The 104,697-nt window shown below is 53.6% G+C and overlaps 8 protein-coding genes across 8 annotated transcripts; 4 read left to right on the top strand and 4 right to left on the bottom strand.

Annotated features, from left to right (window-relative positions):
- The first annotated feature begins 24,380 nt into the window (after nt 1-24,380).
- Nucleotides 24,381-38,315, top strand: LOC105750110 (leukocyte immunoglobulin-like receptor subfamily B member 4). Its single transcript, XM_031961774.1, has 14 exons — nt 24,381-24,501; nt 24,782-24,817; nt 24,975-25,259; nt 27,195-27,488; nt 28,635-28,800; nt 34,883-35,043; nt 35,305-35,340; nt 35,498-35,773; nt 35,953-36,246; nt 36,890-37,006; nt 37,082-37,124; nt 37,227-37,264; nt 37,362-37,414; nt 37,531-38,315. The coding sequence occupies exons 1-14, from the start codon at nt 24,468-24,470 to the stop codon at nt 37,648-37,650; spliced, it is 1,953 nt and encodes a 650-aa protein (XP_031817634.1). The 5' UTR covers nt 24,381-24,467; the 3' UTR covers nt 37,651-38,315.
- A 68-nt stretch (nt 38,316-38,383) lies between these two features.
- RPS9 (ribosomal protein S9) lies at nt 38,384-39,897 on the bottom strand. The gene is made up of 5 exons (XM_031963475.1): nt 39,788-39,897; nt 39,436-39,560; nt 39,201-39,323; nt 38,873-39,059; nt 38,384-38,610 (listed from the first exon to the last, which is right to left on the bottom strand). The coding sequence occupies exons 2-5, from the start codon at nt 39,530-39,532 to the stop codon at nt 38,433-38,435; spliced, it is 585 nt and encodes a 194-aa protein (XP_031819335.1). The 5' UTR covers nt 39,533-39,560; nt 39,788-39,897; the 3' UTR covers nt 38,384-38,432.
- A 4,424-nt stretch (nt 39,898-44,321) lies between these two features.
- Nucleotides 44,322-48,009, bottom strand: TSEN34 (tRNA splicing endonuclease subunit 34). The gene is given in 4 exon segments (XM_031963465.1): nt 44,322-45,739; nt 46,500-46,704; nt 46,706-46,981; nt 47,556-48,009. Coding segments are annotated over 4 exon segments (912 nt in total). The 5' UTR covers nt 47,799-48,009; the 3' UTR covers nt 44,322-45,551.
- Nucleotides 47,797-51,295, top strand: MBOAT7 (membrane bound O-acyltransferase domain containing 7). Its single transcript, XM_031961773.1, has 8 exons — nt 47,797-47,871; nt 48,437-48,629; nt 48,962-49,045; nt 49,162-49,291; nt 49,401-49,527; nt 49,818-49,965; nt 50,476-50,864; nt 51,020-51,295. Exons 1-8 carry the CDS (start codon nt 47,797-47,799, stop codon nt 51,293-51,295), a joined length of 1,422 nt encoding a protein of 473 aa, XP_031817633.1.
- A 34-nt stretch (nt 51,296-51,329) lies between these two features.
- On the top strand, nt 51,330-57,229 carry TMC4 (transmembrane channel like 4). Its single transcript, XM_031961772.1, has 14 exons — nt 51,330-51,345; nt 52,848-53,087; nt 53,169-53,401; nt 54,073-54,209; nt 54,326-54,473; nt 54,743-54,910; nt 55,008-55,171; nt 55,263-55,389; nt 55,595-55,692; nt 55,910-56,093; nt 56,197-56,327; nt 56,494-56,649; nt 56,720-56,798; nt 56,879-57,229. Exons 1-14 carry the CDS (start codon nt 51,330-51,332, stop codon nt 56,945-56,947), a joined length of 1,950 nt encoding a protein of 649 aa, XP_031817632.1. The 3' UTR covers nt 56,948-57,229.
- Nucleotides 57,230-57,298: 69 nt separating this feature from the next.
- On the top strand, nt 57,299-58,843 carry LENG1 (leukocyte receptor cluster member 1). The gene is made up of 4 exons (XM_031963464.1): nt 57,299-57,697; nt 58,002-58,172; nt 58,260-58,513; nt 58,629-58,843. Exons 1-4 carry the CDS (start codon nt 57,566-57,568, stop codon nt 58,819-58,821), a joined length of 750 nt encoding a protein of 249 aa, XP_031819324.1. The 5' UTR covers nt 57,299-57,565; the 3' UTR covers nt 58,822-58,843.
- A 26-nt stretch (nt 58,844-58,869) lies between these two features.
- CNOT3 (CCR4-NOT transcription complex subunit 3) lies at nt 58,870-66,579 on the bottom strand. The gene is made up of 18 exons (XM_031963463.1): nt 66,246-66,579; nt 65,111-65,183; nt 64,971-65,038; nt 64,772-64,846; nt 64,517-64,606; nt 64,293-64,421; nt 64,106-64,201; nt 62,514-62,733; nt 62,289-62,422; nt 62,053-62,109; nt 61,670-61,970; nt 61,461-61,581; nt 61,016-61,214; nt 60,760-60,859; nt 60,476-60,674; nt 60,113-60,245; nt 59,869-59,994; nt 58,870-59,104 (listed from the first exon to the last, which is right to left on the bottom strand). The coding sequence occupies exons 2-18, from the start codon at nt 65,133-65,135 to the stop codon at nt 59,006-59,008; spliced, it is 2,172 nt and encodes a 723-aa protein (XP_031819323.1). The 5' UTR covers nt 65,136-65,183; nt 66,246-66,579; the 3' UTR covers nt 58,870-59,005.
- Nucleotides 66,580-67,464: 885 nt separating this feature from the next.
- PRPF31 (pre-mRNA processing factor 31) lies at nt 67,465-71,537 on the bottom strand. Its single transcript, XM_031963462.1, is given in 14 exon segments — nt 67,465-67,675; nt 67,870-67,968; nt 68,106-68,234; nt 68,319-68,391; nt 68,475-68,602; nt 68,850-68,864; nt 69,252-69,478; nt 69,561-69,639; nt 69,641-69,710; nt 69,989-70,095; nt 70,360-70,457; nt 70,560-70,649; nt 70,922-70,976; nt 71,057-71,537. Coding segments are annotated over 14 exon segments (1,473 nt in total). The 5' UTR covers nt 71,234-71,537; the 3' UTR covers nt 67,465-67,549.
- Nucleotides 71,538-104,697: the final 33,160 nt, after the last annotated feature.

The raw sequence follows: 104,697 nt of genomic DNA, 5'->3' as shown, positions 1-104,697 counted from the left end.
TTTAAAACTTTAATTTCAACCTCCAGTCTGAAAATTAATTGTCTTGTTGGAAACAGAAAAAAAGTACTGTTGCTTTGAATTAATACCAAATAAAACAAACTGAATATTTGAATGATTAAAAAAGAATAAATCTAGTAAAGAATCTGACTTTTGCATTTCGTCCTCTAGCATGTGTTATTCTTATACTCGTTGGCTTAGTCCCTTGTGCTTTGGGGGATGACAAAAGGAAAGGTGAAGAAGGTCAATAAAGGCCATGAACTGGAGACTGGTCCAGGTATTCTTGAAACCCTGTTCTATAGAGCAACTAGCTTATATTGGCTCACCATCTCTTCTAACCTTTTTTGAAAGGAACATATTCAAAGGTTCAATTTGGGAATCCATCAATAAGGAACCAAGGGCATTTTACTACTTTTGCTCCTTAACAATGAATTAAAAAATTAATTTAAAGCTTAAAATATTAGGGAAGATAATTTCTTCTATTTCTTAGTTTAAGCAAATACTTTGGAATTGATATAACATCACAACTACATACAGTTTTTTTGATTTTAAACATCACATCCCTAGGCTTTTACGATTCTGTTGTTTGATAATTCTGGGTATGGTAGTTAAGGGTGGAGTTAAATTCAAAGTATAGTTGTCCATTAATTGGGAGGAAATGATGTCACCTGAAGAATAGCGGGAATATTGTAACACTAGCCTAAAAGCATAATAAGCCTGGGCAAGATTTAAATAGAGATTGGCAAAGCCACATCCTTTCCACCACCACCAGATATTCATTACCTCTAGTTTTAACCGGGTTGGACCCAAAACTCCCTCTGTGTATAAGTCTGAAAACTTTTAAAAATAATGTTATATAACCCTAAACAAGATTAAATTTGCTCTAAATAAAACTCTTGGGACTTAATATATTCTTTTGAGTGCTGAATTTGACTGGCTGATGATTAAGTCAGTAACCCAGCAATGGAGAAAAAATACCCTAAGTTAGAGAAATGGCTTCCTGAATGGTCACAGGTGGACTCTGATTATGGAATTTCCAAGTTCCTTTATTGATCCCAAACCAGGGTTTTTGCTCTTTTCTGCTAAGTTTTGAAACCTTCAATTTTTCTCAATTACATGACTTATTGTTTAATTGTTGTAAAATTAATATTAAATAGTAACTCCCTATGGTAATCTGTGCACCACAAAATCCCAAAATTAACCTACTTTCCGGGCCTTGTTGTTTCCAAGGTAATCGTCCATAAAATTATATTGAATTTCTTCAAACATTGCTTTCCTAGCTTTGGTCACACAGGTATCCGTCTATTCCGTCAATTGCTGAAACTTGGCAATCTAAAGGTGAACATCTCTCCTCTGCCGGCTGTGGGAAGTCCTCAACCTGCCAACATCAATCCCAATCCAAGGTTGTGTCAAACCTTCAGGGCTTATTAGGAGCTCTGCTTTCTGTAACCAATGGCATATTCTAGAAATTAGGTCTTTCCCTTTACTGAAAATTAAGAAAAAAACTTCAACTAAGGCTATCTTGGCTTTAGGGAACATTCAAAGCTGTTAACCTAAAATTTGTTGAGTTATCTCCAAAATTAAACCTGAAATTTAGTCCATTACTTGTGGAAGCACGAGGAGGAGGTGAAAGAAGCCTCATCAACTAACCTTCAAGAGTGAAGGAGTGCCCCTATATTTTTGTCCGCCTGCATTTTTTATTTCCTTCACAAAAATCACAATATTTCAAGAAGTCCAATTCTTTTTGACAAGAAAAACAATTTAGGCATTATATACTTCTTTTATTTCATTTTATACTTTAACCTTATTGCTTATTTTAGTCAACCCCTTCTGGTAGAGGAAGGAAGGAGAAATGGAACCAAAAGTTTGGCATTTTAATTGTAAATTAATCATACATATAACTTTAAATAAAAAACTATAATTATTAAAAAATTAAAGTCAACATGCTTTTCCTCTTCACAAAGAAGTACTATCAAACACACCCAGCAAAAGCCTTTAAAACAGCAAGGTGGAATGGCAACCTCATCCCCCAACACCGGGTCTCTAAAGACCCCCTTCCTTTTAAAAACTTGCCAATTTTCTAAAGCATCAAGGATAAGCAACGTCATCAACCCCACAAACCAAACCTTTGGAATTTATCTTTTAAACAAGAAAAAATATTAACCCCAAAATAATTTTTAGTTTAAAATTTAGGGGAAGCCAAATAAGTAAAATTTCTGGTGGTCAGGAAATTAAAATGTTCCAGGGCAATTTGGAAATTCAGAAAAATCAAATGGAGGGTTTTCCCCTACCAACCCCTCAGGAATTCAACCAAAAAGGTAAGAATTTTGAAAACTCCCTTCTGTAATCCAGGCTCCCTTAAAAAAATTACAAACCAAAAAACCCAAGGTTAAATAAAAATTTTTATAAAGGGTTGGAAATCAAATTAAAAATCTCATTAAAAAAGGTGAGAATAAAGGTGAAAGGTACTCCCCCCTCCCCTACCCTGGAAAAGTTGCTTCTTTCTCCAAGGAATCCCTCCTCCCCCAATTGTTTTACCCCAACCGGCAAACCCGCTGCCAGAAAGGTTTTCCAAATTTCTTGGCCACGGGGCCCCAACAAAAACCAAATTTGGGCACCTCCCAAGAAAAACCCCTAACACCCCAAACACCACAAAACAAAAGCAAGGGAAAGGGAACTTCCTCCTTAAAACCCCTTTTCTTCTTAGTAAAACTTTTCCCTTCTCCCCCTTTCCCTTAAACAAAATTTCCTCCCCAAAATCCTTGCCAATCCAAAAACCAAATTTATGAAAACCCCTAACTTTTTTTCCCAAATAAAAACTTTCTCCCGGGCTCATCCAAAGCCCCCCTTTTTGTTAAACACAAGAAAGGGAAAACCCTTCCCTCCTTGGCTAAAAATTCCCCGGAAAGGAAATCTCCCTCCCAGCAATGTCCAAAACTCCTGCCCTTTTTCTTTAAAAAATCAAAAACAATCCTTTTGGGCACCTGAACACCCCAAACCCCCGTAAATTGGGGCCAAAACCCAACCCACAGCCGGTTGCCAAAACCACAAAAGCCCTACCTTTAACCCCAAAAGGGAAGGGCAACCCTCACCCTGGAAAGGAAGCAGGTTTCCCTAAACCCCCCACCCCAAAAAATCCCCTAAACACAACCCCTCCAGTCCCACGGGAAATCCCAAACCTCCCATTCCACAGAAAAAGGCCAAACATCCCGGAATCTAAAACAACCAAAAATTCTTGGGAAACTCCCAAACAACTCCCCTGGGCCCCTAAACATCAAACTCCCCAAACAACCCCCCACACCATTTTGGAAAGGTTTTAACCCCTTGGTAACCATACCAAGAAAACTCTGCTGGGCCGGGGATTGAAACCATCTCAAAAGGGAAACCAAGGGGCTGGGAAATTGGGGTGTTTCCCAAGTTCAAACCCCTGGGGAAACCCAACTCCCCAATTGGGAAACTGCAAAACACATTAAAACCCACCTCCCTTCCCTAAAGGGATCTTTTCCCAAATTTCTACCAAAACCAAACACAAAAAAAGCAAAAATTTTCCATGGAACAAAGGTAACTTTCCCCACCCCTCCCCACAGCAGGGCCAAAAACACCACAAGAAAAAAACTTTCACAGGGTTTAAAACCTCAAAAACCAACCCTTCCACTCTCCTAATTCCCCATTAACATCTCCTGGGAACCACCATCCCCCCCCTCTGCCCCTGCCCCCCGGGAAGTCAAACCCCCACAAAGGGAGGGAAACTTTTCAGAAACCCCAAATCCCCCGGCCCCCCCCATTTTTGGGAAAAAACCCAACAACTGGGAAATCAACCAAAAAAAACTTTAAATGGGGAAATACTCCCGGGCAACTCTAAGTCCCTGTCTCCCTTCTCCAATTTGTTTTCCAACAAAAATCAAATCTTCTCCAAAACTGTTCTCCCACAAAATAAAACCAAGGCAAGGGATCCCTCCCCCTTCCCCCCAAAACAAAACCTCCCCAAGGGAAAGGAAATGGAAAACTTAAACTGGCCTTCCAAACCGAAAGGGAACCCAATTCGGGGAAAGAAAACAAAGGATCCCCTGGGACTGGCCCTCTCATTCCCTTCCAACCAAATCCCCAGACCCTCCCTCAGTGCAGAGAATGGGTCACTGGGGCCCCCTGGGGAGGAAAGCGTGACCTTGGGGTGCCGGGGGGTCCCCAGGGGGGCTGCTGGGTCTTTCGGAGGAAATATCAAGGGGATCTGGAAATTTGAGAACGTATCGACTCCAAACTATCCGGGGAAGATGAGGTCAGGTTTCCCATCTCCTCGGTTCACTGAATACCGGGGACCACTCCTGCCACTACGGAACCAAAATTACTACTGGTCCAGGCGCGGTGAGCCCCTGGAGCTGGTGATCACAGGTGGGGAAGTCCAGGTCACTCCGCCCCTCAGGCAGGGCTGGCGCGGGGTCCCAGCAGCCCCTGAGCTCCTCCCCTGCCCAGCCTGATCCCAAGCTGCCCCCTGACCCTGCCCTTCTGCCCTCTATCTTGTCCCGGCTTCTGCTCTCCCCTTGGGCTAGAAGTGGGGGAAGGGAGTCAACATTTATACAGCACCTACTGTGTGCCAAGCCCTTTACATTATGATGCCATGAGACTCACACAATAACTACAGCTGAATCCCATGTAACATGTGGGGAAACTGAGGCAAAAAGAGAGGAAGTGACTAGCCTAGGATCATCTTCCTGGAAAGTGTCTGGGGCTGGATTTGGACTCAGGACCTTCCTGACTCCAGGCCAGGGCTTTGGCCTTTGCACCACCAGCTGCCTGTCAGGTCCCATTTTGGGACAAAGTAGAGGCAAGAGGTTCAGCTTGGGGCTCAAGACTCCAGACAGGGCTGCCGGCTCTTTGGGGAAATCAAGGGGCTGGTGGGCCATCACCCCCTCCCAGCCCTGACCCTCAGCCAGAGGAGAGTAGAAGGTCCTGCTGCTGCTCTGTATCCTCCCCCAGCTCAGACCTAGGCACAGGGAGGGGAGGGGGTGTGTTTCTGTCTCTCCCTCCCTCCCTCCCTCCCTCTCTCTCTCTCTCTCTCCCCACTCTCTTTCCTTCTCTCTCTTCCTGCCCTCTGGCTTTTTCCCTCCCCCTACTCAACCAGCCACTTTCTTTTCATCCCCCAGAGGTTTCCAAGGCCCTTTTCCTACCCCAAAACCTGCAACATTTGCCTTTTTCTGGACATGAGTTAACTCTCCAGCCCATCCTGGGGTCCAAGCAGGCCCAGCCCAGCTCCCAGCAGCCAGATCTCTCCTGGGGTCCAGGCAGGCCCAGCCTCCCACCAAGGAGAAGCCTTCCAGCCCTAACACTGGCTCCTCCTCCCGCAGACCGCTATGAGCCGCCCTCCCTCTCGGCCTGGCCCAGCTCCGAGGTGGCCGAAGGACAGGCCGTGACCCTCCAGTGCCAGTCCGAGAAGCGATATGACCGCTCTGCCCTGTACAAGGTTGGAGAACAAGTCACAAAAGCCCAGGCTCAGCTCCTTGCTAAGGGGGCTCAGGCCTATTTCTTCATCCCTGCGGTGGACTCCACCCACGGAGGGATGTACCGATGCTACAGCTTTCAGAGTCACTTCCCCCATGAGTGGTCATCCCCCAGCGACCCCCTGGAGCTCAGGGTCACAGGTGAGAGACCCCGGCTCTCCCCCTCCCTCCCAGCGCTGCTAAGCTCCCTCCCCGGTCCTGGGGCACCTCGCTGCCTGCTCAGGGCCCTGTCCCAGGGGCCCCCAGGGGCCTGGGGGGAGGGGGCTCAGAGGGGGAGGGTCTGAGCAATGGGTCGGGCTCAGAGAAGGCAGACCCTGGGCCTCTGCTCCCTGGCCCCTCTAGACCCTTCCCCATTGGCTGCCAGTCCCATTACCCACATGCAGACAAGATTTCCAGGTCCCAGTAAAGTGGGTTGAGGAGGCCAGGGCTGAGCCGGTGGGGGAGAGTAATACCCACAAGCCCCTCCCCCTTCTCCCTCTTTTGTTCCAGGAACCTCAAAGGGCCCTCCCCTCCCCCCAGCTCTGGGGGGCAAGTCTGACCAGCTCCCTGCCCAGTGGGTAACGGCAACCTCAAAGCTCAGGGAGGGAGGATCTTTCCTCTGCTCCCTGCCCCTAAGCCAGGGCAAGGGTCCCCCCCTGCCTCCAAGTGTGAGGGGGGATGGAGGCCTGGGACACAGGCAGGGAGGGGGCTCCAGAAAACTAGGGAAGGGGGCCCGGCTGCCAGGGAAAGGGGCCGGGGCAGGGGGGGGAGAAGAGGGCCAGGTGGCCCCCGCCCCGCCTCTCTCTTCCCCTCAGCCCCGGGGCCTCCCCCTCTCCCCGGAGCCACAGCAGGGGACTATGGGGGAGGGGCTCTGCTTCTGCCATCCTGGCAGGGCCAAAGGCTCACACAAACAAGTGTCTGAGGGTGGGACCGAACTCGGCTCTTCCCTCACCACAAGCTTCTTGCCCTACCCCCAGAGTTTCCCAACCTTGGTGGGGAATGAAGGAATGAGGGGAGGAGAGGAAGTGAGGGGGGAGCTATGGGAAAAAGAAGGACCTGGGCCGCTCAGGGGGCCCTGAGAGGGAAGCCCTGAGGGGAGGGATAGGGGTAAAGGGAAGGCCTCAGCCCCCTCCCTCCAGGCTTCACTTGGGGACCCCCCCTCCAGCCCCTTCCTCAGCCTCCCAGCCAGGGAGTGACCAGGACTCCCAGCCCAGGGACAGGGGCTGGGACCTGGCCTGGGGTGGGAGGAATCCTGCCCCCACCAATGGGGGCCTGAGATCGGGGCCTTGTCCCTCTCCCGGTGGCTTCTCCCCCTCCCAGGTCCCACGGCCCAGGGTTACACAGGGTGGGCAGCATCATGCCCCTCGGTCTGGCCGGGCTGGTGGCCAAATCCTCCTGGGGCTCCTGCTGGCTGGAAGCCTGGAAAGGCTGCAGGGGGCCCCAAGGGGGGCTCCCTGGTCTTCCTGACAGGGGAAGGTGGGCTGGGGGGCACTGAAGGTGGGGATCCCAAAGACTTCCAGAATCCTGCCCACACCCAGACAGAGGGAGGGCCCCGCATTTGGGGGTCTACACCAATCTCTTCTTTTGGGGTTGTAATTGTCCCCATCCCCATCCAAGTATGAAACCCCCTGGGCCTCCTCCCCATGCCTTTGTCCCAGGCTCCTGGGGGCCCCTAAGCCCCTGACGAGCAACCCAGGACCCCCCTGCCCCCCATGGCCTCCTCCCTTCAGATCCCCTCCCAGGACAAGCCTGCCCTCCCTGGTGGGGCCCCGGCCCCTTACCCCAGCTCTCCTCCCCACTGCTGCCTGGGTTTGGCCGGCTCTGACGTTCCGAAGGCATTTGCGCCCCAGGGCTCCTGAGGAGACCAGACTCATCCTTCCTGTGGAATCTAAAGGCGCTGCCCTCACTGCTGCCCAGAGCTGGCCTTCATCCCAGCCTGAGGCTCCTGTATCAGATGCTAAACGTGCCCTTCGCCCCCCCAGGGCGCCCCTACCCAAGGGCCAGTGGTCCTGATTCTCTCCTCAAAGGTCCAGATTTTGCTCCCTGGCCCTGCCTGGGTGAGATGTGAGTAAAGTCAGTGGGGGGAAGGGGGAGAAAAGAGACATCACAATTCTGGCACCAGCTGCTGGAGAAAGGCGCCGTTCCAGCCCCTGCCAGGAAGACCCAGGACAGGCGCTGGCCATCTCCATTGGGTGCTGGGGGGATTCCCCTCGGCTGAGACCCAGCGTTCCCTCTTCTGGCTGAGCTGAGACACCTCCTTCTCAGAGGGAGAAAGACCTTTACCCGTTTACCTGCCCCATGTGCTCCCATGGATCCTCCTCTCAGTTCCGTGCTGCCGTCCACCTGGATACATGGTTCTTTGCTATTGGCTGAGTCTATTCCCTTTGGAATTGGCATCCGGAGGGAAGGGAGCCCAGCCCCCCATAGGCAGCTTGGGGCCCTCCTTGCCCACTGAGGGATAGAGACCGGCAGTAATTGAAGCTAAAAGGCATTTCCTGTAGACTCACAATGTTGAAGCTGCTGCTTCCCTCCTGGCAAAAGTCAAAGTCTCCCTTGGAAGTGAGAGGTGCAGAGAGGAGATGACAAAGGCATTATTTTGGTCTCCTTGTGAGCCATGTCTAGACAGACTCGGGGATGTGATCTTGGGCAAAAAGCAAGCGGCCTCCCTCCCCCAGTCATGCCAGAGGTCATTCATCAAGCCTCACTGGGACCTTTTCTCATCCACCACCATGGCTCCAGCACTTGCTCCTTCTGCTACCAATGCCTGCTGTATCCCCTTTTATCTTTGGGGGAGGGGTGCTCCTGAGTCTCGAACCCTCTAGGAGGGGCCCACTGATTCATAAGGGAAACTCCCAGATAAGTCATCTCATTCCATTGGAGATCTTGGCTGGGGGCATAATTACCACTCTCTATTGCTTTGAATATTAGCCCCTTGAACTGCTCCCTGCTTGGGGCCAAGGCAAACCCCAATGTAAGCAGGGACCCGTCCATCCATTGCTGTCAATTCCCAATCAGGAAAGCGCACTGAGAAGTCGGTTCTTCTCATTGTAAACCCATCTGTGCTTAAGTCTTTGCAAAAATATCCGAACAGGATTTTGCACACAGAGAAACCTGTTTTCTTACTGTAAATAAACCCATTTTTCCCACAAACCTCAAGTCTGCATTTATTGGGAACCATCCAAGGGGGACCCATTACTGTTAGGGGGATCTCTCAACCCTCATCACTGATCAATTGGAACTGATTTGGATCCTCTCATTGTCATTAGTCTCTTCATTGTCTTCCTCCTTAATATCAGGCTTCCCTATCTCACTACTTTTGGCGGGTTTTTTCTTTCATCTATTAATTATTGCATTTCTTAGGGCTAACTGTATTATATTGTATAAATAGACTGCCTCAATGGAAATTGAATGAGGACCGTTTTCTTTGTAATATGCGGACAGGTGTTGTCCAACCAAAGACCAATTATCTCAAGAGATTTGTTCTTCCTCTATGAACCAAGGGGAGGTGTGGTTTAATGTACCCAGAAGTCTAGCTATCTGTTCCCAAGGTATAAGTTGCCCTTTTCCTTCTATCAGCTTAAGCATGCTTTCTATAGTGCCACTCCTGGGTGTGGTTGAAGGGGTTAGGGGCGGGGATGGGGAATATTCAGCTAGCATTTGTCCCATTTCAGCCAAAAAAAAGATTACTAGCTTAGTTTTTAAGAAAATGAGTTCCCTGTTTGTCTATTAACAATACTCATCCAACTTCCTGGTCACCAGAGACTTCTTCAGTGAAGGTAGGGTCCTTGGCTCCCACACTTGGGCACCAAGTGTGATGACCACGTATTTTAAAATCAGTCGAGTCAGGAATTCAGGCTGTAGGGAAAATCATCAATCTTTGTTCTCAGTGAAGAAAGATCGGAGGTGGAAGAAAATCGGCAATAGCAATGTGTGCAGCTGAGTCAAGAAGCTAGCTAGACCAAAGCCACAAGACCAAGAAGCCACAGACAGAACCCAGCCAGTACCTCTCTCCGCTTCTCTTCCTGCCCCTGTGCCTCCACCCACCAAAATCGTCATTGCCTATACAACACATGAGGACTTGCACAGAGAGTGCGTGGGGGCCATTCTTTATCCAAGCATGTATATTAATAGAGTATAGTCCAATTACTATTTAGCCTCACATGCTTGGGAACTCAGTGCATCAACTCAAGCCTCAGCCCATTACACATTCTTTCCTGGGACACCTTGGTAAAGGAAAAGAGTAATCACTTACTGGTTTCTAGTGAGGAGATTGTTGGAGGCTGTTGTCAGGAGGGAACTCGGGAGCCAGCTTTTGTGATGCCTGTATAAGAGAAGAATCGCTCTACTCTCAGCCCTCTGAGCATCCCTTCTCTGTTCAGAAGACAAAGCAGAGGAAAACAGAGTGGAGTTCTCCTTTTGGCTTGGGGAGTGAGGGAGAAAAAGGAAGCCTTTACCTATGGGCCATCTCCTTCTCTCAGTAGCTGTCCATGGTCGCCATGGGGGAAGTTTGTACCTGTGAGCCATTTCTTCCTCTCAGAAGCTGTCCATGGTTGCCTTAAGGTGGAAGCTTGTTCCTGAGGGTGGAATACCCTTGCCTGTAGTTTTCTGAGCCCAAATAGGACCTAGTAGATCCTGCTCCATCACTCTAAGAAATACTCCCCTTTTAAAAAGCTACTAAAATAAAACTAGTTGCTTAATGGATTCTACAGAACTTAAGTTACATTTCTAACCTAAACCTTCCCATGTTAGTTCTCTAACAGAATGTGGCTTCATCCCAGAGCAAAATTGTAAACTTGGACCATTAGATACACTACAATGTTATATCCTAGCCTGTGGAGTGGAGAAGCACTATTAGTTGGGACATCAGGGACATCAAGAAGCAATTATTAAGTACCTACTGTATGCCCCACACTGTGCTAATTGTTTGGGATGCAAAGAAAAGCAATAAACTGGTGTCTCCTCCCCAAGGAGGTGATCGTCTAATGGGGAAGACAATGTGCAAATGGTTTTATACATACCAGATATAGACAGAATTAATTTGGAGCAATCTTCAGGGAAGGCATTAACATTAAGGAGGATTAAGAAAGATTTCCTGCAGAAGGTGGGGTTTGAGCTGGGACTTGAAGGTAGCAGGAAAGGCCTTTTGTTATTGAAAAATGCCTTTTCTTCCTAGTTAATTCCAAGAATATGTCCCTCTGTTGGAGACTGAATCCTCTATGAACCATTTTGCATTTAGACCCTAATTCCAGAAATCCCTTATGTAATTAAGAAGATCATCATTGATCGTTAATCAACTAATAAGAATTCAGCTAGGTGGTGCAGTGGATAGAACACCAGCCCTGAAGTCAGAAGGACCTCAGTTCAAGTCTGGCCTCAGACACTTACTTCCTAGCTGTGTGACCCTGAGCAAGTCACTTAATTCCAATTGCCTCAGGAAAAAAAAAGACAAAAAGAATTCATCATTGGCTTACATTCACAGTTAATTTGTAGAAAACAGATAAATTTTTATTTTTATTTTCCTACATTTCACATTTCCCTGAATTTTCTGGCAAAAGAAGCTCACTAAATTGCAAGTCTAATGGAATTCTCCTAATGATTCACCCTTTGTGTGCCTCTATCTACCCTGCTAAGGAACAGGTGATTCAGTGGATAGAGCCTCAGAACTGGAGTCAGGAAGACTTGAGTTCAAATCCAACCTTAGAAACTTCCAGAACTTGTCTCCTTAGGCAAGTCACTTCATCCCCAAGACTGCCTCAATCGAATAGCACCTTCCTCCTGGGGGGCTTTGAGGATAAAGTGAGATAATACTTCTAAAGGGCCTGGCACATAGCAGGATCAGTCAATTCTGGTTTCTCTGTGCCTTCCTCCCAAACATCAGCAGCTAAATATTTTGAATATCAGGATTATGCATATCTACCTTCATACTTTACTGATGTGGTAAATTAATAAGTATGCTGAAATATTCAATAGATTATATTACAGAAAGTACGTGCAAAGACTTGTATCTCTAATCTAAAGCCCTTAGCTGACTGAATACATGGATTCATTGATTGTGGCATGCCAGTATCACACCCCTCCCGTTTTAATCCTCTATTTTCTTTTTTTTTTTAATAACTTTTTATTGACAGAACCTATGCCAGGGTAATTTTTTACAACATTATCCCTTGCACTCACTTCTGTTCCGATTTTTCCCTCCCTTCCTCCGCCCTCTTCCCAAAGATGGGCAGTCCATATTGAAATAGATTGCAGTAGATCTTGGATACAATATATGTGTGCAGAACCGAAAAGTTTTCTTGTTGCTCAAGGAGAAATTGGATTTAGAAGGTATAAATAACCTTGGGAAGAAATTAAACAAAAAATGCAAGCAGTTTAATTATTTCCAGTGTTCTTTTTGGGTGTAGCTGCTTCCTTCCCTCCTTGATCAATTGAAACTGTTAGATCTTGGTCTTTGTTGGAAGAAATCCACTTCCATCAGAATACATCCTCAAAGGGTATCGCTGTTGAGGTATAAGAAGATTTCCTGGTTCTGCCTATTTCCTGCTCAGCATCAGTTCAGGTAAGTCTGGCCAATCCTCTCTGTATTTCATCCTGTTGGCCATTTCTTACAGAACAATAATTTCCATAACATTCATATACCAAATTTACCCAACCATTCTCCAATTGATGGCATCCATTCATTTTCCCAGCTTTGGCCACACTACAAAAGGGCTGCCACAAAACATTTTGGCACATAGTCCCTTTCCCTTTTTTAGATTCTTTGGGGTATAAGCCCAGTAGGAACCTGTTGGATCAAAGGGGTATGACAGTTTGATAACTTTTGGGCATAGTTCCAAATTTTCCCCAGAATGGCTGGATGTATTCACAACCCCACCAACAATGTATCAGTGTCCCTGTTTTCCCACATCCCCTCCAACATTCTGCATTATCTTTCCCTGTCATTCTGGCCAATCTGACAGGTGTATAGTGGTATCTCACAGTTGTCTTAATTTGCATTTCTCTGTTCAATAGTGTTAATCCTCTATTTTCTTATTAGGAGTGAGGAAAAATTATTATGATCTTCATAATTATCAAGATGATGTGTGCTTTATGGGACTACCTGCCATAGAGGGGAGGGAGTGGAGGGAAGGAGGGGGAGAATTGCTATGTGAGGGAGCCAAAATGGCGGAGAAGGCATATGTGACTTTCTAAGCGCCTCTCATTCCCCTCATAACCAACTGTTTTATCCAGCCCGTTCTCACCGGGCTTAAATTAAGGAAGACGAAGCACTCCAACCACCAGCTGGAAGTCCTTCTAAAGATCGCCAGGAAAGGTTTCCTCCGAGGGGCCAGGAACGACTAGCACAGGGGGAGAACTAGTTCCGGAGCAGACCAGGGGTGGGGGTGACTTGGTTTAGGAGAAGTTATAAGCAGTAAACTGGCAGAGAAGCACCCAGGAAAAAAACAGTTCAAAAACAAGGGGGGCCAACACAGGGGTCACATAAATTCATTGCCTCAAATTCCAAGGATGATTGGCCTGGAAATGTGAATGTTCTGAAAGGCAAAAGAATTAAATCAAGAATAAACTACCCAGCTAAGCTGGAGATTTTTTTTCCATGGAAGAAGATGGACATTTAATGAAAAGAGGAATTCCATCTGTTTCTAAAGAAAAAAACAGACAAACAAAAAATTTGATCTCCAACAACAGGACTCAAGACAAGTAGAAAAAGGTAAAAGGAACTCTTGAGAACTGTATGTCTGTTATGCATATACATAAAAACCACATGTATAATTTGATTTTACTGATATAGCATAAAAAAGGGAAATAGAAATGGAAAGGGGATAGTATCACAAAAAGGGAAAAGTGGAGATAAAAGGAGGAAACTACATGTGATGATGAGGCAAAGAAAACCTATCATATGTGAGGGAACTTAGAGAGGGGGAGGAACATTGTGCGAATCTTACTCTCATCAGAGTGGGCTCAAAGAGGAAATAACTGACACATTTGTTTTACAGAGAATCTTCTCTCACCTCATTAAAAAGTGGGAGAGGAAAAGGGAAAAGGAAAAAGAGTAATAAGGGAAGGGTACAAGAAAGGGGAAGGGATTCAAAGGAAGGAGGGAGGGTTACTAAAGAGGGAGAGCTGGGTAACGCAAGTGGGACCATTAAGTTTAATACTAAGGAAGGGGGTAATGGGAAAAAGAAAAAGAAACCCATAATCTGGGGATATTAGGATGGCAGGAAATACAGAATTAGTAATTTTAACTGTAAATGTGAATGGGATGAACTCCCCCATAAAGAGGAGACAGATAGCCTTCAAAAGTCAGAACCCTACAATATGTTGTTTATGGGAAGGAGGGGAAAAGTTGAAACAGAAGTTTTTGCAAGGGTCAATGTTGAAAAATTACCTATGCACAGGCTTTGTATATAAAAAATTTTTTAAGATGAATGTGTAATGAATATGAGAATAAATTTGATTTCTCAGAGCTGCCTCTTCTGGCCTGGGAGGCAGTCCTACAAGGCAGCTTGAAATGATCAAGTAATTCTTGGGAACATCCTCCTGCATAGATGAGGTTAAGTGATTCACATATTGTAGAATTTCTTCCCATCACAGAACTCTAGTCCCATCCCCCACAGAATAATTTATGTTTACACAATATTAATAACTAAGTAGGGTTTTTTTTTCAAGTTTATGACCTTCAACAAAAATGGAACACTCTTATTCCTTGTCATTTTTGGCTGTGTCATATTTGTTCTGTGAGCTAGATTTTGTTACCCAGAAATATTTAAAATGCAACCAGAAAAAAAAAAAACCCTCTATTGCTGTAGTTAAAATGTTGAGAAAATTTCTGTAAAATCCCTAACTTTTTTCTGTGGACGTCAGCTCTGGCCCAGCTAGGGGCTACACAACAAATTAGCCAATTAAAATTAAAATAACATCTTCACAGATTCTCAAAAGTTTTAATCGCAAAACATCTTAGAAAATTCTCAAAATTTTGAAAGCAATGATCAAGAAATTTAGCAATTAGTCATTTTAAGATTGCAAGAAAAATTCCTGAAACACTGGGGATAATTACAGGAATTTACTCCATTCTGAAAGAAAAGGAAAGGAAAAAAACTAGGTAAATGGCTGTCCCAACCCGCAAGACAAGAGCATGGACCCTGAAGGAAAAGAGAAAAGGCAAGGGACAGGAGACAGGAAGAATGGAGACAAGACAGGCTTTCTGATCAAGTCTTGTTTATGGTGGGCAAAAGTACAAGCATTTATAGCAAGAGGAAAGGAAGTAGAGGTCATGCAAACTCAGTACAGAGGAGCCCTAGACAAAGGATTAGTTTCCCACCAAAGACGAGTTGACTGGGAGTCTTTGGTGATGTAGGAAGCTCAAGGATGTGATTAGAACGGCGCCTAGAAGTCTGCCTATCCAAGGTTAGAGTGGTCTTAGGAATGTGGCCTTCCCCTGTAGATTAGTGTTGGCTCCCCACAAATAGCAACTTTTGCTAATCTTTCTTTGACTTCTTTCTTGCCTGGAATCACCTTTTAATCCATTGGGATGAAAGGTGGACCCTGGTAAGGATTGCTTACAAGACTGATTTCTTACCAGATCTATTTGCTAATTTCTTTCATCTCAGATCAGATTAAGAAAAGAGAATGCTAAAGTAGTGAAGGGAAAGCAGCAACAGCCATGGGCTTGCCCAGACACCTCCCCAACCCAGCATGGGGGAATGAGGATGGAGTCAGGGTCAGGCTCCATGGTCAGCATTCCCTGAGCCCTGGCACCTGAAACTACCATCAAAGGGATATCCTGGCACCAGTCACCTCCAGCCTTCAACAGCTTCTGGACAGGAATTGCTTGGGAAGAGTACGGGTGCCCCTGACAGCCCCATGGCAGCTTGAAGGGAAAAAGCCACTCAGGCTCTGTTTTCAGTAAACCCACTATTCTTTGATTCTGTTACAGAAATGGATTAGCTAAGTAAGTTATGGCAAATTATTCTCTCTCTGCCCAGTTTTCTGATGTGTAAAGATAACTAATAATGACTGCTGCTGTGAAGATCAGAACATGTTATATGAATGTTAACTGCTTTGTTGGATAAAGTTGCTTCATATTTGTTAACTTTATAGGTTTTTAGATGTGACCAACATGCACGGCCAGGTTTGAGATTAATAACTTCTGGGTGTGTGTAACGTAAATTAAGCAAATTCAACTAAATTAGGGCCTCACTAGGCCAAAAACCCAAACCAAAAAACAAACCAAAAAACCAACCCAGACTACTTTTGTGTTATCTTCACAGATAACACAGAGAAGTCAGGCTTCTCAGGGCCCAGTCACAAAACAATTCACATCTTAACTCTTTCCTGGCTTACAAAAGAGATAAATGATTTATTTGTGTGAATTGGAAGACACCCAAAGTGCAATTCAGTTTGTCTAGAACATTTTAATTGAAATTTAGAAAATCTCGTAAACTAAAGTTAATTAAATTTTAAAATCTATTCTATTTCAAAAAACTAATAATTTTTATCTTGCTTTCTTCCTATAACAAAAAGAAATTATTTACTGGAATGGAAATCCTCCCTGAGACTTTCCTGGCTCTACACTTTGGAAACATAATAGATTTGTTAACTAACCTTGCTAATACGATTTTATATTATTTTGAAAATGTAATTTAGGGAATTAGATATTTTCACTGTCACTAGACAATTAAGAAAAAGATACAACTAAAACTATTTGGTTATTACTTGGGAAAAACCTAAAATTGCCAAGTTACTTGGAGCTATTATCACCTCAGTCAATCTGAGAATTACTATATATAGTACAACCCTTAAGAACACTAAGAATGGTAGGGGTTGGTTACAAACAGCTCAGCCCCTTCCCTTGGGCCTCTGTCAACTAGCCTTAATTTGTAAACTTGCCTGTGTTCTTAAGCTTCAGGATAAGCAAGCTTATCGGCCTTGGGAGATGAGTCTGTTTAGGAGATATAATAATATATATAACAAGGAAAGGTTCTATTAAAAAATCTGTGAGTTCCTTTAATGATTAATCCTTTACACCAGGATGAGTTTTAACACACAAAACAAGTTAAACAATGTCCTATGTGTCTGAGTTTTGATAAACTTTTAAAAAAATACTTTATCTAGTCCTAAACTGCAATTAATAGAATTTGCTATTAGTGATAAAATCTCTTGGGACTGTAACTGACATTCTTTTGAGTTTTGAATTTGACTGCTTAATCATTAAGTCAATAACCCACCACTTGAGAGAATTATCATAAGCTACTCAAAGAAATGTGACCCTGAACAGGTAGAGGTCTGTAGCTGGACAAGAGTTGGGAGTTTCTGCTTAAGGTGGGATCCTTCAGACTCAGTTCCCCAGTGTCTCTTGGAATAAGAGCCTACCTGATTATCCTGAGTCTGATAAGGTAAAACTACTATAATTGTACAAAACCAAATATTATCAAACTGAACTAAGGATGCTTTATTCTGTCATGTGTGTGCTCTCATGCTGAAGCCTGAAGCAGCAGTTCTGAGGGTATTAGCATGTGTTATGGGCCAGAACTCTGAACTTCAAATAAAGGATTCTTCTAAGGTACTAAGTCAATGGAATTGATAGACAATAGTCTATCAATTAATCTAATTTATCAATAATCTAATTTATCAATTAATCTAATTTATCAATAATCTAATTTATCAAATATAATATATAATATATAATATAATATAATTTATCAAAAATAATTTATCAATAATCTAATTTAGCCTGGTTCAGTATGATTGGCTTAAACCTACAAGGACATGTTATGGGCCAGAACTTGAAACAAGGTACTAAGTGGAACTGAGGAGACAGTGGTTAAATCTACTTGATTTAAGCAATGATTTAATCCTACAACAAATAATGGTTTCCTAGTGATATAATGATTGGTGTATACTCAGCGTGGAACATATAAGCAAGAAACTCTCAGGACCGGAAAGGACAAGCGCACTAGAAGCTCTCAAGGCTGAGACAGATTCATTTCATCATCCACCTTTGTGGTGGCTGGAGGCTGAAGCACAAATCTTTGGATTCAGAGAGATTCAGAGGGCAGAGAAGGAGTCGGGAGCTCAACCTCCCAGAACCAAGGAAAGAGATAGGCCTCTTAGAAAACTAGCTAAGACCCAAATGAAGTAGACAAGATGTTGATGAAGACAACAAAGAATTTGGATTTTAACATCTGGCTGCACTTGTGGTGGTTACTGAACTGAAACAAAGGCTGCCTCCAGAGACCCCAAGAAAACCCAACAAGAGAATGATACATTTATGACAGAAGATTACAATCATCCCCCTGCATTTTCCTTGTATAACAAATAATTTCTATGTTGGAGCAAATGATCAACACAGCCATGAACACAGCTGAATTATATAATATCTTGTTTTCAGTCTGAAAGCATGCAGTCAATATATACTACCAATTGATATGATTGTAAGACCTGTTATTTCATTGTTTATTTGAAACTAAAATTGAAATACCTTTAACATTTTGTATGTACTGTGTATCCTATGATACAAATATATATCATTCCATGAAAAGTTGCTGGCCAATCTGCACTAGGCTCTTATATTGTACAGCACTCCATGTGGACTTGTCTTTCTTTCTCAGATTATCCTAACCTCTATCTGTTAGATTTGATTTTTATCCTAAAATTTGGTCAGTTACAGCTTCACTGGCCAGCTTCAAGGAACTCAGCCAAACTTTGGATATTTCAATCAGTTCTAGCTTTCTCCCTTACATAGAAAACAGGGACCTTGCAGGTGAATCAGTTCTATGCCCATTCTCAGCAGGAAGCAGCTTCAGAAGATGAGATCATCGCCCCTGCTCCCAGAGGACTTTGGACCTCATAGATTTGGGGGGAACTAGAACTGATTGGTGAATGAATAGACTCCAAATTATCCAGAATCTGGATGGTTCCTTTGTCACAATGTATTTGGGACTTGGAATAGCACAAATTTTCACAATCAGATATGGATTCCATTAGGTTTTCAAGACTCTCAATAATATAGTGTACAGAGTGTTTTAAAATATCCACAGATATTTCTAACTAAAGATATTGTTTTAAGGAATGGCATTAGAATCCAAAGCAGGAATGTTCTAGGAGGACATAGTGTAAAATGTTACAATTGTGTTTCATTTGAATGTCTTATTTCTATCTCAATGTCTTCTGTTTCTTTACCTATGGTATGGTGTTCTCTTCTTTTCTAAAATATGATGGTTCTCTGGGAGCAGGTTTCTTGGAGAGGTTTTCTGGAGGCAGCCTTAGTTTCAGTTCTAAGTAACAATCACCTCAAATGCAGTCAGGGATTAAAGTACAATCCTTTATTGTCTCTCCCAAAATAGCCAGGTAAGCTTAAGTTGGTTCCAAGAACTCTTGTTGCTAGTTCTTTGCCTCTGCCTTTGCCAGCCTCAGCCTCTCCTCTTCCAAATCCCCAGTTCCACCCGACTGCAGTCTCTAGCTTCTCAGTCTCCTCAACTGACTTCTCACTACTCAATCTGTTCAAGTCTCTTCAGAGAAGCTCTAAGAGCTTCTTGTATATGATCTCTTAAAGGTGTGAACCCAAAGGTTGACGCCTTCTCTGAGAAAGTGGGATTGTGGGAGGTATAAACTTGTGAATCTCATACTGAATCCTGAAATCTCCCAAACTTGTGAACTAATGTGTGAGCTAATGTGTGAACTCTCAAAGGTATAAAGATAAGCATTGTTTCTACCAATTCTAGTGACAACACCTTGTGAGGATTCTAGCACTATGATTCTTATTATTGAGCATCCATTCTATGGGATGAAACCTACTAAAATTAATCACCATTAATACAGATCAGCAGGTGAACAGGTTTGAGATAATATCAAAGGAAAATTAGAAAAGGCTGAATTGTTGGATGACTCATTGATGGAGTTCTTGCAACTACAGCAACTATTGCATCACTTGCTATTTCAGCTTCAGCTCCTAAAAGAATCTATTCAGACTGCCCAATTCGTTAATCAAAAAATGTATCATAAGTTCTTAAAGAACAAATTAATATAGATAATGAGTGTAAAACAAAGATCAAAGTTATTGGAACAATCATTAATATACTTAAAGGATCATGTAAACAATTTGGAAATTCAGTCACAAGTAACTTGTGAATGTAGATTCACTGATGTATATGTAACTCTCTAGATAGGATCACAATACCACCGATGTGACATGGCTTCAAATAAGGAACAGAATAAATGGAGCTATATGTAATTCCAACTTTAGTTCAACCTCAATCTGAATTAGTTGCCTTGGCAGAAAGCATAGAAAAAAATAGTGTTGCTGAATTAATATACTGATAGCACAGCAAACTAAAGATTTGAATGATTAAAAAAGATAAATCTAGTAAGGAATCTGACTTTTGCATTTTGTCCTCTAGCATGTGTTATTCTTATACTCGTTGGCTTAGTCCCTTGTACTTTGCAGGATGACTTAAAAAGGAAGGAGTTGTAGAGGGCCAATAAGTCCATGAACTACAGGAGACTGGTCCAGATATTACTTGAGACCTGCTCTATATTGCAACTAGCCCATATTGGCTCACCATCTCTTCTAATACTCTTTGAAAGACATATTCAGGGCCAATTTAGGAGAATCCATGCAACAGGAACAAGGCATTTTGACTATACTGTTTTCTCCTTAACAATGAATTAAAGGCATAATTTAAGCAAATATATTAGGGTGATAATTTCTGCTATTTGCTTGAGTTTGAGGAAGTACGTTGGTATTGATAAAATATCACAACTATATACAATTTTGTTGATGTTAATAAACATCACAACTAGGCTATTTACAATTCTGTGTTGATAAGTATCTGGGTATAGGTAGTTAAGGTGGATATTGAAATGTCCAAGTATGGATTGTCCATTAATCCTGGGAGGTATATGATGTCACCTGAAGATAGCTAGACTATTGTAACATTAGCCTAAAAGCATAATAAGCCTGGAACGCAGATTCATAAATAGAGATGGCAAAGCACATCTTCCACCTGGCTTTGGATATTCATTCACACTCTCAGTTATTAACCAGAGTTGGACTCTTAACACTCCTCTGTGTATAAGTCTGGTAAACTTTTAAAAATAATGTATCTAGCCCTAAGCTACGATTAGAATTTGCTACTGGAGATAAAATCTCTTGAGACTGTAACTGATATTCTTTTGAGTGCTGAATTTGACTGGCTGATGATTAAGTCAGTAACCCAGCAATGGAGAGAAAATACCCTAAGTTAGTCAGAGAAATACCTTCCTGGAGTGTCACAGGTGAACTCTGATTATGGAATTTCCAAGTTCCTTTATTGATCTGAGAGCCAGGGTTTAATTGCTCTTTCTGCTAGTGTTGCAGTAACACCAGTTGTTTCTCAGTTACATGAAACATATGCCGTTGTTATGTTGTAGCCAGACATTAATATTAAACAGTAACTCCATATGGTAATCTGTGCACCACAAAATCCCAAATTGTCTACTTTCTGGGGCCTTGTTGCTGTTCCAGATAATCGTCGCCAAAGTTATATTGAATTTCGGTCACACGTGCTTTCCTGATGCTTACATGGTCACACAGGCGACTCCCAGCTCTATTCCGTCAATGTGCTAGAAGCAGTTGCTTGATCTAAAAGGTCAACATGTCCCATCCTCTGCCTTGGCTGCGGAGAAGTAGTCAGCCTGCCGCACATCAGTCCTCAGCTGCACAGAGTGTGTCAAACCTTCAGGGCTTATTAGGAGCTCTGCTTTCTGCTAACCCAATGCATATTCTAGGGAATTAGGTCTTTCCCCTTTACTAGAAAATTAAGAGGAAACTACAACTAAGGCGATCTGGCTATTGGGAACATTCTAAAGCTGTTAACTAAGATTTGTGGAGTTATCGTCATGGTAAACCTGAAACTGGTCATTACTGTGTGTGAAGCACAAGGGAGGAGGTGAAAGAAGCCTCATCAACTAACCTTCAAGAATGAAGGAGTGCCCCTATATTTTTGTCCACCTGCATTTTGGATTTCCTTCACAGGCTAATTGCACAATATTTCAGAGTCCAATTCTTTTTGTACAGAAAAATAACTGTTTGGGCATGTATACTTATTTTATATTTAATTTATAATTTAACATATTTAACATGTATTGGTCAACTTGCCATCTGGTGGGGGGGAAGGAAGGAGGGGGAAAATTGGAACAAAAAATTTGGTAATTGTTAATGCTGTAAAATTAATCATGCATATAACTTGTAAATAAAAAGCTATAATTATTAAAAAAAAAAAAAAAAAAAAAAGAATGAGGGAGTGCAGCACACTTTTCCCGCTTCACAGACCAGCAAAGCACTAAGAACAGCAGGGGTGGGCAACAGCAAGCTCAGCCCCCTGCCTGGGTCTCTGTGGACTCCCCTTCATTTGTGAGCTTGCCAGTTTTCTAGGAACCATCAGGGTAAGCAGGGTCATCAGCCCTGGGAACTGAGCCTGTTTAGGATTTATAATTTCTAAACAAGGAACATGTTCACTAAGAATCTCTAAGCTGGTTTTGATGAGGTTTAGATTTGGGGAAGCTAAATGAAATTAGGGTTTCTGGTAGTCAGGGAGTTAAATAAGGTCTAGTGGCAGGTTTGGGTGCAGAGAATCAAATGGAAGGTTTGGTCCCCCTGCAACCCCTCAGGATTTGGCACAAGGGTAAGGAGTTTTGGGGAACTCCCTTCTGGTGGTGCAGAGGCTCCCTGTAAAGGAATTCACAGACTAGAAAACCTAGATTGATAAAAGAGGATTGTTATGGGGATTGGAAGTCAGGTTAAAGTCTAGTTAAGGAAATAGATGAGGATAAAGGTGAGGTGCTCACCCTCCCATTCTGCCATGGAAAGTTGGCTTCTTATCTGCCAGGGATCCTCCTCCAGCACCAGTGTTTACCCCCAACCTGGCTTAGGCCGGCTGCCAGAAAGGTTTTGCCATATGTGGCCACGAGGGGGGGACCCCAGCAAAGGGAGGCCAGGGGTTTGGGAGCTGGGGAGCTCCCAGGGAGAGGGCCTGAACTGCAGCCCAAAGCACTGCCTGAGGCAAGCAGGGAGAAGGACTGACTCCTTAAATGGGCCTTTTCTTCTTGAGTGGGGCTTTGGGGCCTTCTCCACTTCTTTGCATAGACAAGATTATCCTGGGCCCAGATCCTGTGGCCAATCAGATGGCCAGGTTGTGATGGCCACCTCTGAGCTTGTTTTTCCCCCATAAAAGAACCTACTTGTCACCACTTCTCCCAGGGCTCATCAGAAAGTGGTCCTATTATGTGTGGCACAAACCCTCTAGGCTCCTCCCCTGCCTTAGGCATCCTCCCCCTTGACTTCCTCCCTGTTAATGGCTAAAGTCCCTTTGGGAAATGAGTCTCCTCCCAGCAGTGTCACAAAATCTCTGCCTCTTGCTTTGAAAAAAAGTCTAAGGCTACAATTCTTTTGAGGCACCTTGCAAAGCTAGCCCTAAGCCCCAGTCAGTTTGGGGGTCCAATCACACAGCTCAGCAGCCACAGTGGGTGCTAGAGATTCCTGGAGCCACAGGTAAGAATTGGCTCACTAGTGAACCCCAAAGGTAGATGAGCAGCCCTCACCCTGGAGGAGCAGGTTCTCCCTAAGCATCCCATACACTCCAAAAGGAGGAATCCTGTCCTAAGACCTGATCCTCCAGGCTGGGGCAAGCAGAGAGTCCCAAGCCTCCCATCCACAGAAGGCAGAGGCCTGGGCAGTCCCGAGGATGGGCTGGAGCCAATAAGGTTCTTGGGGAAACTCCAGAACAGATCCTCCCCCGGATCATAAGGCAGTAGCTCCCCCCCAACAGCCCCTTTTTTGAAGGTTTAGTTTTAACCCCTTTGTGACCAGCACCTAAGAAGTCTCTGCTGGGCTAGGGATTGAGTTCAGTCTCAGAGAGCCAGGGCTGGGGGCAGGGTTCAGGCTGAGGACAGGATCTGGTCCCCAGGGTCAGATTCATAGACCCCTGGGGAGTCCAACACCTGCCAATTGGGAGGGGCGGGGGGTCTGTGAGGCCGACACCTCATGCTTCCCTATAAAGTGAGTTGTAGTCCCTTTAAGAAACTGTATTTCCTATTGATCTGAGATTCCCTTCAGAGTCCCAGCCCGTCCTGGCTGAGGCACATCCTCCCCACACAAGTTGGCTTTCCCGGGCACCAGAGCCTTTGATTCACAAATCCTGGTCAAAAGCATCCCTGTGAATTCCAATAGGAGATCCAGGCTTGTCCCAGCCCCAGCCAGATCTGAGCCAACTTGGGCTCTCCCAGCCCCTACTGGTTCTGATCTGCTCGGGCTTCCCAACCTCCATCAAGACAAGGAATATAATGAGCTTCCATCAACTAAGGTCTTTGCAGAGGGACCTCGGCAGCTCCCTTTTCTGCCAGGACCTTCAGCTCACTGAGAACTGCATTTTCAGGGCAAAACTCCATTTTCCATACATCTGCCCGCTGAAATAACATTCTTTTCCAGTGCCAGCCTCTCCTTACCCTCACCTATTTTCCTTAACCAGACTTGAACCTTACTTCCAATCTCCATAATAAACTTCTTTTATCAATCTAGGTTTACAGGTCTGTAAATTCCTTTACAGAGAACCTCTGCCGCACCAGAAGGGGGCTCCCCCAAACCCCTACTCTTGCACTGAATCCCAAGGGGGTGTAGGGGAGCCAAACTTCTCCATTTGGTTCCCTGAACCCCAAACCTGCCACCACACAGACCTTATCTTTTAACCCCCTGACCACCAGAAACCCTAACCTCATTTTGGTTCCCTAAATCTAGACCTCATCACCTGGGGATCTTTCCCAGGTTCTGGGGCCAGAGTCAGCAGCAAGAAAGCAAAAATTGTTCCATCTGTCACAAGGTGACTGTCCCCACCCCTCCTCCATGCCAGCAAGGAGGCACCATAAAGAGGAAGGGGAAGTTTGGGAACCTCAGAGCAGAGCCAGCCCTGCTCGCATCCTGTGCCCCCGTCCGGGTGGGCCAGCAGCCCCCCTCCCACTGGGACGACTATGAGTCCCACCCTCCCTGCCCTGCTGTGCCTCGGTGAGTCCTAAGAAGCCCCCACCATGGAGGGGACTTTACAGAGCCCCAGGTCCCGCCCGCCCCACCCCCGTTTTGTGGGGAAGAAGGGCCTGACAAGCCGGAGATCAGCCAGCAAGATGGGGAAGAGGGGAGGAGCTGGAAGCCCGGGGGGGGGAAGGGGGTGTCTCTGAGCTAGACTCTGAGTCCTGTCTCCTTGCCTGGGGGGCAGGGGGGCTGGGGGGCTGGGTGGGGAGGGTGTGGAAGCCTGACCAACGACAGTAATCAGGGTCTTCTCTGCCAGGGCTGTGTTTGGGCCACAGGATGAGGGCGCAGGCAGGTGAGTCCCTCCCCTTCCACCCCCAGAGCAGACAGCTCCCCAGAAGAGGGAGGTGGAGGGAGCTGGGCTGGCCTGTCAGGGCTTGAAGGGGGGGACCCAGTTCGGGGAGCAGAGAGCAGGGGATCCCCTGGGGCTGACAGCTCTCATTCCCTTCCAGACAAGCTCCCCAGACCCTCCCTCAGCGCAGAGAATGGGTCACTGGGGCCCCTGGGGAGAAGGGTGACCTTGAGGTGCCGGGGGTCACCGGGAGCTGTTGAATACTTTCTGGAGAAAGAGCTGGGCCATGGATTAAAACGTATCGAGTATGTGCAATCAGAGGAAGTTGAGGTCGAGTTTTCCACCCCATGGATGACACTGAATGACACAGGAACCTACTTCTGTCACTACAGAACAGCGTCCCTCTGGTCAGAGCTCAGTGACCCCCTGGAGCTGGTGGTCACAGGTGAGGAAGTCCAGGTCACCCCACCCCTCAGGTAGGGCTGGTGCAGGATCCCAGCAGCCCCTGAGCTCCTCTCCTGCCCAGCCTGGTCCCAAACTGCCCCCTGACCCTGCCCTTCTGTCCTCTCCCGTGTTTCTGCCTCTACTCTCCCTCTGGGGCTAGAAGTGGGGGAAGGGAGTCAGCATTTATACAGCACCTACTGTGTGCCAAGCCCTTTACATCATGCCATGAGAACCTCTGTTTGGGGCCAGAACTCTGAACTTGAAACAAAGGATTCTTACAAGGCACTAAGTCAGTGGAATTGAGGAGACAATGGTTAGCTAGTGTAGCACGGTTCAGTAGGACTGATCTAATCCTACAGCAAATAATGGTTCCCTAGTGACATAATGATTGGTTTATGCTCAGTGTCGAGCATAGAAGCTGGGACTCAGAAAGCCCTCAGATTCAGAGATCCAGACAAGACAAGAGACCTGGCGGCAGGAGCTCAGGCTCTCAGAACCAAGGACAGAGACTCATTCCCTCTTCATTCAGGCTCCTAGGGGGCTGAGATCAGGCTTGGAGAGAGCTGGAGAAGACAAGCGGACTGGAGGCCGAAGCACAAGCCCTTGGACTCGGAGTCATTCATCCCATCTCACCCCCTGGGCTGGCAGGCTCCCCTTAGCTTCGCCACTGAAACCAAGGCTCCGGAAGCCTCTAAGATTTGCCCCGAGGGGCCCAGGGAAGGAAACTAGATTGTGAAGGAGATGATAAAGGACCTGAACGTTAACATCTGACTGTTCTTATGGTGATCCCTGAACTGGAACAAAGGCTGCCCCAGAGACCCCCAGGAAAACTGAACCAGAGAACATTACAATGCTTGCAATAACTGCCAGCTGAATGTTATCCCACCTCCCAGGTGGGAAAACTGAGGAGAACAGAGAGGAAGTGACTAGCCTAGGATCATCTTGCTGGAAAGTGTCTGAGGCTGGATATAAACTCCTGACTCCAGGCCTGGGCTTTGGCTTCTGTACCTCCAACTACCTCAATCAGGTCCCATTTGGGGACAAAATGGAGGCAAGAGGCTCAGCGTGGGGCTCAGGAGCACAGACAGAGCTGGTGGCTCCCCAGGGATGAAACAAGGGGCTGGTGGGCCATCTCTCCCACCCAGCCCTGACCCTCTCAAGTCAGAGGAGGGGCCTGCTGCTGCTCTGTGTCCTCCCCCAGCTCAGACATAGGCACAGGGAGGGGAGGGGATGTCTTCTCTGGGTAGCCCCAGGGGTCTCTGTAGGAGGTCAGAGTAGAAGGGAACCAGGAATCCCAGCCAAGCCTCTTATTGTCCTGTCCAGGGACCTGCCCAGGGGCCACAGTGAGAGTAGCCTCTGCTTTGGGGATGAGAGCCAGCCCACTTGGGTCATAACCGGCCATAACTCTGCCCCCACTGGGACCCCCCCCCCAAGTGGAGAGATTCTGTGAGAGAGGACCAGGTCCTGGGGCTCCCAGCCCCCTGCCAGGAAGGAAGCCTCCCGGACCACGGCTCCTTCCCCAGAGCTGACCCAAATTTGTGTCTCTTTCTGTATCTGAAACTTTCTCTTCCCTGCCTCTTATCTTTCTCTCTGTATCTTTTTCTGTCTCTCACTCTCTGCATCTCCCCTTCCCCCCTGTCTTGTCTCTCCCTCCCTCTCTCTCTGTCTCTCCCCACTTTCCTTCCCTCTCTTCCTGCCCTCTGGCTTTTTCCCTCCCCCTATTCAACCAGCCACTTTCCTTTCTTCCCCTGGAAGGTTTCCAAAGCCCTTTTTCTACCCCAAAACCTGCAACATTTGCCTTTTTCTGGACATGAGTTAACTCTCCAGCCCATCCTGGGGTCCAGGCAGGCCCAGGCCAGCCCCCCAGCAGCCAGATCTGTCTCCCCCCCTCCAAGGAGAAGCCTTCCAGCCCTAATTCTAGCCCCTCCTCCTGCAGACCGCTATGACCCGCCCTCCCTCTCGGCCTGGCCCAGCTCCGTGGTGGCCAAAGGACAGGCCGTGACCCTCCGGTGCTATTCAGGGAATCGATATGACCGCTCTGCCCTGTACAAGGACGGAGAACAAGTCACCAAAGCCCCAGCCCATGTCCTTGCTGAGGGGGCTCAGGCCGATTTCTCCATCCCTGCTGTGACTTCTGCCCATGGAGGGACGTACAGATGCTACAGCTTTCAAAGTCTCTCCCCCCATGAGTGGTCATTCCCCAGTGACTCCCTGGAGCTCAAGGTCACAGGTGAGAGACTCCAGTCCTCCCCCTCCCTCCCAGCCCTCCTACACCTCTCCCTGGTCGTGGGATCCCTAGGGGCCAGGAGGGCTGGGGGGGGGGGGAGGCTCAGAGGGAGGCAGGGAGGGTCTGGGCAATAGGTTGTCCTCAGAGAAGGCTCCAGACCCTGGGCCTCTGCTCCCTGGCCCCTCTGGACCCCTCCCCAGTGGCTGCCAGTCCAGTTGCCCACATACAGACAATATCTCCAAGTCCCAGGAAAGGGGGTTGAGGAGGCCAGGGCTGAGCCAGGGGAGGGGGGAGAGTAATACCTACAAGCCCTTCACGCTTCTCCCTCTTTGTTCCAGGAACCTCAAAGGATCCTCCCCTCCCCCCCAACCCTGGAGGCACCCAAGCTCTGACCCCCTCCCCACCCAGTGAGGAACAGGCATCCTCAGCACAGGGAGGGAGTCTCTGTTCCTCTGCTGCTCCTGCAGCCTAAGCCAGGGCCGGGTCCCCCCTGTCTCAGAGCGTGAGGAGAGATGGAGGCCTGGGACACAAGCAGGAGGGGCTCCAAGCTAGGGAAGGAGGGAGATCCCGGCTGCCAGGAAGGGGCTGGGGAGGGGGGAGCAGAGAGGGGCAGGTGGCCCCAAGCCTGCTCCCTTCTCTCTTCCCCATCAGCCCCCGGGGCCTCCCCCCCTCACCCACGCAGCCACAGCAAGGACTATGGGGAGGGGGCTCTGCTTCTGCCATCCCTGGCAGGGCCAGGCTCACACAGAGAGTAAGTGTCTGAGGTGGGACCTGAACTCGGCTCTTCCTCACCACAAGCTTCCTGCCCTACCCCCTTCCCGAGCTGTTCCCAACATGGCGGGAGATGAAGAATGAGGGGGAGGAGCGGAAGTGAGGGCAACGGGAAGAGGGACCTGGGCCTGACTCAGGGGCCTGCAGAGGAAGCCCTGAAGGGGACAAGGAAGGGGGGGCTGCCTCAGCCCCTCCCTCAGGCCCCAGGGCCCCACCCCCAGCCCCTTCCCCAGCCTCCCAGCCAGGGAGTGACCAGGACTCCCAGGCCAGGGACAGGGGCTGGGGCCGGGCCTGGGGTGGGAGAATCCCGCCCCCACTGATGGGGGCCCGAGATCGGGGGCCTTGTCCCTCTCCCAGTGACTTCTCTCCCCCTCCCAGGTCCTACAGCCCAGGATTACACGGTGGGCAACGTCATCCGCCTCGGTCTGGCCGGGCTGGTGCTCGTCCTCCTGGGGCTCCTGCTGGGTGAAGCTTGGAATGGCTGCAGGGGAGGCCCAGGGGGAGCTCCCGCGTCTTCTGACAGAGGGGAAGGCAAAGCTGGGGGGCACTGAAGGTGTGGATCCCAAAGACTACCAGAGTCCTGCCCATACCCAGAAAGAGGGAGGGCCCCGCCTTTGGGGGTCTACACCAATCTCATCATTGAGTGGCGAGTGTCCACACCATCCCCATCAAGTATGGGCCAGGAGCAATCCCCCTGAGCCTCCTCCCTCATGCCTTTGCCCATCATGGCTCTGAGGGCCCTAAGCCCACCCTGACCAGCAGCAGGACCCCCTGCTTCCCCCACGGCCTCTCCCACATCAGATCCCCCTCCCAGGACAAGCCTGTCCTCTGCTGGCCCGGCCCACAAGCGCCCTCTGCCCCAGCTCTCCTCCCGCCTGCTGCCTGGAGTTGTAGACCCGGCTTCCTGATGTTCTCAAGAAGGCATTTGCACCCCAGAGCTCCTGAGGAGACCAGAGTCAGCCTTCCTGGGGGATCTAAAGGCGCTGCCCTGGCTGCCACCCGGAGCTGGCCTTCACCGCAGCCTGAGGCTCCTGTCTCAGATGCTAAACGTGCCCCTTGCCCATGACCACCAGTGCCCCCAGAGGGCGCCCTGCACCCAAAGGGCCAGACTCCCCTTAGAGTCTGTCTCTGTCTCTCTATCTTTGTCTCTCTCCCCTTGTCTCTCTGTCTTTGCCTCTTCCCTTGTCTCTTTCTCTGTCTCTTCCTATGTCTCTGTCTCTTTCTCTGTCTGTCTGTCCCTGTCTCTCAGTATCTCTCCCTTCCTTCTTCCCTGATTTCCTCCCTCCTTCATTCTCTTTCTGTCTCCCCCACTCTCTGTCTTTCTGTCTCTCTCCCTCCCCCCACTAACCCACCCACTTTCCCAAGAATTTAATCAGATGGAAAGACCTATGTTTCACAAAGTACTGAGGGAAGATGGGGGAGTAGGTTGGTAAATTTCAAGATCTCTCAGTTTTCCCCCACAGAAAGAACAAGTTTGTCCCTCAGAGCAAACACAGACTGGTCAAAAAGCAAGAAGACTTGGGGCAGAACAGGGTCCTCCTGGTACGACTCAAGATGCAAAGAAAAACCCCTGACCAGATATTAACCAGTAAGAAGTACAAACATCCTTGGGCTTGCTCTCCTCAGACACCAAATGGGGAGCTCCAGAGAGAGCTGGCTGTGGCTGGAGCCTCAGCAGGACGGAGGGAGGCTGCTGGCTGTGGGCACTTGTTGGAGGGCAGAGCCCTTGGATTAGGGTTTCTAGTCAGAGAGGAGAGCTGAAGTGAAGCTAGAGGCACCACCCTTCCACACCAGGATTAGAAGTGCTTACACAAATACTTCTCAATTTAAAAAAAATTGAACTGGCAAGAAAAAGAACCCCACCATACAAACCTACTATGGCAACAGGGAAGATTGGGGTTTGTCTTCAGAGGAGGAGATTGAAGTAAAAAAAAAAAAGCTTCTGCCCTAAAGAGTAATATGAAGTGGCTCCCTGCCCAAAGAGAATTTATAGAAGAATTCAAAAATCAAATGAGAAACATTGAGAAATAACTAAAATAAATTAAAAATAAAAACATCCAGGAAAAACAAGATTATGAAAAAAAAGATAATCAACAAGAAAAGGAGAAACAGAGTCTCAAAGATGAAAATGCCTCTTTGAAAATTAGAATGTGGCAAGGAGAAGCCAGTGAAGCTATGAGAGACCAAGACAAAACATATTCTAAAGAAAAAAAAAGAGCACAATGTAAAACATATTATAGGAAAAAATCATAGATCTGGAGAAAAGATCAAAAAGAGAAAATATAAAAATAATTGGACTGCCTGAAAGTTGTAATCCAAAAAAAGGACCTTCACACAATAAGGGAAGAAATAATCCAAGAAAATTGTCTTGGAGTGAAAGAGCATGAGGGGAAAGTAGAAACAGAAAAAATCTGCCGATCACCACCTCAACAAAATTCTTTGTCCGATCACCACCTCAACAAAATTCTTTGTGGAGAACGCATAGGAATATTATTGCCAAATTTCAAAATCCCCAGATCATAGAGGACATTTTGCAAGAAACAAGGAAAAAATTCAAATATGCTGAAGTTACAATTAGAATTGTACAGAACTTATCAGCAGCCACAAGAAAAGACCCCAGGTCTTGGAAGTATATCTACCAACTAGAAAATGAACCAGACCTGAGGCCAAAAAATCACATACAGCAAAATTATCTATGATATTGAATAAGGAAAAAGTGGACATTCAATGAACTTGCAGATTTTTAGGATTTTCTGTCAATCAAACCCAAACTTCATAGGAAATTTAACACATTAGAGCCAATGCCAAAGATCAGTTTCAAGGAATTTAACATGGATAAAATGTTTATGGTTTTTTTTTTAACATGGAAAATGTGTGTCATATGTTTAAGATTGAAATCAGCACTAGGGTAGCTCAAATGAAAGATGGGGGCAGAGTTAAAGTAGAAATACTAATCATGTCATACAAATGAGGTGCAGGAGAAGAAAAGACACAGAGGCATTAGAGGGGGAGGAGGGCTCATAGTACTGAAAAGTTACATCGGTAATGGGTTAAATAAGCAACACTACATATATACTATGAAGGGTATAGCCCCATCTAAACTCTATAAAGAAATGAAGGGAGGGATGGTTAAATGGAAAAGCAAAGGGTGAGAGAAGACAAGGGAGGGATGCATGAGTAAGGGGAGGTTAAGTAATAGTAAAGCAAGTTAGCAGCAGAATTAAAGTAAACGGTCAGCAGGGATAGAAAAGTTATGGGGGGCAGAGGGGGGACGGAGCCAAGGTGGCAAAGATGACGTACATTTCTCTCTGACCTTAACTTAACTTTAAAAAGATAAGTAAAAAAGTAAAGAAGAGTCTAATAATTGATAGCATTTATGGTGAAAGAGAAAAACAGATTTCAAACACTGAGGAGACTAAAGGCAGATTGTTTCCAAGTGAAGCTCCAAAAGGTGACATAATCTGGTCCCCATCACATAAAGCTCTCCTAGAAGAACTTTAAAAGCATCTTAAAAGAGAGCTAGAGGAAAAATGGGGAAAGGAAATGAAAGCCTTGTGAAAGAGAAAAAGAAAATAACTTCTTAAAAAACAAAATTTGTGAAATGGAAAAAAAATTCCACAGAACAAAACAACTCATTCAAAAATTCAACTGGACAAATACAAAAAAGAAGCAAAAAAAAGTAAATGAAGAAAATAACCCACTAAAATTCAGAATTGAACAAATGGAAATAGATGGCTCAATAAGACAAAAAAATCAGGGTGTTTATATATTTTAGAAACGAGATCTTGATCAGAAACACTGGATGTAAAAATATTTTTCCCAGTTTTCTGCTTCCCTGCTAATCTTGGCTGTATTGGTTTTGTCTCTTCAAAGACTCTTAATTTAATGTAATCAGAGTTCTCCATTTTGATTTCATACGGTTCTTTAGTACTTCTTTGACCATAAATTCCTCCCTTCTCCAAAGATCTGATAGGTAAATTATCCCTTGCTCTTTTCATTTGTTTATGGTATCACTTTTTAATGCCCAAATCCTGTACCCGTTTTGACCTTATTTTGGTATGAGGTATGAGAAGTACATCTATGCTGAGTTTATGACATTATTTTCCAGTTTTCCCAGCAATTTTTGTGAAATTATGAGTTCCTCTTTCAGAAACTGGAGTTTGGGGTTTATCCAATACTAGATTGCTATAGTCATTGATTATTGTGTCATGTGCATCTAATCTAATTCCACTGATCCTCCATTCTCTCTTAGCCGGTACCAAATGGTTTTGATGACTCCTGCATTATAATAGCGTTATAGATCTGGTACTATTAGGGAACTGTCCCTTAATGATTTTTTTTTTTTTTGTTCTTCCAGATGAGTTGTTATTATTTTTCCTAGCTCTGTAATTTTTCGGGAATTTGATTGACATGGCACTGAACAAGCAGACTAACTTGGGTACAATTGTCATTTTTATTATATTAGTTCAGCCTACCCATGAACAATTTCTGTTTTCCCAATTGTTTAGATCTGGCTTTATTTGTGTGAAAAGTGTTTTCTGACTGTGTTCATATAGTTCCTAGGCTTGTCCTGCCAGATAGACACCCAAATATTTTATTTTGTCTACAGTTATTTTACATGAATTTTCTCTTTCTTTTACTGCTGGAATTTGGTAATAAAATATAGAAATGCTGACGATTTCTGTGGGTTTATTTTATATCCTGCAACTCAGTTAAAGCTGTTAATTTTTTTAAGTAGGTTTTAAGTTTTAAGTAGGATCATTCTCTAGGATTTTTTAAGGATACCATCATATATATGCAAAGAATGACAGTTTTATCTCCTCATTGTCTACTCTAATTCCTTTCATTTCTTTTTTTTTTTTTTCCTTATTGCTAGAGCAAATATTCCTACTACATTATTGAATAATAGTAATAATGGGCATCCTTGTTTCAACTCTGATCTCTTTGGGAATGCATCTACTTTCTCCCCACTGCAAATAATGCTTATTGGTGATTTTAGGCAGATGCTGTTATCATTTTAAGGAGAACTCCATTTATTCTTATACTCTCTAGTGTTTTTAATAGGGTGCTGTATTTTGTCAAAAGCTTTTGCTGAATCTATTGAGATCATCATATGGTTTCTGTTCATTTTGTTATTGATGTTGTCTATTATGCCAATAAGGAAACCAGCCCTGCATTCCTTGAATAAATCCCCCATGGTCAGTGAATTATCTTCCTGATAAGTTCTTATAGTCTCTTTGTTAACATTTTATTTAAAGTTTTTTCATCAGTATTCATGAGGGAGATTGGTCTGTAATTTTCTTTCTCTGTGTTGCCTCTTCCTGGTTTAGCTATCAGCACCATATTTATATCGTAGAAGGAATTTGGCAATCCTCTTTGACTTTTTTTTTCAAATAGTATATGCAATAATTGGAATTAGTTCTTCTTTAGATGTTTGGGAAAACTGACTTATAAATCCATCTAGCCCTGGAGTTTTTTTCTTAGGACTTCATTAATAGCTTATTCAATCTTTTTTTCCTAAAATGGGACTATTTAAGTAATTTATTTCCTCAGCTATTAATCAGGACAATCTATATTTTTGTAAGTATTCATCCACTTCACTGAGATTATCAGATTTGTTAGCATACAATTGGACAAAATAGTTCCTAATTTTTGCTTTTACTTCCTTTTTTTGTAAACTTTTCTTAGCAAAGCCTCTTCAGTTGCCCCCACCTCCCAAAGAGAAGCCTAAAGCCTATTCCCAGTGGGAAAGCTTTATATATAATATTTTATATTAAAAAAAAAAAGGAAACTTTGTTTTCTGCTTGAATGTGTAATTTGTTGGTTATATCAATCACCCCAGCTTACAAAAAAGGAAATTTAAGCCCAGAGAAATAACATCTCTTGTCCAAAGTCACACACAAGTACCACATGGCAAGGGTGAAATCTGAATCCATGTCCTCCCATTCCAAAAACAGCCTCCATTGTGCTGTACCACATGCAGGTCCTCTTCTATCCTGAAACTCTGGAAAACTTCCCAAGACTTCACAGCTTGTACTTTTGAAGGAAAGGAGAGATTGGAACATGATATTCCAAAAGGCAAAAGATTTGGGTTTCCAACCGGCGTGACTGCTGAAATCTGCTCAAGAGAGCTGATCCCCGAGATTTAAGGTGGCATGTGAGTGGATGCTTGTATACTTAAATGTATACATATGTGTATGTATAAAACCATACATTATTAATCTGAAATTAAACACCAAAAAGGGCATCTCGTTATCCTCTGCCTAATCGCTACTGAATGACTTTACTTGACACAAGAGGGATAAAAGGCTCCATTCCACAGACCTTGCTGTTGTGAAGCATGTGATCACTTGTTCGTTCTGGTTTGTCTGCCTTCCTGTGCTGTTTGTCGGCCCTTCCTCCACAACTTCTTCCTCTTCTCTCCTGGGCTTTCAAATGCAGCAGCCTGAGTAGAGATGGTTCCCCGGTGCTGCCTTCCACTCCACCCCCGTCTCTGAAATCATTGCTTCCTTGTCCGCACGCCCATGGCCGTGCTCTCTGCCATTCCCCCGGGCACAGCCATCTCCTGAGACCCTGGTGCCCTGCATTCCAGCCACATGACTTTGACTCATCCCTGCAGCCTGATGAAGGAGAACGTCTTCTTCCACATTCATCGCTGGGTGGGAGCAGGGCATGAACGTGGGGAAGGCCACTCTGACCCCATCCTGTGCCAGGGAAGCTCCGCTAAGAGCCCTGCACTCACCCTCGGGCACCATGGCCCCCACGCTCGCTGCCCTGCTCGGCTTCGGTAAGTCCTGGGAAGTGGGAGAGCCATGACTTCCAGAGGCAGACTCAAAACTTCAGGGAGCCTTGGAATCACTGCCTGGACCCTGCAATCGATCCCACAGAGCAGGAAATGCAGGGCCAGTGAGATGGGGCACAGGCAGCCCACGAGCCGGGGTCCCCGTTGTCTGGCTGCCCCTCTGCCCCCCCCCCATCCCTGCCCCTTGGGTGTGGTGACAAACTTGTAGCTTCTGGGAGACGAATCTAATGAGAGCCTGTCCTACAGGGCTTAGTCTGTGCTGGGAGACCTGGGCACAACAAGGTGAGTCCCTGCCCCAAAGCTTCCTGCCCCTCCTGCCTGCTCAGCCCTGAGAGTTAGGGGAGGGGGTGGGGGGGAGGGGTTTGTGCTGATGGGTGATTCTGGGAGGGGGCTGGGAGGGAGGGGCTGAGAGGGGATCTCGGGGCTGATTCTCTTCCAGAGGAATTGCCCAAACCCTCCCTCAGGGCTGAGCCCAGCTCGGTGGTCCCCCAAGGGCAGCCCGTGATCCTCTGGTGTAAAGGGTCCCCTGGGGCTGGTGTGCACCGCCTGAGGAAGACAGGAAGCAATAGTTTTGTGGAAGCTTTTCCAGCTGGGCAGGAAGCCTGGTTCATCATCTATAACATAGCAGCGAGCTCTGCTGGGAGCTACCAGTGTCTCTACCAAAGCCTGTCAGGGTGGTCAGAGCCCAGTGAGCCCCTGGAGCTGACGGTGACAGGTGAGCAGGCTCTGGAGCCCCTGCAGCTCCCCCGCCCCAGCAGGCCCTGAGGAAGCCAGGAGAGGGAGAGGGGGGAGGACGGGCTGCTGCTCTGCCCCTGTTCCTGTCCTGCCTCCAGCCTGGGCACAGAGAGGGGAGGGCTCTTCCTGTTCTCAGTCCCGACTCTCCTGCTCCTGCAGGGCTTTTCCCACCACCCTCCCTCTCGGCCTGGCCCAGCTCCAAGGTGGCCCCAGGACAGGCTGTGACCCTCCAGTGCCATTCCCAGCTGTCCCATGACCGGTCTGCCCTGTACAAGGTCGGAGAACAGGTCACCCAGGCCCCGGCCCAGCCCCATGCACGGGCGTCTCAGGCCAATTTCTCCATCCCTGCTGTGAACTCCACCCACGGAGGGACGTACCGATGCTACAGCTTTTGGAGTCTCTCCCCCCATGAGTGGTCATTCCCCAGTGACGCCCTGGAGCTCAGGGTCACAGGTGAGAGACCCCGGCCTCTCCCTCCCAGCCCTGCTAAGCTCCCTCCACAGTCCTGGGGCCCCCAGGGCCCAGAGTAATGGGTGGGGCTCAGAGAATGCAGACCCCGGGGCCCTGCCCCTTGGCCCACTCTGCATTCTGCATGTCCAGCGATATTCTCCGGGACACATCAGGGAGGGCCTGGGGCCCTGGAGGACTGAGGGTGGGCAGGGGCTGGGCAGTGCCGAGGGAGGGGCAGGAGTCTGCTTCCCTCTCACCGTTCCCACCTCGTGGTCATACTCCCATTGTACAGATGGGAAAGTGAGGGCCAGAGAGGGAGGGACTTGCCCAGCATCGCACGGGGGTGAGCCAGGCAGAGCGCAGCTAGCAAGCGTCTGAGGCTGGACTGGACTCCGCCCCAGCTCGGAGCTCTGTGCCCAGAGCTGCCCTCCTTGCCCGGCCTTACTCATGGAGGGGAGACATGGTGGGGGGGGGGGGGGGGGGGGGGGCAGGATCACAGGATCAGGTCCAGCAGAAGGGGCCCAACTCTTGGGGTTGGGCCCACCCGGCACCAGGACAGGCCCTGGAGTGCGCAGGGCCCAGTACCCAGCTCTGGCCTCCCGGGGACCCGCCGGCCTTAATATGCCCCCTTCTCCCCCCCCCCCAGCTTCAGCCCCAGCTTCCTCGGCTCTCACGGCAACCATCTTGCTGGGCCTCTCCGCGCTGCTCATCCTGCTCTTCCTCCTCCTCCTCCTCTGCTGTCGCCGCCATCGGGCCAGAATCGGCGAGTTCTTGGGGCCGGGGGCGGCGGGTCGGGGGCCCGAGCCCCGGGGAAGGTTGACTCTGACTCTCCCCACAGGCAACGGGAGCAGAGGGGCGGAGGCCGAGAAGACCCCCAAGAGGTAGGAGCCCCAGAGAGACCCTCCGCCAGACACCTGCCCCCCTTCCCAGCCCCTCCCCCACCACCCCCACCACCCCTCACTCTGTCCCTTCTGGTTCCCCAGCTCAGACCCCGCTGCGACCCCCATGGAGGAGCCGCTGTGTGAGTGAGGGCAGGGCGGGAGGGGGAGGGGCGTCGGAGGGAAAGGCCCGGCCCTGGGCAGAGCCCGGGCCTGATTCCCCCTGCTTCTCTGCCTCAGACGCTGCTGTGGAGGACGGCAGCCGGACACCGGCCGGACCGGAGGACACAGCCGTGAGTCTCTCAGCCCGGGGGGAGGAGGGGGGCCCATGGGGGAGGCTCCCACCCACACCCAGCGGGAGGTGGGCTCAGGCTGCACCTCTCCCTCAGCCCCTCCTCTCCTCCCGCAGGCGCCCCCCGGGGAGGACCCTCGGCAAGTGACGTACGCCCAGCTGAAGCTCAAGGCCGAGCCCCAGGACCCTCCCGGCTCGGGCCCAGGCCCGCCCTGCCTGTACGCCGCCCTGCGCTGAGCTGAGCCGAGCCCCGGGACCCGGAGGGAGCGTGCCCAGCATCCAACCTGGCTGCCCGGGCCGCCGCCAAGCCCCGCTCCCCGCTGTGGCCCCCAGGGGCTGGGCAGCGCCTGTGCCCGGCGCCGGACATGGGAGGGGCTCCCTGCTGGGAAGGCCCCGGGGTCTCCCGGATGGAAGGATCCAGAGCGACTCGGAGCCGGAAGCCGCCGCCCCCAGGACTGGAGCGGGAGGAGACCTGGCCTCGGAGCCGGCTCCGGGGGACCGAGGGGGGCGCGCTGAGGGCACCGCAGGAATAAACGCGCTTCAGCTCCACGTCTCCTGGATTGGCCCGCGGCGGGGGGGGGGGGGGGTGTTTCCCGAGGCTTGGCCCGGGTCTCCCGGCCTCGGCGCTGCCTCCCCCCGCCCCTCTGGCTGCTCCCCATCCTCTCCGGCCGGCCCCGGGCCCCTCCTCACCGCGCGACCCGGGGCTGGACGCGCTGCCCCTTTCCCGGAGCCCGCCGCTATCCTATCTCCCCCCTCCCCACATTTCCTCGCCTAAGGCCCGGGGGGTCAATGGCGGTCCGGGTGGGGGAGGGACAGGAGCTTTCGCCCTCCCAGGACAGACCACGGCCAGGGTCCCCGGCTAGACTTCCTCCCCAGGGCTCCGGGGTGCGAGCGGGCGGCCCGGGGGAAGACGGCCCCGCCCCCAGCCCAAGCTGGCCCCCTCCCCACACACACCCCAAGGCCGCGGGCGCTTCATTAGTCAGAGAGCTTTATTCCACTTTGGGGGGGGGGTGTAACACTTAATCTTCCTCTTCGTCGTCCCCGGTGCCCGCCCCTCCCTGGCCCTTCTTGGCGTTCTTCCTCTTGACCCGGCCGGCCCGGCCGCCGCCGTAGGGTGAGCGCAGCGAGAAGTCGATGTGCTTCTGGGAGTCCAGGCGCACGATAAAGGAGGGGATGTTCACCACCTGCTTGCGGACCCTGCGGGGGGGAGGAGAGGGAGGCGTTCGGGGGCGGGTCGGGGGGGGGGCGGGGGCGGGTCGGGGGGGCGGGAGAAGGACGACGTGGCCGCGGCCCCGGGCACCACCCTCACCCCCACGCCCCCTCACCTGCCGGCCCGGCCCGAGAGCGCCTTCACAAGGTGTACGGCGGAGCCGCAGTGAGCCTTGCGCAGGGCGGGGGGAGGCCCCCACGTGATCACCTGCAGGGAGCTGGGGGGGCGGGGGAGGGGGCTCGGCCGCACCTGATGTGCCTCTGGCGGATCAGGACCCGCGCGTGGTGGATGGACTTGGCCAGGCCCAGCTTGAAGACCTGCGTCTGCAGGCGCCGCTCCAGGAAGTCCTCGATCTTCAGGCCCAGGATGTAATCCAGCTTCATCTTGCCCTCGTCCAGGACGCCGATACGCACCAGCCTCCGCAGGAGAGCATTACCTGGGGGGGGCGGGGGGCCAAGTTATTGGAGGGGGGGAGGGGGAGCGCGCCCCTCCCCCATGGGGTGTCTATGGGGCACAGCCCCAGAAAGGCCCCGGGGGCCCTCCCCCACCCCGGGATGGGGGTCACCCGGCCGCTCACCCTCAAAGAGGCGCCGCTGGTCCTTCTCGTCCAGCGTGAGCAGCTCCCGCGCAGCCTTGCGGATCTTGGCCAGCGTGAACTTGACCCGCCACACCTCGCGCTTGTTTCGGAGCCCGTACTCGCCTGGGGGGGAGGGAGTGGAGCACGTGGGTGGAGGAGCCCGGCCGTGCCCCGCGCCCTCCCGGCCGCCGTAGAGCCCCCCTCTCCCCGCCCCCCTCCTCGGCGGGCCGCTGACCGATCAGCTTCAGCTCCTGGTCCAGGCGCGACTTCTCGAAGGGCCGCCGCGGCGTCACGTACGTCTTCCGACATACCCAGCTCCTGGCGACCGGCATCTTGGCCTAGCAGAACGTCCGACGGCGCCTGTGCGTGGGGAGAGACACGCGCTCAGACAGGCGCTACGGCGCCTGCGCGCGGGGCGGGGGGAGGGGAGAACGCGGGGCCACTGACAAGCACTAGCGGACGGGAAGGAGGCCCAAGGGGCGCTCGTCTGGCTTTGGGGGAAGGGGAGGGTGGTCGGGAACCTCCGCGGGGAGCTCCGAGTCCCGCGCTCTCCCGCTCTCCCCGGTGCCCGGCCGCCACGCGCTCACCTGCAGCTAGAGCCCGAGCCTTCCGGGAAAAGACTCGGCCCCACGGCGTGCGGCCCTTAAAACTCCGGGGGCGGTGCCATAGCGTCATCGCGCCGGCGCAGCGCTGGCCAACAGGAAGCGAGCGTCCCTGGGGCGTGGCCAGACGCGGAGCTGCGTCCGAGCCCCTCCTCGGCGCTGCTCCCCCCCTCCCCCCCGCGGCTCGGGTCAAGCCTAGATCCAGCCAATGGCGACCCTAGGGAACGACCGAGAACATTCATCTTATAAATTTACATTAAAATAAAGAGAAGGCGGTGGGGGAGGGGACCGAGAAAGGACTCGGGTAGAAAGGAGCCTCTGAATTGAATTTAGAAGAACTCCCCCCCCCCCGCCCCGCCCAAGGTGGAGAGGTCCGGCTCTAGAAGCAGGTCAGCAACCCCCGGGGACCCCTGCCCGCGAGGCCGCAGAAGCTCCCGACAGCGCCCCCTGTGCCTCGGGAGCAGAGCTCAGCTTTAAAGGCCGGGAAATGTTGGGGGTCGGGGCTCCGGCCGGTGCTGCGAGGGCCCTCGGAATTCGCAGGGCAGAGGTTTCACGGCGGCGGCTAAGAGGGGGCGGAGGCGCGGGGCGTTAGCGACCGTTGCTCAGCAGGCCGACCGACCCCCACAGGCGCCAGCCGGAAGCGGTGCCGAAAAGCCGGGGGTGGGGAGGGGCAGCGAAGTCCTCTTATAAGCGGAGAGATGGGGGCTCTGGGATGGGACACAGCGGAGTGGGCAGAGAAGGCTCCCGGAGGCCCGGGTGATCCCCTCAGGCTCCTCCCCGCTCGAGTCCCCGGCTGTGCTGCGGCCACCCGGCCTTCCCTGGTAACGCCCATCGGGGCTGCCCGGACCTGAGAGCGAAGGAAGGGGGGCGGGAGGAAGGCGGGAACGAGCCCAGGAGCCCGGAAAGTCTCCGAGCTGACGCGCGTGTTCAGAACGCCTGGGCGCCGTCTCCCAGGGAGACGGGAACGCGGCTCGGGCCCAGAGCCTTCTTGGGAGAAAAGCTGGGAAAGAAGCGGGAGGCGTGCAAAGCCGGACTGACTTAGCCCAGTGGAAAGGAAGCTACAAAAGCCAAGGGAAACTGGGCACATGGAAGCCAGTGACTCTGAGACAGAAGGAATCAAACTCAAAGATAAAATAAAATAGGGAAAAACGACCGAGTAAGAAAGTAGATGCGGGAGAGATCATTTTAAGTACTGCACTGCCTGAAAGCCATCACCAAAAAAAGAACCTAGAAAACATCGTACAAAGAGACCAAAGAGGATCATAAATGTGGAAATAATGTGTAGAAGAATTGCACGTGTTTAACCTCTATTGGATTACTTGCTGTTGAGGGGAGGGGGGAAAGGAGGGATAAAAATTTGGAATACAAGGGTTTGCAAGGGTGAATGCTGAAAACTATCCTTACATGTATTTTGAAAAATAAAAAGCTATTGTGTGTGTGTGTGTGTGTGTGTGTGTATATATATATTTTTTTTTTTAATCAGGGGCAAAATAGTCATTGAAAGAATCTCTCAATCACCCCCTGAAAGACATCCCGCAAGGAAAATTCCAAGAAATATTGTAGCTTAATTCCAGAACTATAAGGTTAAGGAGAAAATACTACAATCTGCAAGAAAAAAACAATTCAAACATCAAAAACCATAGTTAGGATTACCCAAGATTTAGTAACTTCTACAATAAGGATTAGAGAGCCTGGAATATCATATTCTAGAAAGCAAAGGAGCTTGAATTACAACCAAGAATGAATTATCCAGCATAACCTTTCAGAGGAAGAGTCGGATCGTCGATCAAATGGGGGACTTTCAATCATTTCTGATAAACTAAACAAAAAATGGTATCTTCAAATATAAGACTCCAAGAAGCATGAAAAGATATAAGGAAAGAGAAAAATGTTATTTAAAGGTTAAAACTGTTTTACATCCCTACGTGGGAAGATGATACTTGTAATTCTTGAGAACAGTTATTAGGACAATTAGAAGGGGGTATACATACATAAGAGGGTTTGAGTATAAGTTGACTGATGTGATAATATAAGACAAAAAAGAGTGGAAAAAAGGATTGTACTGGGAGAAGAGGAAAGGGGAGGTAAAATGGGGCAAATTAGATTACATGAAGAGGCACAAAAGACCTATTACAATTAGAGGGAAAAGAAGGGAGAGGGCTGAGCATTGTCTAAAGCTTAATCTCATCAATGTTAGTTCAGAGGTAATAACATTCATACTCGGTTTTCAAATTTATCTTTTATTCTTTAGGGAAGTAGGAAAAAGGGGAAAGAAAAGGGAGGGACTGAAAAGAAATAGGAGAGACACAAAGGGATGGGGAAAAGAAGGGCAGAAATAGCAGAAAGAGGTAAGAGAAGGAAGGAGGGCTGATAAAAGAGAGGGGCTGGTCAGAAACAAAACCCTGGTGAGGAGGGACAGGGTGGAAAGAGACAAAGTATAATCAGGAGAAAATAGGATGAAGGGAAATACACAGTTGATGATCATAACTGAATGCAGTTCGGATGAGCTCTCCCATAAAATGGAAGCAGAGAGCTTAGAATGGACCAAAACCTTAAAATATGTTGTTTACAAGAAACATTTTTGAAACGGATATAGAGAGTAAAGGTCAAAGGCTGGAGTAGAACATATTAGGCTGCGGTTAAAAAAAAAGACGGAGGATCTCAAAGGAAAAGCAAAAATCTAATTAAAGAGATAAGGAAACATCTAGATAAAAGATTGTGGTGTTCTTGTTCTTTAAAATATAAGAGTTCTCTCTGGAAGAGGGTTTTCTCAGGGAGGTTTTCTGGAGGCAGCTTTAGTTTCAGTTACAAGTAAATAATCACCCAAAATGCAGCCAGCTGATAAAAGTTCAGATCTTTTATTGTCTCCAATATAGCCCGGTTAGTTTTCTTAGAGGTCTCTCTCTCTCTCCTTGGTTCTAAGAGCTCTTGCATCTTTGTCCTTTGCCTCCGCCTCTGCTTCCTTGAATCTCTCTTGCCTCCGAGAGAGAGCTTCTGGCTCTCAGTCTCCCAAAGCCCTCTGTGTCTCTCCCAGAATGCTCCTCTCCGACCCCAGTCAATGTGCTGAGTGTAAAAGGTTGACTCCGCCTTCTGGAGGCAGGGATTAAGGGAGGTGTGAATTCACAAAGTTACAAAGTTAACTTTTGTGTGTGAACTCCAATGAGTACTTAAATACTTCTTGCTTATATGAGCTCTTTAAAGGTGTGAACACAAGCATTGTTTCTATCAATCAGTTCTACTTAGTACCTTGTTTCAAGTTCTGACCCTTAACATCTCTTCGTAGGATCAGATCAATCATACTGAACCAGGCTAAATTAGATAATTATTGTCTCTATCTACTCTAATGAGTTAACACTTTTGTAAAGATTCCAACAAAAGATAGCATAGACAAATGAAGTAATATCAATACTAAGTGTATGCACCAAGGTGTAGTGTCCAAATTCTTAGGAGAAGCAAAATCAGTTAAAGGAAGAAAGAGACAGCAAAACTATACTAGCGGGGGACCTCAACCACTACACAAAAGCTGACCATACTCAGACAGTATATCTATTTGGTAGAATTGACTTGTAAATTCAAAAAATCTCCAAGGCCAGGTGGATTTAGAAGTCAATTCTACCAAATATTTAAAGAAAAAATTCAATACTATATAAGTTATTTGAAAAGATAGGCAAAGATCAAAGGATATGAACAGAGAATTTTCAGATGACGAAATTAAAGTCATCCATAATTACATGAAAAAAATACTCTAACTCACTATTGTTTAGAGTAAATGCAAATTAAAACAACTCTGAGATTCCACCTCATTCCTCTCAGATTAGCAAAGATGATAGGAAAAGATAATGATAAATGTTCCAGGGGATGTGGGGAAAAATGGGACATATACATTGTTAGTGGATTTGTAAATGGAAGCAACCATTTTAAAGAAAGAGATATTAAACTGTATCCCCTTTGACCCAGCAGTGTCTCTATTGGGCTTATATCCCAAAGAGATCTTAAAGGAAGGAAAGGGACCCACACGTGCAAAACTGTGACTGCTCTTCTTATGGTGGCAAAAAATTGGACATAAAGGGGATGCCCATCAGTTGGAGAATGGCTGAATAAGTTATGGTATATGAAGGTTATGGAATATTATTGTTCTATAAGAAGTGATGAAAAGGCTGGTTATGGAAAAGCCTGAGAAGACTTAAATGAACTGATGCTGACATGAGCATCATTGAACACAGTAAGAGCGAGATTGTGTGATAATCAACCGGGAAAGACTTAGCTCTTCTCAGCAACACGTGATCCAAGGCAATTCCCAGAGACTTGGGATGGAAAATGCCATCCGCATCCAGAGAAAGAATTGTGGAGACTGCGTGTGGATCGAAGCATACTGTTTTCACCTCTCTTGTTTTGTTTTTTCTTGTGTTTTTTTTCCTTTTGTTCTGATTTTTTCCCCCAATGTGACTCCTATGGAAATATTTTAAAAGGACTGCAAATACTTAACCCTATCAGATTGCTTGCTGAGGTGGGGAGGGGAAGGTGGGGAATGGAGGCAGAAGAGAAATTGGAACTGAAAATCTCACCAAAATGAATGTTGGATTGTACTAGGAACAAGATGATGTGACGTCAGCTGTGCCGGAGTTAGCTCTTCTCAGCAAACCACTGATTCAAGGCAAGTCCAATAGACTTGGAATAGGAAAAGTCAGTCACATCCAGAGGGAGAACTGTGGCGACCGGAAGTGGATCAGAGCACAGGATTTTTACCTTTTACTCTTTCTTTCTCACGGGTTTGTTTTTTCCTTTTTGGTCGATTCTCCATGCACAACACAACAAATAATAAGGAAATGTTTAAAAGGACGGCAATTATTTGACCTACACCAGATTGCTCGATACCTCGGGGAGGGGGAGGGGAGGGAGAGAGGAAGAAAAACTTAGAACACAAAAGTTTTGCCAAAATATATGTTGAAAACTATTTGGGAAAACAAAGCACTATTAAAAGTTTAAAGAAAAAAAAAAAAAGAATCTGCGACAACCACGACAGCAAGAGAATGTAATTGGAGAAATAACGTAGTATTAAAATAAAAGTTAAAAACAAAACAAACAATGAGACAACGTCGTGTTCAGCAGATCGTCTCAGGACTCGGCAAGGGCTCTGGGGCTAGGCTGCTCCCAGGGTCCAGAGAGGGACAAATAGGAGGGAGAAGGGCCCCAAATGTCGACATGTGAAGACAATCACAGCAAAATACTGCCATTTCCACCACGCGTACTGCGTGCCAGTCACTGCGGGAAGTGCTTTCCAGTAATGATTTCGGCTAGTCTCTACAGCAATCCTGGGAAGTAGGGGCTAGCCCCTTTTCCTGACCCAGAATAAGGGGAAATGACTTGCCCGGGACCACACAGCCAGAACAGGTCTAAGGGCACAGTAGAACTCAGGTCTTCAGGATCCCCTCCCGGCAATGCAACGTTCAGCTGTCTGTCTCAGATTAATGTAATGGGGGAAGAGGAGGCCTAGGCCCCTTATTGCAGTCCCCATTTTAGGGATGAGGAGACTGAGGCCAGAGGGAAGCTGTAGGGAAGGCTGGAGCTGACTCAGCCTCCTGGGAGGGCCCAGCGCCCAGGGTCAGCACCCATCCGGAGGTTTTGATCCGGGTTAAGCAGTAAAAGGCGGCTCCCCCTCTCCTCCTGCAGTCCAAGGAGCACGTCTGGATTCAGATGGCACCAGGAGCCGGTCCAAAGGCTCGGGGCAGGCCTCCGGCCCCCTCCCCGGTCATGGCAGGCCAGCCCAGTGCAGGGAGGTGTAGGCCACAGAGCCGTCAGGCTGGGGGGAGCACAGGAGCAGGGTCTTGCGCACGTTGGTCCCAAGACGTCCGGCACAGACGAGGTCCGGCAGCGGGAGGGGGTCCCCGGGGGCACAGCACTGGGCCACAAAGTGGGCATGGTAGCGAAGGGGGTCGCCTGGAGTGCAGAGGGAGGGAGGGAGGCCGTGCTGATTAAACCTCCCTCCAGGCACCCCACCCACAGACATATAGGAGGGAGCACAGAGGTGGGGGCGGGGCCAAAGCTCACTCAGGACAGCTGAGGAAACTGAGGGCCAGGAATGGAACGAGCCACAGGAGGCCAAAAGGCAAAGGGGACAGAATCAGAGCTGATGGGGGGCTCCAGCCGGACCCTATTTTTTTTTCTGGTGGAGGCAATCTGGGTTAAGTGACTTGGCCCGGGTCTCTCAGCTGGTAAGTGCTAAATGTCTGAGAGGGGATTTGAACTCAGGTTCTCCTGATTTGGGAGTCAGTGCTCTCTCCACTTCAGCAGCACCAGCGGAGGGATGGGCTCAGGGTTCAGAACCCACACTGAGCTGTCTATCCCCCCATGGTTTTGGACAGTGGTCATTCAGCTCTCTCCTGGAGCCCCCCAATGAGAACAGGACCCTTCGTCTTTGCAGCAGTTCCCTAAACCCGAACCTGCTTTTCTGCAACTGCTCCCCCAAACTCCATCACTCCCATTTTACACAGAAGTAAACTGAGGCCCAGAGGTCAGGACCTCCCTTAGGGTAAAACTGCCAGACCTATGGGGATTTGTCGGCAATTCAAGATTAAAGAGAAGCCAGGAGAGAAGCAGTGACCCGCGCTCTCCCCAGCTCTCTCTACATTATCGGAGCTCCAGGACAAACGGCTCACATGGGAAGGGGCCACAGAGAAGGAGGCAAGAACCCGCTCACCTGGATAGACCAGAAAGTCGCCCCCAAACTTGCCCCCCGAGGTGAGGAAGTAGCCCCTTTCCCACAGGTCCTTGTAGACTCGGTAGCGAAGCTCATGAGCCGGGTTTCCAGCATGGGGCCAATCCGGGGATGGGTGGTGCCAGTCCAGGGGCCTGGCCCAGGCTGGCCGGGGGCGAGCCGTGGGCAGCTGGACCAGCATGGCAGTCTCTGGGAAAGGGGGCTGCAGGCCTGCTGGGAGAAGGGGAAGAGCAAAGCGGGCGAGGTGGAACGGGTGCAGGCACTCCTGGCCCCCTCCCCCAAAGGCCCTCCCCCTCACCTCCCTCCTCTCCTTGCCCCGACTCCGGAGGCCCCCGCTGTTTCTTGGCCCGGCCTCGGGCAATGTGCTCGGCCAGGTCCTTCAGGCGCTTCTGCCGGGCCTCGGCCGCCAGGGCCCGCTGCTCCCGGAACCCAGCCTCCTGCTCCCGCCGGTAAGCAGCGGCAGCCTGGGGAAGAGGAGGCTTTCAGCTGAGACCCGGCCCCCAGGCTCTGCACCTCCCCCCTCCCTAGAAGTCCTGGGCTCCCCTGCCCCCTGCTCCCTCCCCGGGGTCTCCCCTGCCCCCTGCTTCCTCCCCGGGGTCTCCCCTCCCCCTGCTTCCTCCCCGGGGTCTCCCCTCTCCCTGCCCCCCCCTTCCCTGAGCTCCCCTCCCCCTGCTCCCTCCCCGGGGTCTCCCCTCCCCCTGCTCCCTCCCCGGGGTCTCCCCTGCCCCCTGCTTCCTCCCCGGGGTCTCCCCTCCCCCTGCTTCCTCCCCGGGGTCTCCCCTCCCCTCTTCCTCCCGGGTCTCCCCTCTCCCTGCCCCCCTTCCCTGAGCTCCCCCCCTGCTTCCTCCCCGGGGTCTCCCCTCTCCCCCCCCTTCCCTGAGCTCCCCTCCCCTTCCTCCCCGGGGTCTCCCCCCCCCCTCCCTCCCCAGGTCTCCCCTCTCCCCCCCCCCTGAGCTCCCTCCCCTCCCCTCCCAGGGTCTCCCCCTCCCCCACTCCCTCCCAAGGGGTCTCCCCTCTCCCTCGCCCCCCGCCGGGCACCTGGGCCTGCGGGCCGGATTCTCGGCGCGGCGCGGTGACGAGCGTGGCGGCGCCGATCTCGGCCAGCAGCCGGGCCTCCTCCGGCAGCAGCAGCAGCGGGAGGCCGAGGCGCGCGTTCTGCCGGGGCCCCCGAGCCAGGCTCCCCACGGGCCGGCCCCCCACGCCCAGCCGTTCCCGCAGCGTCCGGGCGGCCTCGGCGCTCCACACCAGGGCCTGCCCGGCCTTCACCTCCACCACCAGCATGGAGCCGGGCCCCAGAGCCGCTGGGGGGCCGGCCACCGCCGGGCGCCCCAGCCTGCCAGTGCCCACGTGTCCGGTAGCTCCTCCGGCCGTCCCAGCCAGCCCGGGCCCAGCCCCGCCCCTTCCGAGCCCTAAAAGCCACGCCCCTTTCAAAATATTTCGCCCAAAATATTCCTGGAGGAAAATATTCAACCCCGCCCCGTTGCCAAATCTCCTCCCCTCGCCCCCGATTCGTGGTCAGACTCCGCCCCTGTGCGCAGCTCATCCCCTGGGCTCCGCCCCTTTAGAAGTCCTCACCTTCAGCTCCGCCCCTTGCCCAAACGCCCCGCCTTCGTTCCCCGCACTCGGCACCACCCCTTTGGTCCAAAGTTCGGGCTTCAGCCCCGCCCCTTTCCGAATGCTCCGCCCCTTTCCCTAATTCATTACCCTACTCCATTCCGAGCGCTCGGACTTCAGCCACGCCCCATCGGAACCCTCACCCAGCGGGTCCCCACTTTTGCCAATGCCCCGCCCCTTCCCTCAGCCCCACCCCTTTGGAAAGTCTGAGCCCATGGCCCCGCCCTCCATTAAAACCATGGCCTCGGCCCCCCTCCTTCCACAGGCCAGGTCCTCCCATAGGCCCCGCCCCCTGTCCTCACTAGACCCGGAGCCCTGCCCCTCTCTGCCCGGCCCCCCTGAGTCGCGGCTCCCATTCGGGGGCCTGCGGCTCCGCCCCGGATCCGGAAGGGAGGGCGGCCGCAGGAGGGGGCGGGCTGGGCCGAAGGTGCAGGGGGTGGGACCGGGAGGCTGCCTCCGCTGCTCGGACGGGCTCCCAGCCTGGCCTCCGGGCTGCAGGTGGGAGGGGGCTCCGGGGAGCCCATCTCGGGCCAGATGGGACTGAGGGGCTCGGACAGCTTGGGGAGGGGGGGGGAGGGAGCAGGGGCAAGCTCGGGGCCTTTTGGGGCGCGGGGAGGGAGGGACATCCCCGGGGGGAGGGGCATTCCCGGATCCCCTGGGGGGGGGCATTCCCGGGACCTGGGGGGGGGAGAGGAGGGGGAGAAGGGGGACCGGCACCGGGAGTGGGCTGGGGGAGAGACGTCTGCTGGGGGCCATCCAAGGCACGGAGAAGATTGCGGGGGGGACAAAGGACAATCCCTGAGCCTTCGGGTTGGGGAGGGACGCGTCAGGCCTCAGCCCCAAACGCTCCCGGGTGGGGTATCTGGCGATCCTCCTTATCTCCGTCCCCGTGGGCTTCCTCTTTAAGAAAGCGGGTGAGTGTGTTCCCCTTCCTGTGGCCGGGGCTCTGGGCGGATGGGGGAAGGGAGCAGAGGGGAGGGGCAGGGCCGAGGCCGGGCCTCCTCTCCCACTGCCTCCCACTCACCTCCAGGTCCCGGGCTGAAGCAATGGGGAGCCGCAGGGGTGGGTGTGGCACTGACGCTGCTCACCTGCGGACCCCACATCCTCCACTCGCTGGTCACCGTGCTGGGCACCTGGATCATCATGGAGACCTGGCCCAGGTAACTGGCCGCGGGCAGCCCCCCCCCCCGGGGCCCCCCTCCGGCCCAGCTGGGGAGACCCGGGCTTGACGGCGCGCTGGTGTCTGTCTCTCCCCCTCCCTCTGGGCAGGTCCTGCCACGCCCTGGCACTGGCCTGGACCTTCCTCTACCTCCTCTTCTTCCGGATGGTCACTGTATTGGGGCTCCCCGCCCCCACCCCCTTCACCAACGCCGTGCAGTTGCTGCTCACACTCAAGGTGAGGTCTTGGAGCGGTTGCAGCTCTCAGCGCCCCGAGGCTCGCCCCAAGGGGTCTCCAGATGTGGCCACCCCGATCCCCGACTCTGAGAGCCCCGGCATTCCCGGTGGCTACGGGCTTAGCTCCCGAGGAGTTTGTCCGGGCGCTGGGAGTGGCCGTTTTCTCACCCCGGCCACTTATGGATCCAGGCCGGGTGATTGGAGGGGCCCTGGGACCCTCCCTGAGCTCCCTGGGGGAGACGGGCTGTTCTCGGGGGCCAGGCCCAGCCCTGACCCCGTGCCCGTCCCCAGCTGGTGAGCCTTGCCAGCGAGGTGCAGGAGCTCCGAGCGCAGAAGGAAATGGAGCCCCAGAAGCGGCCGACTGTGGGGCAGCTCCTCGCCGTGCCCTCCCTGCCCCAGATACTCAGCTACAGCTACTGCTACGTGGGGCTCCTGACGGGTGAGCAGCCCCTGCCCGGGCCCGCTGTCCCCCGGGGCCTCTGGCTAGGGGCAGTGCCGCCAGCCGGCATCCTCTACTGACTGAGCTGCTGGAGGGGGAGCTGGAGGGGGAGCTGGAGGGGGAGCAGGGGCACCTGGGACACTTGGCAGCCCTTTAAGCTCCCTGGGCCCAACTTCCCCTTGGTAAAGTGAGGGACCTCCAGACCTGCCGCTTCCTGCCTGTGTCCCAAGTGGGGCTTGGCCACGGGCAGTGTGACGCAGTGGGTAGGGCGCTCTTGGGCTCCTGCCCGCCGCGTCCTAGCCGTGTGAACGGAAGCACCATTTCTTCTTGTCCGGGCAGCTTCTCCCTTGGGGGGCCTCATGAGGCAGACCTTGGGCCCTGGTCTGCTGTGCTCCCTCCATGGGTCTCCCCACCATCCACTTGTGCCCCGACCTCCCCTCTCCCGGCTCCCACTTGTGCCCCCATCTCCCCTCTCCCAGCTCCCGCTTCTGCCCCGACCTCTCCCGGCAGGCCCCTTCTACCGCTACCGCACGTACCACGACTGGGTGCACCAAGGCCCGGCACCGGTGCCCAGCTGGGAGCCGCTGCTGCTGCGGGCCCGGCCAGCCCCCCTCTTTGGCCTGCTCTTCCTGCTGTCCTCCTGGCTCTTCCCGCTGGAGGCCGTGCGGGAGGACTCCTTCTATGACCGGCCCTTCGCGTTCCGCCTCTTCACCAGTCCCATCTTCCCGCCTTCCGGATCTTCGTGGCCTGGATGCGGCCATGTGACTCCCGCCCCGGGTTGGGCCTACCCTGGGAAAATCAACGGGGGGCCCCCCCCCTATCCTCCCCAACATTACATCCACCCATGGGTCGCGGGACAGGGGACTCCCCCCAGGCCTCCGGACGCTCCCCTGGCCGTGGTCGGTGGGACCACCCAGGCCATCCTGTAGTGGGGGAGGCTGTTCCTCCCAACCGTGGCCCCTGGTGGCCTGAGATGCAAGGGTGAGGGGCAAGGTCCCCCCCCAGGCTAAGCTAGGCCCTGCCCTGCGGGTGGACCTACAAGCCTCGAGGGCAGGTTCTGGAGGCAGAGCTGGTCACCCCGGTGGGCCCAGGCCCGTCTCCTTCGGCTGGGACGTCGGGGCCCCTTCTGACCTCCAGCCATCCCTCCAGCCCAGAAGCCGGAGCAGCCACCAAATACGACTACGAGACCATCCGCAACATTGACTGCCAGCAGACCGACTTCTGTGTGCGCGTCCGCGATGGGATGCGGTACTGGAACATGACGGTGCAGTGGTGGCTCGCCCAGTACGTCTACAAGAGCGCGCCGGCCCGCTCTTACGTGCTGAGGTGAGCCCCCAGGAGCGGGGGTGGGCAGCGGAGGGCCCATGCCCCTGATCCTCTGTCCCCGACTCCCACCATCCCCCTGACCCCCACTGTCCCCTTGACTCCTGCCGTTCCCTGACCCCCACCAACCCCCGCCATCCCCCTGACTCCCACCGACCCCCACCATCCCCCTGACTCTCGCCGTCCTGCCTCCCCCACAGGGCGCCTGACCATGCCCTTAACGCCTACCCACAGCATCCACCCACACCCAAACTTCCCTACCATCCCCTTGTCCCCCACCCAAACCCCCTTTGAACCCAACCCAAACCCCAAACCAACCGAAACAAACCCCACTAATTTCCCAAAAACACCTTTACATTCATAAACTTTTCCTCTCTCCAAAGACCCCTCCCCTACTAAACCTCCATCTATTTCCATCCCCTTCCCCAAACCCTCTAAATTGCCCTAGGAAAACCCCTAACCACAAAGCGAAAGTACCACTCCAAAACCCTCCCAAAACAACACCCCCGCCCCAACAAACCAGAAAAAGGAAACCCCTAGAATAAAACGAAACACTAAATTCCCCCAAATCACACCAAAACCCCAGGGCACCAAAACTCCCAAACCAAATCCCAGAAAGGGCGAGGAACCGAAACCCCAAACCCCTCGAAAAACAGGAAAACCCCTTTTCCCAGGCAAAACCCAAAATTAAAACCAACCCCCAAACCTCCAAAGTAAATTTAACTAAAAAACCCCCTAAAAACTTTGGTGGTGTCGAAAATTTCCCCCCTCACCCCTCCCCACCCTTTTAATTTCCTGTCCCAAAACAAGGGAAAACAGGCCTCCAAAAACCCACAACCAACCCCCCAAAACCGCCAAACCCAAACCTTTCTAGAAACAGGGTGGGCAAACCAAAACCCCCCCCCCCGCCTAAATTTCCAACCCTCCCCTCAGAACCTAAAAAATAGGCAAGAAGGCTTTGGAATCCCAGAAAACCCCGGGAGAAAGGGTAAATTTTTGGGGAATCCCCAAAAGAAAAAAATACTCCCAACCAAACCCCTTAAAAAAAAATGCCCCACCCAAACCCTGGGGGAGGAAAATCCCCTCAAACTCAACTCCATCTTACTGTGGGGAAATCTAAACTCCCCAAAAACCGGGGAAAATTTACCCACAAAAAAACACCAAAAAAACCCCCAAAAACTGGCAAAAATCCCTTCCCCCAAGAAAAACCCTAAGAAACAACCAAAAAACTTTTAAAACAAAAAAAAAAAACCCAACAAAATGGAAACCTCTGGGAAAAGCAACCTCAAACAAACCCACCCCCCTCCCTTCCAAGTGAAAAGCGTCCCTAGTCCCCTTAAACTTTCCCTTCCTTTCTCTTCCCCACCCCCCCCCGCTTCCACCTGCCCCCAAACTCCCCAAAAATCAAAATCCCAGTTTCCTCCCCAAAACCAGAAAACCTCAAACAGGGAAACATGACCCCAAAAATCTCCCAGAAACCCCCCAAAATCCCAAACCCTTAACTCCCTCCCCAAAACCCCGTGGAAAACCCCCTCCCCTCCTCCTCCTCCCCCCTCCAGGCGCTAGTAAACAGAAACCCCCATCCCCCTCCCCCGTTTTCTCTCCTCTCCCATCCATTTTTGCCAGCCCGTGCCTCTGCTCCCCTCTCCCCAGGAAGCTCCAAGCTGGCAGGCCAGCAAGGCCAGCGTCGGGCATCCGGGGATCCGAGGGGCCCCTGCGACTGGGCCGAGCCTGGGCTCGCTTGGCTGGAGCCCCAAAGATTCTGGTTCCCTGGAGGACCACCCTGACAAGGATCGGGGGTGAGTGGGGCCTGTGGGACACCAGGGGCCCCCAGGACGCAGCCGCGGGGCAGGGGATCCCTAACATCTTTCTCCGCCCAGGCCAGTACGGGGCAGGCACCGAGTCCTACTTCACCCTACTTCGCTTTCTGCTGGGTTTGAACATTCTGGGGGCCTTGTTCCAAGGAGCGCTGACCCTGCTGCCCCTCCTCCTGTTGGGGCCCATCCCGGGGCCACCCTCGCAGGGGGTTCATCAGCCCTGCGGCCCCTATGACCCGCTGCCCCAGGGCCTTGTGGATTATCCCACGCTCCTCATCAACCTGCTCTCTGGAGAGGTAAGGATCCGGTCCCAAGAGTCAGGCCCCGCCCCCTGGGCCCAAGACTCAGGCCCCGCCCCCTGAACCCAAGCGTCAGGCCCCGCCCCCTGAGCCCGAGTCAGTCCCTACCCCCTGGGCCCAAGACTCAGGCCCCGCCCCCTGAGCTTGAGTCAGTCCCTACCCCCTGGGCCCAAGACTCAGGCCCCGCCCCCTGGGCCTGAGTCAGCCCCCGCCCCCTGGGCCCAAGACTCAGGCCCCGCCCCCTGGGCCCGAGTCAGTCCCTACCCCCTGAACCCAAGCGTCAGGCCCCGCCCCTGGGCCTGGTGCCCCGCCCCCCTGGGCCCAAGGCGTCGGCCCCCGCCCCTGGGCCCAGTCGGTCCCTGCCCCTGGGCCCAAGACTCAGGCCCCGCCCCCTGAGCCTGAGTCAGTCCCTACCCCCTGGGCCCAAGACTCAGGCCCCGCCCCCTGGGCCTGAGTCAGCCCCCGCCCCCTGGGCCCAAGACTCAGGCCCCGCCCCCTGGGCCCCAGAGCTTTGGAGCACAAACCCAGCCTGCAGCCACTGGCACCGGCAGGAAGAAGCCTCCCAGGGCCCCCAGGGGCAGGTTGTCCACCCCTGCCTCCCCTCGGGTCCGCCCCGCTGCCCCGGATTTTGCCGCCTCCTGCCCGCCTGCCCCTTGTTTCCCTCACAGGGTCATCTAGAGTGGTCCCCCCTCTTTTACGGTTTCTACCCCGCCCAGCTGAGCGGCGGCACCTTCCGGCTGCCAGTCGCCTACTTGTTGTCCACTTTCGTCTCCGGGCTCCTCTGCCTCCTCCTGATCCTCCACAGGTAGGGGTTCCCGAGGCACCCGGACCCAGACCTTCCCCATCCCTGCCCGGGCCCTACCCTCCCCCCCTCCCCAAACCCCGGCCCCGCTGGCCGCACTGAGGCCCCGCCCCCCCCAGGTCGGTGTCCGGACTGAAGCAGACCCTGCTGAGCGAGTCTGGGGCCCTGACCAGCTACAGCCACCGCATCTTCTCCGCTTGGGACTTCGGGCTCCGGGGCGCGGGCCCGGTGGAGCTCCGCAGGCGCGCGCTGCGCTACGAGCTGCAGGTGCTTCCGGGCAGCAGGAGCAGGACCATGGACAGGGCGCCGAAGTCCTGACCGGCCTGGGGGCGGGGCTCAGAGCTTCGAGGGGAGGGAGCGGGCAGTGGGGGGGGGGAGGGGGGGAGCGGCTGCGGACCCGGCGGCCCGGGACTTGGGCTGGAGGTGCTGAGCTCGGGGGCACCTGAGCCGCAAGTGGGGGGAGGGGGGCTAGAAAGGTGAGGGCCGGCTGCAGCTTCCGGCCTCGGACTCCGAGGTCTGCGCGCTTTCTGCCACAGGTGGAGCTGGAGGAGGCCTCGGAGAGGAAGCGCGCCGAGGCCCGGACCCGGGCGCAGTGGGCCGGCCTGTGGGCGACCAGGATACTGCTCAACCTGCTGGTGCTCGCCATGCTGGGGGCGGCCTTTTACGGGATCTACTGGGCCGTGGACCCCAACAAGGTTTTGCAGGTGTGACCCAGGCGCTGAGGGGAGGGGCCAAGAATGGGGGCTGGGGCCGGGAGGCCTAGAGGGCAGGTCTGCTCCTCCGCCCCCTTCTCCCCCTCAGAACGTCCCTGTGGTCCTGGAGACGCCCGTCCTGAGGCTGCTGGTCGCCTATCTGCCGTCCATCTTTATATCTGCTGCTAACCTCCTCCTGCCTCCCGTCTTCGGCCTGATCACGGGCCTGGAGGGCTACCCCCGCAGTCGCCAGCTCCAGCTCCTGCTGCTCAGGTGATCCGGCGGAGGGAGCGACCCTGGGGCCGGGCCGGGCGCCGCCCACGCCCGCCCGGGGCTCCACGCTGCCTGCCTTCCCCGCCCCCAGGACCGTGTTTCTCCGCCTGGCCTCACTGGTAGTCCTGCTGGCGTCCCTCTGGAACGAGATCACCTGCGGGGGCAAGCCCGAGGCCGAGGCCTGTGCCACCTGCGGCTACAACTCCGCCGAGCGCCCGGTGACGGCAGGATCCCGGCAGAGGGGACGGGGCTGGGGGAGGCCCGGGGTCCTCGAGGGGTGGAGCCGGGCAGGACATCCGGAGCCTCAAGGGGGCAAGGACCGGGGATGCTGGGCCCCCGCGGGGGGGGGGGGGGGGGGGGGAACAAGGAGAAGGGGAGCGATGCCTTGGGTTTCACTTGACGGACCCTCAACCCCATCCCCAGTGTTGGGAAACCCGAGTGGGACAGGAGATGTACAAGCTCCTGCTGTTCGACCTGCTGACCGCCCTGGCCATCCCGCTGCTGGTCCAGTTCCCGCGCAAGTACGCCCAGCTCCACCGCCTCCTGCCCGGCCGGAAGCCCTGTCCATCCTCCCTCCCCTCTTCTGCCCAGTCCCCACACTCGGTTCCAGAAAGCACTGCACACGAGCCAGGCCGGGGCTGGCTGCCCGCTGGGTGTCCGGCCCTGGGACCGGCGAGACTGGGGGCTGATGGGAAAGCGCAGGCCTTGAGCCGGATTCTCCCCTCCTTCCTCCTCTAGACTCCTGGGCACTGTGTGCTGCGGCCGCCTGGGCCGGCTGCTGGGCACCATGGAGTTCCAGGTCCCGGAGGAGGTGCTGGGGCTCGTGTACGGGCAGACGCTGGTCTGGATAGGGGCCTTCTACTGCCCCCTCCTAGCGGGGCTCAACGCAATCAAATTCCTGATCATCTTCTACCTGAAGAGGGTGAGGGGCGCGGGCTGGCCGCGGGGGGGGGGGGAGGGGGAGGGGGCCCTGCCGGGTCTCCCCCGCCCGCCTCCGGGGCCCTGACCGCTCTCCCCCGCTGCAGTTCTCGCTCTTCTTCTTCTGTTCTCCGGCCTCCCGCACGTTCCGGGCGTCGGCCGCGAACTTCTTCTTCCCGCTGGTGCTGCTCCTGGGCTTGGCCATCTCGGCCGTCCCCGTGCTCTACGGCATCTTCGTGTGAGTGTCCAGGGCACCCTCCCGAGCCCGGTCTGAGTGACCAGGGCCAGAAGCAGAGCCACAGCTCCTCCCCCCTGGCCGAGAGGCGGGGACGGGGCGGGGACGCGCGCTCCCGGGGCCCGAGTCTGGGTCCCGTCCGTGCGCTCGCTCTGATTCCCGTTTCCAGGATCCCACCGTCCAAGCTGTGTGGCCCCTTCCGGGGCCAAGTGACCATCTGGGCGGCCGTGCCTCACGCCATCCAGGGCCTGCCCCGGACGGCCCGAGATTTCCTTTTCTTCCTGGGGACCCTAAGCTTCGCTGTCCCTCTGATGCTCGTGTCAAGGTGGGGCAGGGACTCCCGGGGGGAGGGGGCTCCAAAGGGAGCGGGTCTTCACGTCCTCGCTCTCCCCTAGCGTCCTGATGGTCTACACCCTGACTCTGGCCAGTTCCTACGGCCGCCAGGTCTCCAAGCTGAAGGGGCACATAAAGATGGTGAGGACGGGGCGGGGGCGGGGCGGGGCGGGGACCGGGACCGCTTCTCTGCTCATCCGCTCCTCTCTCCTCGTCCTCAGGAAAGCAAAAGTAAAGTACTCTTGGCCCAGAGGATTGTGGCGCTCAGCGGGGAGGAGCGGGACCTCTGATGCCGAGAAGCCACCGGAGCGGGCTCGGGGGTCGGCGGGGAGGGGAGGGACGCCGTCCAACTCTCGCCCGCCAGGAGTGGGAGGCACGGAGACTACAGGTCCCATGAGATCTCGCGGCAGAAGTGCCCTAGGGCATTCTGGGAGAATGAAAGCCTCCTGGCCAATCCGCCGGACAGTGGGGTGGGTTGTAAAGGTCGCCTGAAATCCAAGCCCCGAGTTCCCATCGGAAGCCCAGGCGTCGGAGTGCCAAGTCAAAACCCTCTTAATAAACGTGAGCTCGTCCCCTCGGCCTTTTTCTCCTTCTCTCGGCTCCACCCCTTGAGCTCCGCTCGATCGGGGAAAGATGATGGGGCAAGGCGGGATCTGGGCTAGCCAATCAACTGTCAGCATTCCACACGGGGCGGGGCCATCAGGAAAGAGACACGACTCTGCCCCATTTTTCTGGGACGCTAGGTCCCTTCGGCCAATCAGCGCCTGAGAGGGAGGCGAGGCGCGTCCTCAAGGTGGAGCGAATCACAGGGCAGACAGTTTCTACCAATGGAAAGAGGGAAGCACGGCTAAGAGGACGAGCCGGGGGCGGGGCCAATAACTCCGGAGGAAGTATCGACGCGCGGGACCATGAATATCCTCCCGAAGAAGAGCTGGCATGTTCGAAATAAGGACAACGTAGCCCGCGTACGGCAGGACGAAGCCCAGGCCCGGGATGAGCAGCGGGAGCGGGAACGACGGGCGCTGCTGGCCCAACAGGAGGTAGGGGCTCGGCGGCGATAGGGCGCAGGCGCCATCGAGGGGGGTAGCCGCCATTGCGCACGCGCGGGGAGATGGGGGCGGGGCGGGGCTTGCCTGGACCTGGGGCGGGGCGCTAAGAAGGAGGTCCCAAGCGCCGGGGGCTGAGCGCAGCGCGCCCTGCTGCGTGGGCCTCGCTCCCGGGTGCCCCCGAGGCCCCTGCCCCGGCGCCCCCCGCAGACCCCGCTGCAGCCCCCTTTCGTTTCCTTATTTGTGAGTCTCTTGCCGCGTGTGCCCCCGGCAAGGATCCTAACGAGCTCCTTCCCAGGCCCGCACCGACCTCCTCCGGAAACGCGCCCGAGCCAACGCCCCCGGGCCAAGCCCGCAAGCGGCCGGCGCGGGCGCCAGGCCCGTGGACCTGTTTCGGGAGCTGGTGGAAGAAGGCAAGGGCCAGACCCGTGGCAACAAGGAATACGAGGAAGAAAAGAGGCGGACCAAGGTGAGGGGGGGCAGGGCGGCTCTGCTTTGCTGCGGCAGCGGCCCCGGCAGCGGCCCCTGACCCCCCGTCTGCCCTCTGCTCCCAAAGGAACAACAGGAAAAGGCCCTGGGGATCCTGACCTACCTGGGCCAGAGCGCGGCCGAGGCCCAGACTCAGCCCCCCTGGTACCAGCTGCCCCCCGAGCCCAGGGGCAAGGACGGCCCGGTGCCCAACGAGAAAGCCAAGAGCCAGCTGGACCCGCTGCAGGAGCTCAAGAGGCAGCTGGGCAAGAAGAAGGGGGACAAAGGCGCTGGCGAAGGGGGCGCCCACCGCAAGGAGCCGGAGACGCCGCGCCTCCAGAGGTAAGGGGCAGGGCCTGCCAGGCACCCACCCCACCCTCGTGGCCCAGATGGGTAAGTGAAGTCGGCACCAGTGCTGGGCTGCTCAGAGCCTCCCCCCTTCCCTCTCCCCACACAGCTCCGGGAGAAGCTCCTTGGAGCAGCTGCGGGCCGAGCGTCTGAGGAGGGAGGCGGCCGAGCGGGCCCGGGCCGAGGCCCTGATGGCCACCCTGCGTGGAGAGCAGCCGCAGGAGGAGGAGGAGACCGACGAACGCAAGAGGCGCTACAACTCGCAGTTCCACCCCCAGCTGGCCCGGCCCCCGCGCCGCTAGGACCCAGCGCAGGACTGCGGACGTCATATAAAACTATTTATTCATAAATATCTTCAAAAATGAAAATAGGTTTACGAAAAACAAGTCCTTCCCCAGCTGGGGAGGGGTGGGGAAAGGAGAGTCCTTGGCCCCAAGTGCTGGGGGCAGGCAGGAAGGGGAGGGGGAGAGGGTCAGCGGGCAGGGGTCACTGCAGGTCCCGGTCCTCCAGGTAGCGGTACTCGAAGGTGAACCCCTCCTTCTTCCGCTGGCCCCACTTCTCGTAGTCAAAGTAGATGTAGGTGCCCTAGGAAGACAGACCAGGAAAGTCAGGGCCTCGGAGGGCCAGAGGGTGCCACGGGCCCTTCCGCGGTTGGGGGAGGGAGGACACCAGGGCCCTGGGGCAGGCCACGAAGTGAATGCTCTTAGCCCAGTGAGGGTGGAACTTCACCCTCCAAGCCCCATGTTCTCTAAGAGCCAGCCAGGCCCTTTGTCTGCAGGTAAGAGATGTGGGTAGAAGCCCCCCACCCAGCACCACCCTCGATTCTCAGTGGTGCCACAAAGGACGTGTCCTGGGAAATCCGGGAAGACGTGCAATGCCATCAAAGTGCCGGACCCGGGCTGCGGGTTTAGACAAAAACCAATTTAAATCTGGTTTTCTGGACTCTGCCAACCAATCCTTACACAGTCTGTTTACGTTTCTTTCCCCCAGACAATATCCACTTTTAAAAATTAAATTTAAATTTAAAAAAAAAAAAAAAAGTGTGTGGAGGAGATGGATAAGCTAACGTCCGCCCCAGGTCGGGAAGTAGCCGGCCGGATGCCAGTCGTCTGAGAGAGTCTGGAATAGAGGCCTTGGCATCGAAGAGCTTCCTCACAGGACCATCCTCACGGCCCCTCCCCCGCCGTAGGGCCCCTCCAGTGTTTGGAGAAGGAGGCTTCCCCTTTGCATCCAAGACCTTCTCAGAATCTTGCAGAAAATCCACAGGACAACAGAGGGAATCCATCTTGAAATCTGGCCAAGTCACCAGTCCCCGGGGTGCAGAGGCTGGGGGGCCTGGGGTCCCTCACCTGCTCAAACTCGTCTGTGATGGTCTTGGGCTCCTCGTGCCGCTGAAACCACATCATGTATTTGGTGTGAAATCGCCATGATTGCTTCTTGAGGGCCTTGGCAGCTAGGTACTGAGCCTTGGTGCCCTGGTGGGGGTTAAAGAGCAGGGGTTGAAGGACAGCTTGGTTCAGTCTTCCAAAGGGTGAGAATGGGCTCTGCCTGGGCCGGGACTCCCAAGGGGCAGCCCTTCCCCCGGCCCCCTACCTCCAGATAGTAGAAGATGAAAAACAGGGTCTCCGTGGAGAGGCGCTGATAGAATTCTACTGTGTCCGAATGGGGAGGTGGCATCTGATGGTGGTACAGCGGGGTCGGGCACGGGTTCCGAGGCAGGTACTGCCTGTGGAGGGTGAGGGAACGGTTGGTCAAGCCCCAAGCCTGTGCTGCCGCCACAGGGGGCTGGCCCTCTTCCCAAAGACACAAGTGGCCCCACAGAGACCAACCTATCCCCAAGGCCTTCTCTGTGGCCAGGATGCCCTGCCCTCCCATTGTCTCCTATCGCCCCCCCATGCCTTGTGCCCAGGGCATGCTGCCCCCCATTGGCTCCCTGCAGTTACCCCAGGCACTCACCTGATGCGCTCGGAGTCGGAAGGATGGGGCATGTGGTGCCAGGCAGCCTCCTCCATGGCCTGCTGGTAGAGCTGCTCCTTGGTGAGGGCCACGGGCCCCAGGGGGCAGACGCCCAGTGACAGGGGGATGTTGACCTCGGACAGCTGCAGGGGCGGCTGGGCTGAGGCCGGAGGGGCCGAACTGCTGCCCAGGAGCATGTCTGTGGGGGAAGGACAGGAGGCGTCTGGAGGAGAGCCCCCTGCAGGGACCCCCTCGTGGCCCGGCTCCCTGGCGCTCCCACTCACCACGCTCGGCCAGGTGCAGGGCAGGGACGGGGTCCTCGATGCCGGAGCTGATGGCCGCCCGCTCTGCCATGGACTTCAGGGAACTCAGGGGCTCAGGAGCCTGCGGGTAGAGGGAAGCACCATAGGCCAGAGCGTCGGGGAGCAGGGTACTTGGGGACCCAAGGCCCCCACGGTGTCCTCTCCATGCACTGCACCCCACCCTGGGGGCCAGCCAGGAGGCAGAAGAAGTTGCGGGATGGCGCTGCTAGGCTCTCACCTTGATCTCCGGGGCTGTGCTGAATTGGGGGGGGCCATTGAGCAGGGCCCCAGCTGCCTTGGGCTCACTGAAGCTGGGTGTTGGGGAGCTGGGGGGGTTCACGGGCAGGGGCACCAGAAGGCTGGGTCCTCCAGCACCACTCCCCGCACCCGCGCCCACGCCCCCTGCCCCTGCCGGCGCTGCCCCAGATGCCTCCTTCCTGGGTGTGGGAGAAACAACAATTCCGGGAAGTCAGGGCTCACTAGGGGAGGGGGATCTCCCCGCCTTGGGGACAAGACACTGGGACTCTTGGGAGGGTCCCCAAGGAAGGAGAGGAAGCCGGGGCCCTCGGGGACATTTTGGAACACCCCCAGAGCCAAACTCCCACAGGACCCATCTATCCCCGGCCCACTCCCCTTTCTGGGTTGTGTTTGGGGCAGGGGGAGCCCTGAGGCCCTTGACTCACGTGGCAGTGGGTGGCGGGTTGTGGGGGCCTGGGGGGGGCCCCAGAGCTTGGCTGCTCCCGCCGCTTCCACCCCCGCTCATGCTCAGGTCTGAAGAGTTATCGGCCACCACAGAGCTGTAGCCTGCAGGTGAGGAGGGAGTGTCACGAGGGAAAGCTTTCCCACCCCACTTCCCCCACCCGTTCCGCGTCTCCCCGACCCCCCCACTCACTGGTGGCCCCATTCTGTTTGCCGCTGCTCCCGCCGGGCTGAACGCTGGGTGGCCTGGGCTGGGCGGAGCCAGCACTCGGGGCAGGAGGGGCCACAGCCTGGGCGTATGGGGTGGGGGTGCTGGCATTGTGGCCCGGGGCGGGGTTGGCTTTGGGAGGCGCCACGGGAGCCCCGTTGCTGCCAGGCCCATTGCCCAGTGCAGGGGGCGCAGGGGCAGGGCCGGCCGGGTAGCTGGACGGCACAGCAGGGGACTGTGGGTGGTGGTTGCTGTGGACCGGCTTGGAACCGTTCTTGGCCGGAGACTGAGGGAGGAAGGAGAGAGACCGGTCAGGACGCGGAAGGGCCGGGGCGGTAGGGTTGGGACAAGGGGAGACAGGGGCCCACCTGGCTCACTTCGCTGTCGGTCGACCGTCCTCTCTTTTTGTCATCTTCAGAGTTTTCCTAGGGTTCAGAAGATAGGATCGGGGGCCAGAAGAGACTGGCTCCCAGAACCCACCCACTCAAGGACCTCTCAAGGACGAGCCGGGGTCCTGGGACCTCACAGAGCTCTCCTGGTCGTCCTGGGGGCTCGAGGTCAGAGGGGCTTCCAGATCCCCGTCCGCTCTGGGGGTTCAGCTCACCGTAGTGCAGTTGGCTGGGCTGGGTGGGATGGGGGAGCTGGAGGTGGTGGAGGTGGGCGTGCTGCTGGACTGATTAAAGATCTCATCCTCCATGTGGCTGTGGGTCGGGGGAGAAGTGGCGACCAGCGCCTGTGCTGTGGTGGAAAAGAACGTGGCCAGGCTCCCGAGCCCCCGCCTCGGACCCAGGCCCCCCGAGCCCGACTTGCGCATCCCCCGGCTCCTTACGAATGTCCTCGAGATCAAGGTCGTCGTAGAGGAACTCATTCTCCTCAAAGTCAGGGTCCTGTGAGGAGTCCACATAATATTCCACATCGTCCTTGATCTTCCGAATCGAGTCCACCAGGATGGAGTCATTGTCCAGCATGCGCAGAATGGTTTCCAACATGCGCACGTGGTAGCGGTGTTTCTCGATGTGCCGTTTCAAGCCCTCGATCCGATCCTGCTTCTGTGGGCAGCGTGGGAAAGGCAACTCAAAACCCCAAGCCCCCCAGGTGTAGGGCCGAGAGACCCCAGAAGCCAGACTCCACAGGCCCCCAAGACCCCGGGAACCAGGCTGCCTAGGGCCGACAGATGTCGGTGTCCTGCTGTCCGGACCCTCCGACATCGCCCAACCAGAATTACTTGCAGGGCGGGAGCACAGCACGACACAGCACGGCCAAAGGGAAGGGAGCAGAGGGAGCAGCCCCACCACCCCCGTCACACACACAGGCTCCCTGCCCCAGAGACAACCCCCGTCTCCTAGAACCCAGGCCCCAACCCCCCAAACCTAAAGCTTCCAGGTTTACAGCAGCCAGACCGTAGCCAGCCAGGCCGCTGGCACACCAGCATCCAAGGCCCGGCACCCAGAGACCCAGGGACAGGAACACCCAGGATCCCAGCTTCTAGTCTAGCTCGGACCTACAGATATCACCCCCCCAAGTCCCCTGCCCTCCCCCCCCAACCCCTAATAGCCTCTGCGGGTGGTGACTCATTTGTCAAGGCTCTAATTTATTCTGCTCTTTTAACTTTTGCATCCCAGCCGCTCCTTCCCACAGGCCTTTGCGTCCCAACCTCTCACTCCCATAGGCCCTGGTGTCCAAGCCTCCAGGCCGCCAGCTCTCAGACCCCCCAAGTCAGCCGATGGGCACCCGTTACCTGCCCCTCTACAGCAAACGCTGTCCTAGGGTCGGGGAATGCCAAGGGCACAGGGTCCAGGCAGACCCATGCACCCCGACTACCAGCGTCCAGGGCCCTTAGCCTTCACAACATCAGGGAGGCCTCATCCGCTGAGGACCAAGACTAACGGTTGCGACCTCCAAGGGCCCTAGAACCTTGGCTCGACGCAAGCTTGTGGGTGCCAGTCCCCGGACTCCAGGGAGTGGGCCGCTAGTGCCTACAGAGCCCAGCTTCCGGAGCCCCAGCATTCCCAGACACCGGAGCCCTGAGACTCTGGAGCCCTGAAACAGCAGCATCTGGATGGCTGCGCCCTCCCCCCCAACAGGCTCGGGGCTCATGACCCCAGTTTCCAGGTCCCTAAAAAGCGGAGGTCCCAAGTGGAGGCCTTTACTCCCCAGGCCCTGGGACGCTCGCGGCCTGGGCCTCCAGATCCTGCCAGACACAAAGCTCCCAACTTCGATCCGGCCTACAGTCCCCAGCCCCCGGAGCCCGAGGTCCTGCAACCCCAGCAGGCGGCACAGCTGGGCCCCAAAGCAGGCCTGCGGCCCCTCCACTGTCCTGTAGGCCGCTAAGGCTGCCCCGGCATCCCCAGGAGGACCCGGAACGCTCCTTCTCCAGGCCCCTAGAGACGGCGCCCCCATCAGTGCCCCCCCCCCACTCACATCCTTATCCCCCTTCTTCTTGCGGGTCTGTACCGACAGCGACTCCACTTCGCTCTCAAACTGGTCCACCTGCATGTTGAGGGTGTCGATGGTGTTCTGGGCAGGGGAGGAAGCGAGGCAGCCGTGAGCCCCGGGCCGGCACCCGAGCCGTGGGCCTCCCCTGCCGGCCCGGGGCCCCCGCGCTCACCGTGAGCCACTGGCCGACCTCCTCCTTCTCCTTCTGGGCCGGGTCCACCTTCTGGGCCAGGCCGAGCCCCTCCTTGCTGTACGCTTTGGTCTTCGTTTCCCGTTCCACAACCTTGAACCGCTCCATTTGCTGCGGAGCGACAGAGAGGGGCGGGCTCTGGGGGCTGCGGGTCCCCAGGGTCAGGCCCCGCCCCGGCCGGTCTCCCGAGATCACCCTCCTCCTACCGTCTCGATGAGCTTGCGGTTGTCGATGAGCTGCCGTTTGTCTTTGATTTCGTTGGAAGCTACCCATGTCTTGATCTGGTCCCTCAGCCGCTGGAAGAGAGCGCGGGGAGGGGGTGAGGGCGGCGTAGAACGGGGTCGGGGCCGCTGGGGCCTGTGCCCCACGGGCTCGCCCTCGGCTAAGGGGCCCGGCTCAGCGGGCAGGGGCCGCGGAGAAGCAGGCGCGCCGCTGCCCCCGACCGACCCCCGGGCTCCTACCTGTAGCTTCTTAATCTCCTTCTTCAGGTCGGCCTCGTACTTCTCCTTCTGGTTGGCGTTGGCCGCGTTGTGGAGCTGACGGAGGAAGGAGACGGAGGGTTGGCGGGAGCCAGGCGGGGAGCGGGCGCCCCTGCCCCCGCCGCCTGCCGCCCCCCGGTCCCGGGCCCGCCCTCCCCCTCCCGGCCGCCCGCCCGGGCACCTTCTGCCAGATGTCCTCAAACTGCTCCACTCCCTCGGACACCTTCTTGAGGCAGCGGTCAATCTCGCCTGGGGAGTGAGGAGAGAGTCATGGGGCCGGCCGGTGTGGGGGAGGGGGGGCGGGGGAGGGGGAGCCGGTACCTTGCAATTTTCGCTTGTCTGCCATCTTTCCTGCCCTAGCGACACCTGCTCTTCATGCTCCCAGAGTCAGACACTGCAGAGGAGGGCAAGGGGGCGCGTCAGGGCAGCGGCTCCCCCGGAGAGCGGGGTCAGAGCTGCAGCCCCTCCCCACCAGCTAAGTGGGGCCGAGGAAGCACCCCCCCCCCAGGGAAATGACAGCGCCCCCCAGGGGAGGAGAAGGGTTATGGCAGCAGCATCCCACCTGGAGGGACCCGGGGCAGGGGACCCCCAGGGAGGGGCACAGGAACAAGCATAAGGCAGCGCCCCCCGGGGAGCGGGATCAGGAGGGCAGCGCCCAGGGCTGGTGAAAGGGCGAGGGGCTCTCAGGGGCAGCCTCCCCAGCCACAACCAGAGCTAGCACCAGGGATCCCTCCCCCTGCTGGGGCCCAGCAGGCAGCACCCAAGGAATCTGCCCTGGAAAGCGGGAGACGAGGCAGGTGGGGGCCCTGGGAGGCTGTGTGGGGCTGCAGCGGCTCTGCAGCGGGGGCACGGAGCTGGGGGGGGGTCTGCAGTGGAAACATGGAGCTGGGGAGGGGTCTGCAGCGGGGGCATGGAGCTGGGGCATGGAGCTGGGGAGGGGTCTGCAGTGGGAACACGGAGCTGGGGAGGGGTCTGCAGCGGGGGCTCCTGGGCCCCCTCCCCTTTGCGCCGGCTCCATCACAGAGGCAGGAGCCTCAGGGACGGAGCTTCTGGGGGTGTAACAGCCCGGGGAGGCTGACTCTGACGTCACGGCATGACCCTTCTGGGGGAGGGGTGGCCGGCTCTGCCCCAGGAGCGAGATGCTCCGGGAGGGCTCGAACCCCCGGCCGGCGGCTCCACGACAGGGGCACGGCTCCGGGGGTGGCGGAGGCTGGCGCTCCTTGGGGGCACGGCACCCCGAGGGGAGGGCCGGCTCGGAGGCCGGGACGTGCCCCCGCCGGGGGGCGACTGCCTGCCAGAGTCTCGCTCCGGCCCTTTCGGGGGGTCGCGACCCCCGGAGGGGAGGGGGGTGAAGGCCCTGCGGCAGGAGCGGGATGCTTTGGGGGACCCGGCTGAAACGGGCATACGGTCCCCCCAAAAGGCAGGACCCTCGGCCAGGGCAGGGCGGCGCTCTCACCACACGGGCCCGGCGGCTCCTGGCTCCTCGGCGGCTCCTCGGCGGCCTCGGGGACCGGGCCTGGGCCGGGGCCGGCCTCGGGCTCCCGGTGGCGGGCGGGCGGGCAGAGGGGGCGGCGCCTGGGAGGGCGCCTGTCGCGACAGGCCCGGGCGCTCTCGTGACAGCGGCGCAGGCCGGGCTCGGGCTCCCGGGGGGCCGGGGAGGGCTCCCGGGACTCTGGGGCCAGATGCGGCGGTTCCGCTCGCTCACTGCTCCGCGGAAGCGGCCCTGGCCGGCTCCAAGATGGCGGCGGCGGCGGCGGCGGCGGCAGCGGCGGCGGCCTCGTCTGCGCCCCCGGCCCGGCCCCGCCCCGCCCGCGCGCCCCGGCCGCGCCCGCCCATTGGCCGCGCCGCGCCGCTGCGCTCGGATTCCATTGGCCGCCCCGCTGGCAGCAGCCGCCGATTGGGCGACGTCGGCCCGCCCGCCTCCCACCCCTCCTTCAGACTCCCACCCCCTCCAGGCACAACACGCCGGCGCGAGGAGAGACGCGTCAGTCAGGCAGCCGTCGCGGCGCCATAGGCTGGCGTTGTTCCTCCCCGCCCCACCTTCGCCCTATTGGTCGGGGAGGCGGAGCCGGAGGCTGCAGCATCAGTCAGAGCCTGAGCCAAGATTCACGGGCTCTAGGTAGCGCCTACCCGCCTGCCATTGGTCCAGGAAGGAAGCCTAGGCAGGGCTTCATTGGTCCCAGCCATACCCCCCGTGGACAACAACACGACGGTGTGAGGCTCGACGTGTCCGTCAGACGGGAACGGCCTCGCCGTTGGCCAGCCCCCGCTCCCGCCCCGCCCCCAGCGGCCCGGGGGTGTTGCCAAGCTTGCGAGACCTCCGCAGGGCCGCGTTCGCCTCGTTCGCCCCGGTATGGGCCGAGCGGTTCTGCCTGAGCTCTCCCACCCCGCTTAGTGCAGTAGGCCGGGCCTCGCTCCGCAGCCCAGAGCCCCCGCGGCAGCAGCCACGGCTCAGCGTCCATTGGACGGGCAGAGGGACGGCCCCAGGCACACGATTTTCCTGCGCACCATTGGCTGGCGCAGCCGCCACTTATCCCAGAGCCACCAATGAAGGGGCGGGGCCACAAGCAGAGAGATCTGATTGGACCAACGGTCGAGAAGGGTCCTCTGCTACCCAGAGGGAAACTGAGGCTTAAGGGCCAGGATGCCATGATTTCCAGCCCCTTCAATAAACATTTTTATTTGGTTTTCCACTTTTTCTTTAAAAACTGCAAAAGAAAACTAAAAGGGGGGAGGGTAGTGGGCCTTGGGGAGGCTCCATCACGTGGACAGCACCCCACTCTTCTCCCCCTTGACCTTGAGGAACTCGGCCATGCTGGAAAAGTACTTCTGGTTGGCCTCAGCCACCTTCTTCTCGGCGGCTTGCGGGTTCACGATCTCCAGACCCTGGGGAGGGGGTGGGAGGGGCGCTGAAGGGTCTGGGGGGGCAGCCCCACCCCAAGGTGGCTCTCCTCTAGCCACCTCTAGGCCAACCCCTCCCGCCCAAGTCAAACACACACATACACACACAAGCCCTTCCCCAGGCCTCCCATCCCCTGCTGACCCCCCAGCTTGGTCACCCCAGGGGCCTGAGGCAGTACCTGCAAGGGCGTGAAGGCCACGCTGGACGCAGTCCCCGAGGACCGGTCGCGAATGGTGGACTTGCCCCCGTAGACCACACTTTGCTTCTGCAAGGTCCGCTGCAGGGTACAAGAGAGTAAGATGGAGCCCGGCTCCCCCTGGACACGGTCTGTTCCGGGGCCTCGTAGTCCCCGGGGGGCCTCGCAGTCCCCGGGGGGCCACAGTCCCAGTCCCTGCCCACCCCCCACCCCAGCACCTGGAGGGTCTTGGAGATCCGGGCCTTGGTGGCTTCGTTGACTTGGGTCTGGCGCACGCGGCCGCTGCCCGACTTGCCCAAGTGTCCCAGGCTGAAGCCCAAGTCCTCCTGGTAAGCGTCCTCCTCAATCTAGAGGGGCAGAAAGGCGCCATGAGAGCCCAGCCATCGTAGGAGGGGAAAGGCAGGGTCCCTGGGGGCCCCAGAAGGCCTCACCTCCCCAAAGCTCATGCGGTTGGCCTGTTTGCGGATCTCTGTGAGCCCCAGACGCTCCTTCATCTTCCGGTACCTGGGAAAGGGCAGAGGGAAGTAGGATGAAGAGAGGGAGCCCCAGAGGCAAGACCCTCCCAGGGCAGTGCCCGGGGTCCTCACCTGCGGCCACCACGCTTCTTCCTCTGTCCGTCCAGTGGAGCGGGCAGCGGCTTCACCTGCTTCACAGGGGGCGGCTCCTGCCACTTGTCAAATTTTCGCTCAATCTCATCCTTGAGGTCATAGCCCACCTGGGGGGAGGAGCACGAGGAGGTGCCACAGAGCCGGGAGGGGAATGGGCGCTCCCAGAGGGAGGGTTATTTGGGCACCCATAGGGGGCACCCACGGGCACACTCGCCAGTCTGAGCCTTCATTTCCCAAGGTGTAAAATGTCACCAGCAAACCCAACCTTCCAGGAGTTCCCAGCAGGTACAGGGCCTGCCCCCGGATCCCCCAAGCAAAGGAAGAGCGGCGGCAGCTCCTCCATGGCCTTCCTACCTTCCCCTCGGGGCTCTGTGAAACTTCCCTGGGCCAGGGTGCCAGCCCCAAGCCCCTTCAGGGGTCCTGTGGGGAGGGACACTTCAACGGTACCCCCCCACCCCTCCCGGCCCATCCTCTGCCCCGGGAGTGACGCCGGACCTCGGACTCGGCCCCCACATCTCACACGAGTGGGTGCCTTTGGCATCTCGGAAGATGGGCTCTGATACAGTGCTGGGCCCCAGGCTTGGGCAGAGCGAGCATCCGGGGCCCAGTGGGGCCGAGAGCCTGGCACCGGTGCCAGTGGACGGATGACCAGCTTTGGGGTGCCTTGGCCTCCCTGGGCAGTTGGGGACGTTGGGGAAGCGGGGCCAGCAGCCTTGATTCCCGGGGTGTGGGGACACCTCCGGCCGAGCCCCAAACGGACGGCGCTATCCCATCCCGTGTAGACACCGCCCCCTCCGCGCAAGGCACTGGGGCCGCAGCAGGGGTTCTCACCGGGGGTAGCGACTGCACGATGTCGCTGTGGTAGATGTACCCGTGCGGGGCACGGGTGGGGGGAAAGCCCGGAGGGGTCTTGCGCTGGGCCCCCAGCAGCATGATGTTGCAGGCCGGCATCTTGGAGAGGTTGGTCAGGCCGCCGGCCACGCCTGGGAGGGCCAGGAAGGGAGTCAGAGGCGGCCCCTCTCCTCAGCGACCCCTTTCTCCCCTCCCCCCGGGGCCCAGCCTCACCCATGATCTTGGCGGCCGGGCCCGATGGGGGGGGTTGGGCCGATGAAGACATCCGGCTCCAGACTCTGAATTGGGTCTTAGGCGTTCAACTCCAGGGCCATGTCACAGGCCTCCTCCAGGCGCTCCAGCTCCTCCTCCGACAGCTGCTGCCTGCGGGGCCGGGGCGTCAGGGGCGGGCCCTCCCAGGGCTCCGACGGGCAAAGCCCCCCTCCCAGCTCCAGCTGGACCAGATGAGCATAGGGCTCTCGCCAGCCAGGGGGCCGGAGGCTGCCCCTAAACCCTGTCTCTGGAGCGTGGGCATCCACCCCACGTCCTGACATCCCAGGCTCTCCAGAAGGGAAGCCAGCAGCGGAACAATCACCCCCACTTATGTTTAGAGAAACTGAGGCAGAGAGCGGGAGATGGCTTGGTGCCGGCCCCCCACGTACCCCTGCGTAGTCGAGGCCGTCACGCTGACCACCATGATGGTGGCGTTGGTCAGGATCTGCTGCAAGGTCTCATTGTTCTTACACTTGTCCAGGCTGTTTCCAAGTTCCTGTGAGGTAAAGGGGAGGACTCCAAGGGTCAGGGGCCGGGTCACTCTGCCTGAGCCAGCCCACAGGGTCCAAGCCCTGCTGGACCTTAAGGTCTCTCGGACAAAGAGCTTGGGAACAGCCCGCTCCAGCCTCAGCTCCTGCCTCCCTCGGACTGGGCACCCCTTAGGACAGACCTGTCTCCCCGCTTCCATCTCCCACAAGGCCACGTCCCCTCCTCCCTCCTGCCCTCCCACGTACCCCCACCCCACCCCCGGCCTGCTCACCTTGACAGTTCGGATATAATCCAAGGCATTTGGAACGAGGGACTCAAGTTCTGGGAAGCGCTTTGAGTATTTGTCCCGGATAAATTTGTGGATGATATCTTCAAAGAGGGGAGACGGCCATGGGTGGTCTCCTCGGGAGTCCTCTCCCCCCTCCCGCTGCTCCTCCCCGCCTTCCCTCCCTTCTTCCCTCACTCACTCACTCAGCTCATTCTCAATCTCCACCGTCAGGTTGTTGGCGTCCACGATCACCCGGTACTCGGGGGCGGCCTCCACCGGCCCGGTCACTGTCCAGAGAGCGCAGGTCAGCCGGCACCCCGCTGTCTCCCCCCACCCCCCCAGGGCAGAGGAGAATCCTCAGGAAACAAAGTGGGCAGCTCATGGGAGCTGACGAAGAGGCCCCCGCCACACGCCCCCCAGAAAGCCCGGAGTCTCCGAGCCGGGAAACGAGCAGGCCGGAACGCCGTCCCGTTTTTCAGAGTGGTGCGGGGCCTTGGCTTGTCCCGGGGCTTTCTTTGTGGGTCTGTGGGTCTCCCCGCCCCCCGGGCCCAGGGCCCCCGTACCGGGGCCTTGGCCTGCTTGCTGACGTACTCTTCGATCTTCACCATGATCTCGGCAAACTGAGGAGAAGAAGGTCCCGGTCAGAGCCGCGGGCCCGGCCCCTCCCCAGGCCCCCTCAGGCCCCCAGGTCCCCGCTCACCATCTTGCTGTCCCACAGCTTGGCGATGCTCTTCACCGAGTCCCCCGACAGGTCCAGCTGCATCTCCTCCTGCACATCCTCGATGGGCGGCTCCTCCTCCTCCTCCCCAAAGCTCCCGCCCTCTTCCTCCTCGGCCGCCTCCTCCAGGTCGGCCAGGAGCTCGTCCGCCAGCGACATCCTGGGGCCTCGGACCAGAGAGGGAGCGCCCTAAGAGCCCCGCGGACACCTCGAGCACCCCCGGCTCTGTAAGGCTCCGGCGCGGCCGGGGGCGCTGGCAGGGAGCAGCGTCCGCAGGCACGGGGAGAGCGGCGGGCAGCCCGGCAGGGGGGGCCCGAGGGCAGCCTCTTGGCCACGGGGACAGAAGGGACTCGCCCAAGGCACACGGGAGGGGGCAGAGCTAGAGCTCGGGGCCAGTCCAACCCTGCAGCCCAGAGGCGGAGCAGGAAGGAAGACAGCGGGTCAGGGAGGCCCGGCCTCGGGCAACGAGGGGGGGGCACGCGGAGGGCCGGACAAAGGGGGCCGGGGGGCGCTGGGGGGGGAAGACACGGCGTGGGCAGGGGGCGGGCCCGGAGGGGACAAGGGGGAGCACCGGTGGCCAAGCCAGGGGAGGGCACCCGAGCGGGCTGGGGCGGCCGGGGCAAAGGCATCGGGCGCCCACACTCCTAACCCTCCCTTCCGCCTCAGCCTTCCCCTCCGGCCCCATCCCCTGGACCCTCCTCCCGGGCCTTGCCCCTCCGCCCCCCCACTCTGCCCTCCTGGAGGAGGGACGCCCTTCCGCCTTGCCCTGTTCCTCCAGGACGTGGCCCCAAGGGCCCCATGGGGCCCAACCCCCCTCCCCCTAAACCTTTCTCTCCTCTCTACACCTCCCCCAGCCCCCATCCCTTGCCTGGGGCCCACTCTTTCCGAGAATGGGACCCCCCCATCCCCAGGGAAACCCCCCCTCCAGGGCCCCCTCACCTCCCCCCGGGGCACCCCCCCCTAAACCCCCTCCCCTCCCCACCCTCCCCCAACCCCAGGATCCCATCCCCCCGGGCGGCCCCCCCTCCGCCACCCCGGGGCACCCCCTCAGGGACACCCCAGTCCCCCGCCCCTCCCCCTCTCGGGCCCCCGGGTCCTCCCCGTGGGCCCCCCCCCCAACCCCCATCCCTCCCCCCCCCCTCAAGGACCCCGGGTCACCATCCCCCGGAACCCCTCCCCCACCTCTCCCGGGACGCCCCCGGGGTCCCTGCCCTGGGCGGCCCCCTCCTCAGGGGCCACATCCAACCCCAGCAAACCACCCCCCCTCCAACCCCCCAAATCCCCTGCCCGGGCTGGCCCGGGAACCCCCTCACTCCCCCCCCGGCCAAAACCCTTCCCCGGCCGGTCCCCACCCCCTTCCTCCACCTCCTGCAGGCCCCCTTCCCTCCTCCCTCCCCCCCCTTCCCCGGCCCCTCCCCCCTGAAAAGGCAGGGAGGGGAAACCTCCCCTCCCCCTCCCCCCCAAACCCCCCCGGGGCCCTCATCCCCCAAACCTTCCAAACTGCAAACCTCCCCCCTCCCCTCCCCACCCCCAAACCCCCCAAAACCTTTCCCCCCTCAAAATCCCTCCCGCTTCCCAAAACACCCCTCCAACCCAATGGGCCCCCCGGAACTACTACCCTCCCTCCTCCTCCCACCGGTCGAAACTCGGGGAAAAACCTCCCAAAGTACTCCGGGCTCCCCCTCCTCCCCATCTCCAACCCTCAAAGGGGCGGAAAGGGCCCCCTAACACACCAGCCTTGGGCTCCCAGGCAAAAAAATCCGCCCGGCCAGCTCCCAAACTAAATGGGTCCCCCGGGGAAACCCGGGGCCCCCCCTCTGCCCCAGGAAGTAAACCCAGGGGATCGCCCAACCCCCCGGCCCCCCCCCCTCTCCCCCCGGGGGAATTCCCCTCGGACCGGGGCCAACGGGGCCCGGGGGAAACTTCCCCTAAAAGCCGGGACCAGGCCCGGGCCCCCCCCCCTGGTTTTCCCCCCGCCCACTTCGGGGCCGGGTCCGTTAAAACGCCCCCCCACAAACATCTCTGGCAAAAAATCCCGGGACCAAAAAGGGAAAACCCCCAAAACTCCCCCAAGGAAAAACCCCCGGGAAAAAACATCCCAGGGTATGGGGCCCCACCCCCCCCCCCACGCCCGGGCCCTTTCCCAAATTCTCCCCCCCTCCCCGCTCCTCCTCTTCCCCTCCTATCCGGGAAACAGGTTTTCCCCCCTGGGGCCCCTCCCACGGGAAAAACCCCCGGGCCCCCCCCCTACCCCCCATACCACCTCCCCTCCAAAACAACAGTCAAAAAATTCCCTCCCAATTGGCCCCCGGAAATCCCACTTCCCCGTCTCCACAGGGCTTTCCCAGGCCAACCCAGGACCAAGAAGGGCCCACCCCCTACCCCCTCCCCTCAAAGGTAAACTCCAACACTTCACCGGTCAAAAAACTAACTGAAAGGGCAGGGGAAAAATAAACCGGGCCCCCCAAAAGGGGCCTCCCTTCCAAACCACCTCCCCGGGACGCCAACCGTGGGGCGCAACGGTTTCCCAAACTTCTCCCGCTCCCCCATCCGGGGACATTCCCCCCACCCCAAACCTCCTCCCCACCCCCTTTCCCCGCCTCCCCCTTCCCCTCTGGCCGCTTTCCTTCCCCTTCCCAACTCAAGGTCCTTTCCCCCCTCCCCGTCCTCATCCATTAACACCGCCTCATCGTCACGCTACCCAGGCTCCCCTAAAACACCTTTCAACAATACTTCATGGGGGACAAAAACCAAATCCATCCTAAACCAACCTAATGGGGCTTAAACCCCGGGGACGTGGGGAAATTAGGGAACTCTACTTCCCATCTTCGAAAACAAACCCTTACAACGGGAAACAAACTTTAAAAACTTTAAAAAACAAACTACAATCCCACCTCCGCAAAGGGGTAAATAAAACGAAAAACTTTTTTCCCCTAAAAAGGGCAGAAGAAAGGGCAAAACCAGCCACCTTCCCCCCTCAGGTTTCTTCGGGTCCCTGGGCTCTAAGGAATCTACGGAAAAACCCATTCACTATAATCCTAGGGAAACCACCCCGGGTGGGGCCTCTTCCTAAAATAAACACCCCTTCCCCACCCACCGTAAAACGCCAAAACCCCATCCCCCCAAAATCAAAAACCACCAAAAAAAATTCCCCTCCCCTGGCCCCAAAACCCAAATCCCCAAAAACCCCAATAAAAAAACGCCCAGAATGCCAAGAATACTACTAACCCGGGGAACCCCCCCCAAAACCAGAATGGGGCACCAAACTCCCAACCTCCCTTTTCCTCCCCCTCAATCAAAAAAACGCCCCCAAAACTCACCCCAAAAATGCCCAAACAAACCTTCCCCCCAATTTCCGCCCCCCCCAAACATCACCCCCAAAACTTTCCTCCCCTCCCACCCCCCCCCGCAAAACTCCAAAACAAAACAACAATAAAAGGGAGCAGAGGGCTTCCAATCTTAAACCACGGGCGAAAAACCTTCCGAGATCTAAAATGTCTCATCTTCCATTATCTCGAACAAACAAGTAAAGAAAAAACCTCCTCCTTCCCTCCCCCCCCATCCAAACCATTTTGAGAAACTACTCCCAGGGGTAATTTAAAGTCCCTGGAAATCATCTTAAGTCCCAGTATAGGGGCTTAAAACAGGGGAGGATCAAACCCGGGAAAGGGATAAGTCTGGGGCCCCAGGAACTCAAAACAAAACACACCCGCCCCCCCCTCAAACTTCCCTTCCAGCAAGGGGGGATCCACCACCCGGTTGCAGGGAAACTACACAAAAACCTCATACACCCTTCTCCTCCAGGGGAGAGGTCTCCTCCCTTTCTCTTCTAGAAGGAGGAGGGGCAAACTCCAACTCCCTATACAAAACTCTAGGGAGGGGACTGGGGTCCTCCACCCCCCCACCACACACCCCCTCCCTTTCTGACCTTGCACCTCCCCAGGCCCCGGACCAACCACCCCATATGAAGGACCGACCAACACCTCCTTCCCAAACGTCCTTCAAACCTCCCATTCTGGCAAAAGACAAACCTTTTAAACCCAAACCGCGTCCCGACCCCCGACCCCTCCATTCGTCATCTTGACCCGAACCACCTCACGGGGGTGGCCCCAAGCCCCTCTCCCCGCGCGCGCCGGACGTCTCCTGCGCAGCCCGGCGACCTCGGGCCCCACCTGCCCGGAGCTGTGCGCGCCGCCCGCAGCCCACCCCCATCCCCAGCCCGAACCCTTCCCGGCCGCTGACGCCCGCACTCACTGCCCGCCATGTTAGCTATTTTGCCCTCACTACCGGGGCAGCTGGGATTTGTGTCCGCGGGGCCAAGGCGCATGCGTGCTTGTCCCGCCGACTCCCCTTCTGCAATGCGCATGTGCGCACCAGATGCGCGCTCGGCCCACTTCTCTCCGGGGCAGGTCCAACGAGCGCATGCGCCCCTGGGGTCCGCGTTCCTGGGACGCGGGCTAGTGGAGGAGGCGCGTGTGCGCATGCGTCCGAAGTTCCCCGGCGCTCAGTTCCTCTTCTGCAGTGACTCCCAGCCATTTGGCGCCGGCGGAGCTCTCCTCTGGCGCTCCGCGGCGCAGGGTGAGGGCGGAGAGTCCGCGGGACCCGCCCACCTCGCGGGGAGGCTCCGAAGCGGGACGTGGATGCGGGGAGGTCTCGGAGGCCCGACAGGCCGCCCCTTCCCACATCGCTCCGGCCCGGAAAGTTGGAAAAGCGGCTCGCGTCGTCATTCCCATTTACTGAGTCAGAAACTGAGGCCCGGGCAGGAAGAAGAGACAGCGGGCAGTGCCCGCACCGGGGAGGCGCAAAACCCGCGGGAGCGTCCTGATTGCGGCCCTCTAGCGACCCCTACGGGGGGGGGGGCCTCCGAGCTCCTGGGGAAAATGAATGGGAGGGAGCAGCGGAGTGAAGAGCTGGCGGGACTCCGCCAGGGGGCGTCCGAGCAGCTTCGCCCCCGGAGAACCGGGACGGGCCTCTCTGCGCGTCTGTGTATCTCCTCCCCCTACGCCCCCTCCCCGCACAGAGCCTGGAACGCGGAGTAGGGGCCACTTCCCAAGGCAGCCTGGAGCACTCTGTTCCTCCTCAAGGGCATCGTCGCTGCTTCGTCCCCTGGAGAACCAGAGGAATGGGCACGTCCAGCCGTAGCTCGGGGAGAGCGGGCCTAGAAGGGGGGCTTCTCCTTTCGGAAAGACCCTGAGGCCCGCAGTGCCCGAGCACGTGGGGAGCTTGTGCCCGAGCACATGGGGAGCTCGTGCCCACCCGTGCCCGCTGCACCCAAGCACAGGGGGAGCTCGTGCCCACTCATGCCCACCCGTGCCCGCTGCACCCAAGCACAGGGGGAGCTCGCGCCCGCCCGGGCCCGCTCTCCTTCCCAGACGTGCTCATTGGCAGAAGAGCCCGATGGCCGGGGATGTTTTGGTCATTCCCGAATTTGCCTCTTATTGAGTAACGAAGATTGTGGCAATGGCCGCTCGTGCCTCACTCGTCTCCGTCCAAGTTAATGGCGCTGGGCACCGAGACCCACAGCTGGTGGGGTGGGGGCAGGGGCGGCCCCACACCCGATGAATTCCGCTCTGAGTTCCGAGTCCGGGCCACGGCCAATTAAGGGTCTTCACTAACTGGGAGGAGAGGGGTAAAAAAAAAAGTAGGGCATGGGAAGAACCCGTGGCTCAGGACTTAAAATGAGCGGTGGTGAGACACCCTGGGGGTGAGACACCTCCCCCCGGCGGGGGAGGATGGGCAGCCAGCCAGAGGGTGAGAAGGGGCTGGGCTGGAGTGTGGGCTACACAGGCCATCATTTTGGCAGGTTCCGGTTTCTTTTTATTAATGAACCTTTTTATTTAGAAAACACATGCAGGGGTAGTTTTTCAACACCGACCCCTGCAAAACCTTCTGATCCAAAGTATCCCTCCCCTCCCCAGATGCAGGCCGTCCAGTCCGTGTTAAATGTTGAAGTACATGTTAAATCCAATACATGTATGCATACTTACAGTCATCTTGCTGCACAAGAAAAATCGGATCTAGAAAGAAAAAAAAAAAACAAAACCACCTGAGAAGGAGAACAAAATGCAAGCAAATATCCACAGAAAGTGTGAAAATGCTGGTTTCCGGCTGGCAGGCCCCTCTCTGGGTGTGTGTGGCTTTCTTCATCACTACAGGGCTCCATTTTCTGAGAAAGGTTTGGGATGGGGCTTTTCCTAAAGCACTAGAACGAGCCAATACTCTTGACCAGATGAAAGAAACCAAGCAAACCGGTTCCCCATCTTTAATTCTTTTTCCGTTGACAACTAGACTTTGTACCAGGTACATTGCTAGGTGGCACAGCAGATAAAGCACCAAATCTGGACTCAGGAAGACCTCAGATCAAATCCAGCCTTAGTAGCTGTGTGATCCTGGGCAAGTCACTTAACCCTGTGTGCCTCAGTTTCCTCATCTGTGAAATGATCTAGGAAAGAAAATGGCAAAACCGTTCGAGTATCTTTGCCAATCTTTGCCACCAAAAGGGGCTACAAAGAGTCAGACAGGACTGAACAATCACCATTTTTAGTTGTGTTTTTTAATTCCATGGTTTTTAAGAATAAATATTACTCCTAGGAAATGTGCAAAAGTTGCAGCTCTTAAAGAGTATACATCAGTGATGGTCAGAAATATTGCAAATGGCCGTTGGCATGGAAAAGTCGAGCATTTCAAAGATTACTCAAACAGGATCAATTGTCCTGAAACACAAATGAAAGCAGTTGATTAAGAAAAAACTGTTTTACAAGAACTGGCCAACTAATTTGCTGCAAAGCAGCTTAACTAATCCTCAGGAAACAAAAGGGACCTGCAGGAGAAGATGTTATAGGTCCGTCCACAGGCAAGCTTCCAGAAGTTGTGAGAACAATACAACTGTGAGGGAGAAGGGGATAACTGCTAGTCACTGCTGTGAAGAAACTACACTTGTGGGCAGGTTCATAAAAGGTCATCTTGATGGATGAAAGTTTCTTGTTTTATCCAAAACTATTGTCAGAAGTCCAGGAAAACCTGGAAAATCCCAACATTCATACTCACCATTATCACCGACACCCCAAAATATGAGTTAGGATTTGTGGGGTTTGTTTTGTTTTGTTTTTCCTTAGAGCGGTCTTGTCCCCACTGAGGGAATGAATTCGGAAAGATACGTTAAGAAGCAACGTTGTCCCAAGATGACAGAAATTGTCCAATGTGGATACCTCAACACAGCCGTGCCCTATGGCACAAGTGAAGAAACGTGCCCAATATATGAATCTTATGGAATATTCTGTAAGAAACGACCAGCAGGAGGATTTCTGAGAGACCTGGAGAGACTGGCAGGAACTGAGGACATGGTACATAGCAACAAGATTATGTGACGATCAACTGATGGTCGTGGCTCTTTTCCAGGGGATTCAGGCTAATTCCAATAGACTTGTAATGGAGAGAACCTTCTGCATCCAGAGGGAGACTGTGGGAACTGAGTGTGGAGCCCAACAGCATTTTCACTTTTTTGTTGTTGTTTGCTTGCTTTTTTCTTTCTCATTTTTTTTCCTTTTTGATCTGATTTTTTTTGTGCAGCATGAGAGACGTGGAAATATGTTTAGAAGAATTACACAAGTTTAACCTATATTGGATTACTCGCTGTCTAGGGGAGGCAGTTGGGGGAAAAGGGAGGGAGAAAATCTTGGAACACAAGGTTTTATAAGGATGAATGTTGAAAACTATCTTCACATGTATTTTGAAAATAAAAAGCTAGGGGAAAGGTAGATAGTGCAATGCATAGAGCACCAGCCCTGAAATCTGGAGGACCTGATTTTAAATCTGACCTCAGACATTTGACACTTCCTAGCTGTGTGACCTTGGGCAAGTCACTTAACCCCAATTGCCTCAGCAAAAAAAGAAAACTAAGAAAAGAAAAAGCTATTATTAAAGATTTTTAAAATATGTCCAAGAAATGAGGGAAACATGTTTCCATGGCCTGGAAACTCATTTGATTCAGATCCACTGTTTTCTAGTATTGTTATCCTAACTGTGTCCTCTTCTTGATCCCATTTGGGGCTTTTTTGGCAGCAGTTTGCCATTTTCTTCTTCTGCTCATTTTACAGATGAGGAAACTGAGCCAAGAGAATTAGTGCCTTGCCTAGGACCACGCCACTAGTGTCTGAGATGAAATCTGAATTCGCCCAGCAGCCCAATCCCATTTTGCTTTGTCCACACCATGAGTCCATGCCCTCTCTTACACTGGTGGCCATCTTTGGCCATTGTTCAGTACAACAAATATTTATTCGATTCCTACTATGTTCTAGGCACTATGCGCCAGGGATCCAAAAAGAAGCAAAAGGCGGTCCCTGCTGTCGTGACCCAGAATTCCCAGGTTGTTCGAAGTTGCTCGGCTTTGTCATGTTGCTATCATTGCACAAATGCTCTTCCTGGCTCTGTTCAGGATGTCTGCCCGGGTCCCTCTAAAACCTCCCTCTGTGTCATTTCTTCTGGTGTGAGAGCATCACTTTGCATCGGTTTGTGGCAATTTTCTTCAGGCGCCCAGCCCAGCCACCCATGACCTTCCTCGTCTTCCTTCAAGTCCCAGCTAAACTCCCACTTTCCACAACCACCCTGTGGATTCTCTCTGGTTTATCCTACTGACACAAAGTAGTTTACAGACTGTCTCCTTCGTTAGACTGGGAGCTCCTTCAGGACAGGGACAGTCTTTAACCTTTCCTTGTATCCCTGGTGCTGAACCCCATGCCTGGCACATAGTAGGTGCTCAATAAATGCTTAGGAGTTAACTGTCTCACACACACACACACACACACACACAGTGCCCAGTTTCCCGTTCCTTGCCGCTACATAATCGGGCTGTAGATATTTTTGTACATCTGGGTCCTTTATTTCCTTCTGCTTGACACCTGTGATTTTACTCACCACCCTCTCTCTCCCCCTCAAACTCAAATTCAGACTCTGTTCTGGGACCCGGGGTCCTTCTCTTGCTGGGAACCAAGCCTCCCCATCAGTTCCTCCCCCAAACCAGGTCCCTTTGCCATCCCTTCCTATATCCCTGCCGAGTGTTCCAACCCTCCTGGGGAGAGCGCAACTCCGTGGGGCCGCCCACATCCTTGGAACGCCAAGTGCACTTGCCAAAAAGACTGTTTTATGAAGAACCCGCAAGGACCAAGCGCTCACAAGGGGGTCCGAGGACACTCTCGAGGTCAGGAACTTTACAATCGATTTTATGCCACGGCAGGGGAGACACTGGCACAGGTCCTCTTGGTGTGGCGTGCCCGCCTCAGAGAAGGTGCTGTGCTCTACGAGCAGAGCAGAATTAAACGTAAGTTAGTCCAAACGTTCGCGTGGACTTGGGGTGTCCGACCTGTGGCGGAGCGCCCCGAGCTCGCGCCGGCCCCATCAGCCAGGCGGACACGCCGTAACTCGACTCTCCCGTGGTGACGCCATCGTGGTCCTCTTCCAGAACGAAGGACAACCCCGGGCGCTTTCATGCGCTGTCTTCCCCTGTTAGAAGCTGAGGGTCTCGAAGGCAAGGTCTGTCTCGCTTGCTGCCTCTATTTGTGTCTGGACAATGAGCTCTCGGAGCTCCCTGGGAGTCCTTAACACCCTTTCAGAAGGTCTGCAATGGCAAGACTATTTTCCAATGACACTAAGACATTATTTACCTACTAGAACACGCTTCCCTTTTCCAACTCAACGTCTGTGTGAGACTGGATTTCCTTTCTGGGGCACGTACCAAAGCAGAAGCAGCAGCAGACACGAGAAGCCAACTTCCCTTCTGGAAGCCGGGCATTAAAGAGAGTTGTACTGACATGTAACATAATGAGCACTCTTCGGTCTGGGGCTTTTTTTTTAATTTGGAAATTAAGGGGTTTTTTAAAACTTTGGGGTTTTTTTATTTTACAAATTAATATAAACCCACGGGTTAATTTCAAAGTTTTTTAAAACTTTTATTTCTAAAAAATATTCCTTTTTTCCTTTTTTATTTCTTTTTTAATAAAATAAAACCCCGGACCAAAAGTTTTTTGTTCCAGTTTTTTCTGGGGTAAAGGTGGTGGAAAATTGGGGGAATAACTGCGTTCAACGGAGCGGGGCCCCAAATTCACCCGGGGGTTGAGTTTTAATGGATTGCGGAAGCTAAGGGCCGAGAAACCCCGGGGTTGCCGGGGCGGGGAGGCGGGGCCCTACTGAAGGACCTGGGGCGGGGGTGGAAGGGGGGAAGAAGGGGGGAAAGGGGAGGGGGTGGGGGTTGGGGCGGGTTGCCGTTTGAACAAAACGGAAGCCGTTTGCCTTTTTTTCCCTTTAGGGGGCTGGGCCCCCGGGTAGGGGGGGGTTTGGTGCCCCCGCCCAACACCGGGGTTTCCCCCTTCAAGAACAAGGTGGAGGCCCAGCTGGGCCAGGTGAAGAAAAGGGGAGGTGGGGCATTTGGGAAAGGTTGGGGGGGGGAGGGGTTCGGGGAAGTTTTGGGAAAGGGGTGGGGTGGGGGGAAGGGGTTTGGGGGGAGGGGTTTGAAGCGGGGGGAGGGGTTTGGGGGGAAGGGGGAAGGGGGTGGGAGGGTTTGGAGGGGTTGGGAAGGTTTGGGGAGGTTTTGGGAGGGGGTTGGGGAGGGGTGGGGAGGGGTGGGGGAAGGGTTTTGGGGGGAAGGGGGGGGGGTTGGGGAAGGGGGGTGGGGGGGGTTTGGGGGAGGGGCTGGGGGCTTTAGGGGCCCCGGGGAACTCTGGGGAAGGGGCTTAAAAAATTTATCTGGGGAATGGGGGAAGGGCCTGGGGGGAAAGGGCCTTGGGGGGCCTGGGGGGGGCCCAGGGAGGATTTGGGGAAAGGGCCCGGAAGGGGGCCCGGGTTCACCCGTTGCTCCACGGGCAGGCTGGGCCGGGACCAGGAGCCTTACAGGTAGGCGGGAGAGGCCCCCGGGCCCGGAGGGGTGAAGGAACCTGGTTCCAAAGAAAAGCTGTTTGGCCCCAGGGGTTTGGGGTGCCTTCCTTTGCCGGGCGGCTGGCCGGACCGAACCCAGCACTGAGGGGCCACGGGGACCCCTCTGGGCCAGCGGGGAGGGCTCCACGGAGAGGACCGGCCGGTGGGACCCTGGAGGGGAAGCGAGTCAGGGCCGGGGGCTCCAGGAGGGCCCCTCCCCCACCCCCCCAGCCCCCCCAGGAGTCGGAGCCAGGGCCTGGGGCTCCAGGGGGCCCCCCCCACCCCCAGCCCCCCCCAGGAGTCAGTCAGGGCCGGGGGCTCCAGGGGGACCCCTCCCCCACCCAGCCCCCCGGGGAAGAGGAGGAGGACGCCAGGGGGGAGGGGCTGCTGCTGGGGCCGAGGACTCACCCTCCGGGGACCTCCGGTTCTGGCCCAGACACAGCCCCGCAAGGCCCCCCGTGAGCCGGCTGCCCCTCCGTGCCCCCCAGCACCCTGCCCCCAGCTCCCCCCAGCCTGGCCCTCCCGGGAAGGGCGGACCCCGGGCCCCGGGCGAGGCCGGGCTCACGAGGCAGAGCAGAGGCAGGGCCGGGCCCCATCCGGGAGCCAAGCTGAAGCCCGGGGGGCGGGGGGGAGGGGCACCAGGGGCCCTGCCCGGGCCTCGACTTCCCCACGTGACCGGCCCCTGCGCTACCACGATCAGCCACCGGGGCCGGGGGCAGCGCGTGTGGGGAGGGGGACGCCCGGTCCTGGGCGGGCGGGAGCCTGGGGGAAAGGGCCGGGGGCGGCCCTGCCGGGCCCGCCGCCGGCTCTGGCCCAGAGGGGCCAGAGGAAGCCGGGGCGGTGACAGCGGGGGGCCCGGGCTTGAACCGGGAGGGAAGGCGCTTGCTCCCCCGGGGGTGCTAGGCCGCCCCCTGCCCTGCCCCCCTCCCCCCACACACACACCCCCCCGCCCCCCCCCCCCCCCCCCCTCCCCATCTTCTCATCTCCTCAGAGCCAGGGCTGGCTTCTGGAAGGCCCCCCAGGGATCACGGGCAGTCTTGGCCCGGGCCGCGCCCGGCACCCTCCCGGGACAGCCAGCGCGCTCGGGTCTCCCAGTGGCAAGAAGGCGAAGGCAGCCGGTGCCGAGCTTGGCCCCCTGGGGACCCGGCTGCTTCCCCCCCCCCGGTCCCGGGCCCCCGGGGCCCCTTCTCTTCTGGCCCCTGGGAGGCCGCCCCCCTCACCCGGACCCCGGCAGTGTCCTGCCGGAGGGCGTCTGTGCACCTGGGCCCTCCTCTCCGCGCAGACGGCCAGGGGCCCTTGGGCCCCTCCGGGAACAGGCGCAGAACCCTCTGCTTCCCGTCCGCAGCAGCCCCAGGGGCCCCCCCAGGACCACCAGCGAGGCTCCTCCGACAGAAGCCTCCCAACTTCAGCCCATTTCTGGCCGGGCCCTGCCCGCCTCCCTCTCCGGTCTCCCAGGCGTCCGCAAACCCCCACGGACAGGAAGCCTCTTCTGCTCTTCACCGCTCTCCCGCCCGAGCTGCAATGACCTTTCCCCACTGTCCTGAATGTTCCTTTTCGTAGCCCCCCGGCAGGCCCCGGCTCCGAGCGCGACCCCCGGCAGGCCGCGGCTCCTTGCAGGCGGGAGTGTTTATTCGGGGGAGCTGCTTTCTTTTTGAACATCCCCAGGGCTTGGGGCAGCGGTGTTGGGGTGAGGGCTGACGGGGCCATCGCCGGGGTTGGGGAACCCATCAAAGCCTCTGGCCCTCCCCCCCCTCTTTATCCCTATTTTAATCCCCCTTTCCAAAAGACCTCCTCCCCCTCGGGTCCCGGCCCGGGGGGGCCCTCCCTCCCCTTCTCCCCGGCCCCCCCGGGCCCTCTCCCGGCCCCTGGCCCTCCCTCTTTCCCCGCCTCCCTGGGTTCCCCGCCTCCCTGGGCCTCCCTCCCCCTCCCTCGGGCTCCTTCCCCCCCCCTCCCCCCCCCTCACCTCCCCCGGCCTCCCTCAGGCCCCTCCCCGCCTCCCCGGGCCCCTCCCCGGCCCCCTCGCCCCTCTCCCCGGCCTCCCCGGCTTCTCCCCGGCCCCCCCGCCCCCCCGGGACCCCCCCCCCAGGGGGGCTTTGGCCCCCGGGGGGGCCCACCCAAGGCCCGGGACAAAGCAGGCCCAACGCCCTCCTGCTCGGTCAATAGCTCACTTCCCCACAGGTGGAGGGGAGAGGGCCGCGGCCCGGCGGGGGCCCGGGGGGGATGGGCCCCCTCGCCTCCCCCGTTGGCCGGGGGACTCAGACCAAGGCCCTCAAACCACCTGGTTGGTCTCTGGAAAAAGGGGGAGGGGGGGTGGAACGAACTGGGCCCCGGGGCCTAAACCGGGCCTCCGATAAAAGGCCCTCGGGCCTGATGGGCCCCGCGGAGGGCAGGTCCCCGCCCCAGTTTCCCTTTTCCGTAAAGCGGGTGGAGAAGGGAAGGGAATGGCCCAAGTGGGACACAACTTAAAAAATCAGCAATCGCCTTTGGCTCCAGGTCCTGATGTCAGGAGGGGGAGGAGGGGGAGGAGGAGGGGGAGGAGGGGAGGAAAGAGGAGGGAGAATGAGGAGGGAGGAGGGAGGAGGAGAGCACGGTAGAATGGAGAGGTCTCTGAACCGCAGTAAATCCCAGCATCCTCCCCGGGCGTGTAGCGGGTGACTTGGGCTTTCAAGGTTGAAAGTTCAAATGTCGGGGTGGCAGGAACCAAAGGGCAGGGGTGGGAGGTTGGCCCCCCGAGCCGGGCTTCCGGCACCCCTTTGCCCGGGGAAGGGCAAGCACCTTGGGCCGGGAAGGGCTTTTGGGTATGGGTCCAATTGCTTGATTTTTACAGATGGGAAACTGAGGTGCGGCAAAGGGAGGGGAAACTGCAGAACTTGGAGGGAGAGGGCCTGGTGTTGAGGGGGGTGGAGGCCTTGCCGCTTTGCCCGGGTCCGGGAAGAAGGATGGCGGCAGAAATGCCCCTGGTCCCGAGGGAGGTTGAGCTGGGGGGCATGGGGGGGTGGGGAGGGGCCTGGGGAGGGGGGGGGGGGGGGGGGGTTTGGGGTTAGGGGTGGGGGGGGGAATGGGGGGGGGAATTGGAGGGGAGATGGGGCCAGGAAAAATTGGGGGAGGGGGTTGGGGGAAAAATGGGGGGGGGAAAGGGGGGCTGGGGATATGGGGGGGAACGGGTTTGGGGAGGAAGGGGGGGGGAGGATTTGGGGGCGGGGGAGGATTCGGGGGAGGGAGGGGCTGGGGGAGGATGGTGGGGCCCGGGGAATAGGGAGAGGTGGGGCTGAATGGGCCCAGGTTCTGGGGGAAAGGGGAAGAGGGAAATTTTTGGAAAAATTTAACTAGGTTTGGAAAGGAAAAAGAAACCCACCATTTTCTGGAAGCACCTTTACCCTTTTCAAGAATTTGGGCTGTAAATTGCACCCCCCATTTTTGGGGTCAAACCCCCGGGGGCCCTGGAAATCGGGGAGGTCAAAGAAACCCCAAAGGGGTAACCTACCCTTTGGGGCGCCCAAAAAAATTTTGAAATCCCAAAGTTTTTTTAGAAAACGCTTTAGCCAGAGGGGGTGGGAACGAACAACTTTGTCACCAACTTTTTTCGGGATAATTTTGAAAGCCCAATAAATTACATCAAAAATTATGGAGTGGCCAAACCACCACCAACAGAGGTTCTACGGGAAATCTTTTAGGTTCCAAAAGAGAAACCCCAAGAGGGAATTCCACCCGGGGTCTCAAGAACTCAGGTTTGCCCATCTCCGTCAAAGGGAAAGTTTATTAATTTACCCAACCGAATAGGCGATTAAAAAGGATTTAGCAAAGAACCAGGAGCAAGAGGGAGAATGGATTTATAGGAAAAGACAGAGAGATCCAGTTCTTCATGTCACTGATGAGCTAATTTTATGGCTTGGGGATCCAACGGAGGAGTGGTCTGGTATACGACTCAATAATGAATTTTATGGTCTAGAGTAGAAGTCTGTATGCTCCTCACCGTTCGTCTCAGAAACCCTTTATCCCTGACCAACAGATGGTTATCTGGCAGTCGGGAAAGTTTCTACAACTACACTATAGTATTCCTAAAACCAGGAATCTTTAGGATCATTGATGGAGAAATTGTTCAAACAACAGTATTCTAAGGTCAGAGGACCTCAGGATTCCTGCTATATCTTCCCTAAAGTCTAGGGAAAGAAATCTATAACTACATTATTATCTTCCCAAGGCCAGGAGACTTTAGGATCATTGACAGATTATTGGAACAATAGCCCTCCTAAAGTCTAGGGAAAGAAATCTATAACTATATTATTATGTTCCCAAGGCCAAAAGACTTTAGGATCAACAGACAGATTGTTAGAACGATAGCACTCTAAGATCAGAGGACCTCAGGGTTACTGTTATATCTTCCCTAAAGTCTAGGGAAAGAAATCTATAACTACATTATTATATTCCTAAGGATCATTGACAGACAGAATGTTAGAACAGCTCTCCAAGGTCAGGGACCTCAGGATTACTGCTACATTTCCCCTAGAAGCTATATCTTAGCAATTTCCTAGCATATCTAGTTTGAAATCCTAGAAATTCAAAGCTAAAATACTTCAGGCAGCTCCTCATTTTATAAATCTCAGATACTTAAAAGAGGCAAGGAATTGAGAATCAAGTTCTCTAAGGAAGCAAGGGAAAAGCTTATGTGGAGATGGGGGGAAAGAAATATATGAATTTATGGATAATAATCTTTTTCTTTTGAAGTTCTAGACCCTGGAAATCAAAATGTTACCATTAGCGATTATAAATCTGGATTTGATTTCATTTAAGCCAAAATCTGTCCTGAAGGAAATTGTAAAAACAGGGTCTCAATGTGCTCTTCTAACAGGATAATTATAGTAAATTAGAACCTAACACAAAAGACATTTCTTATTTGGCATTAAGAAATTTGTTAGCTGTAGGATCCCACGAAAGTTACCTTATATCTGTTTACTTCTGTTTACTGGTCTGTAAAAGGAGAATAATAGCACCCAGGCTAGTTTTGAGGATCACATGATTATAAAATGCTTAGCATAGAATTATATGAATGTCAACTGTTTTTATTATCTCTTTAATTAGATGTAATTGCTTCAGACTTGATACTATTACATGGATTTTTAATGTGATCAATATACATTGCCAATGGTGATGAGATGAATGCTTTTCTGTATAAGGTCATATGGAAGCACACTTACCTGAACTGAGGCTGCCTGATTGGTAATGGCTTTTGTTTAAAGTTTAAAATACATGTTATCATTTTTGATATTGTCTAAATTTTCTTCTATTATGCAATCCAGTAAGCTATTAGCTATGGTTTTTTTTTTAAATTTCTAGTGATATATTTTATATCAGAGTGAATTTATACTCTAGAATAAGACAAAAGAAAGAAAATTTTTAAAGATCTGGTAAACTTTGTGATTGTGATAAGATTAATTTAACTGGGTATAATTTTTTTGGCTCAGAAAAATTGAATATCCTTCCCATCGAAAACACCTTTAACCAGAGGGGGATGGTACTTAGGAATTTGTGATGATTAGGGATTTATTTTGGTTTTTATGGAACTTTGGGGATGTATTTTACACCAACTTAGCTTTAATAAATACCAATTTTAAGAATTTACTTTTGTTTTAAAGTTGAATAAAAAGATAGCTGTACTGATGCTGAGCGAAATGAGCAGAACCAGGAAATCATTATATACTTCAACAACGATACCGTATGAGGATGTATTCTGAAGGAAGTGGATTTCTTCCACAAAGACAAGATCCAACTTAGTTTCAATTGATCAAGGATGGACAAAAGCAGCTACACCCAAAGAAAGAACACTAGGAAATGAATGTAAACTGCTTGCATTTTTGTTCTTCTTCCCAGGTTATTTCTACCTTCTGAATCCAATTCTCCCTGAGCAACAAGAAAACTGTTCGGTTCTGCACACATATATTGTATCCAAGATCCACTGCAATCTATTTAACATGTATAGGACTGCTTGCCATCTTTGGGGAGAAGGCAGAGGGAGGGAGGGGAAAAATCGGAACAGAAGTGAGTGCAAGGGATAATGTTGTAAAAAATTAACCTGGCATGGGTTCTGTCAATAAAAAGTTATTTAATTTAAAAAAAAAAAAGATAGCTGTAAGACTTGAGGTTTCCAGTTAATTTATTTCATGAAAGTCTAGTGATCATCTTTTTAACATCATGATAAATTTTAAGCTGTTTTAAGAAAAGCAAATACTTTTAGGAAAGAATATTTAAGTAAATAAAAATCTTATATACTTTTTGAGAATGGGTTTTAGAAGGCCTGATGATTTTTTTTATATAAACAACTGTAATTCGTGAGATTATTGGGGAAAGTTTTTTAGGACCTTGAATATTCTTTCTGAGTTTCATTCTTAGGTTTGTTGTGTCCTTGGACCAGCTTTAAAAGGGAACTTTAAGACAAAAACGGAGAGTCAGCAGCTCAGTGGAAGCAGTAATTAACGTCTAAGGCTTGTGAAGATCTGTCCCTGGGAATAAGGTAGGGTTGGATTTTTCTTCATTTATTTTCCCATATGAGAAATCTGTCTACCTGGTTCCATGTGCTCGGCTATTTATAGTGGCGTAGGCCTTGAAGACCAATTTTGATGCTGTTAAAAGCATATGTCTGCTTACAGCTTTGACAGCAAAATTTCTATGATCAGGGTAAGCGAACAGTAAAAACTTGTTTTTGCAATACTGAATCTATTAGTTAGACTAATATTAAGGCAACTGCATTATTATAATAAGCTGCAAGTGGGAAAGATCTTGATGATTTGATCTGAATTTGTGGCTCAGCAAGAGTTAAATTAATGCCTAAATTTGTCATATGTATAATATTCACTTCCTGAAGTTTCTCATTCTTTCAAAATGATACGGATAGAGAAGTTTGTGAAATAAAGATTCAGTTTGTGGCAGCCCTCTTTGGAGTGGCTAGAAACTGGAAACTGAATGGATGTCCATCAGTTGGAGAATGGCTGAATAAATTGTGGTATATGAATATTATGGAATATTACTGTTCTGTAAGAAATGACCAACAGGATGATTTCAGAAAGGCCTGGAGAGACTTACACGAACTGATGCTGAGTGAAATGAGCAGGACCAGGAGATCATTATATACTTCAACAACAAGTATTGTTATATATAGTATATATGATGACCAGTTCTGATGGATCTGGCCATCCTCAGCAAAGAGATCAACCAAATCATTTCCAATGGAGCAGGAATGAACTGAACCAGCTACACCCGGAGAAAGAACTCTGGGAGATGACTAAGAACCACTACATTGAACTCCCAATCCCTATATTTATGCCCACATGCATTTTTTATTTCCTTCACAAGCTAATTGTACAATATTTCAGAGTCTGATTCTTTTTGTACAGCAAAATAACGGTTTGGTCATGTATACTTATTGTGTATCTAATTTATGTTTTAATATATTTAACATCTACTGGTCATCCTGCCATCTGGGGGAGGGGGTGGGGGTAAAAGGTGAAAAATTGGAACAAGAGGTTTGGCAATTGTTAATGCTGTAAAGTTACCCATGTATATATCCTGTAAATAAAAGGCTATTAAATTAAAAAAAGAAAAAAAAAAGAAACAAAGATTCATTTGTCAAGTTAAAGTCAAAAATCTATATATTTTTTGTCTTAAGGAATGGGATTTCAATACAGGCAGTTATGTTAGTGAAGAAGAATAATTTATAAATAATATAAAATTCATTAATACATTATTATGTATTAATGCAATTGTGTATTATTATACAATTAATATTAATTATTAAAATATTTATTGCTAAATAATATCAAATACATAAATATATGTTGATTGGAGGAAAGAAAAAGCAGCTATTTCGCATGTTATGTCACTCGTTATATCAAGTTGAGTTGTGATTTTTCTGTGCTGAGTCTCTTACTATTACTAATGTGATATTATAGTCAGTATTTTTTATTTAATATAAGTGATCCTTGAGAGCTGAGTTGCCTGAAGCTCTGATTGTTGGAACTTAATTTAATTTAATTTAATTATTACTTTAAGCTCTTATGGGGCTCTACTATCGTTCTCAGTCTGACTGCAGATACCATCATCAAGAAACTGCTGTCAGGCTCGGGATTCAAGATGGCAGCCGCCCTGTAAGACGGACATGAAAGGCCCCTTATGGTCTATTTTGCAAATGCCTCAAAGGGCTTTTCATTTGCCCAGGGCTAGAACTAATACAACTTACTCGCTATGCACAGTTTTACAATGAATGATTCGGTGTGTCTCCACATCCTATCCCAGAACCTTTTGTTACAGGTGAAGTTAATCTGGCAACGGCTAAATGAATTCATTCGTGGATTAAGGGCCCATCCAACTCACTTTTATTTTTAAATTTAATTTATTATATTATTAATTATTAATTAATTAATTAAATTATTAATTAATTAAGTCCTTAGCAAAACCTCATCCTTCTAATGGGAAAATCGGTGTGTCCCCTATGTGTCTGGTAACATGGCAGGGCCAGCCTGAAGATGCAAGTTCCCCTGCCAAAAGGTTCCAAATCCGGTTTCCTAGAACTAGAGACGCAGGGTCTGGACTCGTTTCCAGTGTTTGAGGGATTCCAAGGATTGAGATAAGAAGTGTCCATCTTAGATCCTCAAGGGCGCTGGAGGAGCTGCTCCCGGACCGCCCCCGACAGGGACGCTTTTATTTCATGGGCTTTTCCCCTTTGGGCCTTTTATCTGCAGGGTCCCCTTAGCAAAAGGGCTCGCTCCGATGGGGTCCCCTCAGTTAGAAGCCCCTGGGGGAGGGGGGGTATGTCCATTCGGTGCGAGACTTTGTCCTTCCGATGGGGGGGAGGTGAATTCCAGAAAACCAATAAAAACTGGGGCCGACCCCCCTCCCCCACACCCTGGTCGGGCCCTCCCTCCCCACTTCCTGGTCAGTCCCTCAGGGACCGGCTGCCCGAGGACAGACCCCAACCTTCCTCCCTGGGACACCCCTCGCTGGATCAGCGTGGAGGGGGAGGGGAGAGGCAGCGGGGGTCAGGGAAGAGAGCGCCGGGGCGGCTGAGGGAAGGGGGGGAGGGGAGGGGGCGCCCGGCGCCCGCCCAGGTGCGAGAGGCCTCTGGGCCCGAGGTCAGACCCTGGGGCCGCGCGGCCCGGCCCTCCTCTCGCTGCCCCCGGGGTTTGGAAGGGGCGGGCTTCCGCCGAACGTCCCTCCGGGACCAACCGCGCCACAAAGCGCGCCGCCGGGCCTGGGTCCGAAGGGGGCACGCGCTGGGGGCGCCCCCGGCAGGGGAGAAGGCCGCCGAGGGCGCCCCTCGCCCCCGCCGGGGAGAAGGGGGCCCCAGGGGGGCCCCTCGCCCCCCCGCGGGGGAGGGGGCCAGAGGGCGCCTCCTCACCCCAGGCTCCCGGGAGAGGGCCAGGGGGCTCCCGGGCATCCTCCCCCTCCCAGGAGGTTTAACGCAGGGACGTCCCCACCAGAGCCCCAATCCCTAGACCTGCCTCCGAGGGCGCCCCCCTTCCCGGACGGACCTGAGAGGGTGCCGGACACCCCCAAGGCAGCAGGGGGCGGAAGGGGGGGGAGAACGGGGAGGGGCAGAGCCTGCAAAAGCCTCGCCCCCCTGCCCCAGCGCGGGAGAAGAACTTACAGACATTGCTGGAACTTTGGGAAAAGGGGAAATAGGCCCCTGGCCCGAGGAGGGGGGGCCACAGAGGGGACCTTAACCAGAGGCAGGGACAGCCCTTTGGGGAGGGGATGCGTTTGTGGGCAGGCAGGAAATGGAGAACATGAAACACGGAATTCCCGTGACATCTGCGCAGACAGAGCCAAGGCAGCCACACAGAAGGGAAGCAGAAGCTGGGGAAGTTTCCAGCCCGTTTCCTGACAAAAGGCCTTGCTTTAACTGGGAGAAGGGCCAATTCCCTGAGCTGGGAAACCTCAGCTGGGGGAGGGAAGGGCAGGGGAAGCCCGCGTGATGGAAATGTCCAACCCCTCTCGTAGACATGCAGACAAACCTCTGGAAGAGCGCCGCAGCCCGGGGTAGAAGGTACAAAGGGGGAAGTTTCGTCGGTGGGAGGAAACCACCACCAAAAAGAGGCCAAGGATAGATGAGGGTGCGCCAGGGATCTGTCCCAAAGTTGAGGGAAGAGCCCCATGCGAGAGAGGAAAGGCCTCTCTGTGGTTGGGTGAAAGAAACGGCCCCAGTTGGAATGGGTGAATAATTGTGGTGCAAAGGTGGGAAGGGCCGGGGAAAGCGCTAATGATTTTTGGGAAGAGCCTGAGGGCGATGACGGGCCTAGGGAAGCAAGAACAGGGAAATTTGTCCCCAAAGATCATGGGATGATCAATGGATCGATTTGGTTTTTTCTCCCAATTCCGGATCAAGGAAATCCCGGCAAACTTTGGATGGAGAGTGCTATTTGCACCCAGAGAGAACAGAGAATGGATTCACGCACACCAGTTCTGCCTTTCTCCTGTGTTTTTTTTTTTTTTACTCTGTTTTTCCTCTTATTCTGATTTTTTTTCCCAATAACATATGGAAGTGTGTAAAAAATGAACATACACTTTTAAACCGTTGTCAAGAAGGTTTTTGAAACCAGAAAATTATTGGCTTAAAAAAGAGAGAGGGAGGAGGAAAGGAGGGAGGGAAGGAAGGAAGAAGGAAGGAAGGAAGGAAGGAAGGAAGGGAAGGAAGGAAGGAAGGAAGGAAGGAAGGAAGGGAAGGAAGGAAGGAAGGAAGGGGAAGGAAGGAAGGAAGGAAGGAAGGAAGGAAGGAAGGAAGGGAAGGAAGGAAGGAAGGAAGGAAGGAAGGAAGAGGAAGGAAGGAAGGGAAGGAAGGAAGGGAGAGGAAGGAAGGAAGGAAGGAAGGAAGGGAGAGAGGAAGGAAGGAAGGAAGGGAAGGAAGGAAGGAAGGAAGGAAGGAAGGAAGGAAGGAAGGAAGGAAGGGAAGGAAGGAAGGAAGGAAGGAAGGGAGAGGAAGGAAGGAAGGAAGGAAGGGAGAGAGGAAGGAAGGAAGGAAGGAAGGAAGGAAGGAAGGAAGGGGGAAGGAAGGAAGGGAAGGAAGGGAAGGAAGGAAGGAAGGAAGGAAGGAAGGAAGGAGGAAGAAGGAAGGAAGGAAGGAAGGGAAGGAAGGAAGGGGAGAGGAAGGAAGGAAGGAAGGAAGGAAGGAAGGAAGGAAGGGGAAGGGGAAGGAAGGAAGGAAGGGAAGGAAGAAGGGGAAGGAAGGAAGGAAGGAAGGAAGGAAGGGAAGGAAGGAAGGAAGGGAGGAAGAAAGGGAAAGGAAGGAAGGAAGGAAGGAAGGAAGGGGAAGGAAGGAAGGAAGGAAGGGGAAGGAAGGAAGGAAGGAAGGAAGGAAGGGGAAGGAAGGAAGGAAGGGAAGGGAAGGAAGGAAGGAAGGAAGGGAGAGAGGAAGGAAGGAAGGAAGGAAGGAAGGAAGGGAGAGAGGAAGGAAGGAAGGAAGGAAGGAAGGAAGGGAAGAAGGGAGAAGGAAGGAAGGAAGGAAGGAAGGAAGGAAGGAAGGGAGGGAAGGAAGGAAAAGGAAGGGAAGGAAGGAAGGAAGGGAAGGAAGGAAGGAAGGAAGGAAAGAAGGAAGGAAGGAAGGAAGGGAAGGAAGGAAGGAAGGGGAAGGGGAAGGAAGGAAGGAAGGAAGGAAGGAGAGAGGAAGGAAGGAAGGAAGGAAGGGAGAGAGGAAGGAAGGAAGGGAGAGAGGAAGGAAGGAAGGAAGGAAGGAAGGAAGGAAGGAAGGAAGGAAGGAAGGAAGGGAAGGAAGGAAGGAAGGAAGGAAGGGAGAGAGGAAGGAAGGAAGGAAGGAAGGAAGGAAGGAGAAGGAAGGAAGGAAGGAAGGAAGGAAGGAAGAAAGGAAGGAAGGAAGGAAGGAAGGAAGGAAGGAAAAGGAAGGAAGGAAGGAAGGAAGGAAGGAAGGGAGAGAGGGAAGGAAGGAAGGAAGGAAGGAAGGAAGGGGGAAGGAAGGAAGGAAGGAAGGAAGGAAGGAAGGAAGGAAGGAAGGAAGGGAGAAGGAAGGAAGGAAGGAAGGAAGGGGAGAGGAAGGAAAAGGAAGGAAGGAAGGAAGGAAGGGAAGGAAGGAAGGAAGGAAGGGGAAGGAAGGAAGGAAGGAAGAAGGAAGGAAGGGAGAAGGGAAGGAAGAAGGGGAAGGAAGGAAGGAAGGAAGGAAGGAAGGGAAGGAAGGAAGGAAGGAAGGAAGGAGAGAAGGAAGGAAGGAAGGAAGGGGAAGGAGGAAGGAAGGAAGGAAGGAAGGAAGGGAAGGAAGGAAGGAAGGAAGGAAGGGAAGGAAGGAAGGAAGGAAGGAAGGAAGGGAGAGAGGAAGGAAGGAAGGAAGGGGGGAAGGGGAAGGGGGAAGGAAGGAAAGGAAGGAAGGAAGGGAGAGGAAGGAAGGAAGGAAGGGGAGGGAAGGAAGGAAGGAAGGGGAAGGAAGGAAGGAAGGAAGGAAGGGAGAGAGGAAGGAAGGAAGGAAGGAAGGAAGGAAGGGAGAGAGGAAGGAAGGAAGGAAGGGAGAGGGAAGGAAGGGGAAGGAAGGAAGGAAGGGGAGAGGAAGGAAGGAAGGAAGGAAGGGAAGGGAAGGAAGGAAGGAAGGAAGGAAGGAAGGGGAAGGGGAAGAAGGAAGGAAGGAAGGGAAGGAAGGGGAAGGAAGGAAGGAAGGAAGGGAAGGGAGAAGGAAGGAAGGAAGGAAGGAAGGAAGGGAAGGGAAAGGGAAGGAAGGAAGGAAGGAAGGAAGGGAAGGGAAGGAAGGAAGGAAGGAAGGGAAGGAAGGAAGGAAGGAAGGGAAGGAAGGAAGGAAGGAAGGAAGGAAGGGAAGGAAGGAAAAGGAAGGGAAGGAAGGAAGGGAGAAAGGAAAAAAAAGGGAAGAAAGGGAAGGAAAAGGAAAAGGAAAAGGAAGGAAAAAAAGAAGGGAAAAGGAAAAGGAAGGAAGGAAGGAAAAGGAAGGGAAAAAGGAAAAGGAAGAAGGGAAAAAAGGAAGGAAAGAGAGGAAGGAAAGGGGAAGGAAGAAGGAAGGAAGGGAAAAAAAAAGGAAGGAAAAAAAAAGGAAGGAAGGAAGGAAGGGAAGGAAGGAAGGAAGGAAGGAAGGGAAAGGAAGGGAAGGAAGGAAGGAAAGGAGAAGGAAGGAAGGAAGGAAGGAAGGAAGGAAGGAAGGAAGGGAAGGGAAGGAAGGAGGGAGAGGGAGGAAGAAGGAAGGAAGGAAGGAAGTGAGAGAGGAAGGAAGGAAGGAAAAGGAAGTGAGAGAGGAAGAAGGAAGGAAAAGGAAGTAAAGGGAAGGAAGGAAGGAAGGAAGGAAGGAAGGAAGGAAGAAGAAAAAGAAGGAAGGAATAAAAGGAAGGAAAAGGAAGGAAGGAAGGAAGGAAGGGAAGGGAGAGGGAAGGAAGGAAGGAAGGAAGGAGGAAGGAAGGAAGGAAGGAAGGAAGGAAGGGGAAGGAAGGAAGGAAGGAAGGAAAAGGAAGAAGAGAAAGGAAGGAAAAGGAAGGAAGGGAGAGAAAAAAAGGGAAAGGAAGGAAGGAAGGGAGAGGAAGGAAGGAAGAAGGAAGGAAGGAAGGAAGGAAGGAAGGAAGGAAGGGAAGGAAGGAAGGAAGAAGGGAAGGAAGGAAGGGAGAAGGAAGGAAGGAAGGAAGGAAGGAAGGAAGGAAGGAAGAAGGAAGGAAGGAAGGAAGGAAGGGAAGAAAGGAAGGAAGGGAAGGAAGGAAGGAAGGAAGGGAAGGAAGGAAGGAAGGAAGGGGGAAGGGAGGGAAGGAAAAAGGAAAAAGGGGGAAGGAAGGAAAAAAAGGAAAAGGAAGGAAGGAAAAGGAAAAGGAAAAGGAAGGGGAGGAGGAAAAGGAAGGAAAAAAGAAGGAAGAAAAAAGGGAAGGAAGGAAGGAAAAGAAGGAAGGGAAGGGAAGGAAGGAAAAGGAAAAGGGGAAGGAAGGGGAAAAAGGAAGGAAGGGAAGGGGGGAAGGGGGGAAAAAAAAAGGAAGGGGAAAAAGGGGGGGAAAGGGGAAAAGGGGAGGAAAAGAAGAAAAAGGGGAGAGGGGGAAAAAGAAGGGGGGGGGGGGGGGGAACCCCCCGGGGAAAAGGGGAAGGGGGAAAGGAAAGGGGAAAAGGGGAAAAGAAAAGGAAGGAAAGAAAGAAAAGGAAAAAAAAAAAAAAGGAAGGGAAAAGAGGGGGAGGAAGGAAAGGGGAAGGAAGAAAGGAGGAGGGGGGGGGGAAGGAAAAGGAAGGGAAAAGAAGGGGAAAAGAAAAAAAAAAAAAAAAAAAAAAAAAAAAAGGAAGGGGGGAAAATGGAAGGGGGAAAGAAAAAAGAGAGAGGGAACAAAGGGTTAAAGAAGAGGGAAATGGAGGGGAGAGGAAATGAAAAAAAGGGGTGGGAAAGGGGGTTTTGGGCCCTGGCCTCCCCCCTGGGGAACCCTTTCCCTCCAAGTTCTACTTTGAGGCGCTCAGATTTGGGGGAACTCTGCCTTCCAAACTGAATTGGCCCCTTTTTGACTCCAGGCCTTTGCTCCTGCTTCCGACTTCTGGACCAAACCTGGCAAAGCCAGTGCCTCATCCCTGACAGACACTTGCGTGCAGCTCTCAGGCCTCCCTAAGTCTTACTTCAGGCTGAAAAAGCCCAGGTCCTTCCGCTGATCTTCCTGTGACATGTGGTTCTTCCACTATCCAGGCTTGGATGCTCTGCAGATGCTCAAATGCTCATGTTTCTTCCCCTGCAGGAAACTGAGGTTTTCCCTGGCAAACCTGCACCAAAGCCCGAAGGCTGCACCTATTGACAGAGTAATACACAGTAAAAAAAAAAAAAAAAAAAAGGGAGGGGGGAGTGTGGATAGACGGGGGGAGACATTGACTTGAGCCAGAGAGAATGGAGAGGACATGGCTGATTCACTGAAGACAGCTGGGGGTTGGAAGGGTGGAGGGAGCAGCCAGCCGCTCAGTGGATAAAGCACCAGGCTGGTATCCAGAAAGCTCGTCCTCTTGAGGTCGAACCTGGTCTCAATCACTAGCTGTGTGACCCTGGGAAGTTGCTTCACCTTTTTGCCTCAGTCTCCTCATCTGTGAAATGAGCCAGAGAAGGAAATAGCAAACGATTGCATCACTTTTGTGAAGAAAACCCCCAATGGGGTCACAAGGACTCAGACACAGTTACATGAAACATGCACAGGGTTGACCAGAGCAGAGGGAAATGCCTAACAGAGGAGAGGGGGCGGAGCCGTAGCAGCCACTGCCTAGTCCCGGGCACCCCATCTGGCTTTGGCTGACCGGGTGCCTGCGTTGGCTGGGCGGCTCTGACTGAACGGCCACTGCGCTGCTTCTCTCGGGGACAGGTTTCAGCTACTCTGCCCTCGCAGAGTGAGCATAAGCTGGATGGGCTGGAGACCCCCATTCTGGGAAAGCCCGCAGAGCTTTTGTGGGGAGAACCCACAAAAACAGAATGATGAGAGGGGATGTCAGGGTCCCAGATGTCACTTGTCCTTTGTGTTCTCTCAGCTGATGAGGTGCATCTATGGGGGAGTGTGGGCCCTGGGTTTGTGAGAGAAATGTTCTCATCAAAAGCTTCACCTTGAATAGAGTAATAATAATAATAATAATAATTACCTGTACTTTTACAGCACCTACTATGTGCTGAGAATATTGCATATGCTCAGATTTGTCTCATCTGATCCTTATGATAATCTTGGAAAGTGAGTGCTGTGATGATCCCCATTCTACAGATGAGGAAACCGAGACACTATCCCTAGGATCACATTGCCAGGAAATGTCTGAGGTTGGATTTGAACTCAGGCCTGATGCTCTAACCACTCCATCACCCAATTGCCCAAAGTATGTCTTCTAGACCAATAGGGAAAAAAACCACCGGTGGGGACTCATGGGCTGTCATGTGGAAAAGCTGCAAACCCACAAAGTACCTAAACGTGCCGGTGGCTATTCAGGGAATCCCACTTGAGCGTGTGAGAAAGGAGAGGAGAGAAAGGGGAGAGATGGGGAAAGACGCCACAGGAATGGTATTAATAATAACACGGTGCTGCATTCAACCATTTTTGAGCAAAGTGCTTTGACAAATTGAACGTCTAGGAGTGTGTCATTATTAATAGCTGTCTTCAAGTCATATGGAAGCTGTTTGGCTCCAGAGGGCAGAGATCTGATCTGATGATGAGCAATGTCATCTAAGCTGTCCCCCCCGGAGTTGGCAGCCAGGGCTGTGGAGGAGGGGGTTCCCCTTCCTGCAGAAGCGGGATGGCCATTTGCCAGGAGGAAGGATTATTTGAGAGGAAGGCTGGTCTGCCTTGCCTTTGTGGTCCCTTCCAAAGCTGGGATTCTTTGATTTTCTGGGACCCGGAGGCAGGAGCCCTTAGCCACACAGAGGGAGACCCCTCCATCCCAGAGCCAATTTTCAAATTCCAGCTGTCCACCTACTTATGTGACTGGGGCAGGCTGGGTGCAGGGAACACGGACCACACATCAAATAAACCCTGCTTTCCAGCTGCAATACACATACACACTCACACACACACACACTTACATTCACACTCATACTCACACTCATTCACACACTCATTCTCACACGCTCACATTCACACTCACACACACACACACACTCTCACACACAAACTCTCTCACACTCACACACACACACTCACACACACATTTTCCTTATCCCCCTGAGTAGAGCAGTGGCTCCAAATCTTGTCTTCCCTGCTCCCCCTCTCTGCCAAAGACTTTATATCATACTTCAATGACAAAAAATAAGGCTTCTCCTAAAACCGATGGCTCTCTGCTACCTGCTTCTTGCCGAGGCTCCCCTCGACATGCACAAGGGATGCCTGACTCCTCTAGTAGATTTGCCTCCACCTCCATCTCCAGTCTTGCCTCTCCCCTGGCTGCTGCTCACAAATACCCCCAATCTCCCCTAGCCTAAAAGGAACCTCACCGATTCCTCCAGCTGTCGTCTAGCTCTCTCCTCTCTGTCTCCTCCGCAGTCTCTCATGATTATTGCTTCCACTTCCATTCCTCTCACCCTCTCCCCAAAGCCACAGTCTGGCTTCTGTCCTCATTATTCCCAAACTAATATCCTCAGAGTTACCATGACTTCTTAGTTGACAAACCCAACAGCCTTTTCTCCCTCCTCATCCTCCTTAACTTCTCTGTAGCCTTTGACACTGTTAACCCCTTCTCCCCCAGCTACAATCTTTTCTGTTGTGCGTTGGCTTGGGGGGGAAGCTAATGAGTTGTTTTGGACATGATAAAATGGAGATGTCGAGACTTCTCAAACGACAATGTCACACAGGTAATCGATGGTTCGGGATTGGAGCTCAGGGGAGAGATTATTGCTGGATATATTGATCTTGGAATCATCTGTGTTTGGGTATCAAATGATAATTGAACCCACAGGATCGACTAGAAAAAGATGGACAGGTTATAAGAGGAGAGTTTGGGAAAATGTCCCATAACTTTGCTAGCCTTCAGTTTCCCCATCTGTAAAATGGAACAAGTGGGCTTTATGACCTACCTGAACTAGGTGACCCCAGACTCCTCTGGGAGCAAGCTCAGCATCCTTCCAGACATCTGTCTCTCACCGAGACGTGTAACCCAAAATTAGTCACACGTTTTCAGGGAAGAATGGTTGACAAACAGAACACTTTTCTGAAAACAACTCCGCGGTTATTTTTTCACATTTTGCATTCTATGTTCTAATACTCTGTCTCCTCTGACACAGGGAAGGATACCCTTCCCCTCTCCGGCTCAGCCCTGGCCCATCTCCTCTTCTCCTCTACACGGCTTCTCTTAGCGATCTCATCAACTCCAACAGAATGAATCACCATCTCTCTGCTGACCATCCTCAGATCTTTTATCCTGCCCCAACCTCTCTGCTAACCTCTAATCATGAGTCTTCCCCCGCTTTTAGGACATCCCAGACTGCCTACCGAGACGCCTTAAATTCAATAAGTCCAAAACTTCCCTATTGTCAACAATGTCACCACCCCAGTAGCTCCGGCTCCCAACCTGGGCGTCAGCCTCAATTGTTTGCTCCCTCTCACAATCCGTAGCCGGCTCCAGTCTCCACCAGCATACCTCAAGACGATGAAGGATGAACATTGATCCTGGCTGTAGCCTGGATGTGCATGCTGTCTTCCTCAGTAGACTCCTGGAGTGCAGAGACTTTATTTTACTTTGCTTTGTACCCCCAGCACTTGACACAGTGCCTGACATACAATTGGCACTTAATAAATGCTTGTTGACTAATAGACTTCACTAGTTGGAGTTCTTTACACTGAGTACCTTTCAGTTTTATAAACGAGGAAACTGAGACCCTGAAAGTTAAAGCACCTAGTCCTCCCATCGTTAACTATTCTCAGAGAGCTGGATTTGAAGTTAACTTCTGATTTCCCATGCAGTGGGATGTCCGCCATGCCAGGCCGCTTTCACCTGGGCAGGAGTGAAGCCATGATGGAAAACCAATATTTTTATGTTTTATTTAGTTTATTTTTTGAGAAAGTTAACCAAAATAATAGAAGAAAGAGAAAGGGTATTGAGGAACATTAGTTGTCAAGAGCAGACGTGCAGGTAGAAATTCCTGAACTCGTTTCCCTCAGTCAAATGGCACAAAGATCGCCTCAATGACGTGTCCTATGGGTTCTTCCAGCTCCCAGTCCTAGAAAAGCAGATGGCCAAGTTCATGAAGGAATATCCCCTGGCAGCTACTCAATTCTGCCAAGAGATTCCAGCCTCAGCGTGGGATCTATTTGTCCCTTCTCCAGGTGCGTGGGCTTCCTGGCAGCTGTTTCCTTGTCCTATAGAGGCTCTTTCCCACCTTGGTCCTAGGTCCTGAATCATTAAGACTTACTATCAGGTGGCTTATCATAGGAGGAAAGCTGGAGTCAACTGATGCTGACACTGACTTGCTGTGGCTTTGAGGAGTTCCCTTACCCTCTCTGGGTCTTTTCTAGTAACATTTTGCATTTCATGTAGCATTTTAATTCTTTTTTTTATTGTACAATTAGCTTGTGAAGGAAATCAAAAATGCAGGTGGGCATAAATATAGGGATTGGGAATTCAATGTAATGGTTTTTAGTCATCTCCCAGAGTTCTTTCTCTGGGCGTAGCTGGTTCAGTTCATTCCTGCTCCATTGGAAATGATTTGGTTGATCTCTTTGCTGAGGATGGCCAGATCCATCAGAACTGGTCATCATCTAGTATTGTTGTTGAAGTATATAATGATCTCCTGGTCCTGCTCATTTCACTCAGCATCAGTTCGTGTAAGTCTCTCCAGGCCTTTCTGAAATCATCCTGCTGGTCATTTCTAACAGAACAATAATATTCCATAATATTCATAGACCACAATTTATTCAGCCATTCTCCAATGGATGGGCATCCACTCAGTTTCCAGTTCCTTGGCACTATAAAAAGGGCTGCCACAAACATTCGTGCACATACAGGTCCCTTTCCCTTCTTTAGTATCTCTTTGGGATATAAGCCCAGTAGTAACACTGCTGGATCAAAAGGTATAGCATTTTAATTCTTGTAAAATATTTTACAGATGTGACCTCATGGGATCCTCACTGCAACCCTGCAAAGTAGGTGACATAATTGTTCCCATTTAATGATGATGATGATGAAGAAAATAATAGACATTAAGTGAACTTCCCTCGAGTCAGGAAGCCAGGAAATTTTTGATAAGGCAGGATCTGAATTCAGATCTATTTGCCTCCATGTCTAACACTACAACCGCTACATCACCTAGTTGCCTTTTAGATAAATTAATTTTTTAATTTAAAAAATTAAATGATCACAAGTTCACAGAATAAAAATCTCTACCAAAAATACCCATCGGGGGCTGCTTAGGGACCTCCAGGGAGGGAGAACCCACTATCTCGCAAGGCTGCGACACTCGGCAGCTCCCTAATTATTAGGGAGTTTTCCTTGTCCTCTCACCTCAAAGTGCCCTTTTCACAATTTCTCCTTGTAGCTCCAGGCTCAAGGTCAAATATAATCTAATTTTTAAAAAACCAACAAAACCATCGAGTCACATGCAAAATCTTTTCTCTGTGGCTAAATATTGAACATGATTATAACCTGTCTTCTCCAAACTAAACCTCCCCAACACCTTCAAACAATCTTTGTCCCATTGTACACGAGGCCCTTCACCATCTGGACAGAGCCTCGCTCACAGATGTTCTTTCTAAAATATGTAGATTTTTTCATTCTCATTTTTTTGCTTGTGCAGCTTGATAAATATGGAAATATGTTTAGAAGAGTTGCACGTTTAACCCATACTGGATTGCTTGGGAAAGGGAAGGGGGAAGGAAGGGAGGGAGATGGAAAAATCTGGAACACAAGGTTTTGTAGGAGTGAATGTTGAAAATTATATATTTTGAAAAATAAAAATCTATTGTGTTTTGCAGGTATTTTGAAAAACAAGCTATTATTGAATAAATAAAATATATAGCGAAGCACCTGGCGTATAATAAATGCTTGTTGGCTTGTCTTCCTAAAATGTGGATCTAGAAATTCCCATACTCCTGCAAACAGGTCTGACCAGGGCAAGGGATTGAAGAGCTGCCCAGTTAGCATGGAGATAATAATTGAACTTCCCTCACAGACTCATTGTGAAGATCAAATAAGATGCCTGTAAAGTTTTAGCCCAGTGCTAGCATAGTGATGATGATGATGGCAAACTATTCCTCTCTTCATGAAGTCCAATGTAGCCTCAACTTTAAAGCTGTCCTGTCACATTATCCACTCATCTTGGTATTAGGGTCCACTACAAAATTTTTTCTTTAAAAAAAACCAAAATTTTGGATCAGCTAGTTGGTGTACTGCCCTGAAATCAGGAGGATCGGAGTTCAAATCTGGCCTCAGACACTTAACACTTTCTGGCTGTGTGACCCTGGGCAAGTCACTTAATTCCAATTGCCTCAGCAAAAAAAAAAAAAAAAAAAAAAAAAAAAAAAAAAAAAAAAAAAAAAAAAAAAAAAAAAAAAAATTAGACAAATTGTTGTGTAATCCTAATTCTTCCCTATCTTATAATTTATAATATTGAATTCTAAAGACCAAACGTAAGGCTTTCCATCCATGTCTACTCAATTTCATCAGATTAGATTTAGTCCAATGCTCTCACCTATGAAGATGTTAATTTTTTCCTCCGGTGTGTTCACCATTTCACCCAGCTACAAATTTAAGAGCATGTTCTCTCTACCTTTGTCTAAGTAACTGATTAAAAATGTTAATCTAACTAGGACCAAATCATATCCCTGCGCCGCACCACAGGAGACCTCCTTCCAAGTCAACCAAAAACTCTTAGTAATTATATTTCCCTGTCCGCTCCAGTGGTGCTGAATTCCCCTATTGTAGTCTTTCCTGGTCTCCATTTCTAAATCTAGAATTGCATGAATACTTGACTACACAGTTGACCAAAATCTAGATAATCTAGCTTCTCCTAACCTACTGGTTTAGCAACCTGTCATTAAAAAAGCTTAGTCTGGAATAACCCACACTTCTACCTTCTGAATCCAATTCTCCCTGAGCAACAAGAGAACTGTTTGGTTCTGCACACAGATATTGTATCTAGGATACACTGTGACATATTCAACATATATAGGACTGCTTGCCATCTAGGGGAGAGGGTGGAGGGAGGGAGGGGAAAAATCGGAACAGAAGTGAGTGCAAGGCATAATGTAAAAAAATTACCCTGGCATGGGTTCTGTCAGTAAAAAAAGTTATTATAATAAAAAAAATTAAAATTTAAAAAAAAAAAGAAATTCTTTGGATTCTAAAGAACAAAAAAAAAGTGTTTCTTCTATTTTGCAAGGGTCAATGTTGAAAAATTACCCAATGTATATGTTTTGTAAATAAAAAGCCAGAATAGAAAATAAATTTAGAAAAAAGCATTTCTTACTCCAAGATTCAATCACCACTCACTTGCTGTATAACCTTGGATGAGTTCCTGTTTCCCCACATGGGAAAAAAAGGGGGCACTGAACTTACGTCTAATACACACCATGCTCTTGGATGCATAAAAGCAGATTAGGATCAAGCTTGTGAAATCATAACCATTGAAGAATGCCTACTTTTGTGTTCAGAGGATCTGATTCCAGGGTGTGGAAGCGCTGGACTTAATTCCTGACAATGGAAAGGCCCTTCCTTCAGGGGCCCCGAGTTGCCAGGGAGCAGGCTGTTTACTGTGGCCCTGGCGGGGCATGAGGGATGTTTGTGGGCAGTCTTCCTTCCTAGAGATCCCCCCCACCCCGTGTACTTGTGAAGAAAGGGACACACTTGAGATCATTGCAATTCCCAAGCTTTAATCCCGGGCTGTAGAAGGTGGAGGAGGAACCGGAGCAGTCCCAGTCCACAACTTTGCCCGTGTTCCAAGCCGATTCTAGTCCCCAATAAATAAATTATGGCAAAGGAGAGGAATCCCTTAAGCTCTCTCCCTGCCCCTATCAGGTCCCCATCTGCCTCTGCAGGGACCCTCGTCCGTAAGAACCCACCCCTATACTCCAAGATCTAGCACAACATATATACAAAGGGAGGGAGGGGGATGGTCCATTGCAGGGGAGCCAGTGGTCTCCAGGATCAGAGAAAGGGCACAGAACAGGAGGAAGATGAGAAGTTGTCAGAGAGGCACTGGCAAAGGGTCGACTCCCCGTGGATGGGCGGAGGTAGCCAGGGATCTGCTCCTTTGGTCCAGGGAGAGGCTGGAGGAGCCACTCCTGGGCTTCTTGGAGCCGGAAGGGATCTATCTACTCCCTGCATTT

The sequence above is a fragment of the Sarcophilus harrisii genome, chromosome 3 (genome assembly GCF_902635505.1).
Source record: "Sarcophilus harrisii chromosome 3, mSarHar1.11, whole genome shotgun sequence".
Classification (NCBI taxonomy): domain Eukaryota; kingdom Metazoa; phylum Chordata; class Mammalia; order Dasyuromorphia; family Dasyuridae; genus Sarcophilus; species Sarcophilus harrisii.
This window is presented reverse-complemented; position numbering and strand designations above follow the sequence as displayed.

Coding starts and splice junctions, on each gene's coding strand:
- LOC105750110 (XM_031961774.1), top strand. CDS start 24,468: ATGAGTCCCACCCTCCCTGCCCTGCTGTGCCTCG. Junction 35,774..35,952: donor CCTGGAGCTGACGGTGACAG/GTGAGCAGGCTC, acceptor CTGCTCCTGCAG/GGCTTTTCCCACCACCCTCC. Junction 36,247..36,889: donor CCTGGAGCTCAGGGTCACAG/GTGAGAGACCCC, acceptor CCCCCCCCCCAG/CTTCAGCCCCAGCTTCCTCG.
- RPS9 (XM_031963475.1), bottom strand. CDS start 39,532: ATGCCGGTCGCCAGGAGCTGGGTATGTCGGAAGACGTACGTGACGCCG. Junction 39,324..39,435: donor CCAGGAGCTGAAGCTGATCG/GTCAGCGGCCCG, acceptor CCTCCCCCCCAG/GCGAGTACGGGCTCCGAAAC. Junction 38,611..38,872: donor ATCCGCCAGAGGCACATCAG/GTGCGGCCGAGC, acceptor TCCCCCCCGCAG/GGTCCGCAAGCAGGTGGTGA.
- MBOAT7 (XM_031961773.1), top strand. CDS start 47,797: ATGGAGCCGGGCCCCAGAGCCGCTGGGGGGCCGGCCACCGCCGGGCGC. Junction 47,872..48,436: donor TGCCAGTGCCCACGTGTCCG/GTAGCTCCTCCG, acceptor TGTCCTCACTAG/ACCCGGAGCCCTGCCCCTCT. Junction 49,528..49,817: donor AGTTGCTGCTCACACTCAAG/GTGAGGTCTTGG, acceptor GCCCGTCCCCAG/CTGGTGAGCCTTGCCAGCGA.
- TMC4 (XM_031961772.1), top strand. Junction 55,172..55,262: donor CTCCAGCTCCTGCTGCTCAG/GTGATCCGGCGG, acceptor CCCCGCCCCCAG/GACCGTGTTTCTCCGCCTGG. Junction 56,328..56,493: donor GTGCTCTACGGCATCTTCGT/GTGAGTGTCCAG, acceptor TCCCGTTTCCAG/GATCCCACCGTCCAAGCTGT.
- LENG1 (XM_031963464.1), top strand. CDS start 57,566: ATGAATATCCTCCCGAAGAAGAGCTGGCATGTTCGAAATAAGGACAAC. Junction 57,698..58,001: donor CGCTGCTGGCCCAACAGGAG/GTAGGGGCTCGG, acceptor GCTCCTTCCCAG/GCCCGCACCGACCTCCTCCG. Junction 58,173..58,259: donor AAGAAAAGAGGCGGACCAAG/GTGAGGGGGGGC, acceptor CTGCTCCCAAAG/GAACAACAGGAAAAGGCCCT.
- CNOT3 (XM_031963463.1), bottom strand. CDS start 65,135: ATGGCAGACAAGCGAAAATTGCAAG. Junction 64,202..64,292: donor AGGTCGGCCAGTGGCTCACG/GTGAGCGCGGGG, acceptor TCCCCTGCCCAG/AACACCATCGACACCCTCAA. Junction 60,246..60,475: donor TCCGACTCCGAGCGCATCAG/GTGAGTGCCTGG, acceptor CACCCTCCACAG/GCAGTACCTGCCTCGGAACC.